Below are 136,882 nucleotides of genomic sequence, written 5' to 3' on the forward strand. Positions count from 1 at the left end.
TGCAATGCAGCTTAAATGTTATACTTAAATCATTAAATCATGACAATAAATTCTTAAGGGATCGGTGTAAAATTAACTATTTCCATATATGTATATGTGTATCTTACTAAGTTAAATTTACGAATCTGGTTTAAGCGGTAACAATGGTCCACAGAGTCAATAGTTCCTATAAAAAATTAAACAAATTGTAGCTTGACTTACGAATAGTTTTTGCTAATTTATTTGCTCATTTATCTAAACATTCATTCATGCAGATTTTACTTGTCAAAATTTCATATGAAAAGACTTCCTACCCTGACTCTTGGATTTCAGACCAACAACTACAACAACATATTTTAGACTTAAACAATATAATTTTTGTAGAAATTTTTTGTTTGTTTTCAGTCTGTTTTTTTTTTTTTTTGTATTGTTCAAAATTAATTTGCAATCATTATCATGGAATATTTAGCCCCTTGTTCGTATAATTGTCATCATTGCTAAAAAGTACAAATTGAGTCAGTCATGGCGCTCTACTACATACAGCTGGTGATGATGATGGTGATGGTGGTAGCTTCATTTATTGCATGCTATGCTGTAAGTCCAAGCCTCATCGGAGTCGGAGTAAACAACATTGTTGTGTCAGTTTTAGTAGTTGGTTGTGTCATAACAAATTATACAAATTATAAATCATCTTTAGCTGCTGTCGTTGGTTATGTTCATTCATTCGTTTGTTTCTTTTCTTAGTTGGCAAAATGGAAACGTTTTCTTTATTATAATAATTTTCTGGTAATTTTTTCATTATTTTTTTTTCCTTTTCTTTTAAGCATTTTAAGTTACTAACAATAACAAATAAGCAAAAAAACCCATAATAACCACAAAAATTGTCAAGTTAGTAAGTGCAATGCAACTCGATAGTTTAATGCTACTAAAAACTATGAAAAAGAGTTATTAACCTTTAAAAGGGGGTTTTTGAGAAAACAAAAAAAAAAAAGTACTAAACAATTAAATTTTATAAACAGCAAACTCCCTTTCGGTTTAATATACATATATAGTAATGTTAAAAGGGATATTAAGCCCAACTGGGCCGTTTATTTATTCCTCAATAATTATTGACTAAAACTAGCTTTTCTAGAGATTTATCTATATTTTAACCTTAAAGGGTTAAATGCCAGATTTGTACCCCACAATCATAAGAAAATTACAAATTATATGCTAAACCAAAAGCAAAATAATAACCAAACACAACATGATATTTAAAACCACCTTTTATTATATATATTTTTTATATCTTACTTCTTTTTATTACGAATCAGACATCTTCACAAGTAACGAAACCAAAAAAATAACTTTCTCCTTTAACTGAAATTTAAAGCTTTGATTTTGGTTTCTATAGATATACGAGTACATCTACAGCTACTACTCTTTGGTATTTGTTGTTGTTGTTGTCGTTGTTATTGTTATTATTATTGTTGTTTTAATACCATTGTTTTAACAAATAAGTATAGAAAGAAAGAATTGTCTGAACAACAACTAAAACAACAATATGTATTTATATATAATAAAAATCTCTATTTGCAACCAGAAGTTATAAAATTCAATTGTAAAGATTTTTTCTTCAAAAAAATATATTTACATACGACTCATAAACATTAACAAATACACACACTTCTGTGGTTATAAGTAAAAAATGCATAACTCATGTTATAGTATTTTTGAAAAAGAATTGTGCCAGAATCCCATGATTCCAGCTCTAATAGTTTTCCAGATAAACGAATTTTGGTATTTAATACATGTGGCTTGGCACCTAAACCACCTATTGCTAGTCCACCCAGTTTTTTTGTTTTAAATACTAATATTGATACTAAAGTGGTTCCGGAAATATTTGTGGACTTCAACTGTTATATTTTCTCATATATACTATTTTAAGATTTTCTTTGTAGGGGAGATGCCACGCCCACTATAGCTAGACCGCCCATTTTGTCTTCATATGTTCCTCAGATATGCTACTTTTCACCTCGTCCACTTGACATTTCGAAATAAAAAGTGACCTATAGTTCCTTAGAGACTTACAGAAAGGTTCTGCGAATATTTCAAGAAAATCGGTCCAGCCATTTAGCCATCTTTAGACTTCAAAAGAAACCCACAAACAAATAAACAGACATTAATTTTTATATATGAAGAATATTTTGTAAAGATCTCATGAAATATGGTTTATAATATCAATACCCTACTCCAAAATAGTGAAGAGGTTATTGTGGGTTTTTGCTGATGTTTGTAGCACAGAGAAGTATGGGACATTGGGCCACTATTTGCTCAGAATCCCTTTCAAACTCTGTCAAAACTGTGAAAGCTGTGAAAAGAAAATTTGACAAGATCTGTCGGTGTGCCATATAATCAAACTACAGATCACAGTTTTGAAGACAATTGAATGAAATTTGGAACATGACCTTGTGCAAGTTCACCCCAGAGATGATACCAATACCCCTAGACCGCCTTGACTATAACCTAACATATCTGCCACTAAGGGAACCGTTGGCCCGTACAGTACTGTTTCGAAATGATTCATGTGACTGAGAGATTACTTCTGGACGTCTATGGTGGTTGTATTTCAAACCCAATCAGCGGTATGAGAAAGTTGGTTTAAAGATTAATGCAAGGTAAAATCCCTATTCCCAGATAAATTCGGATGTGGCTACATTCCAGGTACTTATATCAAGCACCTAAGTAAGCCTATCGAAATTGTTTAAAATCGGTTCAAGTCGGTAAAGAACCGAGAACCCAGGTTCAGGTATTTCTTTTCGTTATAGTCGGATCCTAGTGCCCATAGAAATAACCCTGAAGAAAATGTCTTGAACGTCTGTAATTCTCTTATAAACAATAATATTACAAAGTCTTATATATAAAGGTAAATCCAACCTTCAAATTTTTGTCAGGATCTGTCTATAGGGCTAGGGTACCTACACATAAACCTCCACTTTCAGAACTTCATGATTATAAAACCTAAATCAGGTTTTAAATTGAAATTGTTTTTTTTTTATTTATGAGAATTATATATATATTTGACTTATGTCATTTTCCCTTATAGTCACAATAGTCTTTTTTTGTATAAATGTAATTTTATGTATACGATTTAACAATAAACATTTATTTGTTAAAAAGATTTGTTGATTTTAACAACAACAAAAGAAAAAAAACTCAGGAAAAACAAAAACTTGCTCTGCATATTAAATACAAGAAGCTGTATGGAATTGTTGCTACTGCCACAGCTTAATGTTATATGTTGCCTTTAAAGCCAACAGCAACAACAACAAAACGGTAGCAAATACTCAAAAGCAACTATGTACTAAAATTTAACAACAATATTTAGGAAACTACTAGAGAGTGTATGTAAGTAGTATTATTACTTTTGTTTTTATTTATCTGATTAAAATGCTCTACAATATGTAAAGAAGTTACAAAATTCAAGAAATTACATGACTTTTAAAGTCTGCCGATTTTTTATTTAATTAATATATTTAATAATTGTTTAAATAATGCTAAGGAACAACATTGTTAGCAGTAGATACATATAACATTATTTTTAGGAGAGCTGCCCCGCCCACTATTTATACTCCACCAGATTTTCTTCAAAATATTGGACCGTTAACTTAACAGTTGTAAAGAATCGAACTGTTAAAACTTCTAATTTTTAGTAATTTATATTCTAGTTTTCTAGTTACTAGTTTTCATGAATGAAAAATGAATTCATGACCAAATATGTATATACCGATCCTTATAAGAGATTTGTCCCTCCGTTTAAACCATTAAAATACAGGTCGAAGTCACGATAGGGCTAAAGCTTAAAGATAAGTTTTTCCACAAATATCGTTTATTGCTACGATCAATTCGTTCCACGAATTCTTCCGTAATTTCTGAAATCTCTCTATCATGTTTCATGTGGATTAGACCATTATGGTCGCTACCCCCATATAATCTCTTTTACAGAATAAATACAGGTTCATAATTCACTCGAGACCCCAAGAAGGGACCCTTACAATAAATCCCCGTGTGTTTATAAATGACTCTAATAAATGAGGAGTAAATCATGACAATTAATTCCTTAAAGTCCATATATTTATTTATAGGCCTGCATTCCGAAATTTTCTTTAATTTTACGACACATATTTTTATGGTGTGAGTATATAAGATTCGCTATAGCCTCTTACTTGTTTTTTACTACTTTTTTTTTCTCTTTCAACAAAAATAACTGTAATTGTATTTATTAGTAAAACCAGTATCTGGAAAATCAGTAACCAGAGCAACAACAGGAAAAAAGAAAATAAAATCTACATACACATCCTCATCAGCAGTTTCCTTTTACTTTGATTTATGGTATTGAGTCTCTATGCGTTAATGTCTGTAAATGTAAAGGGTGTTTCAAAATTTTCGTAAGATTTGAAATTGGCAACATTTGTAAAAAAAGAAAGGGTTGAGAAAATTGCCAACTGATATTTTAGGATAATAAAAATAGATCATTGATCCATAAAAAGTTGGGGTTGTTTTGGTTAAGCCCAAAAGAACTTTAAATTGTAAAATATAACGCAAATATTGGCCTCGACGGTAAAAATTTGTCTATTTTTCGAGCATTGCCAGTCGTAGTCACGAACAAAAGGAACAATCCAAGGAGTCAACTGTTGCTAGTTTCCAGCATAACTAACTAACTAACTAACTAACTAACTAACTAACCTAACTAACTAACTAACTAACTAACTAACTAACGAACTAACTAACTAACTAACTAACTAACTAACTAACTCCTAACTAACTAACTAACTAACTAACTAAACTAACTAACTAACTAACTAACTAACTAACTAACTAACTAACCTACTAACTAACTAACTAACTACTAACTACTAACTAACTAACTAAACTAACTAACTAACTACCTAACTAACTAACTAACTAACCTAACTAACTAACTAACTAACGAAAACTAATAAACAACTAAACTAACGAAACCGAACGAACTAACGAACAACGTAACGAACTACTAACTAAGAACTAACTACTAACTAACGAACAAACTAAAAAAAACTAACGAACTAACTAACTAACTAACTAAACTAACTAACTAACTAACAAACTAACGAACTAACTAAACTAAAACTAACGAACGAACGAACTAAACAACTAAACTAACTACTAACAACTAACAACGAACTAACTAACAATAACTAACTAACTAACTAACTACGTAACGAACAACTAAACTAACTACTAACAACTAACTAACTAAATAACTAACTAACAACTACCTAAATAACTAACTAGTAACAACTAACTAACTAACTAACTAACGAACTACTAACGAACGAACTAAACTAACTTTGGTAGCTTTCTTTCTATATGTATTTCATTATGAAGAAGTGGGGGCAGTATGAGAGTTCTTTTGATAGTTAACCCCTTTGTAAACTCAATCATGGTCAAAAACACTCTTTATAATTCTCGAGTAATATTTTGATTTATGTTAACTATTTTCATTAGTACATTTCATGACACCCTTTATATGAGCGTATGTGTGTAATGAGATTTCCATTGATGTACATATTAAATTACATACGTACATTAAAACTGTGCGGTATAATTTCGTAAAATATTTTGCATAGGGAATAAATAGCATATTCATTTAATAATGGATTTTAGTGAAAATTTCTTTTAGTGCCAATACATTTTGGATAAAATTTCAGGAAATAATGCATTATAAAGCTTTTATAAAACACATACATATTTTCCATTAATAGTTCTGGGGAAAAAGATTTTCAATTCATATTTTGAAATTATTTTAAACAACTTCAAAAAAAGTTTAAGATTTGTACTAATTTCAGGTTCTTGTATTAAACAATTCAGAATTATTTAAAGCTTATGGGTAGTAAAAAATATTTCCAGCTTTACAAAAGAAAAAATTTTGTCATCCCTGTTGGCTAGAAAATATATGCACAATATACCAGCCCTTAAAAATAAGATTAGCTTTTTATTTTTAAACTGATAACAAATTTGAGAACATTCAACAAGATCCATTAATGTATATAAATAATTGTTAGGCCTTACATTAGATCTATTTAAAACAAATTAATTTTTCTCGGGCCAGTCTAATATCTATATAAAACTTATGTTTCCTTTTAAATATTTTTGTTTTCCTACTGTAATACTGTTTTAACACCAGTCCCTGTGTGCTATATGCCCTGTTCGTCGGTTGTTCTGGTAACTGAATTATAAAAGATAATGTTGATATAAAGACGGCAATTTAATATTCCTTTCATTTAAGACCAGATATAGAGCAGTAGGGGGAGTTGATAGTGGGGGGCGTGATGGCATTGTTGGATAAAATCTGACATGCTGTCGTTATAAATGCATGTCTACTGGATTTTTGTATTTTTTTTTTTGTCTTAAATATTATTATTATTTTTTTTGTATCTGGTTACCATGGATTATAATTTTTCAGCACCAGTGTTTGTATGTTCTTTATTATATTTTTTTCCATTTTGGTTAAAAGCCATAAAAGTAGTTTGTATATGAAATTTAAACACCCACCAAGTAGTTACAGAGTTTTTTTTTTATATTTAAGGGGTGATTATGATATGGAGCTCAGATTTTTAATGTCGGCAATGAGAATTATTATGAATTTTGAAATGAGTAAGCAACTGGATATGAATAAAAGGTATAGTATTTTAACTGATGGTTATATGTGACAAGATTTTTTGGGAAAAAGTTATGTTTTATTACAATTACTATTAATTTGTAGCAAAGTAGCCACGCCCACTTAAAATATACAAGAAACACTTTATAAGTTAGTTTAATTAAAGGTCAAATGACAATACTATTGAAGATGCAATAGAACCACAAGTGCAGCTTAAGTTGAACCAACATTTAAGCTTTAATAGGACTACAAACGAAACTTAAATGGGAGTCCAGTTGAACGCCCACTTAAAATATTTAAAAAGTTCTGTAAAAGAGACTCTAATTAAAGCTCATCTCACAACACTATAGAAGATCAAATTACACTCGAATTAAGGCCGAAATGGAACTCAAATTAAGGCTTAAGTTGGACTAAACTTAAAGATAAAATAAGACACTAACAAATAGATTAAAATATCAGTTTCAATACATATCTAGTACTTAGTTGCCATTTACGGTAAAAGTCGGCACTTTTTGATCCGTAAAGCAGATATATCATTTGAAATACAAATTACTGTCCCTTTATAGACTTAAGTTATTAAAAACCTTGATCTCAACACTTTTGAATCTCATATGAGACTTTAATTGAAGCTCAAATAGAACCACAATGGAAGCTTAATTGGGATTAAAATTTCAGTTTAAATATGACTTCAGTCTAAACTTAAATAGGACTCCAATGAGACTGTAAAGTTTAACATACATATCAGTTATAGTAAAGTCTTCAATAGTTATACATATGTATATTTTCAATACAAAAGTCGGCCACTTTAGATCATAAAACATATATGTATATCATTTGAGATACAAATTTCTGAAATCTGAACAAATTCAGATAGTGATCCTATATATGGAATTAAGTTATTATGAATCACAATTTCAACACTATTGAAGTTCAAATGAGACTCAAATGGAATGAAGCTCAAATGGAACAACAATTGAAGCTCTAGTTGGACTAAAGTTAAAGGTTAAAATATTAGATTTAATACATAACTTGTACTTAGTCGCCACTTACGGTAAAAGTCGGCTCTTTTTTATCCATAAACAGATATATCATTTAAGTTGTTATGAATTTTGATTTGAACACTTTTGAATCTCAGATGAGACTCTACTTGAAGCTCAAATAGAAGCACAGCGGAAGTTTTCTTAGGACTAAAATTTCAGTTTAAAAGGGACTTCAGTCGAAATATAAATAGGACTCCAATGAGACTGCATGTTAATATATCAGTAAAGACTTCAATATATGTGTATTTAGTTACCATTTTCGGTACAAAAGTTTGCCATTTTTGACGCATTATTTGAAAACAAATTTCTAATATCTGAACTAATTCAGAAACTGGTCCTGTATATGGACTAAAGATATTATGAATCGGAAATTCAACATTATTAAAGTTCAAATGAGTCTCTAACTGAAGCTCAAATGGAACCATATAAGAAGCTAAAATTGGACTAAACTTTAAGCTCAAATGGGTCCATAAAACAGTTATATCATTTGAAATACGAAATTTCTGCAATCTAAACAAATTCAGAAAGTTGTTCTATATATAGACTTAAGACATTAAGAATAACGATTCATTTGGATTCAAATTTAATCATATTCTTGTATTATCATCATATATACATCGATATTATTATGAGTATTTTGGGGATTTTTGTAATAAGACCATTAAGGGGACTTTAGTCTATTATGAACTAACTCAACATAATTTTAGAAATTTACCTGAATTCTATAATTTTAAACGATTTTTTTTTCTTAATATTCTAATCTTCTGTATGTATGTTTATAAGGAAGTATGTTCAATTATGGACCGATCTTTGGATGGACCAAAATTTGTTAGAGTCAATGTTTGTTTATGTCAAACATCATCACTATTCTAGTAAGCGTTACTAATTCATGTTAAAATCATAATAGGGACCTATATGAGAACCCCCGATTTCGAGCAATACTTATATATAATAAAATGTTCATTATAAAAAATTCGACTTTTTTTCTTCTTATCCTCACAGTAATCGATGTAAATCAAATTTTTCATATTAATTTATTATATCAGGAGTCTAATATTTTTATATTTTGGAAACTCCCCAAAAATGTAAAATGAAACCTTTCTAATTTAGATTAAACATTTTTTTTTTTTTTTTTGTGACGTGACTTTAAATAGGCGTAGTCTTATATTAGGCTATAATTAAGTTATTAAATAAATTTATATCCACTGTCTCGCAAAATTTAAAGCTTTTAAGCCAAAAATTGCCTAAAGTCATAAAAACTATTGGATATTGTTAAGCAAATGTACACTATTTTAACAAACCCTCTACTATTAACTTTAGTTTTGTTTTCAAATATTTTCCAGCAGTTTTAGAAGTAGACAATGTATGTCTTTTATAATGTATTTTTCGAGGTTTATTCGTCCCAGGTAAACTAGAGGGTAAACAAAAGATACTTCAGTATCTATAAGTAAAAAGTTAAGATAGTAATTTTCTACAGTAGACGTTTGTTTAACAGATTCTATTGTATATTTGATAGTCTTGGAAAAAGTCAATTGTGTCTTTAGTGTCCCTAAGTAATCTAAAGAGTAATCAAATTGTAGTTTGGCTATAATCTTTGTTTAGTGTGAATAGTGATTCAAATCGCCAGTTCGGGACAATTACCCCGATCTTCTGTGTTATACGAATTAGTATGTTTGTCCATTAGTATCTATGTATGTATGTGTGATTGTTTAACAAAACATTCTACCCATTTTGGCTCCAAAATAAGCTTAAAACTGCATGCGTTTTACTTCGTTTTTTTTTTTTTTTGCAACAGTATTTACCATATCGTTTCAATTATTATTGTCTATAGTTTCTGGTAACTAAGGTCTTTTAAAATTTTCTATGGCAACAATAATATCTGTTAAACAAGAAAAAAAATGAAAATTTTTTCTGCCGAAAAAAAAGGCGATTGATTGGTTTCACAAAGCTCTTTATAACAATAATACACAATCACAAGTTTTTATACCCTATACCACTTTAGTGGGGAGGGTATATTGGATTTGTGCTGATGTTTGTAACATACAAAAATATTCGTCCTAGACCCACCTTAAAGTATACCAATCGGCTTAGAATCGTTTTCTGAGTCGATTAAGCTATGTCCGTCCGTCCGTCCGTCCGTCTGGCTGGCTGGCTGGCTGTCCATGTAAACCTTGTGCGCAAGGTACAGGTCGCAATTTTCAAGATAATTGGATGAAATTTGGCACGCACGTTTTATTTGACCCAAGGACGAAGCCTATTGAAAATGGTTATAATCGGTCCATTATTTCACCTAGCCCCCATAGAACAGAGCCCCCCGAAAAGGGCTTTTGAGCTCATAATTATGTTAAATATACAGATATATCGATAAAATGCGGCACAACTAAGTTTTATAGAAGTCTTGATGACCCTGCCAAATTTCATAAAGATCGGGCCCCATTTGACCCTAGCTCCCATACAAAGTCCCCTTCAGAAAATTACTTGAATGTCCCAAATTTACTTATAAACACAAATATCGCGATGAAATTTAGCAGAATAAAATATTATGTAAATATAAATATATTCACAAAATTTTATCGGGCTTGGTCTATATTTGCCCCTAGCCCCCATATAAAGCCTCTTTCAGAAAATTAGTTTTTTATCCATAAATTGCTTAAATGTATAGGAACAAGGGAATATTGAAGATAAATGCTTTATTATGAAAAATAAATCACATTTAATATTCATAACTGGTGTAGGGTATCATATGGTCGGCCACGCCCGACTATACTTTCTTACTTGTTTTTTTTTTTTTGGTTGATATTATTGGTATTGATATTGCTTTTTTGTTGAGCTACAATCGGTTTAAATCCTAGTTAGTGTTAAGCTTTAAATTATATTTTGTAACTTTTTAATTTTTATATTTAAACAAAATTTTGCAATGAACTTGTTTACCAGTTATTGGTGGGTACATGTTTGTTATATAATAAAAATTTTCTGTAGCATCTATTTGGTAACAGTGTCTACCATTTCATCTATTGTTAGCAATGTTTTTTTAGATTTTTGTTTGCTACACAACTCATTTAAATAGAACAACAGTAGTTTGGTCTAAACTTGTACAACGATACTATTTTTAAAGTTGATCTGTCCGTCTACTCCTTAGTTCTACATGCTTACATATATAATACATGTCAGCGATGGAAAATTCAGTAATATTTTACTTTCATAAAATTTATTTTAATCGTTAATTTTCGAATCAAATCTTTTTTTCATAGAGCAGTTTATAAGTTTAGTATATTAACTCCAAATATTAGTCAACAGACTAGTGGATAGGCTAAGATATTAGGTCATATACTAGACCATGAAACTGTTCACAGCCTTTAGATCTGTCTATAGACCAGTAGATAGACTCGTCCATAGACTACACTTTTATTTGACAGCAGTCTAGTCAATGTACTATTACATAGACTATCAAATAGTTTAGTTAATAGATCAGTCCATAGATTAGTCAATAGACTACTTTTTAGACAAATCAATAGACCAGTGGATAGACTAGTACAAAGACAAATCAATACACTAATCCATAGTCCAGAGATTAGTCAATAGACTAGTCCATAGATTAGTCAACAGACTAGTCCATAGACTAATCAGTAGACTAGTCCATAGACTAGTCAACAGACTAGTCCATAGACTAGTCAACAGACTAGTCCATAGACTAGTCAACAGACTAGTCCATAGACTAGTCAACAGACTAGTCAATAGACTAATCAATAGACTAGTCCATAGACTAGTCAACAGACAAGTCGATAGACTAGTCAATAAACTACTCCATAGACTACTTCAAACACTAGTCAATAGACTACTCCATAGACTAGTCAATAGGCTACTCCATAGACTAGTCAATAGGCTACTCCATAGACTAGTCTATAAACTTGTCACTAGACTAGTCTATAAACTTGTCACTAGACTATTCCATAGACTAGTTTATAGACTAGTCCATAGACAAATCAATACACTAATCCATAGTCCAGAGACTAGTCAATAGACTAGTCCATAGAGTAGTCAATAGACTACTCCATAGACTACCCTATAGACTATTCCATAGACTACTTCATAGACTAGTCAATAGAGTACTCCATAGACTAGTCTATAGACTTTTTATTAGACTAGTTATTAGACTAGTTTATAGACTAGTACATAGACTAGTTCATAGACTACTTCATGGACAAGTACATAGACTATTTTATATATTGGTCAATAGGTCATTCCATAGACTAGTCAACATAGACTAATCAACAGACTAGTCTATAGAACAGTTACTAGACCAGTCAATAGGTTTCTCCTTAGACTAGTCCATAGACTGGTCGAAAGACTAGTCCATAGACTGTTCAAAAGACTAGTTTATAAATGAGTCAATAGACTAGTCAATAGACTAGTCCATAGACTAGTCAATAGACTAGTCCATAGACTAGTTCATAGACCAGTTCATAGACTAGTCCATAGACTAATTCATAGACTAGTTCATAGACTACTCCATGGACAAGTTCATAGACTAGTTTAGGTCATTCTATAGACTAGTCAACAGACTAGTCTATAGAATAGTTAATAGACCAGTCAATAGATATGTCAATAGGCTAGTCAATAGGCAAGTCTTTAGACTAGTCCATAGACTGGTCAAAAAACTAGTCCATAGACTGTTTAAAAGACTAGTTTATAGATGAATCAATAGACTAATCCATAGACTAGTCAATAGAATAATCAATAGACTAATCTATAGACTAGCCAATAGACTAACCCATAGACTACTCAATAGACAAATCAATGGACTATTTAATATACTATTTAGCCCATAAACTAGTCCCTAGATTATTCAATAGACTACTCAATGGACTAGCATTATGACTTGCCAATAGCTTATTTTATAGATCAGCAAAATTTTATATATCCATACCTGATAGACCCAAAATGATTGTAGATTTTTTTTAACCAATTTTTTGTTGTTTTTCAATTGAACATTTTCATTCTATTTCAAACATGAATGATACGCTCAATACTAAAAACGAAGACTTTTTCAATGCAATTTCAGCAATGACTAGACAATAGACTTCTATATACATACGTTTATGTACTATATGAATGACTGATAGACCGAGTAACTTGTATAGTTGGATGGCTGGTTATTAAATGGAATTTAAATCTCAAACAATTTTATGAAATTTGAAAAGTAAGCAAAAAATCTTATACGACGACTATACATTATAAGAACAAATACATACTTAAGTTTTTTTCAATATTTGTTGCTTACTAACTATATGGTATGTATTTTTCCAAGTCATGAAATACATATGTCCATAGAACAGATAATGCTTAATATTGACTTACTTGTATTAGGAAGGAGAACAAAAAAAATCAAGGAATCGTTATAAAAAGTGCTTGATTGTTTGATTGATCTAGAGTTGTAAATAAAGACAACGTTTCTATTTGATTTAGAAATGGAGAATAAACGATTTTAACAATCAGCAACTGGTTAAGTGTTTGAAAAATTGCTCAAAGTTTATTAAATTTAAGATAAAGTTAATCAAATTGAGTTTTAAATATATTGAAAGAAGCTTTTGCCTGTTTTGGCTGAATCGGACATTGTCTGGCAGCTTTTCTCCGACAACGAAAGCAGCTAGGGTTTCCTAAGTTTAAAGTTATTTAATCTCTTTCTTCGACTTTGTTTCATTCTTTTCCATTCTATGTCTCTTTCTCTCTATCTCTTAAAGTCACGGGGCTTTGGATCATTCCAGTACTTTTTTAGCATTTAGTAGTTAGGGAATGCTTTAAGACACATCTTCCAAGCGAAAGCTTTTAAGTCAGCATCGGTGCGAATTCCCTATACTTTTTGACATGCTCGACTATAGGGTGACCTATACTCTCGTTTATAGACTTAAGTTATTGTCGACTATGAATTGTTCTTTAGTGTTGACTATAGTCTCGATGTTAGTCTTGTCTATAGCATCGGGTAGAGTGGGTATAGCATTAACTATAGTCAAATCTATAGTTTCTAATAACTGGTCTCGCCTGCAGTCTGGTCTATAGTATCGAATCTATCATAGTCTAGTATATAGTGTTGAATATGGCCTGTTCTATAGTCTTTATTATAGTCTGGTCTATAGTATCGGAAAGAGTGGTTATAGCATTTACTATAGCCAAGTCTATAGTTTCTAATAGTCAGCTCTATAGTGTAGTCGATACTCTCGTTTATAATCTTAAATAAATATCGACTATAGTATGGTCTATAGTATTGCCTATAGTGGGTACATCAGGTATAAGTCAAGTCTATAGTATCTAATTGTCTGCTCTATATTCCGGTCTGATCTATATTATTGAATCTATTACAGTCTGGTCTATAGTATCGAATCTATTATTGTCTGGCATATTGCGTCGATTATAGTCTGGTCTATAGCTTCGACTATAGTCTGGCCTATAGTGTCGATTATAGTCTGGTCATTAGGGTCAAATACAGTGTTGCCGATAATCTCGACTATAGATTGTTCAATAAAGTCTGGCCCCTTAAAAAGATGCCGACGTTTCCATTTAAAATTTGAATTCAGATATAGTCCTAATAGCTGGCAATATTAGATGTCATTCAGTTAAGATCCTAAAGAAAATGTATTTTATTCCGCAGCATTTCTTAACTCCGTATGATACTAGGGCGATCAAAAGCTTTAAGATACCGTTGTAAGGTAGGGTCCTATATCTTGTCTATTAACTTGAAACTGACGCATTTTCATCTCACTTTTTATATGTATGTAATTCAATTCAGAAAGTTTAAATGCCATACAAATAAATAATAAACACGATTTATATCTAAATATTATTAAAAACTTTTTGTTTTTAATTTATCATACAATTACATACGTGTTATTTGTGTTGTGTACTTGTACAGAAATGTATAAAATGTCATAAATTTACAATTAAAACGACTGTTTATTTTCTGTAATTCGTAGACCCACGCAAAACATTTAATAACATTTCCATCTACATCTTGTTAGTGGGTGGTTGGTTGTTTGGTGTGAAAGTCTCTCGGTGTTTGTAAAGTAAATTGTGTAAAATATATATATTTTTTACGCTAATTTTATGAAACAAATTATTCAGAGGTTTTTCTTGTTTTGCTGTTGAGTTTTTCTTAGTTTTTCCTTTATTGAGAAAGGTACGTAAAATTCATATATAAAATTTTTTTACATTTATTATTTTATGTGGTCATAAACCACACTGAATGTTTTAATATTAATTTATTATGTAAATAATGTACAAATTTACACAGAAATATTTACAGACAACAACAACAGTGGTGAGTACTCACCTTTCTTTTACGTATAAGGTTTTACACTGTCAGGGGTGGCAGAATTGTGATGTACCTTTAAAGTTATCAGACTAATGAAAAAATTGTTGAGTTACAAAAATGTATTACAAATTTTTATGTTTACTAAGTACTAAGTCGGCATTGCATGTTTAAACCGATGTTTATAATGATCGAATACATTAGTCACATATATACCAAAACATATACGAACCAACTTAAAATCACTTTTTAAAGTAAATTAAACGATATCCCTTGGACTTTCGTTTGTTTAAGTAATGCTTGATCTTAAATTACATATAGGTTTTGACTCCAGGATGAACTCTATTGAAAATACTTAAAATCATTTCATCATGTCCTTTCAATTGACCTCAATCGTGACTGTTCAAGTTTTAAAAAGTCATGGTATAATTAATAATTTATTTAAAAGTATTACTATTGAAGTTCCATATAAAACCTTCTAATTTATTTTATGAGAATGGGTCCATAACTGACTCAAGAAAGGCCTACTTTTTTATACATGTAACAGTAACATTCTCGGTCTGTTTTTTATAGAACAGTATATACCAGTGTAGTAGGCTAATAAACAGTGTCTGTCAGGAAAATTTTCTATACAACAGTACATACCAGGACAGTTTTCTGTACATTAGTGTCTTCTAAGGACTCCTTTCATTGAACAGTATTTTCCTCAGTCAGTATTTTTTGAGAATATTATCTGACAGAACAGTTTGTTTGTCTGCCAGGATGGTTTTCTATAGAACAGTGTCTGCCAGGACAGATTTCTATGGAACAGTGACTGCCAGGACAGTTTTCTATATTACAGTGTCTACTAGGACAGTTTTCTATAGAACAGTGTCTACTAGGACAGTTTTCTATAGAACAGTGTCTGCCAGGACAATTTTCTATAGAACAGTGTCTGCCAGGACAGTTTTCTATAGAACAGTGTCTGCCAGGACAGTTTTCTATAGAACAGTGTCTGCCAGGACAGTTTTCTATAGAACAGTGTCTGCCAGGAGAGTTTTCTATAGAACAGTGTCTGTCAGGACAGTTTTCTATAGAACAGTGTCTGCCAGGACAGTTTTCTATGGAACAGTGTCTGCCAGGACAATTTTCTATAGAACAGTGTCTGCCAGGACAGTTTTCTATAGAACAGTGTCTGCCAGGACAGTTTTCTATAGAACAGTGTCTGCCAGGACAGTTTTCTATTGAACAGTGTCTGCCAGGACAGTTTTCTATAGTACAGTGTCTGCCAGGAGAGTTTTTTTTTCTGCCAGGACAGTTTTCTATTTAACAGTGTCAGGAAAGTTTTCTATTGAACAGTGTCAAGATAGTTTTCTATTGAACAGTGTCTGCCAGGATAGTTTTTATATAGATCAGTATTTACCAGAATAGTTTTCTATAGAACAGTGTCTGCCAGTACAGTTTTCTATAGAACGGTATCTGTCAGGACGGTTTACTATAGAACTGTGTCTACCAGGACAGTTTTCTTTTGAACAGTATCTGCCATGACAGTTTTGCATAGAACAGAATCTATCAGATCAGTTTTCTATAGAACTGAGACTGTCGGGCCGTTTTATATAGAATTGTGTATTTCAGGACCGGTTTCTACAGAACAGTGTCTTTTTTAATAGAATGAATTCACTACAACAACACGATGTGAGAGAAATCTTATGAGAAACCCGGCAAAACAATCGCATCTACTCCAAGACCTAATATCCATGGCATCAAAGTTATTTGGTGAGACCCTAAGGGTTTGATCTATGTATTATATACGGCTGTAATCAAGCTAGACGATCGATTCAGTCGCTTGATTCATTTAAAGCTAAGATTGGCTACAAAATCCCCGGAAAATACGACTAAACGTAAAGCTAATACATTTTTATCATGAGAACACTCGACCACTTGATTCAAAACCAGTTCAAAACTAAGTATTTGGAGTATATTGGTTAAGAAGCTTTCCCTCACCCTATTTATAGTCCCTACTACTTGTTTTATTGATAGAAAACATTCTCACTCAAAAATACTTCACTTCAGAACCTAAATTGACTTAATTCGTGTGATCTTCAAGTTTCATAATAGATCCAAGACAATAATCAGAAAATTACTGTATAGGTAATCACCAGGGAAACCGAAAACATGCTCTAAAAAAAGTGTTTTAAGCGCTTTAAATATGCCGTAAAAAACTCAAAATATGCTCTTAAAATTTAAAAAATATGCTCCGAAAATAATTATTTTAAATTATATTTTAACATTGAAAAGCTTAAAAAGACTGAAATTGTAATGAAATAATAAATATTTTTTTGATTATTTAAATTAAAAAAACTTTCACGCATAGAAAATTATGAATTAATTATGCATATACATATATTTAGCTTTTTATAATTAGTTCGTATGTCTATGCGTGAAAACTTTTTTCAAAAATTTAAAATTAAAAAATCACCTCATAAACTGTTCATACTTTAAAACACAATATCTCCCGATTTTGACCTAAATTTTCAAAACGGAGTAAGCCACTAGATTCTACGACCCAAAATTAAGTTTAGGTGTCTCGGCGTTTTTCTGTGTTATTTTGACATACTTACAGTGTTATCAATACTAGTTTTTTAAACGATGAAAATGGATTGGTGTCATGAAATCCAAAGTAATCGGTTTTATGTCCGATTTAAAATTTAATGCTTTATTGAATAAAAAATATAACATGGGTTTTCATGAAATACCAATAATAATACAAAGAAAATAGTTTTTTTCAAATTGTAAAATAGGCTAAAAAATTAAAAAATTAAATTTGATTTTTTTAAATAAAGTTTTGAAAAGAAAATTAAAAATGTTCAAAAATGAAAAAAAAAGCGAAAAACTTCAAAATAAGCACTAAAAGAGTAAAATATGCTCTAAAAACTCCAAAATATGCCTTAAATATGCTACAAAAGTCAAATCATGCAAAATTATGCTCTTATGGGTAAAATATGCAAAAATATGCTCTAACAAATCGATGCCAAAATTCTTAAATTGGTCTGAAACGTGTAAATATCTTATCCATGAGTCCATACGACGCACCACAAAAAACATGCATTTGCATATTTTGGTTTCCCTGGTAATCACATAGTCGGATTTGACGGACCATAGATATTATCTATTCAACATTCCGTTTTAAAAATATTTTAAATTTTAAAACTGTCTCTCTTCCTAGTCAAGTGCTTTACAGTTATGTTTTGGACACTGTCTGTAGTTGTTGTCCTCTCTAAAGCCATATAATTAAGGTAAATGTTTCGGTTTTTACTGCTTGTGTCATTATTTTAATACTACTAAATATACAAACCAAGTACTTTTTATTAATTTTTCCAAAAAAAAAAAGTAAAATAATATTGTCAACGCATAATAAAGTCCGACCGCATTTACAAACGTACAACCCATAAACTTGTATATTTTACTGACTCAGCTTGATATTTACCTGAAAATAAATAAAATAATAAAGAAAAAAATGAATTACTTAAATATGAAATTAAATCGCTTTATAATTTATAATTGTGCATTAAATTTATATGTTATTTTAATATTTTATTTGTAATGCGGAAAAGGACAGTAGTAATGCTGCTTTTTTGTGCTAACATCACTTTTTTTATGGGGTTTTTGACGGCAAAGGCAATTTGCTCACTTTTTTGTTAGTAAAATACTTATGAAATATTAATTTAGTCTTATATTTATGTACGTTTAACAGCAGTAAGAGTAATTTTTCTATATCAACAATATTGTTTATCTACATTAAAATGATTGGATTTTGTTTGCTTTTTTGCTTGAGTTATTTTTTGTGGGTTTTTATTATTTGGGACATGAAAGTATTCTTTTTTTAAAGGATTTTTGTTATGATTGCAACAGGAAGCCACGTCCCTACAATATGAGTAAAGTATTTTAGTAGATTTTTGTATAATATTTTTTATTATTTTAATGTTTTACTTTTTTTCAAAATACCAAAATGTGCCATTAAACAAACATTAAACATTATTCAGTCATTCATACATTTTATATTACTGATACGTACATAAACATACTAAAATGTGGGTATTAGATGTGCTCCTTAAAACTATGATTTCCAATAGTTTTTGTATTTTTTCAAAAATATAGTCTTTTAAATAATCGATATTAAAATGAGACTAATCTTTTAAGTATACACTCAACAAAATCCATTTTCCGTTTCCGTTAGTCTCTGTTAACCTAATCTACTTTTACGTGGCAGGTCTAATCTGCATAGAGAATACATGACTGACTTTGTATTTGTTGCTTTTGAGGGTTTATGGTTTTATAGGAAATATTACAAACAAAAAGTATAACAACCAAGAACATTGACTAAGTAATAAATTATATGTGTTTTGTATGTTTAAACATTATATGAGTAAAAAACAGGGTTCAGATATATTTTTCGAGTCGAGAATTTACGATAATAACTCAAGTTTCTTTTCAGTTCCAGTTCAGTTCTAGTTAAGTTTTAGTTCAGTTCGAGTTCAGTTCTAGTTCAGTTCAAGTTCAGTTCTAGTTCAGTTCTAGTTCAGTTCTAGTTCAGTTCTAGTTCACTTCTAGTTCAGTTCTAGTTCAGTTCTAGTTCAGTTCTAGTTCAGTTCTAGTTCAGTTCTAGTTCAGTTCTAGTTCAGTTCAAGTTCAGTTCAAGTTCAGTTCTAGTTCAGTTCTAGTTCAGTTCTAGTTCAGTTCTAGTTCAGTTCTAGTTCAGTTCTAGTTTAGTTCTAGTTCAGTTCTAGTTCAGTTCTAGTTCAGTTCTAGTTCAGTTCTAGTTCAGTTCTAGTTCAGTTCTAGTTCAGTTCTAGTTCAGTTCTAGTTCAGTTCTAGTTCAGTTCTAGTTCAGTTCTAGTTCAGTTCTAGTTCAGTTCTAGTTCAGTTCTAGTTCATTTCTAGTTCAGTTCTAGTTCAGTTCTAGTTCAGTTCTAGTTCAGTTCTAGTTCAGTTCTAGTTCAGTTCTAGTTCAGTTCTAGTTCAGTTCTAGTTTCAGTTCTAGTTCAGTTCTAGTTCAGTTCTAGTCAGTTCTAGTTCAGTTCTAGTTCAGTTCTAGTTCAGTTCTAGTTCAGTTCTAGTTCAGTTCTAGTTCAGTTCTAGTTCAGTTCTAGTTCAGTTCTAGTTCAGTTCTAGTTCAGTTCTAGTTCAGTTCTAGTTCAGTTCTAGTTCAGTTCTAGTTCAGTTCTAGTTCAGTTCTAGTTCAGTTCTAGTTCAGTTCTAGTTCAGTTCTAGTTCAGTTCTAGTTCAGTTCTAGTTCAGTTCTAGTTCAGTTCTAGTTCAGTTCTAGTTCAGTTCTAGTTCAGTTCTAGTTCAGTTCTAGTTCAGTTCTAGTTCAGTTCTAGTTCAGTTCTAGTTCAGTTCTAGTTCAGTTCTAGTTCAGTTCTAGTTCAGTTCTAGTTCAGTTCTAGTTCAGTTCTAGTTCAGTTCTAGTTCAGTTCTAGTTCAGTCTAGTTTCAGTTCTAGTTCAGTTCTAGTCAGTTCTAGTTCAGTTCTAGTTCAGTTCTAGTTCAGTTCTAGTTCAGTTCTAGTTCAGTTCTAGTTCAGTTCTAGTTCAGTCTAGTCAGTTCTAGTTCAGTTCTAGTTCAGTTCTAGTTCAGTTTCTAGTTCAGTTCTAGTTCAGTTCTAGTTCAGTTCTAGTTCAGTTCTAGTTCAGTTCTAGTTCAGTTCTAGTTTCAGTTCTAGCTTCAGTTCTAGTTCAGTTTCTAGTTCAGTTCTAGTTCAGTTCTAGTTCAGTTCTAGTCGTTCTAGTTCAGTTCTAGTTCAGTTCTAGTTCAGTTCTAGTTCAGTTCTAGTTCAGTTCTAGTTCAGTTCTAGTCAGTTCTTTTTTAATTGTGTTCGCTACAGGTGCCCTTTGTTCGTGGATATTCTTCATTGGCTTTAAATCGGCTTGCTTGCCGCGGTTTCAAGTACGATTACCTGCACTTGGACGTAAAGACACCAGTCACCTGTAAACCTGTGATGTGACCTAGATGAGAGCTGGACTTGAAGCCTCCTCAGTACGATTAGTAGACAAATTGGTTTAAGGTCGCATAACAGAAGCAATGATTTCAAATTTCTAATGTTTAACTTGATTAGAGGACTGCGTATGTCATGGACAAATCTATTAGACACATCTGGAATATATCTGTTTTAGAAGTAGATATTTTGAAATTTGAGAAATTCTAACATAACAAATTATGATAATGAACTAATTGAAAACTCCATTATGTCCTACATCTGTAGGTTTAAATACGAACCCTGTAATCATCCTTTTGGTTTATTATGTGGTTACATTTATCATAATTTTTAATACAATGTGTTTTTTCACTTTTGAACATAGAAATACATATTAAAAATATGGTTTTTACTACAAATATAAACCACATATTAAACACATATATGTACATGTTCTATATAAAAGAGTAGCATATTATGTAAATTGAAAATGTTTTATAGAAAAACAGCAGCAGCAACAAAAAAAACTCGGATTGAATGATACATGTTATAGTCGTTTATATTTATGTATTTATAGCAAAACTTAATGCATGTATTACATTTTAGAAATTGAGAAATAAAAGGTTTTTTTTTTTGGTGACCTAACATTATAGACATATTAAAATATTTATAAAATGGGCTTAATACAAAATACAAGAAGAGAAAGAAATTTAAAATAACCCAAAATTTATTATTTAGAAATAAATTTGTATATTTATGATTATGATGATTTCGAAATTTTGCCAAAAGTAATATTAGTGACCTAAATAATCAATGAAATTTATTTGTTCTTTGTAATAAATATTTAAAATTTGTCTAAAATCCAAACAAAACTGAAAAGAAACTATTTCCCATATTGCAAGTATTGAACAGGGAATGGAATAATGTAACAAATAGAAGAAATATGTAAAACATATGTTCGAGTTTTTTATTAAATCAAATAAATATACAACAAAAATAAAAAAAGCCCAAAGAGGGAAATGAAATTATTAGGGGTATGCACAACTTAAAAAAAACTTTTTGAAATTGTTTGTTTAAAACACTTTTATAAACAGTTGCCTATAACTATTAAAAATTTGTAAACTTTATATAAAAGTTTGTTGTTTTATTATGCCAACTGTGAATACCCCTAATACCGTTGTTACTTGACTACACCAAGAATGTTTAAACGAAAATATGTGCACAACAAATTAAATCAAAAGTAGAATAAATTCCTATTGGAAAAATGCTAAATTCAATACAAAAGAAAAAAAAACCTTAAAAATAACAAATAAAGAAAATAAAGTATTTTTCCCTCTACGTAGATAAAAATTGTTTTACAGGATGACAATAAATATTTATATGTAAATTTTTCTTTTCTATTACTTTTTTCTCAACTTTTTTCTATTATTCTATTTGGCTTCATTCCTCTTGTCATTGAGTTTCGGAATTGGAATGCAAATAGGAAGATGAAAAAGAAAAAAAAACAACAAATAAAACTAAATCGAAATTGTTTTCAAATTTGAATGTGTTACAAATCTAGAAAATAAAATATGCAAAATATGCTTTTTTTTCGAAAAACACACAAATTGATGGAATTAATAGTGAAGCTAAAAGGTTTGCCTTTAACCTTCTTTATACATATTTTTGTAACTGTTGTTGTTGTCATGATTTGTACCGCAAATGAAAATGAACAGCATATTTTGGATTTGTCGGTTTATGAGTTTCCAGTATATAGCTTGGTAATGACTTGTACTTAGTCATGAACTTACTTTTCAATGAGTACTTCATACCTTGTAATGACTTACAAATAATCAAATACAAAAGTACTTATTTTGAAATTTTGTGTTAACAATTGTTTTTTTACACAAAGTGCTTAAGTGTGAACCATTAAAGTAACTAAGCATTGGTGTTGAGAATACGACAGCGAACAAACTAACACGAGACCCATGTTCGTATCCTTGTCTGATATTTGTATGTGTTCAACAAAGACGCTTGCATATTGTAATGACTTATTTAAGTCCTTGTTTGAAAACGAGCGTGGTAAGTACTAGCTTCCAAAAGCATCGCCGTGAAAAAATCATGAATTAAACAAGTAAGAAATTATAGTCGGGCGAGACCGACCTACACCAGTTATAAAAATAAAATGTGATTTAGTTTTCTTAACAAAACATTTAAGTTGAATTGTACCTTGAATCAGATATACTTAAGCCATTAATTGTTGAATAAAATTGCGGACATTTAAGTCCCTATGGGCTAGGTTCAAATGAGGCCCTATCATTACAAATTTCATCGGGGTCATTCAGGCTAGTATAGAACTTGGTTTTACAGCTTTTTGTCGAGATACGATTGTATTAAACATAATTATGAACTTAAAAGCCCTATTCCGGGGGTTTAGTTGTATGGGAGCTAACTGAAATAATGAACCGATGTTAATCATTTTCAATATGCATCGTCTCTGGTACAATACATGTGCCAAATGTGCCAAATTTCATTGTATTATGTTCAAAATTGCAACCTGTATTTTGTTTACAAGGTTTACAAGCCCCATTCGGGATTTCATTTGTATGGGGGCTAGGTGAAATAATGGACCGATATTAACCATTTTCAATAGGCTTCGTCTCTGGTATAATAGAAGGTTATGTACCAAATTTCATTGAATTATCTTCATTGCGACCTATAGTTTGATTACAAGGTTTACATGGACGGACGGACGGGCGAACAGACGGACATATCTAAATTGGCCGATTGGTATACTTTAAGGTGGGTAAAGGTCGAATATTATTGTGCGTTACAAACGAGTACTTCAGCAAAGTGCTTGTACATAGACCGGTACATAGACCATGTACAAAAATTACCACCTGATTTCTTCCTTGAAGGATTCAGTTGAGATGGTATACCGTTAAGGCCCTCACTTCGACATTCGTGTGCGTTACAAACATCAGCACAAACCCAATATACCCTCCCCACTAAAGTGGTGTAGGGTATAAATAACAATGTATAAGACGTGAAAAGTTTAGGTTTTAAACTTTTCAATACAAGTTTTTGTTGGGTTAATTAAGAATTAAAATCTTTACGAAAAGATCATTGGGAATAATATAAGAATAACGATATTCCCTAACCGATTGCAACAATCATATATAGTTATCAGAAACTTAACGCTAGAGATGCTGAAATACTGAGTTATTAGTCGGCAGCGGTTGTTGATGGCTATCTAATTGAAAATCTTAAGGAATTCGGTTTCCCTATATATGGTTGAGCATGGAATCGTTCGTATTCGAATGAATTAAATCCGATGGCGTAAGACGATTTACAAGACATGAATTTTTCCGAGTTTTTGAGTCAGTTTTGAACAGACCAGTGATTAATGATATATCTATCGGAGTTTGTTTTGTAGAACATAAGGTCTATAACCGAAAAAGATCGCCCAGATTTTAATATTATAATTAAGCCCTTCTTGATATACATAGATAGATTAATCAGTTCACAACTAGGTCTCTTCTGGGCAATGTTTAACATCTTATTTTTGTTTTTATAAGAAGGTCTATGAAACCAGTTCCATGTATACCATTGGTCCGAACATATTGTCTGAAATATATTAAAAGTTCTTGAAAAATAATGGATTTTTTTTCGAAATTTTTCTATGTATGAACCGATTTTGCTAAATTTCAATGACAAACTTTTCGAACACAGGTCTAATAGAATTATTGCATACTTGGATCCCAAAGATATCTGGGATATTAGTTTTCAACTAATATATGGACACATGGACGCACTTTGCTTATTCCACTTCACAAACCAGAAGGATTTATGGGCTCGGAAAATTAAATTGTGGAAGTTAAAAACGGAATAATAAACTTATATGTAATCTTCTTCACAAGAAAGTGAAAGGTATAAAAATGTTAAAAACTGGAAGAGATATTTGAAAAGTTCATCTGAACTGAGGCCTGATTGATTGAGATCGGTCGGCCAAAAATCATGTACTGATTGTCATCATTGCTGTGCTCGATACTTAGTTATCAAGGTTTCTCAGGCTGTAAACTGATTGACTTCATGGCGAATAGGCGCACTCAGGCTTTTGTTCCACAAGCCCCTTGTATATGTTAGGGAGAAGTGTGATTTGTGGGTTGGAAGATATATGATATATGACGGTTTAGACAGACAAATGGTTTTTTTCCGCTATAACGCTGTATCGAAAAGAATAATCAAAAGTTACTCTAGTTTCATAAGAGCGACCTGGATAACTTATTGGACTCTATGGTCTTAAATACCATCAATACATTATTGCGAACTTTACGAAGAAGTTATGTGGATTCTGTGATTTACAAGACTAAACCTCTGAACATACACTATCTAACTGCCCATCATTAGGGTCTTACAGAGCTAGAATTCTTGAAGATGTTTTAATCGCGTCATAGATCTTATTGACTCACTAATCGAAAATAATTTTCTGGTCCTAAAAAAGTGTTTAGTTATACCCTACACCACTATAGTCGGGAGAGTATAATGCGATTGTTCTGATGTTTGTAACACCCAAAAATATTGGTCATACACCCACCTTAAAGTGTACCAATCGGCTCAGAATCACTTTATGAGTCGATTTATCTATGTCCGTCTGTCTGTGTGTCCATATAAACCTTGTGCGCTCTCCACAGGTCGCAATTTTCAAGATAATTTGATGAAATTTGGCACATATACTTCTTTTGACGAAGCCTATACTTCAAGGACGAAGCTTATTGAAAATAGTCCCGAATAGGGCTTTTGAGCTCATAAATATGTTAAATGTTCTTGCATCACTTCAAAAATTGGTAAAATTAGTTTTATATAAGTCTTATTAACACTGCTGATTTCCATAATGATCGGGCCTAATTTGACCCTATCCCCTACACAAAGTCCCCTCCAGAAAATGACTTGATGGTCAAAATTCGCTTATAAACACTAATATCATGAAGATATTCTGCATAAACAACTAGAAAAGAAAAGTAATATAAAACAACCACGTCCCTTAAAAGCTCCATTAAAATTCGTTGTAATGCTACTTTCCACATCTACTACTCCTGTATCCTGTACTCTATAAATTACAAATATTTTGTATGCAAATATGTATGTATATATATATATATATATATATATATATATATATATATATATATATATATATATATATATGAAGAATACATTTGTAAATTCTATAAATTTGCCATTATTTAAGCCCGATAAACTATTACAAATTCGATATTCAGAATCATTGTATATAATTCGATGGATGAGTGTGACAGAGTTTTGTTACATTTTATTTCATTTACGAGTAAATTTTTTTCATTTTGCTCATTTTTAAAACATTTTATTTTTTTTTCGTCGTTTGCGTATTTCTTTTTCTGGTATTCCCTTTATGATAATAATGTCGTTGTTTTTTTGTTGGTGTTATCATTGAACGCGCGCGGTTTACATGGATTCCATTGAATAGCACAGTCAAGGCAGGCACACTATGGTTTCATGACGATAGAAAAGATTTTCCAATTTCAATTTCTTAACTTTGCTTGGCATTAAGGGGATAAAAAAAAGAGAAAAAGTATTTCTTCAAGTATTGAAAGTTGTCAATGTTTTATGGTTTGTAGGGAGGGTGAGGGGGCAGGGGGATAACACAAGTATAAAATATTTATAAAATTTCTGTGTTTTTTTTATACATTTCTCAACTTGTAGTGGTTTGGTTTTAAAAAGTTTTTTTTTTGTGTGTGTGTGAGTCTGTATTTGAAGTGCGTTCAATGCTGTAGTTTTTCTTACCGGAAATGAATCTCCGTTTCCTTTTTGCATGTTTTATATGTATTTTTTTTTCTCGTTTTAAGAAATTGCGATTCCTTTTTTTGTTGGTTGGATTTACATAATGGCATAAAATAGTTATAAGTTGGTAAATTGTATACGAGATTACAATTGTAATATTCAAAATTTATTATTTTTCCTTGCTGGGGTTTTTGTGTCCTTTTTCTTAAACGTTTTCTTTTTTTTTAATTTGGTTTTTTTTATTATCGAGAATATTTCAGTGTTTTTGAGTGCGGAATGAAACACATTTAAGGATAATGAAATTTTATTGAATATTGAAAAACGTGACTTAAGGAATTAATGAAAAAAAAACTGTTAAGGAAATGTTTTAAATGAAGTTTTTCTAGATGAAAAATCAATTTGTAGTTAAAAGTTTTGTCCTGTTTCCTTCTGCTAAAGGTTCATAATGCCGGAAATATATATGTTTGGTAATGGTTTTAATGGTTTTTTTCAATTGAAATAATATTAAAAATTTAATAGAATTTATTGTAACGAAATCAATCTATAATACTATTAACTAAAAGACAAGCTAAACATTGCCTTTTTCAAGTTTTAGCCAAGTTTAAATATAATTTTTCGATTTTTTTTTCGATTTTGTTGTATTTATGTATATTTAAGCAAATTAAATTTAATTTCAAGGATTTTAAAGTCATTAACTTTCCCTTCAACTAAGTTTCTTGCTTTAACGTTTAGAGCAATGGCCTCGTTTTGTTTTTAATTTGATTCTACCTTTTTAGACGGCTTAATTTAAACTAAAACTTTGAAAACTTTAACCAACAACTGCATGACTTCAAAACAAAAAATTATGTTGTTTTTTCTTCAACTCATAATGACTAAATTGTTCTTGGAAGAATCAACAACACAAACAAAAATCCAAATAAAAATTCAAACATCTAATTTTCTTTAATTGTGAGTTGTTTAATTTTGTGTGTTTATCTTTAATAATAATACATATTTTTTCAATCTCCACAAAATTGAATATCATTGAAGCGTTTCGAATCTCAAGTCAGCATAAAAAATGGCACACTGCACTACAGTTTTAAACAGCAACTGCAATGTTCGAAAAAACACAAAAATGACAACATTTTCTTTTCCTAAACAATCACAGTCATTGTAAAGAAAATTTTTAACAAAAAATTCATAATTTGTTTTGGTTTGTGATTGAATGGCAGTCAGGCAAACCAACAAAAACATAAAAATATTGTTGTTTTTTTCTATTTATTTTAACGTATTTTATGTTTGTTCCCCCCATTTTAGAATTTTTCAAAGGGAGGTCAACCAGAACATTAATAAGTATAATAGTGATATATGACCAACAAGTTTTTCCTTGTTTGATTTGTGTTCTAATTGAAAACTTTAGAATGGAAAAGTTTTTGTTAATAATGCATTAAAAGAAAACAAAAAATCATAAATTTTATAAACAATAATAAAAATCAAACTGAAAAGCGTAACCAGAACCAAATGTTACGGAAATCAATTATGTTCTTAAATGTAAAACTTTTAAAATTATAAAATTTTAAGGCACATGGTTTGTTGAAGTTTGAGATTGTGACCCTATATTAATGAAGAGAACAAACAAAGAAATTTTCTATAATACATAGACTAGACTATATACCAGACTGTAGAATAGACTATAGACCATACTATAGACTAGACTACAGTTCAGATTTTAGTCCTTACAATAGACTACTCTAGCCCAATAGACTACTCTACAATAGACTACTCTAGCCCAAATAGCCCAAACTATAGACTAGACTATATACGGTACTATAGACTAGACTACAATCCAAACTATAGACTAAACTACAGTCCAAACTATAGACTAGACTGTAGTCCAGACTATAGACTCGACTGTAGTCCATACTATAAACTACACTGTAGTCCACTATTTACTAGACTATATCCCATACTATTGACTATACTACAGTCCTGACCATAGACTAAACTATAGTCCAGACTATAAACTAGACTGAAGTCGAAACTTATACAGTTCCGAATATTGTCCAGACTATAGACTACACTGCACTCAAGAATACGGACTAGATAAAGTCAAGACTTTAGACTAGACTATAGTCCAGACTTTAGACCAGACTATAGTCCAGACTATAGACCAGACTATAGAATTTACTAGACAGACTATAGTCCAGACCATTGAAAGATCATAGTCTAGACTTTCGACTAGACTATAGTTTAATATGTAGACTACACTATAGTTCAGGATGTGGACTAGACTATAGTTCGGACTACAGACAAGACTGTAGTTGACTATGCTGCAGACCAGATTATTAATTAGATTATAGCCAAGATTATAAACTTTACTATATACTTGAGTATTGTCCAGCCTATAGACTAGACTTTAGTTCAGACTTTAAACCAGACTATAGTAAATAATATAGAGTAGTCTATAGTTCAGTCTATTGACTAGACCATAGTCTAGACTGTAAACTAGCCTATAGTCGATACTATAGACCAGACTAAAGTCCAAACTTTAGAAGAGATATAGTCCAGACTATAGATTAGACTATGGACTAAACTAGAGTGCAGACTATACACTAGACTATAGTCCAGACTATAGACTAGACTATAGTCCAGACTTTAGTCAAGACTATAGACTAGACTATAGTCTAGACTATAGTCCAGACTATAGACTAGACTATAGTGCAAACTATAGACTAGACTATAGTGCGGACTATAGACTAGACTGTAGTCCAGACTATAGTCCCGACTGTAGACTAGACTACAGTCCATACTATAGACTAGACTACAGTCCATACTATAGACTAGACTATAGTCCAGACTATAGACTAGACTATAGTTCAGACTATAGAGTAGACTATAGTCCAGACTATATTCCAGACTATAAACTAGGCTATAGTCCAGACTATATTCCAGACTATAGACTAGGCTATAGTTCAGACTATAGACCATACTATATTCCAGACTATAGCCAGACTATATTCCAGACTATAGACTAGACTATAGTTCAGACTATAGACTAGGGTATAGTCCAGGCTATAGACTGGACTATAGTACAGACTATAGACTAGACTACAGTCCAGACTGTAGACTAGACTACAGTCCAGACTATAGACTAGACTACAGTCCAGACTATAGACTAGACCATAGTCCAGGCTATAGACTAGACTATAGTCCAGACTATAGTCCCGACTGTAGTACAGACTATAGTCCCGACTGTAGTACAGACTATAGTCCCGACTATAGACTAGACTACAGTCCAGACTCTAGACTAGACAACAGTCCAGACTATAGACTAGACTATAGACTAGACTACAGTCCAGACTATAGACTAGACTATAGTCCAGGCTATAGACTAGACTATAGTCCCGACTGTAGTCCAGACTATAGTCCCGACTGTAGTACAGACTATAGTCCCGACTATAGACTAGACTATAGTCCTGACTATAGACTAGACTATGGTCCCGACAATATACTATTAACAAGGCCCTAGTATAGATCTAAGACTATACTATAGTTTAGAATATGGGCTTGGCTATAGTCTACAGTCCAAACTTCTAAGATTTTGATTCGATACTAATAAAGATCGTATACTAAGCTGACTAGTTTTCAATTACTAGGCATTCATACAATTTAACAACTTATATCTAAAAACTATTTTATGGATATATTATTCCACTAAAATCACTTCTATTTTAACACTTATGTTATTTATTTAAGCCTTCAACTAAAAACTTTATGATCATTTTTATTTCGGATATTAGCTTGCAACAGAATTAAAATTTATAGATTTTTTTGCAAACATTTAATTACCAATAATTCTTCATTCCTATAAACACCTTTTAAAAGAAATCTAACTTGACTTTCTCATCTGTGTTAAAAAAACCTACTCAAGTTAAAGTTCCTCTTTAACACGAAGATTGCAATAGTCAGCCATATTGAACTGCATGTTGGATGCGCTATAGTATAGATTATATATGGAAGTATAGATATATATGGAAGTTAGATTCTAAAACGGATTCATATACAGCGAGTTCATATTTATATTATTCCCGTTAATTTGTAGCTTGAACTAACTATAAAACAAATTTTAAATCCTTGAGGTCTTGAAATTAAGTTTGAGTAAAATTAGGGAAATGAAGTTGGAAAGTTTCATTAAGTTTAATAATGCCTTTAAATTCCAGTATATGGCTCCCTGTAAAAATCTTTATACCTATTATATTGTGTTTTATTTTGAAAACTACTCTCAGTTACTTCCTGAAACTTTTCAGTAGGATCTTGCCTAGTCGACCTTAACCTTTTGCAGATTATCGTCCCACTTGTTATAGTCGTACCTCTTAGCTCTGGATGTTGCTGTTGTCTTCATACAGGTTTATACTTATGTTTGTTATTCTTACTCATCACTTGACTCAAACAAGTTTCTAGTTTATAATACCGTTAGCAATTTTCCTGTTGCGTTTTTATGTCGTGGATCTAGTCGTATCCGTGTATAAATGTATGTATAAGAGAATGTGTGCATTTTGTATAAGGGAGGTTTGAAAAGTCTTTTTGAAATACATAATATGTAGGTTTTTTCAAATACACAGTCCGGATTAAATTGAGTCCTAGATATAGACTAGATTATAGTACAAAGTCTAGACTATAGTCTAAACCTTAGTCTATACTAATGTAGAATAGAGTATAGGCAAGAAAAAAGTCCGGAGAAAACAATAGACTATAGTCCAGAATATAGACCACACTATTATACTGGAAGTGGGCTAAATTTTGACCATATGTAGGGTCCAGACTGACTTAAGGTCTACATTTAACATTATTGACTAGTTTATAGGCCAAACTAAAAACTAAACTACAGGGCTAGACTATAAAAGAGCTAACAGACAAGACTAGGCTATAACACAGAAAATAGTCCATACTAAAAACTTGTATATATACACACTATATTATAGACTGGAGTATAGGGATGAATGGGTAATAGGGTAGAGAAGCTTAGCAATAGCCTCTCCCACCTTAATGGCAACCTCTCCTGCACGTGGCGCATCCTGCCAATAACAAACGAGGCTCTGTCGACCGAACATGTGCGGAATAACCCTATGTAGATAGTGACTAAATCCACTACAGTCTGCTAGCCTGGAGGCAAAATAGGGGCTACCTAGTTCCAGGACCGGAAGCTGTAGTCCAATAAGTTATACATCAGTTATAAACAAAACTATTACTGAAATCACAACAAATTGATGGCTCTATGATCCTATCAGGATCGAAAAGAATTAATAATAATAGACTGGAGTATGGTCTATATTTCAGACACACTATATGTAATCAATATTCATTAGTATACATGTAGATCAGACTACTGATCAAAAATAGACCAGACTATAGAATATAATCTAAACATCGGAATAAACATAAACTGTAGAAAATGCTATAGTTCTGCCTAGTAATTGAATAAACTGGACTATAGACTAAGTAGTATAAATTTCAGACTATATATAGTCTGAGGTCCCGACAATAGACTTTTCCTTTTCATATATTGGTTTAAATTTTCGGTATCTCGATCAAACAATAAAAGAATCGCTCCATAATAATTAATTTAAGACCTCGTAGAGAGGCTAAACAATTAATTTTTTAAATAACTTTTCAGCATACTCTCGTTAAATTAGATTTCTTCTTTTTGCCAAGGCAACTTTTTTTATTATTGTTACTTTTTTGCGACTTATATTGCCCTCTTTCTTCCTAAACTACACATCAGTGGTGGTGCTTGCGGTGGTACCTGTCCAATGCCTGTTTATTTGTACTTGTTGTTTTATTTCAAATGCATCATAAACTGGCAATTCATTCAAACGTAGTTTTTTTGCTTCTCTTAGCCATTTAACTTTGTTGTTAAAAATATAAAAACAGCAACAAAAAAATATATAAATTTAGACTCCAAAAAAGTAGGTAGTCTCAGAGACTGGTTCGAAAATAAAAATAACAACTTTACGACTAGCAACAGCAATAAGAACAACAACAACAAGAGAAATACATACTTATATCTAAAAGTATCTAGATAGAAAATCGAAAAAACAAAACAAGTTAACTTGGAGTAGGTGTTTACCGTTTAAAGTGAACGAGCAAAGCGAGCGAACGTTTGAATGACTGAGTGAGTGGTTAATTGTCACAATTTTTATATTTTTTATGTCAATTTTTTTCTATGTTTCTTTCCAGTTGTTCGTTCTGCTTGAGTATGATCTTTATAATCAACATTTTAAAATGTATGAAGATTTATTTTTAAATGTATGTATAAAACAACAATTTCATTAGATTTTTAATAAAAATTAATTTACTGACAATTTAAAGAAATTTATATGTAAGTTGTCATCTCAATAGCAAAGAGCCGTAAAGTTTTTTAATTATATTGCACAAGAAATTTGCAAAAGTTATGGTAAAAACTTTGGTGTCTTGAATTAATTTGTAAAGTTTCAAATCCATAGGGTTTGTGCTATTTTTCTAATAGAATTTTTATTTGATTTTACATAAATTCAGTAAGATCGAAGAAAATATGAGATACGATTATTGCAAACGTCCCATTTTGATATCTGAGGCGTTTGTCCACCCATGATCACTGATGCGCTTTGAAGAAGTATATTCATGTACTGGCTACCAGTCGATATCATGGTCAATCAATTGCCTCTAAACTCTGCAACATTGGCTGTTTCTCTCTCACGCTCCTTCCTGGCAAACGTTTTACATCAACGATAACGAACGATTCAGTTCATCCAGTAAATGTATTACTTGAAATGTGTCTGAAGACTTCAAGCCTTTAACGGATGTGGGAGGCGGAGTTGATATTCCTTGTATAAAAAGGGTTGATCTTAAGGCTGCACAATCAGATAGACAGAGATTTCAGCTATAAAAAGGTCGATTAAGGTATTATATCTTTACTAACAACAAACCTCCGAAGTATTTAATCATTATCCGATGTCTTCACAATATCCAGACTGGTTAGCGAATATTGGAGTTATTTTCTCATGCTGTAAATATTTAATAAAGAGGCAACTTTATAGATCTGCACATAGATATCTACTTGCTTAACATCCAAACTGACTTTATGATGACCGAAGGTCGCCTGGTCGGTGAAGCTAGTATTCAGTTTTGCTCGACATCAAAACTGGCTTGTTGGGGCTTTCAAGGGTGAAGCTTGTAGCTATCATGACAGGGCACTGTAAGTTAGATGTACAATCTAGAAGACACAACATTAAACATTTTGTTTGTCTTTGTCTAGTGCTGTCGGGTATTACGACTGTTAGCTTGGATAGTTCGATACAGCAACGATATTGCGGATCTATCTAGATATAGCTATTCTTAAATTTAGTACAGAATATGAACAGCACGGAACTGTGGATTGATCGAGACATGATTGGAGTAAAACATCAAAAACATGCCATATCGAATCAATTATATTAAAATCGAAAAACCTTAGTTAGAAGAAAAATCTTCAAGAACACCGGGAAGATTTCTTTTTTTAAGAGAATTTCGGAAGGCGATCCTATATGTGGTCTTAGATCTTTATGGATCGATAATTTCATTAGTTATTACCACGGTTAATGAGGAAATATTAGATTTATGTTGAATTGAGACGATATTGATATGGGTGAATTTTGAAAGATGAATTTTTGTGGGACTTGGGTGAATTTGAATTTCAAAGAATTTCAAATTGTGAGAAAATATAGTTAAATTTAAGGTAAACTGTAAGTTTAAGGTTTTCTCAAGCTTTAGGTTAAGATATCTCGAAAGGAAACAGATATAACAGTAGTTAGATCTTAACTTAAAGGTCGCCAGATTAGACGTTTAGATAACAAACAAGGATGTCCTCACGCTGTTAAAACCCCTCAAACTTAAGCAAAAATTGCGGTTTTTAAATTTTAAGGACTCGATGTCGCAAACATTTTATGGAATGGACTAATGTTATGGTCAGATTTGCACGCAAAGTATTCACCGAAAGCTGTGTTATTGACCGATACTCATAAGATTTTTAAAGAGATATTTTAGGTCTCTCTTATTGGCCTCCCTAAACAGGGCGTTTCACGGTTGCTTGGAGAATTTGTGGACCGATTTTTATAAGTTTTAAACAACACTTCAAGGAGATGCGTTCAGACGGACCTTGAATGTTTGTACGGGGCACAAATTAATTTCATTATTTAAACTGTTTAAAAGGGGCTTAAGTTCTTTATTTTGTTAAATGCCTATATTGCTGTATAACTCAGATTGTAGTAACTTGCTTTTTTGTCTCATGTTCTCATATTGTAATTAATAAAACTCCATTCTCAAAACGTCCCTTACCTAATGACTTAATTTGACATGCTGAACATGTATTGTGTAATAGGTTGGTTTTTCATTTAAAATCTCAAAAACAAGAAAAATGTTTTTTTTTTACATATTTTTTATAACAAATTGATGAAGATTGTTGGTAATTTTTTATTTTCATTTGGCATTTAATTAACACATCATCAATCATTTACATTTTTCTTTAAACTATAGTAAATATTTTTTACAAAAAACGAAAAAAATTCAAAAGAAAAAAATTTATATAAAAAAAATTATACAGAAATTGAAATTATTTATGGGATGTTTTAAAAATCGTGTAGAAAATAAAGTACATAACTGACTTATCCATTGTAGTGGTATTTATTTATTTATTGTAAGCAACGCCTTAACATGGGTGAATAACTGTATGCTGAGGAAACAGCATATAGAAGTAGTTGTAACAGTATGTGGGATAGTCTATAGTCTAGTCTATAGTCTAGTCTATAGTCTAGTCTATAGTCTAGTCTATAGTCTAGTCTATAGTCTAGTCTATAGTCTAGTCTATAGTCTAGTCTATAGTCTAGTCTATAGTCTAGTCTATAGTCTATTCTATAGTCTAGTCTATAGTCTATTCTATAGTCTAGTCTATAGTCTAGTCTATAGTCTATATTCTAGTCTATAGTCTAGTCTATAGTCTAGTCTATAGTCTAGTCTATAGTCTAGTCTATAGTCTAGTCTATAGTCTAGTCTATAGTCTAGTCTATAGTCTAGTCTATAGTCTAGTCTATAGTCTAGTCTATAGTCTAGTCTATAGTCTAGTCTATAGTCTAGTCTATAGTCTAGTCTATAGTCTAGTCTATAGTCTAGTCTATAGTCTAGTCTATAGTCTAGTCTATAGTCTAGTCTATAGTCTAGTCTATAGTCTAGTCTATAGTCTAGTCTATAGTCTAGTCTATAGTCTAGTCTATAGTCTAGTCTATAGTCTAGTCTATAGTCTAGTCTATAGTCTAGTCTATAGTCTAGTCTATAGTCTAGTCTATAGTCTAGTCTATAGTCTAGTCTATAGTCTAGTCTATAGTCTAGTCTATAGTCTAGTCTATAGTCTAGTCTATAGTCTAGTCTATAGTCTAGTCTATAGTCTAGTCTATAGTCTAGTCTATAGTCTAGTCTATAGTCTAGTCTATAGTCTAGTCTATAGTCTAGTCTATAGTCTAGTCTATAGTCTAGTCTATAGTCTAGTCTATAGTCTAGTCTATAGTCTAGTCTATAGTCTAGTCTATAGTCTAGTCTATAGTCTAGTCTATAGTCTAGTCTATAGTCTAGTCTATAGTCTAGTCTATAGTCTAGTCTATAGTCTAGTCTATAGTCTAGTCTATAGTCTAGTCTATAGTCTAGTCTATAGTCTAGTCTATAGTCTAGTCTATAGTCTAGTCTATAGTCTAGTCTATAGTCTAGTCTATAGTCTAGTCTATAGTCTAGTCTATAGTCTAGTCTATAGTCTAGTCTATAGTCTAGTCTATAGTCTAGTCTATAGTCTAGTCTATAGTCTAGTCTATAGTCTAGTCTATAGTCTAGTCTATAGTCTAGTCTATAGTCTAGTCTATAGTCTAGTCTATAGTCTAGTCTATAGTCTAGTCTATAGTCTAGTCTATAGTCTAGTCTATAGTCTAGTCTATAGTCTAGTCTATAGTCTAGTCTATAGTCTAGTCTATAGTCTAGTCTATAGTCTAGTCTATAGTCTAGTCTATAGTCTAGTCTATAGTCTAGTCTATAGTCTAGTCTATAGTCTAGTCTATAGTCTAGTCTATAGTCTAGTCTATAGTCTAGTCTATAGTCTAGTCTATAGTCTAGTCTATAGTCTAGTCTATAGTCTAGTCTATAGTCTAGTCTAGTCTATAGTCTAGTCTATAGTCTAGTCTATAGTCTAGTCTATAATCTAGCCTATAGTCTAGTCTATAGCCTAGTCTATAGTCTAGTCTATAGTCTAGTCTATAGTCTAGTCTATAGTCTTGTCTATAGTCTAGTCTATAGTCTTGTCTATAGTCTTGTCTATAGTCTCGTCTATAGTCTTGTCTATAGTCTAGTCTTAAATAATCGTAGGTTAGGTTGGGTTTTGAAAATTCGTTTTAGCTTTCTTTTTAATTTGTTCAACATTTTAATACATTAGAATATCGTATATAGCTCGAACAATAGAATTAAATTAGGCACGCACATGTAATTTTTTGTTTTTCTTTTCAAAAAATTTGTAACGCATGTTCGCATCATACTCCACAGTAAATTAGAAATAATGAAAATTAACAGAAGAAAGAGCTTGAAACGTGTTGAATAGTCTTTTTATTTTTTAATTTTGAAAAAGTTTATACATGTATGTAAAAAAGTTTAATACTTTTTATTTAAAGAATTTCTTTTAATGTCGAATTGCCTTACTTACTGCAAACTGATGGGAATTTGTGTTGACACTAATTTTGCTTACCTGTAAGAAAATTAAAGAAAATTTTTTAAAAAATGTACTTTTTAATATAGTAAAGAAAAATAGTTTCAAAAGTGTTATGAAACAATTTAAATTCTTACTAAGAAAGTTTAAATTTTCTCAAGAAAACACGTTCTGAAAAATGGCATGTACTTTAGGAGTGAAGAGTAAACATTCATATATGTATGTATGTATATGACCCATCCGCTAAGTACTTTTGTTTAACAGGAGGACATTTTGAAATTTGATGGATTAAAATTAAAATGAAAATTAATTTTGTGCTACAATTTTGTATTATTAGTTAAAATAGACTATTTCTGAAAGATATGATTTCCCTAGTATCTCTTTCCTGTGAAAAATTGTGCTTTCAACATATGTTTGATAAGTTTCTGAATTTTTATGATATAATAGCAAGACTTTAAGCTATATTTTGCACTTAAACATTACATTTGCTTCACATTTATCTCTCATATATTTCTAGAAATAAAACCATATTGCCACAGCTTTTTTAGCATTAAATCAAACAAAAAACCGCAACAAAATATTGAGTTCTGTTAATAAAGTGTTTTACGCTCAAAGAAAAATGTTTGTAAATTTTGATTTTTTAAAAATGTAATGAAGATAATCTTCTTACGATTTTGAATCTAATTCGGCATTTGGTACTTATAATAGTCTAGACTGGACTATAGACTAGACTATAGACTAGACTATAGACTAGACTATAGACTAGACTATAGACTAGACTATAGACTAGACTATAGACTAGACTTTAGACTAGACTAGACTAGACTATAGACTAGACTATAGACTAGACTATAGACTAGACTATAGACTAGACTATAGACTAGACTATAGACTAGACTATAGACTAGACTTTAGACTAGACTATAGACTAGACTATAGACTAGACTATAGACTAGACTATAGACTAGACTATAGACTAGACTATAGACTAGACTATAGACTAGACTATAGACTAGACTATAGACTAGACTATAGACTAGACTATAGACTAGACTATAGACTAGACTATAGACTAGACTATAGACTAGACTATAGACTAGACTATAGACTAGACTATAGACTAGACTATAGACTAGACTATAGACTAGACTATAGACTAGACTATAGACTAGACTATAGACTAGACTATAGACTAGACTATAGACTAGACTATAGACTAGACTATAGACTAGACTATAGACTAGACTATAGACTAGACTATAGACTAGACTATAGACTAGACTAGACTAGACTATAGACTAGACTATAGACTAGACTATAGACTAGACTATAGACTAGACTATAGACTAGACTATAGACTAGACTATAGACTAGACTATAGACTAGACTATAGACTAGACTATAGACTAGACTATAGACTAGACTATAGACTAGACTATAGACTAGACTATAGACTAGACTATAGACTAGACTATAGACTAGACTATAGACTAGACTATAGACTAGACTATAGACTAGACTATAGACTAGACTATAGACTAAACTATAGACTAGACTATAGACTAGACTATAGACTAGACTATAGACTAGACTATAGACTAGACTATAGACTAGACTATAGACTAGACTATAGACTAGACTATAGACTAGACTATAGACTAGACTATAGACTAGACTATAGACTAGACTATAGACTAGACTATAGACTAGACTATAGACTAGACTATAGACTAGACTATAGACTAGACTATAGACTAGACTATAGACTAGACTATAGACTAGACTATAGACTAGACTATAGACTAGACTATAGACTAGACTATAGACTAGACTATAGACTAAGACTAGATACTATACTAGACTATAGACTAGACTATATGCTAGACTATAGACTAGACTATAGACTGGACTATAGACTAGACTATAGACTAGACTATAGACTAGACTATAGACTAGACTATAGACTAGACTATAGACTAGACTATAGACTAGACTAGACTAGACTATAGACTAGACTATAGACTAGACTATAGACTGGACTAGACTAGACTATAGACTAGACTATAGACTAGACTATAGACTAGACTATAGACTAGATTATAGACTAGACTATAGACTAGACTATAGACTAGACTAGACTAGACTATAGACTAGGCTATAGACTAGACTATAGAGTAGACTATAGACTGGAATATAGACTAGACTATAGACTAGACTATAGACTAGACTACAAACTAGATTATAGACTACACTACAGACTTGACTACAGACTAGACTATAGACTAGACTAGACTATGGATTAGACTATAGACTAGACTATAAACTAGACAATAGACTAGACTTTAAACTAGACCATAGACTAGACTATTAGTCTATAGTCTAGACTTTTATTGTGTATATCTTTGGTTTTGAGGTAACGTATATACTACTCGTTCCTAACTAACTACTAACTAACTAACTAACTAACTAACGAACTAACTAACTAACTAACTAACTAACTAACTAACTAACTAACTAACTAACTAACTAACTAACTAACTAACTAACTAACTAACTAACTAACTAACTAACTAACTAACTAACTAACTAACTAACTAACTAACTAACTAACTAACTAACTAACTAACTAACTAACTAATTAATACATAATTTAATTTTGAGTGTAAATTATAGCAAACTAATCTTATAGACGAAACCCAAAAGTCAATATAGCCAATGAAGCTTGCGGTCTTCTTATAGTTTTTTGCCCCCTAAAAAATTTTGAACGATATGTTATTGTAACTACTGCTAGTGCTATTTTGTTCAGTTCAAATATTTACTGAGGAAGAGAGGAAGCGACAGAGAAGCAAAATATACATCACTGATATATGTCTAAAGACCCATAGACAGACAGACAAACATACATACATATAGAAAAACACCGACAGACAATACAGACAGACAGTGAGATTTTAAGTAACTAACAAACCAACTAAATGTATCTTATAGTTTGTCAAAGTGTTTTTATTTGCTTAGACAAATGAACAACAAAGTATAAAGTGCAACAACAACAATAACAACAACAACAGCAAGAACAACACTTACATACCGTACTTGAAATGTGTTGGAGCGAATGAATGAATAAATGTATGTATGGGAGAACATCTGTAGATACATCCACTTACAATTACATGGATGTATCTAGTATGTTTGTGTACTTTCAATAAAAGATAGAAAGATACAGATGCAGAAAATGAAAAAAATGGGGTCTACTCTTAATATTGTTTCTTTTTTTGTTATTGTAGTTGTTGTTTCAAATTTCTTGTGATGATGAAGACTGTGGCAATAACAAAAGTGACGTTGTTGAATGAATAAGATGGAGTGGTGTTGTATGATTGTCTACTTGTATGTCTTTCTGTCTGTCTGTCTTACTTACTTTCTGTGTAACTGTGACATATGAATCAAAAAACAAAATAAATAGAAATACATTAGAATTGTTTGTAAGTTTGTCTTACAAAGTCTAACACTACAAGTAAATTGCATTTAATATACTAAAGACGTACCAGTATCTGTGTGTATGTGTGTTAAGACAAACGAAACAAATAGTTTGCTACAACTAAAGTCTATTTTACTTTATTTGTACATTAGTATTTTCTTTCTAAGACTTCTTTTCCATTTTTACAAGATTTCCGATAAGATGACAAATATCTCTTAAATTCAAGTACATTGAAGTAATGCAAAAGCAGCTAGCTATTAGAGTGTGAGAAGGTACATACAGACATATTGGTTTTTGAGGTTCTTTCTGGGTTCTTTCCTAAGTTGGGTTGTTTTTTCGGTGTCTGTTTTTTATACAATCCGTATCTTTATTTTTTTTTGTGATTTTTTTTTTATTATTGATGATGACACATCAGAGATACTAAATGTTTTCTTAATAATTGCGTGCATTTGAAATCTTTTTTATGTTTTTTAAATGGAAACAATAAAAAGAAAATCAAGTTGGAAATTTTTTTGGGATTTATTAACAATGAACTCATTCTTAATGAAATGTCATTGCTCTCTTGCAGGCAGTTACCAAGAGATTGCATCATTTTTCTACATGTGAAATTAGTTTTATTACATGTGTAAAGGGGGAGAGAGACTAATTTGGTGGCAATAATCTCAAGTTAATTCACTTGGTGATGCCATAAATTTTATTTTATAAACGGCAATTAAAAATATTTAAAAACTCATGATCCGTAAATGACTTGGATTGACAATAATAAAAAATACATCTAACTTAGAGATTAAAAATTCAGTACATAATATCACACGGACTGTTAAGTCGCCAGGCTATAGTAAAGATTAAATATCAGATTATACCCGTGATGGTAGATTAAACTATAGACCAAACTAGTCAGATTATATAACATGTTACAAATTGAACTGTAGACCGGACTATTGTAGGTACAGTAGTCAGATATATGGACCACAACACAATGTCTATGGTCTAGTCTATAGCCTATTCTATAGTCTATTTTATAGTCTAGACTATAGTCTAGTCTATACTCTAGTATATAGTCTGGTCTATAGTATAGTCTATAGTCTGGTCTATAGTCTGGTCTATAGTCTAGTCTATAGTCAAGTCTATAGTCAAGTCTATAGTCTAGTCTATAGTCTAGTCTATAGTCTAGTCTATAGTCTAGTCAATAGTCTAGTCTATTGTCTAGTCTATAGTCTAGTCAATAGTCTAGTCTATAGTCAAGTCTATAGTCTAGTCTATAGTCTAGTCTATAGTCTAGTCTATAGTCTAGTCTATAGTCTAGTCTATAGTCTAGTCTATAGTCTAGTCTATAGTCTAGTCTATAGTCTAGTCTATAGTCTAGTCTATAGTCTAGTGTATAGTCTATTCTATAGTCTAGTCTATAGTCTAGTCTATAGTCTAGTCTATAGTCCAGTCTATAGTCTAGTCTATAGTCTAGTCTATAGTCTAGTCTATAGTCTAGTCTATAGTCTAGTCTATAGTCTAGTCTATAGTCTAGTCTATAGTCTAGTCTATAGTCTAGTCTATAGTCTAGTCTATAGTCTAGTCTATAGTCTAGTCTATAGTCTAGTCTATAGTCTAGTCTATAGTCTCGTCTATAGTCTAGTCTATAGTCTAGTCTATAGTCTAGTCTATAGTCTAGTCTATAGTCTAGTCTATAGTCTAGTCTATAGTCTAGTCTATAGTCTAGTCTATAGTCTAGTCTATAGTCTAGTCTATAGTCTAGTCTATAGTCTAGTCTATAGTCTAGTCTATAGTCTAGTCTATAGTCTAGTCTATAGTCTAGTCTATAGCTAGTCTATAGTCTAGTCTATAGTCTAGTCTATAGTCTAGTCTATAGTCTAGTCTATAGTCTAGTCTATAGTCTAGTCTATAGTCTAGTCTATAGTCTAGTCTATAGTCTAGTCTATAGTCTAGTCTATAGTCTAGTCTATAGTCTAGTCTATAGTCTAGTCTATAGCTAGTCTAGTCTAGTCTATAGTCTAGTCTATAGTCTAGTCTATAGTCTAGTCTATAGTCTAGTCTATAAGTCTAGTCTATAGGTCTAGTCTATAGTCTAGTCTATAGTCTAGTCTATAGTCTAGTCTATAGTCTAGTCTATAGTCTAGTCTATAGTCTAGTCTATAGTCTAAGTCTATAGTCTAGGTTCTATAGTCTAGTTCTATAGTCTAGTCTAGGTAGTCTATAGTCTAGTCTATAGTCTAGTCTATGTAGTCTATAGTCTAGCTATAGTCTAGTCTATAGTCTAGTCTATAGGTCTAGTCTATAGTCTAGTCTATAGTCTAGTCTATAGTCTCTAGTCTATAGTCTCAGTCTATAAGTCTAGTCCTATAGTCTAGAGTCTAGTCTATAGTCTAGTCTATAGTCTAGTCTATAGGTCTAGTCTATAGTCTAGTCTATAGTCTAGTCTTAGTCTAGTCTTAGTCTAGTCTATTAGTCTAGTCTATAGTCTAGTCTATAGTTAGGTCTATAGTCTAGTCTATAGGTCTAGTCTATAGTCTAGTATAGTCTAGTCTAGTCTATAGTCTAGTCTATAGTCTAGTCTAGTAGTAAGTCTAGTCTATAGTCTAGTCTATAGTCTAGTCTAGTCTATAGTCTAGTCTAGTCTATAGTCTAGTCTATAGTATAGTCTAGTCTATAGTCTAGTCTATAGTATAGTCTATAGTCTAGTCTATAGTCTAGTCTATAGTCTAGTCTATAGTCTAGTCTATAGTCTAGTCTATAGTCTAGTCTATAGTCTAGTCTATAGTCTAGTCTATAGGCTAGTCTATAGTCTAGTCTATAGGCTAGTCTATAGTCTAGTCTATAGGCTAGTCTATAGTCTAGTCTATAGCCTAGTCTATAGTCTAGTCTATAGTCTAGTCTATAGTCTAGTCTATAGTCTAGTCTATAGTCTAGTCTATAGTCTTGTGTATAGGCTAGTCTATAGTCTAGTCTATAGTCTAGTCTATAGTCTAGTCTATAGTCTAGTCTATAGTCTAGTCTATAGTCTAGTCTATAGTCTAGTCTATAGTCTAGTCTATAGTCTAGTCTATAGTCTAGTCTATAGTCTAGTCTATAGTCTAGTCTATAGTCTAGTCTATAGTCTAGTCTAGTCTAGTCTTGTGTATAGTCAAGTCTATAGTCTAGTCTATAGACTATTCTATAATCTAGTGTCTAGTCTAGTCTATAGTCTAATGTATAGTCTAGTCTATAGTCTAGTCTATAGTCTTTTTGTATAGTCTAGTCTATAGTCTAGTCTATAGTCTATTCTATAATCTAGTGTCTAGTCTAGTCTATAGTCTAGTCTATAGACTATAGTATATAGGCTATAGACTAGATTATAGACTAGAACATACACTAGACTATAAAGTAGACTATAGAATAGACTTTAGACTTGAGTAAGTATAGTCTCGATTGGATATTACCAGTGACTAAAATGTAGTCTAGACTACAGGTCAGATAACAGTTGAGATTGTAGACCATTTTCAATGCGAGATTTAGGAACAGACTACAGACTAGACTATAGCCCAGATTAAATCCAAAATTTATGCGATAGGTAGTTCAGATTATGTTATATATTACACTAACTTAAATAGCCTTAACTTAGTTCTTTTTGTAGTTTATGTCCAATAAACATTAAACACATGTACGATTTAATTTTTAGAATGTCAATATTTAAACTAAAAGTAGAGGGTACAAAAATGTTTTAGCCTTCTCGATTATGGCACTTAAACTTGTTTTTTCAAACACTTTTAACCTAAAGGTGTCGACGACGGTGCTAAACAAAAAAAAAACTTGTAAATTAAAATGACATTAAATAATTAAATCTTAAATTTATTTAAATGCATAAAGTAAAGAAAAAAAGAAATATAATACGATTTGCAAACAAAAACACATACAAAATAATTACCAACAATTATAAACCAGTTTGAATGAAGTCTTAGCAAAAGAGAAGACAAAATCAAACTACTATTATAGGAATATTATGGATCGAGTCAATGAGTGTGTGAGTGATAAATTTAAAAAACGTGCATGCGTGCAGCCAACAACATGTTTTCCAATATTTCGAGTATTAAAGAAATATGAGCAGTAACTCGGGTTTAAAGGAAGAAGCAGTAAAAAAAGTTGCAAGTTGCAAAAAAAGTTTTTTTCAAAAACCATTTTGCATTGAATGGCAAACCAAAAAAACAAAAAAATTGTAAAAAAGAAATCATATGAATACAGCAAAACCGCAGCTAAAAGAAAAAAAAAAAAAAATACTGCAAAAAAAGTTAGATGTAGCAAGAGCATACAAAAACACATAAAAACCGCTCACGTGGATTTGCATAAATCGAAACTGATGGGGCAAGTTTGTGTGTGGAAGAAAAACAAGTTTAATTCATAATAAAAACAGACAGACGTGCATACATTTTACTATTAAACAATATTGCCAGCAATGGCAACATACTACTAACGTGCAACACAAAAATAGCAACAATAACAACAGCAGCAACGGCAACAAAAGCCTGTTAGCAAAGACAGTTTAAAAAGCTCAGCAACCTCTCGAACAAGTAACAAATGAAAAAAAAAAAAATACAAGAAAAACTTAAAAAACTCATAAAAAGTTTACAACTTCACCACACAAAATGATGAATCAACCAAAAAAAACTTTGTGAGCGAATCCCAAAAAAAGATACAAAAACAAAAAAAAGCAAAAAAAAAAAAAAAAAGAAACCAAATCGAATGTATGAAGTCAGCACTAAGTAAAACAAAAAAAGATTTCACCAACTTTTGAGTTTTTGAGGTGTTTTCTTAACATTTTTTGTTGTTATTGTTTTGTGCAAATTTAACGTACGTTCACATTGATCGAATATTTTATGAAATAAATGTCTCCATTAAAAAAACGAAGTGAAATCACTTCCATGGAAAGATTTTGATTAATTTTGTCGTAATGTTTGTTACACATTAAAATATCGATCATAGACTTCCTGCGAGGATGGTTACCTTGAGTTTATGGACAGGGTGTAGGAGCTTAAGCATTCTGAGGATGTGAATTATGATCTACCCATCTATTACCACAGAGCGTCTGTTCTCTATATTAATAGAGAAAGTTTGTTACATATTCTGCTCTTTCTTCAATTGGTTTACTCAGACCTATCTGTTCTCTAAATTAACGGATCCTCAGACTTCTATAGAGCGAAAACAAGTTTTGGAGGTAATTACTAACCTATATTGAGCGGAAACCTCGTCTTCATCTGACTCCAGGGGAGGGGCAGTTTAACGGATATTTCCCCTAAAAAACATGAAAACAGTCCTAGAAAGCAGGGCGGAGAAGTGCCGGTAGAATCTACAACAGACACATCCGATAAATCCATAATCTCGATGTAACACGGAGATGGACCATCAGGTATAATCTGATGTCATGAGCGACACCTTAGCGTCGTTCACCAACTTTCATTAGTTTCATTCTCAGAGCATAAAGAACGATCTACAGCATGACTGGCAACTACCGAAGAGTAAGAGATTTTCAACGAGTTCAGGAATCCAGCATAAGTTGCTCTGTCACATCTCCCAGTGACATCTGTTGATATGGCAACAGCACCGGAGAGAAAATCAAGACAATCAAGCATTTGGATATATCAGTTCTTAAATCAATATTATCTTAGCCAATTTGGGTATAAAACACAGTCACTACCAGGATCCCGAAGGAACTTCAACCAACTGAACAGCCAGGACAAAGTCCTGCGAGCAACTGACCACCCGTAGTACCATAGTTTGACCCCATGTCAAATCATTCCAAGGAAAGGCCGAGTTTATAGTCCCAGCAGACTAGAGGTATCGGTAGCATCCTCCACCCCATGATAAATCATTCCAAGGAAAGGCCGAGGATACATTTGATCATCAACAGTTTATAGTCCCGGCAAAGGATTGTAATACATCATCAAGGAAACATTCTCCGGGTAGAGAGTAGATAAACATGCCAGCAAGAGTTTATCTACTCTTGAACCATGTGTCCCGAGCAACCGGCAATCCGTAGTACCAGATTATTTGGTGGTCAGGTTCGACCCCATATCAAATCATTCCAAGGAAAAGCCAAAGCTACACTTAATAACCACCTGTTTATAGTCCCGGCAGACTACAGGTATTGGTAACACCTCTATGATTCGGGAGTAAATAAGCTCTTGCTAGCATATCGCAGGCATACTGTACTAGATAACAAAAGACAATTATTGAAGCGGTATTCTTAGTTACGCCGGCGGACAGTGCATCAAGTGTGCAACGCATCTTTGTTGGGGCCTTCATGTTATATCAGCCTTTAAATTCAAACTACAACAACACCTTTAAATCGAACACCAACAAGTATAAAATAAAGTGGTATAGATCGGCGACAACAAGCTAGCTATAGATTACCAAAAAACGCCTACCTTCGGTGCTTATGAAGAAGCTTCAGATTATGGAAGGATAAACTAGACTCTTAAAATCTTCTGAGGCAAATCCGATCTCCTGACAACAATGTCAAGCTATCGGCTATCTGAGACACGGGGGGGGGGGGGTTGGTGATTGAAGATGATTAATCTATTCTGAGACGAAGAGAGTCCGACCTTACGATTTCGTAACCAGAACCCAAAAAAATATAACCAGAACCCGAAAATAACTTCAAGATGAAAAAGAGCTTCCATCACTCAGAGGCCCACTATCCAGAATTTTGCGAGAATCAGATCTCATGATCTCTGGAATGTAATGATCATGATCACACCAAAGTGCTTACATTCTGAATAATTTAATGTTATGAATGCTTTGTTCCTAAGAGATCGCTAAGTAAGGTTTAGTTAAGAAAACAGATCCTTCAATGTTCTTGAAGATAACTGTTTAAATTAAATAATGAGAATCTATTCGAATGCGCTTATTGTGTAAATTCTTGACAGCCAAAACTCTGAAGTAGACCTGGAGTAGGTGTCGACCAGAACTCCAGCATCATTAGCGACAAGAGAGCGTGATCAGCTAGTTCATCTGGAATGTAATGATCGTGAGCACATGAAAGTGCTTACATGCTGAAGAATTTAATGTTATGAATGTTTTCTTCCTAAGAGATCGCTAAACTAGGTTTAGTTAAGAAGAGATATTCTCCAATGTTCCTGAAGAAGATCACTGCTTAATTTAAATAATGAGAATGTATGCGTATGCGCTTATTGTTTAAATTCTAGACAGCCAAAACGCTGAACTAGACCTGGAGTAGTTATCGACCAGAACTACAGAATAATTAGCGACAAGAGGGCGTGATCAGCTAGTTCATCTGGAATGTAATGATCGTATGTGCTTACATCCTGAAGAATTTAATGTTAAAAATGCTTTCTTCCTAAGAGATCGCTAAGCTAGGGTTAGTTAAGAAGAGTGATCCTCACATGTTCTTGATTCCTAAGAGATCGCTAAGCTAGGGTTAGTTAAGAAGAGGGATCCTCCAATATTCTTGATGATCACTGTTTAAATTAAATAATGAGAATGGAGTAGGTATCGACCAGAACTCCAGCATAATTAGCGACAAGAGAGCATGATCAGCTAGTTCACCTGGACTTTTATGATTATGATCACACCAAAGTGCTTTCAATCTGAAGTATTTAATGTTTGGAATGCTTTCTTCCTAAGAGATCGCTAAGCTAGGACTAATTAAGAAGAGGAATCTTCTAATGTTCCTGAAGATCACTGTTTAAATTTTGAGAATGTATTAAAATGCGCTTATTGTGTAAATTCTAGACAGCCAAAACGCTGAAGTAGACCTGGAGAAATAAAAGATGTTTTACAGGACCAAGAGAGCTTTTCAAGTTACCAGGAGAAAGCAAATCCTTAGAGCGAGGAAGTGATCACTAACTCACAAGAAGACAGACAGACAAATCGGCATACCATCTAGGGGCAATATATTAAACTCAACTCAGTTAACATACCTTTGATATGGTTAAATCCTACTGTTATTAAGAATTTACCACCGACCATTTAAAATCCAAAGCATACACGCTGAGCCGGTCATACTTGAAACAATTTTAAACTTGATTTGTATTTGATGTCTTCTAATAAACAAGAAAATTGCAAATAAAGATTGTTTTAATTCTTAAGACATTGTGGCAATTACGGCATAAAAAAAAAACAATTTCAGTTTAAACATTTATAAATTGATTATGGAATAAAAAAAAAAAAATCACTTTAAAATGACTGACTGTATAAGTTAAACGCTAGCAACTTGACAGCTGGAATACCACGGCCAAGACCAGCAGTAAATGCCAGATACTGGTGAGGAGGTAAGCAAGTACTAGAAAATGAACTTAACTGCTTTAACAAGAGCATTTTCTATGGTTTTTATTAGTTTCTCTATTCTGCTGCCAAGACTAACAAGTGGTAACTGACTGCCAGTCTGCCTGCCAGCCGCCTTTTGGTCTGTTTGTTCTAACGGAAGCTGAGAAGATTACTGCAGAAAAAAATCGCTAAAAAAATTGTTTTAGTGAAAGAAAGAAAAACAATTCTGCAACAGTAGAAAACATTGTTAGAAATGGTTATTTGCTTAACTTGTTTTTTTCTTTTTGCAACAACTCGTATGTGATGTTGGGAAATTGCTACAGAAAACCGCAAAATGTTCATTTAGATTGAAAACATAAAGAAAAACCACCGCAACTTTGAAATGAAATGATTTTTTTTTTTTCGGTTAAAATAACTTTTCAACTGGGAAAATCTATTTGCCAGTAAGAAATTGTTTGCAAAAAATAAAAAAAAAAATAAAGGTTATTCATCAAAGCAACAAGTCTGTTATTTACTTTAAACTAAAAATTTTTAGTTTAAACCAAAGAAATCTACTTTCTAATTGATTTTGTTTTTTTTTTTTCGTCTAATGAAAACTACTTTTATTTTAGCTTAATTTGAAATTATAACCATATGAAACTTTGTTCAGTTTAATTAAATTGTTTAGTGTAATGAATACAGTTGTTTACCTTGAACTTCATTTGTTCATTTATAAATCACTTGAAATTAAATCATACATAGAATTAGCTTACTTCTAGAGATATACATAATGCAAGTTTAAATATAAGTAGATTGAAAAATCACGATAAAAACTGACATCTATACAATAGTCAACAAATAAACATTGTTGAATCGTTGGATAGACAGACAGACAGACAGACATATTGCTACAAAGTCTGAAAACCACTTATGGCCAGACAGATACTTTGATTTGTATGAGATTTTAGTTGTTAAAATTAGATTTAAGATTCAATTTATTTTTATCTTTTATGGTTACAATTAGAATTTGTAGAATACAATGTTGTTAATTTAATAAGCTTGAGAGAGAGAGAGAGATACTCATCGTACTGTACAGCAAAAACATCGGCCGTTGGGTATTGAAAATAGGCAATATTGTTCCAAAATTCCACCTAGCCCCTTAACAAGTGGCTACTGGTATAAAATTACTTTCAATTAATTGAAAATCCTACCGTAAAGTATGCCTAGAATCGGGCCACATTTGACCCGGTATAAGGTCCTCTTCAAAAAAATTGCATAACTGGCTTAGAAATACCCATCTAACTGTGATTTCCGAAGTCTTATAAAGCCCAAAATATAACTACGAAATTTAATAAGTTTCGGTTCACAATTGACCCTACATTCCATAAAAATACTTTAACATAGAATCGTCATATATGGTCGATAATAATATTTTCTATATTTTTCATCAAATTCTAGAACAGGTTATACTTACATATATGGATACTAGGATCTACTACGATCCTAACAAAATTTGCTGGAGTGAATGTTAAGAGGCTCGATGAACTAATGGACCGATCTCAAGCATTTTCCATGGATCAAGATAGCATAGGTGACAAATTCTATTACAAATAAATCGTTTCAGATAATTATTCTCTATCGATTGACAAATGTATTCTTTGTCGTTTGGAATACCGTAAAGTCTGTGTCGACCTAATATTTCTATGAGCTACAAACATCAGTATAAACTCTGCCAGATTCTGTAATGTTCGGTCCCGTAAAATATTCTACAATATGGTAGAATCAAATCACTTCTGGAATGTTTTTTGCCTCGAGAATGTCAAATTTTATGCCAACACAGCGTCATATGCGGGAAGTTTGGCTTTTCTTCTTTAGTTTAAAAAAAGTGGCGCTGAAGCACACCGCTGGCTCTTCAAAGCTTACGGATTCCCCGAAGCTTATGTATTTCATCGATTTAAACACTCGAGAGATGTTACTGTACGAACGTCCAGGTCAGCCCACAAAAAGTTTGAAGATACAGAATTGAAAGCATTTCTCTATTAAGAGTGTTTGTAAATTCTATAGGATCTTTGAAAACAACTCAAGATTCAACCAAAACAGAGACTAACGCATTACTTACGATGAGAAATAAGTAAATTCCTTACGATAACCCGAAGTGAAAGATATCGTATGTGAATTCCGGTCATGCAGCCGAGTCGAAACCAAAACCAAGTATCATTGACACTAAGATAATGCTCTATATTTGGTCTTATCTGTTATGATATAGCGAAATCTTGCTAGGCCATCACAGCGCATGCAGCTGTTTTGTTGAATGCGATCATTGATCGATAAAAGCCCAAAATATGTGGCCAATTAACTATCTAGATTCTAGAAAGGAATGCTGGGAAAGTTTTGACTCATTCGCCTTACAATACAGACCTCGCCCTATCCCACTAATATTTGTGCCAATCGATACAGAAAGCTCTATTCTTCTGGTATGTGTGGATCCATTAAAAGAACCAGAATGGATCGTACGTGAAGCTCGGCTCTGAAGTATTGCTCCGTATTTTAAGGGTCCAAAAGATTCATATCGATTATGAGCTGCTAAAATCTGGACAGATCATCGCTGGGAACTTATACCGTCTATAAATGATTCGTTTAAAGCGAACATTAGCCAAAAATGCTCAGAATATATGAATCGTACGTGAAGCTCGGCGCTGAAGTATTGCACCGTATTTTAAGGGTCCAAAAGATTCCTATCGATTATGAGCTGATAAAATCTGGACAAATCATCACAGGGATTTTATACCGGCTGTAAATGATTCGTTTAAAGCGAACATTAGCCGAAAATGCTCAGAATATATGAATGCGTAATCCATAGCGGCAAAGTTCTATTGTATATTCCATAGCGGCAAAGCTCTATTGTATTGTTGCAATACCTGTTTAAAGCTATTTAGAAAGAAGTGATTGGGAAGTTTTGTCTTACCCGCCTTATAGTCAAGACCTTGCTTCGTTCGACTACTATTTGTTTCCAACGAAGCAGAACACATTCTTTGAGATACGCATCACTTCAAAAAAGGCTATCTGAATTTAGCTTGATTCGTTCCTTTGGCGCTCAAAAAATAATATTTTGTGTAAAAATGCATTATCTACAAGTAGTTACTGATTAAGCCCACTTACATCCCTATTGTGTGTAGGCGTAAAACCATCTCTTTCTTAAAATTCTTTACTTTCAATATTTATAATACCATAACATATTTAATAATTTGCTCTCCACGCCCTTCAAAAACATTTTCTCTTGTCCATTCCAAAACATTATTATTATCACACTAATTACATTGTCTATGAACATTTATTAGCAATTCACTCACAAAAACACATTGTTGAAATTTTATGAATAATCAAATTAATTAATTTTTGCTTTTAATAACTCTGTATAAAATTCCATAACAATTTCCATGGTTTCCATATTAAAACTAGAATACCCATAAATAACTACACTTACCCTGACCAATAAATGAACCATACAAGTGAAAATGCATTTTTGTACTAAGTCCGCATAGAAAATATGCGAGTAATAAATTATAACAAGTGCATTCATTATTGGCGGTGAATATCTATTATATTTTAATTAATATTAAAACGATTTTTTTTCGTATTTGGTTTTAATAATTATAAACACTGACGTATTTGTCAGATGCACTTAATATTTCTAGTATGGACAATAATAAAAAAAATACATCAATACATATATTATAGAGTTCGGTACAGCAGGGTTGTAAAGTTTTTTATATAGATTGAGGAAGTAAAACCGGCGAAAGAAGGAAAAACTAGTTCGTTTAGATTAGTTAAGAGAGAATGCTTATTTACTAGACCTTCAGCCTATTAATGTGACAGCTTTTCTTTTTATAAAGCACTTAAACTAGTTTCGGTATCAATTAGTACCTCCAACGAATCAGTCTTGTAACTAGTTCTATTAAAGTTTTTCTTCCTTTTAGAATAAATTCTAACAGTTGCTATTAAACAGTTGTTAATTAATCAGGTTTATAATCAATAATTTAATAAAGTAGTGTCCTCTATAAGTAGACTAGTTAGTTGCAATAAAGCCTATAGGTTTTTTTGTTTTGTTAATTATTTATAATAATTATTATAGTATTTACGCTAAATAGAGCCAGTCAGTCATTGAAACAAATGGCATTATGTATAGTACGTGTTTTGCCAGACAAGTGTATAAAGTTACTGCTGACTGCGCTGTTCAGATTTAATTATTCTAAAATCAAACTCGATAATAATAAAAATTAAAACAACTACGTACTACTTTTTTATGTGCTACACCACTATGGTGGAAAGGATATTGTGGGTTTGTGCTGGTGTTGGCGAAACCACTAAAATAATGATTTTAAATCAGTCATATTCTTAGTCGATTTAACAAAGTCTGAGTTCTATAGTTAAGAATATAAACAGACCTGGTCTATAGTGAAGATAATAGACAGGTCTATCTGTGATACTATAGGCTGGTCTATAGGCAGAGACTATACGATTGGACTATTGACCTTTCTATAGCCTTGATTATAGTCTTGACTATAAACCTTTCTATATTCTTGACTATAAAACTTTCTATAGTCTTGACTATAAACCTTTCTATAGTCTTGACTATAGACCTCTCTATAGTATTGACTATAGACCTCTCTATAGTATTGACTATAGACCTCTCTATAGTATTGACTATAGACCTCTCTATAGTATTGACTATAGACCTGTCTATAGTCTTGACTATAGACCTGTCTATAGTCTTGACTATAGACCTGTCTATAGTCTTGACTATAGACCTGTCTATAGTCTTGACTATAGACCTGTCTATAGTCTTGACTATAGACCTGTCTATAGTCTTGACTATAGACCTGTCTATAGTATTGCCTATAGACCTGTCTATAGTATTGACTATGGCCCTGTCTATAGTATTAACTATAGACCTGTCTATAGTATTGACTTAAGATCTGTCTGTATAGACCTTTCTATAGCCTTGACTATAGTCTTGACTATAAATCTCTCTATAGTCTTGACTATAGACCTGTCTATAGTATTGACTATAGACCTGTCTATAGTATTGCCTATAGACCTGTCTATAGTATTGACTATGGCCCTGTCTATAGTGTTAACTATAGACCTGTCTATAGTATTGACTATAGACCTGTTTATAGTATTGACTATAGACCTGTCTATAGTATTGACTTAAGATCTGTCTATAGTATTGTCCATGGTATTAACTATAGATCTGTCCATAGTATTGACTGTAGACCTGTCTGTAGTCTTGACTAGACTATAGACCTATCTATAGTCTTGACTAGACTATAGACCTGTCTATAGTCTTGACTAGATTATAGACCTGTCTATAGTCTTGACTAGACTATAGACCTGTCTATTGTTTTGACTAGGCTACAAACCTGTCTATAGGCTTGACTAGGCTACATACCTGTCTATTGTCTTGTCTAGACTATAGTCTTGACTATAATCTGTATATATTCTTAACTATAGACCTGTCTATAGTCTTAACTATAGACCTGTCTGTAGTCTATAGTCTTAACTATAGACCTGTCTGTAGTCTATAGTCTTAACTATAGACCTGTCTGTAGTCTATAGTCTTAACTATAGACCTGTCTTTAGTCTTGACTATAGACCTGTCTATAATCTTAACTATAGACCTGTCTAGACCTGTTTATAGTCTTGTCTATAGTCTTAACTATAGACCTGTCTATAATCAAGTCCTGTTTATAGTCTTGATTATAGACCTGTCTATAGTCTTGACTATAGACTTGCCTATAGTTTTGATTATAGACCTGTCTATAGTATAGATTTGTCTATAGTTTTGACTATAGACCTGTCTATAGTCTTGATTATAGACCTGTCTATAGTCTTTACTATAGACCTGTCTATAGTATTTACTATAGACCTGTCTATAGTCTTCACTATAGACCTGTCTATAGTCTTCACTATAGACCTGTCTATAGTCTTGACTATAGACCTGTCTATAGTCTTGACTATAGACCTGTCTATAGTCTTGACTATAGACCTGTCTATAGTCTTCACTATAGACCTGTCTATAGTCTTAACTATAGACCTGTCTATAGTCTTGACTATAGACCTGTCTATAGTCTTGACTATAGACCTCTCTATAGGCTTGATTATAGAGCTGTCAAAAGTCTTGACTGTCTATAGTTTTGAATATAGAACTTTGTATAGCTTTGGCTATAGCTCTATCTATAGTTTTGAGTATGAAACTGACTATGAGTCTTGTCTAGAGAGTATATGTATATGGTTTTTATTATAGTCCAGTCTATTGTCTTGACTACAGACCCGTCCTGTTCTACTGTTAAGACAATATATACTGATGCAGTTCATCTGCTAGTCGGTGAGGCTCCGTTAAATTATCTCACTAGTTTTTTACTAAAAAATTACTCGTTTTGTTTTCAATTACAATAAATTTAATACGATTTCTATATATTTTGCTTTGTTGCAAAAAAAATGAAAAATAAAACGGAAAAAATGATAAAATTTAATTATTTTATGATAAAAACACATAACGACTAATGGAAATTAGAGAAGGCGTTCATTTAGTTTCCATGACTACTCTCCATAGTATATGATTTTTAACAATTTAATTTGATTAAATAATAATAGAAAAAAATTAGATGTATGTTTATAACTAAATATAATTTTATTTGTTTTTACAATTCATTTAATATTGCTTTACATTGCGTGGGAATTTGTTTAAAAATTTTCATTTATTTTGCTATTTTAATTTTTATCTCTATTTAATTTATAAAATGTGTAGAATTTAAAACCACCACATAGTGTTATTTCTCCTCTACAAACATGAGAAAGAATTGACTTTTTGAAAATTATTTATTTATAATTTATTCTAGTTTTTTATATACATTTTTGTTGTTGTAGTTTGCAAATTTAATGTGTGAAATCAAAGTGGTTTGACTTTTGGCATTTTATTATTCCTAACCTTCCTCTTCCTACCAAAAATCGCATCAAATTGTTATTTATGTGATTAACAGCTCTGTATGCGATTTTATCTTTAAGAAATTTATTTAAATGCAAATTATTTATTTGTTTACTATTTTCTATTTATTTACTTCAGTTGATTTCATTAACGTCATAGCGAAAACATATTATTCTATATAAAAAATTAATTAAATTTTTGGCAAGAAAATGTTTTATTTTAAAAAATTTTAATATTAATAGTCTCTATAAAACAGTCTATAGTCGAGTATAGACTATAGGCTGTTCTAAAGAAAACCATAGAACTGCTCTATAGTCTCGACTATAGACTGTTCCAAAGTCTCGACTATAGACTGTTCTACAGTTTCGACTATAGACTGTTCTATAGTCTCGACTATAGACTGTTCTATAGTCTCGACTATAGACTGTTCTATAGTCTCGACTATAGACTGTTCTATAGTTTCGACTATAGACTGTTCTATAGTCTAGACTATTGACTGTTCTATAGCCTCGACTATAGACTGTTTTATAGTCTCGATATATACTGTTATATAGTCTCGACCACAGACTGTTCTATAGTCTCGACAACAGATTATTCTATAGTCTCGACTACAGATTATTCTATAGTATCGACTATAGACTGTTCTATAGTATCGACTATAGACTGTTCTATAGTATCGACTATAGACTATTCTATAGTCCCGACTATAGACTATTCTATAGTCTCGACTATACACTATTCTATAGTCGAGACTATAGAAGAGTCTATAGTCTCGACTATAGACTGTTCTATAGTCTCGACTATAGACTATTCTATAGTCTCGAATATACACTATTCTATAGTCTCGACTATAGACTATTCAATAGTCTCGACTATAGATTGTCATGTAGTCTGGACTAAAAATTGTCATGAAGTCTGGAATATAAACTGTTATATAGTCTCGACTATAAACTGTTATATAGTCTCGACTACAGACTGTTCTATTGTCTCGACTACAGATTATTCTATAGTCTCGACTATAGACTGTTCTCTAGAGACTATAGAACTCTCGACTATAGACTGTTTTATAGTCTCGACTATAGACTGTCTTATAGTCTTGACTATAGACTGTTTTATAGTCTCGACTATAGACTGTTTTATAGTCTTGACTGTAGACTGTTTTATAGTCTCGACTATAGACTGTTTTATAGTCTCGACTGTAGACTGTTTTATAGTCTCGACTATAGACTGTTTTATAGTCTTGACTATAGACTGTTTTATAGTCTCGACTATAGACTGATCTACAGTCTCGAATACAGACTGTTCTATAGTCTCGACTACAAACTGTTCTATAGTCTCGACTATAGGCTGTTCTAAAGTCTCGACTATAGACTGTTCTATAGTCTCGACTATAGACTGTTCTATAGTCGCGACTATAGACTGTCTATAGTCGCAACCATAGACTGTCTATAATCTCGACTATAGACTGTTCTATAGTCTCGACTATAAACTGTGCTATAGTCGCGACTATAGACTGTTCTCTAGTCTCGACTATAGACTGTTTTATAGTCTCGACTATAGACTGTTTTATAGTCTCGACTATAGACTGTTTTATAGTCTCGACTATAGACTGATCTACAGTCTCAAATACAGACTGTTCTATAGTCTCGACTACAAACTGTTCTATAGTCTCGACTATAGACTGTTCTAAAGTCTCGACTATAGACTGTTCTATAGTCTCGACTATAGACTGTTCTATAGCCTCCACTATAGACTGTTTTATAGTCTTGACTATAGACTGTTCTATAGTCCCGACTATAGACTGTTCTATAGTCGCGACTATAGACTGTTCTCTAGTCTCGACTATAGACGGTTCTATAGTCTCGACAATAGACTGTTCTATTGTCTCCACTATGGACTGTTTTATAGTCTCGACTATAGACTGTTCTATAGTCTCGACTATAGACTGTTCTATAGTCTCGACTATAGACTGTTCTATAGTCGCAACTATAGACTGTCTATAGTCGCGACCATAGACTGTCTATAATCTCGACTGTTCTCGACTATAGACTGTTCTATAGTCTCGACTATAGACTGTTCTATATTCTGCACTATAGACTGTTCTATAGTCTCGACTATACACTGTTCTATTGTCTCGACTATAGACTGTTCTATAGTCTCGATTATAGAGTGTTCCATAGTCTCGTCTATAGACTGTTCTATAGTCTCGACTATAGACTGTTCTATATTCTCGACTATAGACTGTTCTATAATCCGACTATAGACTGTTCTATAGTCTCTAATATAGACTGTTCTATAGTCTCAACTGTAGATTGTTCAGTAGTCTCAGCTATAGACTGTTCTGTAGTCTCTACTGTTCTATAGTCACAACTTTAGACTGTTCTATAGTCTCGACTATAGACTGTTCTATAGTCTCGACCTTAGACTGTTCTATAGTCTCGACTATAGACTGTTCTATAGTCTCGACTATAGACTGTCATGTAGTCTGGACTATAGACTTTTCTACATATTTAGACCAAATCTTTAATTTGGCTTTAAGTAATATAAAGTAAATTTCTTGTTTGAATAGAAAATATTGCATAATATTTAATAATACACAGAAAAAGAGCTCAATAATCAATTTTAAAAATGATATCATAGAGAAATTTTATTAAAAGTTAAAAATTTTTTACCCACAAATATTTTAAGTAAAATGCGAAAAAATAAAAACAACAACAAACGAAAATAAATTAAACTCATTTCTCTAATCAAAAATACCAACTTCCTACAACTGATTTAATTAATATGTCCAAACTAAGCAAACAATTTAAATACAAAACAACTTCGTTACCGGTGTTTAGATTGAAATATACACTTAAAATCGATAAAATTTCACTCGATTTCAAGTTCAGGGTAAAATTATAAAATCAATAGCGAAATTGTTAAGCATAAAATTAAAATATGGAAACTACTTTTAAAATTTGCATAATCAAAGAGGAAAAAAAAAATGGGAATAAATTAAAGTAATAAATAAAATGAAATTGTAAATATTTGTTTAACTTATAAATGTGACAAATTTGATAAAGAGGCAAGCAAAGAAATGGCAAAAATATAACCAGCAGCTAAACAGCAAAACTTTCAAGCCGGACTAAAAACCCCACCTAATCCGTTAATCTTTTAAAAATATTTAAAAAACAACAACTTCAAAAAGAATTAATGGTGTTGTATTTAAATACCACTTATTTTATGTTTCTTTTTTAGATTAACAGACTCTTGTTGTTGTTTTTATTGTAAATATTTTGTTTAAACTACATAAATTTATTACAGCACAAATTCAAACAATTTATTTTGTATATTTTTTTCGTAACTTTTTTTTTTTGGTTATTTAAACCCGTTTCCATTTCGTTAAACTTTTTTTTGTTTTACTACATCTTTTATTTGTGTGATTGTTTTATGTTGCTGACTGATGCTTTTTTTTTTGTTTTATACTGTTGCTGCTGCTGTTGTTCATAAATGTTTAAAAATAAAAGATGTGTTCATAAAGAAAGTGAAAGTATTCAAAAGATACTCGACTCCATCCAAAAAAAAAAAAAAAACAAAAAACGAAAATACTCTTGAACTCTATACCTAACCGCACTCACACCCATACATATTTTGTCATACATACACACACAGAAATACTTGGAGTACACGTTGAGGTTTATGGAAAATAAAATCCAATACTAACAGCATCATCAGCAACAACCAAAAAAGAAAAATTTTATTTTTTTTTGTATATATAAAATAACAATAATAACTGTAAGTAACTACAATGCAAATTGCCACACTAAAAACACTTTTTACATGGCTGAAGCTTCAAAATTTCTATTATGACTCCGCAAGTTGAAATATTTGTGGTTTAAGCGAAATTTCTAAGATGACTATGAGAAATACTACAATTACTCAGTGTTTCGGCAATGGTTTGTGCAAGCTTTAGAGCTTACAAACTCTAAAACTTTGAGGAATCCTCGAAGCTAAACAAAAGTTTTTCGAGAACTGAATATTCATTACTATGCATTTGAAACAGTTTGTGCAAACTTTAGAGCTTTCAAAGTCCAACATTTTGAGAAATCATTCAGCTTAAACAGCAGTAAACTTAGAACTTATTATTCAGTCACAAACAGTGTTTGCAAAACAGTTGGTGCAAGATCTTTGATGCTTTCAAAGCTGTAAATTTAGAGGAATACTCATACCTAATATTCATTACTCTGCGTTTGAAACAGTTTGCGCAAATCTTATGACTTATAAAGTTCAACACTTTGAGGAATCATTGAGCTTAAACAAAAGTTTACTGAGAACTTAATATTCAGCCACAAACTTACTTAATTGATCAGTCACTGGATTAATAACACAGATCAACAAATTTTTAGCATCGAGGCCAAAGTACACCTTTCTAAAGGATTAAGCAGCGCCGAATCCGAATCTACATATAGAGTATAGTTTTCTAAAAGAACAGCATTACATCATGTTTTTGCAACAGTTTGTACAGGATTTTCGAAGCTTTTAAAGCTCAAAATTTAGAGGAATCATTGAACTTAAACAGAAATTTTTCAAGAACATATCATTTTATACATAATATCACTCAGTGTTCGAAACAGTTTGGGCAAACCTTAGGGCTTACAAAAAGCAACACTATGAGGAGTCATTGAGCTTAAAAAAAAGTTTACTGAGAACTTTATATTCAGGCCAACACATTTTTAGCACCGAGACCAAAGTATACCTTTCTAAAGGAGTGAGCAGCGCTGAATCTGGCCTCATAAGGAGTCATTGAGCTTAAAAAAAAAGTTTACTGAGAACTTAATATTCAGGCCAACACATTTTTAGCATCGAGACCAAAGTGTACCTTTCTAAAGGATTGATCAGCGCTGAGTCCAAATCTGGTCTCAATATAGTTTTCTAAAGGATGCAACAGTGCAACATTTAAAATAAATTACAAGCCCAGAGTATAGTTTTCTAAAGAATAGAGGGTTATAGAATCCAAATTTATCTATTACATTATGCCCTAAAGTTAAAAAACCCCACATTGGGTCATATTTTAAATGCTAAAATCGGCCTTTATTTATCGACTTTAAAATCAAGATTTAAGCTCTGTTATGTTTTTCTCCTTTTACAAGATATCTTAACCTAAAACTTGGAACAGCTTTGACTTTCAGATGACTTACCAAATTTTGTAAAAAATCGTATTTCCGAGCTGCTATAGCGTATCAAATATGGCCAAAAAAGAGGGTTTTCAAAATTTATAACACGATAACTAGAGAACCTAATGTGATGGATAAATTCGGATTCTGCGCTGCTCGATCCCTTAGAAAACTTTACTCTGGGTTTCGACTTTTTTGTTGGTCTGTGTAATTGAAAGAAATTCGATAGATATGTATAACAATAAAAATTTTAGATTTGTTTCAAATCACGATCATTTGTCCGAATTTAGTGATTTTAATATATGAAAGATAGTGACCACAAGACCTAATGGAGCGTAATCTTCCCGAGACTACTGTTAATAATTTGGTATATAAACACTTGTCGACTGGTTCTGACAACACCAACGTGTATTCGATCGTGCTAAGAAGATCCGAATTTGGCTTAAATTTCGTTTATGGTTTATGGATCTCATAGGTAATAACTAACTTATGTCTTTTACTCACGATATATGTAGATGTCGATGACTTCTTTAAGACATAGTCTATACAGATCCAATTAAATCGATTAGAACCTTCAAACTCAGAATCCGTGTCATAACTATGTTTCGAAAATGTGGTTAATCAATGGAATCTGTGTGTGTGCTATATTAGACGTCTGATCAATATAATTTGTAAATATTTCATCGGATCTGACATACATATACTTACAAACGAACTACCTTTGTCCGTCCGTCAGTTTCAAGCAGACGGTTGAAGATTCATTCGATATTGAAAATAGTCTCTATTGATCCATGATTTTACCTATATCCGATAAAAGGGACCCCTCGGAATACGGTGTAAATAGACACCATCTATGCAGCAGTTGTGTAAAAATTAAAACAGTATGCAGTCGGAAACTATAATAAAAAGAATTGGAAACATCGGACCATATTTAGATCATAGCCCCATATAAGACCCCCTTAAGGAGTTGACTTTAGACTTCTGAACAAGTATAGAAATCTTTATAATCAAGTTTTATAAGAATCAAAATCTTTCTACCAAATATAATAAACATCGGTTGATAGGTTCATCCTATCCCCCATATAAACCCCCTTTCAGAAAATCACTTCATTGTTAATAAATCGTTTGTTGTGAAGAATTTATCAATCATGTTCGGTCCATAATGGAACCAATCCCCTCGTAAATACCAAAAATCATAGAAATACAATTAATATTAAGGATATAATCTGAAATTCTATATAAATTTACGACCTCTATGTTGTTGTTAGTGGGTGTTTGGTTCTTAAATAATTTAACTTTTCCCACTCAGTCCAATACACTGTGTTTATTAGAAGACTTATAAAGTGATTTGGAATCGATTATTACATTCAGGGTACTATTGAACAAGTACCAATGATTTCCCTTTATTGGGCTAAAGCTTAATCCTTCAATTGCACCAGAGAAAATCCAGTAACAAGTAACAAATACATTCATTTTCCATAGAGTAAATGGTTTTAAAGGTAATGGTGATACAACAACAACAACATTGTAGTAGTAACAACATCAAACAACCTCAATAAGTGAAATACTCTGACATGACGTTGCTATACAATTACACTGATCTTTGTCTTTTTTTTGTTTGAAGAAAAAAGCATTTTTTTCTCCTTTTGCTTATTTTATTTTTATGTGAATTGCTTACAAGTCGAAAAAATAAAACGAAAAGTTTCGCAAATAAAAAAAAACGAAATAAAATCTCAAAAATTACCAGAAATCCATAAAATAAAACAAATCAGTATGAAAAAAATGTACATGAAATTTATATATTGAGAAAAAAGTTATTGCTTTAAAACGAAATGAAAAAACGACACAAACGAAAAATAAGAGTTAAATAAAAGTTAAATATTATACATACATACTCGTATACATTTCATATATCCATAAAATCCATAAGTTATGGTTAAATTTGCTTGCCTGTTGTTTTTCTTTTAAACATTTTTTGGGAGGTAAATTTTATTTCCTGTTACTTTTTTTTATAACTTTTTGTATTCTATAAATAAATTACACATACTCCGTATTCAGTGTAGTTAAGAGGAAGAGGTTTTGATCTGAATTGTTATGTTATGAAAAATTTGATATCTTTTAAATCTTTTTTAATTTTACCTGGGGCCTCAAGCTAATTAGTAGTCATACAAAATTATTTAATTTTAACACAAAATGTTGTTGGCTTTAACTAAAATGTGTGCTCTAGTTAGAAAAAGTCTTAAATTAACTTTAAACGCTACAATGATCAGTATGCTTACTAGTTTAGTAGTTTTTGTTTTATTATCTATCTTAAATAGATTTCCGGTAATTTAGAATTATAGAGCAATAAATACATATGAGTTAATTACTTACTATAAAGAAAGCTGCAGTTAAAAAGATAACTCATATAAATAAATATAAACAAATTTTCATTCGGTTTACAGTCCGAACTACAGATCGGTTTATAATCTGAGCTAAATTAATCTATAGTTTGGACTAAAGGTCAGTTTTAATCAAGAACTATGCATAGTCTGAATTATAAACCAGTCTATATTGTGGACTATAGATCAGTCTATAGTCCGGACTTTAGATCAGTCTATAGTCTGGACTATAGATCAGTCTATCGTCTGGACTACAGATCAGTCTATCGTCTGGACTACAAATCAGTCTATAGTCTGGACTGTAGATCAGTCTTTAGTGTGGACTACAGATTACTCTATAGTCTGGACTATAGATTAGTCTACAGTCTGGACTATAGATCAGTCTATAGTCTGGACTATAAATTAGTCTGTATTCTGGACTATAGATCAGTCTATAGTCTGGACTATAGATCAGTCTATAGTCTGGACTATAGATCAGTCTATAGTCTGGACTATAGATCAGTCTATAGTCTGGACTATAGATCAGTCTATAGTCTGGACTATAGATCAGTCTATAGTCTGGACTATAGATCAGTCTATAGTCTGGACTATAGATCAGTCTATAGTCTGGACTATAGATCAGTCTATAGTCTGGACTATAGATCAGTCTATAGTCTGGGCTTTAGATCAGTCTATAGTCTGGACTATAGATCAGTCTGTAGTCTGGACTATAGATCAGTCTATAGTCTGGACTATAGATCAGTCTATAGTCTGGACTATAGATCAGTCTATAGTCTGGACTATAGATCAGTCTATAGTCTGGACTTTAGATCAGTCTATAGTCTGGACTATAGATCAGTCTGTAGTCTGGACTACAGATCAGTCTATAGTTTGGACTATAGATCAGTCAATAGTTTGGACTATAGATCAGTATATAGTCTGGACTATAAATCAGTCTCTAGTCTAGACTATATAACAGCCTATAGACTAGACTATAGAACAGTCTAGAGTCTAGACTATATAACAGTCTATAGTCTAGACTATATAACAGTCTATAGTTTAGTTTGGACTATAGATCAGTATATAGTCTGGACTATAAATCAGTCTCTAGTCTAGACTATATAACAGCCTATAGACTATACTATAGAACAGTCTAGAGTCTAGACTATATAACAGTCTATAGTCTAGACTATATAACAGTCTATAGTCTAGACTATATAACAGTCTATAGTCTAGACTATATAACAGTCTATAGTCTAGACTATATAACAGTCTATAGTCTAGACTATATAACAGTCTATAGTCTAGACTATAGATCAGTCTATAGTCTGGGCTATAGATCAGTATATAGTCTGTTCTATAGATCAGTCTATAGTCTGGCCTATAGATCAGTCTATAGTCTGGGCTATAGATCAGTCTATAGTCTGGACTACAGATCAGTCTATAATCTGGACTATAGATCAGTCTATAGTCTGGACTATAGATCAGTCTATAGTCTGGACTATAGATCAGTCTATAGTCTGGACTATAGATCAGTCTATAGTCTGGACTATAGATCAGTGTATAGTCTGGACTATAGATCAGTCTATAGTCTGGACTATAGATCAGTCTATAGTCTGGACTATAGATCAGTCCGTAATCTGGACTAAAGATCAGTCTATAGTCTGGACTATCGATCAGTCCACAGTTTGGACTATAGATCAGTCTATAATCTGGACTATGGATCAGTCTATAATCTGGACTATAGATCAGTCCATAGCCTGGACTATAGATTAGTCTATAGTCTGGACTATAGAACAGTCTATAGCCTGGGCTATAGATCAGTCTATAGTCTGGACTAAAGATCAGTCTATAGTCTGGACTATATATCAGTTTATAGTCTAAACTATAGATCCGTCTATAGTCTAGACTATAGATCGGTCTATAGACTAGACTATAGACTGATATATAGTCTAGACCATATATAGATCAGCCTATGGCCTGGACTATAGATCAGTCCATGGGCTGAACTATATATCAGTCTATAGTCTGGAATAAAGATCAGTCTATAGTCTCGAATGTAGGTCAGTCTATAGTTTGGACTATAGTTCAGTCTATTGTCTGGACTATAGATTTGTAAACATAGATAATCTATAGTCCCGACTATAGACTGATCTATAGTCGGGAATATAGATAAGTCTATAGTCGGGAATATAGATAAGTCTATAGTCGGGAATATAGATAAGTCTATAGTCGGGACTATAGATAAGTCTATAGTCTGGACTATAGATAAGTCTATAGTCTGGACTATAGATAAGTCTATAATCTGGACTATAGATAAGTCTATAGTCTGGACTATAGATAAGTCTATAGTCTGGACTATAGATAAGTCTATAGTCTGGACTATAGATAAGTCTATAGTCTGGACTATAGATAAGTCTATAGTCTGGACTATAGATAAGTCTATAGTCTGGACTATAGATAAATCTATAGTCTGGACTATAGATCAATCTATAGTGTGGACTATAAGATCAATCTATAGTTTGGACTATAGATCAGTCTATAGTCTGGACTATAGATCAGTCTATAGTCTGGACTATAGATCAGTCTATAGTCTGGACTATAGTTCAGTCTATAGTCTAGACTATAGATCAGTCTATAGTCTGGACTTTAGATCAGTCTATAGTCTGGACTATAGATCAGTCTATAGTCTGGACTATAGATCAGTCTATAGCCTGGAATAGAGATCAGTCTATAGTCTGGACTATAGATCAGTCTATAGTCTGGACTATAGATCTGTCTATAGTCTGAACTATAGATCTGTCTATAGTCTGGACTATAGATCAGTCTATAGTCTGGAGTATAGATCAGTCAATAGTCAGGCCTACGTATCAATCTACAGACTGGAGTAGAGATCAGTATATAGTCTGGACTACATATATGTAGGTCAATAGTTTTGGCTATAGCTCGGTCTATAGTCTGAACTATAGATCAGTTTATAATCTGGACTATAGATCAGTTTATAGTCTGGACTATAAATCAGTCTATAGTTGTCCCTAAACAACACATTTTTTATTTATATGTATATGTGTGTTGAGCTGTGAGTCAGCAAACACTGAAACCATTTAAAATATTGTTTATGTTTTTCTTTACTGTTTTTTTTTTGTAATCATAAGTACAATAATTCACATGTAATTACAAATAATTAATACTTTCAAATTCAATTGTTGTGTTGGTTACTAATGAGTTTTTGTATGTGCGGATTTTTTAAACGTTTTTTTAAATGATTTCATTTCAATTTGAAATGTAGCAAAAAAAATTATATCAAAAAATAAAAAACAATGTTTAAGCTTAAGCTGTTTAGATTTTTTGTTAAATTTTGTTTTTGGTAGTAGAATATTTCTTTTGGTTTGTGGTATGTCAGTTAACCCGTAGCTAAATGTCAGCTGTTAAAACCATTTAAATCTAGCTAACTTATTAATGATACAAATAAATAAAAAACAAAAATAAAATACACTGAAGAAAATTGGAAAAACATTTAAGATTAAAATCTAATTAAGAGAACTGAAGAGGAAAAATTTTATATGGATCGGGGAATCTATTTGGTGATGTCCGTCTGTCGGAGTCTATGTTGAAATCTGCTTTTTTCAGACTAAAGCATTTTATATACTTTTCTTAACCTTTTCTCTAAGTGCATTTCACAATTAAAAGCCAAAAAAAGTTAACAAAACAAAAAAAACTTAATTAAGTATGTATAGTTGTGTATAAAAACCAAAAGTATGTATTCCAACAGATTTAGTGCTACTAACCTTAGTGCAAAGAAACACTCACCCGTGTTGTTACTTTTATTATTTCTTTGGTTTTGGTAACAATTGTCTTCGAACAACCAAAACCACCTCTAGAGATGATAATGGGATGGATGAGCCAACCAAAACACAAAAACTAATAATAAAAACGTTTTAATATTTTTGCTAAATTGTAGTTGTTTGTTGCTGTTGTTATTGTTAATTTCATCTTAAAAGTCGTTAGGTTGTTGTGGTAACAACTACAGCAGTAGCAGCACCAAGACTAACAGCAACAACTTCCAAACAAAATCAAAAACTTTCTTTTAACATTAATTTTTATAGGTTTTGACTTTTTCTACAGTATGAAGTTAGTTTTTTTCTTAATTTTTTTTGCTGTATTGTATTAGTGTTGTTTTTCTATATTGTTTTACTATTTTTGTTGTTATTGTTGCCCGTCATCTTTTCCTTTCTAAATTGGAAAAAGGGGGTAGTTAGGGTTTTAGTTTTTGTCTAAGCTTTTCAGTTAATGAAGTGAAATTTCATTATTAAGTACTAGCATACCCTGGGTGCTTCGCTACCCTAACCAAAATTAAATACATACAAAATTTTGTTTACTTTTATAGAAAATTCAAATTGATTTAAACATGTTTTAATGTTTCAGTTTTTTACGTTCAATATCACGTTAATAAATTCGCATTCAAGAAGAAACTTGTAATTTTAGTTTTATTCGTTTAGCTTTCGAAATTACTATTTGAAAAAAAAGTACTATAAAATACCTCTTATTTAATCAAAAATTTTATGTTTCGGTATTCAATATTTAGACAATTCAAAAAGTACCATTTTTAAGATAAAAAGTACTAAAAATTTCTCTCTTAAAGAATCTTATTTAATGATTATGTGTTTTGAATTCATATTATAAAACATACAGAGTATCATTTGAAGAAAGAAAAAAGTACCAAAAATGGATAAAATTCTACCTTAGTGGAAAGTACTAATAAAAATAGTACAATTTTTCCCCTTTTCGCTTAGAAATATACTTTTTTGAGAATTAAGTTTACAAAATATTCCATATTTAAATCTATATATCACAGATAAAACTCAAACGATTCAAATCAGCAATCATTTGTTCCAGCAAAATTGTGCTTTCAAAAAGGTACCAAACAATTTAATCTAATTTGGTCCTATATAGGCCTTAGTACTCGAATTCCAAAATAATATACCAATAGCTTGTTTTGTGTGAGTAAATAAACTACTATTTAAAATTTTATAAAAATTGGCTCAATGAGTTTGAATAAAATTAAATTTCCCTTTTTTCCCCTTTTTGGTACTATTTTCCCCAGTGAAATAGCAAACATTTTGTTTCAATAAATATTACAGAGTTAGTCCGTAATTTAATAGGAATACTTCAATAAATCGAAAAAGTTTTCTTAATGTGCCAATAGCTTGTTTTGTGTGAGTAAATAAACTACTTTTTAAAATTTTATAAAAATTGGCTCAATGAGTTTGAATAAAATTAAATTTCCCTTTTTTCCTCCTTTTGGTACTATTTTCCCCAGTGAAATAGCAAACATTTTGTTTCAATAAATATTACAGAGTTAGTCCGTAATTTAATAGGAATACTTCAATAAATCGAAAAAGTTTTCTTAATGTGCTAAAAAAAAGTACCAAAATTACAGTTTTCTCCCTTTTACACCCAAAAAAGTCTGAATTTTAAAAAAGTACGAAACAGGTGTCTCTTAATTTTGGGAGATATATTCAAAATATTTACAAAAATTTTATTTTGTTTATTAGTTAAAAAGTTATAAAGAGCCAAAAAAGGTACCAAAATCACCTTTGTTACACATTTTCACCCCTTAAAAGTACGAATTTCAAAAAAGTACCAGACACCCATCTGCTTATTTTAAGAGTAGATACATGTGTATTTAAAATTTCTCTTGTATCACTAATATTAGGTAAGATAACTAAGAAAACCTGTTTTACCCGTTTTTTCCCTTTTTTACCCCTAAATGTACAAATTTCCAAAAATCCCTTCTTAGTGGATCTATATAACCAAAAACACATCTACTGTCAAAATTGTATGATTCTAGATTCAGCCGTTTGGGCTGTGCGATGATGAATCAGTCAGTCAGTAACGCTACTCTTTTATATATATAGATTATTTAATTTTTTGATAGAAATCTCTTTATGCCAAATTAAGAAAAATATTATAAATTTATATAATTTATCTTAATCAGGAAATACCCTAAATAATATAGTTTTGTAAAGCAAAACATTATAAATGTAAATTATTAAGGTTTATAGCTGGTGATTTAAATTGCGAAATTTCGTAATAAAAAGTATTGACCAAAACCGGTTGGTTTTGATTTTTTTTGGGGGGACAGTATAATGTGATTGCCCTGATGCTTGTAACATCCAGAAATATTGGCTAAACATCTAAGAACCGTATCAATTTCCATCTGTCCTTCCATGTAAATCTTATAATTTAACTATAGTTCTTAATTTTGAAGAGAATGCGATGAAGAACACAATAAATCTGGTTTGAATCAGTCCATGATTTTTCTAGACCCATGTTATAGTAAACCCCGGATAAGATTGGGATCAAAGATGGCTTTAGTCTAAATAAATCATAACTTTCTCTAAATTCGATGTTAACCTAGAGGTGCTCAGTTAGCATCTGTGCTATTTAGTCAAAATTATGTTTCGAAACAATGGATCTGTGAATTAGTATATATGCGAGAGGAATTTGCCGACAACATTTGATCATAAACCTAAATAGAAGGGACCAAGGTTAAAAATAGAAGGAGCTCTAATAGATTCCACCCCAGTCCTGAAACCGGTAAAGGGATGGCAAGTAGTCTAAAACTTTATGGCCAAAACTTGATGCGAAGATAACCACGATACTTATTGGACTGGACAAAGGTAATCTAAGGACTCTTAAGGGGTTTTAACGGGACATTATTCAATTATAGCTTTTACAAGTAAAGGAGAAATTACCATACCGTAGTTATGCGGGGATGTTGAAGATCTAGAGATTAATGTGCTCACAATTTGTCATTGTCCGAGAATACAGAGTTTCAGACAAAAGTGTCTAGGATATGTATTCCAATCTTATCAAAAGAATAGTTAGACTGTATCGAGGATTTCAAACCCTTCTCGATTACTTCTTCGAGATCTGAATCTAATGTTATTAGATTTAGATTAGACCTCAGTATTTTTCCTTACCCCTCTACTTATCCTTATGAATCACAATTCTACTAAACCCTTTACGATTACTTCTTCGAGATCTGAATCTTATGTTATTGGATACCTCGGCTGGGTAGCTTAGACCTGTGGAATAGGCTGGCAATTCATTTGATATACCGTAGCGAGGATTCCAACCCCTTTTCGATTACCTCTTCGACATCTGAATCTAGTGCTATTGGGGAACATTTCTTATCCCTCTCTCTATTTATTTCTTGTATCTGTTACACTATTTCGGAACTAGGCTGTGTCCCTTAGACGACAGTTTTATTCTTTATCCCTCTCTCTATTTCTTGTATCTGTTATACTTTTTGATTTCTATTTCCTATTTTCAGATTCTAAGCTAGATGTTCAAATCATTTTGTCCACTGAAGTACCGAAGTCCTACAGATTGGATCTAAAATGTATCTTATCGAATCTGATCTATATTGTCATAGCTTCGATGGGTGGTACGAACTTATCATTGATTTGGTGAATTTATTTCTGATCCGATACTTTATATTTGATAGGCCCTGAAGTCACACTCATATCTTAAATTATTATTTCCGAGTTACTGAAATTCAGAATTCCCTATAGGTGTTTAAACGACATAACTTAATAACGAATACGATTATCCACTCACCTTCTCATTATTGGTAACGGTAGCGTAAATCGTCCATCACTAACCATTGGTGTTGCACCCGGTATAGGAACCGTCGATATCACGGATGTTAGCAGAGTTGTACCAGCTGGTGGCGGTGGAGGTGGTGGCCCCAATATAGTGGCGGTCGGTGTTTGTGGCAGAGGATGATGAGGATGTGAATGCGGATGGCTAAAGGGTATAGGAGATCCATTATGATGTGGCATACTACCACTAGCAGTAGTCATAGACTGCGGCGGTGGCAATGCACTGTAGGGAGGTGGAAAATGATTATGTAATATATCGGGTAACATGGGACGTAACATGGCAACATTATGGCCAGTTTGTTGTAAACTACCGGCTAGACCGGGATGTAAATGGGGAGGATGTAAAATGGGTGGTAGAGGAGGGGCCGGCATAGAATGACGATCTAAGTGGCCGTGACGTAAGGCATGATTATGGGGATGGGGATGAGCGTGAGTGGGAGTAACCAATAGGGAAGCAGTATGTTGTAAATGACGACGTTCACGTCTTTCGCGACGTCTTTGTTCACGATTATTGTTCGATGTGCTATTCGAGTTGGCCGAAGAAGTCGAGGTTAATGGCGGCCTACCAACCGATGGTGATCTAAGTTGCACCGCTGATATATCATCCGTTTGACACTCCGTAGAGGCAAATGTGCGCTGTGGCGATGATGTCGGTGTTGACGAGGAAGAAGATGATGAAGTATTGTTTGTTGTTGTATTTGTATAACTACTTTCATTTACTTGTATTACTTTCACTTGGGTATTGGGAGAATTTTTTAAATGCTTTTGGTAATTTTTTGCAATTTCTTGATCATTTGTATTATTGACGTTTAACACTTGAGGCACTGAACTATGTGTAGGATCATTAACATTATTAGCACTACCACTACTACAACTACTAGAATTATCATTGATATTTTTGGAAATATTATTAGGACTACAATGATTATTATTAAGATTATTAACAACATTATTATTATTATTATTATTGGATGTTGTTGTTGTATTTGTTGCATTATCGCATAGATTTGTAATACTTTTGTTGTTGTTATTATTATTAACATTATTCACATAATTACAATTTATCACACTAACACCATTTGTTGTTGTATTCACTATGGCCTGATTTAAAACAATTTGATTTTGTTGTAGAGATTCATTATTTTCACATTGGCCACCACCTCCATTATTAACATTTGTATTATTGTTGTTGTTATTATTATTTGGATTATTAACATTATTATTGGAATTATTATTATTATTCTGATTCACTTGTATGGTTAAACTCGGTGTACGCTGACAAGGATTCGTTATAGTGGTAACACTATTTGTGGTTGTTAAGAAAACACTACTTGTACTGGGATTTAATCTAGTTTCACTCACTGACTTGCCACCGATCTCCGTTGCCATTTGGCTTACGGAGTTAGAGGTGGACGCGGGCACGTTTAAACGCATATTTTCCGTAGCGACCGACGTTTCAAGTTGATTTTGCGATTTGCGTAATTTTTGCTCACGTAAACTTTCACTGGCCCGAAATTCGGCATACAAACGTTCCAATTCCGCTAAACATTTATTAGGTGTTAGGCTATACGTCGTCGTTGTTGTATTTGCAGTTGTTTTACGTGTTACGTCTTGTAAATCCGTTGTAAAACTATCATAGGCATCCGTCAATCCAACCGTATACGATGTGTTTGCCTCAAATGAACGCGTCAAACTGATCGCTGACGATGAATCGTAAAATAAACTGCCCGTCATGTTGTTACTATTGTTGCTGGCAATTGTTGTTGTCTTGTATAGTGGTGCATTTCCACGACAGTTCATTGTGTATTCATTCGCTGCGTGATCAGTGGTGAATTCATTTGTGTTCATTTCCTCTTGTTCTCTTTTGCAGGTTTCTTTTTCTTTCGTCTGCTCTTCGTATGTTTTTGTATTTTGCAGCTGTTTTTGAAGTTTTTGTTGTTGCTGGCAAATAATGAAATTATTGTTTTGTTTATTTTCGTTTTCTTGGTTTTGTTTTGATTTCGTATTCGCATCAACTTGTATTTGTTCGTGTGTATGTTTCGGTTGATGAATCAGTACTTGTTGTTGTATTGGGGTTTCACCATTTATGTTTTCTGTTGTGGTGTTATTGTTATTATTGTTGTTATTATTAATGATATGCTCGTTGTCAACATGTGTTGCTGCAACATGTTGAGTTGTAGGACAGTGCTGGAAAAAAGAAAAGTGATGTAGTAAATTATTTGTGTATAAAAATATTAAAAAAAGGGATTTTAACTTAAAATTTCTTTACTAAATTGGTGATGAGTATAAATAGATTTAAAGTTCCTATAAATAACATATCATGAGTATATTTATTACTGTTTTGATATTGAAGACAACGTAAGAGAAGGTTTACAACAACTTTTCTCAAAACATTTGTAACAGTTGTAACAGTCAAACAAACCCGTCATTGTGCAATTTGGCAACGATCTGTTCATATGTCGTTGTAGTTCCGAAAAATACACAATCGTAAAAAACCCCAAAAAATGGTTTCGAAATCAAAAAGAAGGCCCTTGCAAACTCAATATTTTTAAAAAATGGAGGAGGACCTTACAGAATAATATTGCGATGATAACTGTTTTTCCCATTAAGTACAAAATCTGGATTAATTGGAAAACTATATAAAAATAAAATATTTTCAAAAATTATGGGATAATGACTATATCTATCTATTATTAGTTAGTTAGTTAGTTAGTTAGTTAGTTAGCTAGTTAGTTAGTTAGTTAGTTAGTTAGTTAGTTAGTTAGTTAGTTAGTTAGTTAGTTAGTTAGTTAGTTAGTTAGTTAGTTAGTTAGTTAGTTAGTTAGTTAGTTAGTTAGTTAGTTAGTTAGTTAGTTAGTTAGTTAGTTAGTTAGTTAGTTAGTAGTTAGTTAGTTAGTTAGTTAGTTAGTTAGTTAGTTAGTTAGTTAGTTAGTTAGTTAGTTAGTAGTTAGTTAGTTAGTTAGTTAGTTAGTTAGTTAGTTAGTTAGTTAGTTAGTTAGTTAGTTAGTTAGTTAGTTAGTTAGTTAGTTAGTTAGTTAGTTAGTTAGTTAGTTAGTTAGTTAGTTAGTTAGTTAGTTAGTTAGTTAGTTAGTTAGTTAGTTAGTTAGTTAGTTAGTTAGTTAGTTAGTTAGTTAGTTAGTTAGTTAGTTAGTTAGTTAGTTAGTTAGTTAGTTAGTTAGTTAGTTAGTTAGTTAGTTAGTTAGTTAGTTAGTTAGTTAGTTAGTTAGTTAGTTAGTTAGTTAGTTAGTTAGTTAGTTAGTTAGTTAGTTAGTTAGTTAGTTAGTTAGTTAGTAGTTAGTTAGTTAGTTAGTTAGTTAGTTAGTTAGTTAGTTAGTTAGTTAGTTAGTTAGTTAGTTAGTTAGTTAGTTAGTTAGTTAGTTAGTTAGTTAGTTAGTTAGTTAGTTAGTTAGTTAGTTAGTTAGTTAGTAGTTAGTTAGTTAGTTAGTTAGTAGTTAGTTAGTTTAGTTAGTTAGTTAGTTAGTTAGTTAGTTAGTGTTAGTAGTTAGTAGTTAGTTAGTTAGTTAGTTAGTTAGTTAGTTAGTTAGTTAGTTAGTAGTTAGTAGTTAGTTAGTTAGTTAGTAGTTAGTTAGTTAGTTAGTTAGTTAGTTAGTTAGTTAGTTAGTTAGTTAGTTAGTTAGTAGTTAGTTAGTTAGTTAGTTAGTTAGTAGTTAGTTAGTTAGTAGTTAGTTAGTTAGTTAGTTAGTTAGTTAGTTGAGTTAGTTAGTTCGTTTCTTTAGTCTTTCTTCTACAAATCGTTTCTAAATCTTTCCGGAGCATTTCTGATGAACCAAATCGTACCAATGCTACCACTGCAGATGTCACCTAATTTACTATTTTCAGAAAAACATTAAAATTTAATATTTTACTTTTTGTGACATATCTGCCACAGTGCAAAATGTTTGGACAAATTCAATTAAAACAAACAAAACTAGACCCACATAAATAATGAACTGAACAACATTATCTATTAATGTCAATTAAAACTGAAATTTGTTTACATTACTATAAGGAAATCCCCTTAATTTGTTCTACAAATTACTTTCCTTCCTTATTGCCTTATATCCCGACTTGCATCACATTACTGCTGTCTGTCTACCTTAATCCAATAAATTTTTATTAATTGAAATACCAGGAATATACACAAAAACTGTTTTAATCCATTAAGATAAAAAATAAATTAATTAAATAATATTTTTACTACCATACACACACACAACATTAAAGTGGCAGACGGAAAACCAGACAGAAACATTTTATAGCTTACAAAACAAACAAACAGTCAACATAAAAAGGAAATAGACATTTATTTTAGTTGACCACCGCCACCACCAAAGGAAAGAAAAAACTACAAAAATATATAAAAAACAAAAACGTATAAAGGAAAAACGTTGTCCATGTCAATTTATGTTAAGCTTAGTTAACCAACATAATTACATTAATAACTCCATATAGACTGGCACGTTCGTTTAGTGAAAGACTTTCCAAAAATAAAACCCACACATTCACTCTAACCTCCAATTCAAACTATAAAAGGTAGTGAGACAAATGTCTGGCTACAGGATACAAAACACATACATACTACATACCTTCACGTCAAAAGGTAGAGTGTGGCAACAACATACAAACATATGTATGTCTGCATAAATACCAGAAAATAAGGAGTTATTATGGATAATAGCCTAAACTTATAAGAAAAGGACATGAAGGCCATGATATAAAAATAATATAAATGAACAACATACGGTTGGTATTTTCTTGATAAATTTTTTAACTTATCGTAGGAAATTTGTCAGCGGTTAAAGACTTAAACCAAGTATTGTGTAATAACCACCCCTTCATATACTTTTAACATATTTTTGTAAAATGTCAGGGCATATATTAAAATAATATTGAAAATATCAAGTAGTCGCTTGTAGATAAAATTTATGTATAAACAAGGAAACTTAATTGAGCTTAATAAGAGTATTACAAGAAGCCCCCTTTTGCGGTGCAGTGTTGTTACTAAAAGTAGCAGTACAAATTAACCTTTCATAGTAAATAGACTAGACTATAGACTAGACTATAGAATAGACTAAAGACTAGACTATAGACTAGACTATAGACTAGACTATAGACTAGACTATAGACTATACTATAGACTAGACTATAGACTAGACTATAGACTAGACTATATACTAGACTATAGACTAGACTATAGACTAGACTATAGACTAGAATATAGACTAGACTATAGACTAGACTATAGCCTAGACTATAGACTAGACTATAGACTAGACTATAGACTAGACTATAGACTAGACTATAGACTAGACTATAGACTAGACTATAGACTAGACTATAGACTAGACTATAGACTAGACTATAGACTAGACTATAGACTAGACTAGACTAGACTATAGACTAGACTATAGACTAGACTATAGACTAGACTATAGACTAGACTATAGACTAGACTATAGACTAGACTATAGACTAGACTATAGACTAGACTATAGACTAGACTATAGACTAGACTATAGACTAGACTATAGACTAGACTATAGACTAGACTATAGACTAGACTATAGACTAGACTAGACTAGACTATAGACTAGACTATAGACTAGACTATAGACTGGACTATAGACTAGACTATAGACTAGAATATAGACTAGACTATAGACTAGACTATAGACTAGACTAGACTATAGACTGAGCTATAGACTAGACTATAGACTAGAATATAGACTAGACTATAGACTGGGCTATAGACTAGACTATAGACTAGAATATAGACTAGACTATAGACTGGGCTATAGACTAGACTATAGACCAGAGATACAAGCCGATGGGAAATGATCGGCGGCGGCGGCGCAACCATTTTGGGTCGGCGGCGGCGGCTTATTACAGAAAATATCGGCGGCGGCTAAATTGTCGGCTCAATTTAACTTTTTCTTTAGAAATTGACCTTATAAGGTTTATTATATTGAAAAATCTTTGTATAATAGTCTGTTACATAGAAACCTGTCTCTATATAAGTTTTTTCCTCAGAAAATGGACATTTATAGTAGTTTTCACTATTTTAATATTAGCACAATATTGTGTGGCAACACTTTTCAATTTGCCATAAGAATTTCAAATAGTGGCAACTCCGTTCAATTTGGTGAAATTATGTTCTGAAATACATGTGTGATTCTAATCTTTATCAGCGGCTACGTTTAAGCCGGCTTAGCTTTTGGGCTGAAAGAAGTCGGCGGCGGCGCGGCTTGCAAAATATTACCGGCGGCCAGCCGCCGCCGATTTGAGCCGTCTCGGCTTGTATCTCTGCTATAGACTGGGCTATAGACTAGACTATATAATAGAATATAGACTAGACTATAGACTGGGCTATAGACTAGACTATAGACTAGACTATAGACTAGAATATAGACTAGACTATAGACTAGACTATAGACTAGACTATAGACTAGACTAGACTATAGACTAGACTAGACTATAGACTATACTATAGACTAGACTATAGACTAGACTATAGACTAGACTATAGACTAGACTATAGACTAGACTATAGACTAGACTATAGACTAGACTATAGACTAGATTATAGACTAGACTATAGACTAGATTATAGACTAGATTATAGACTAGATTATATACTAGACTATAGACTAGGTTATAGACTAGATTATAGACTAGACTAGACTAAGCTATAGACTATACTATAGACTAGACTGTAGACTAGACTAGACTATAGACTAGACTAGACTATAGACTAGACTATAGTCTAGACTATAGACTAGACTATAGACTAGACTATAGACTAGATTATAGACTAGACTATAGAATAGACTAGACTAAGCTATAGACTAGACTAAGCTATAGACTAGACTAAGCTATAGACTAGACTATAGACATATTAATTTATTTAATACTAGCTTTACCCAGTGTGCTTTGCTACCCTAAAAGCAGTATAAATAAAAACCCACTTAACGATTTTGAAGATTCTAACTGCAATAGTTCTCTAGATTTACAATATGTTGATGCAAAGCAAATTACTGAAAGTTCGCCAATTTCTTTCTATCTATGAAAAATTTGAATAATATAATAGTTTCCAATATATACGAAATTTTGAATTTAATTCATTTATGTAGTGCCAAGCACCCAATTGAAAGCTCGCCCGTTATTCTCTAAATGTTCACATGAATGTCAGAGTTTTTTATGTAAAATTTTAAGATTCTAGCTCTAGCAGTTTCCAGATATACAATTTTTCTATTTCATTCATGTGGTGGCTTCAAGCTCCCCAGAAGAAAGTCCGATCTTTTTCCTCCAAAATATTCAGATGATTATTGAAGTAATTTCTGAAAAGTTTCCCATTGAAAGTCCGCCCGTTATACTCTAATTGTTCAGATGAATGTCAAAGTTTTTCAAGTAAAATTTGAAGATTCTAGCTCTAATAGTTTCTAAGATATATGATTTTTTCTATATGAAAGTCCGCTCGTTTTTCCCCAAAATGTTCAGTTGAATATTAAAGTAATTTATGCAAAATTTGAAGAATCTAGTTCTATTAGTTTCCCAGATAAACGAAATTTTATATTTAAGTCATATGGGAGTTGTCAAGTTCCCCATTGAAAGTCCGCCCGTTATACTATAGTTGTTCAGATGAATGTCAAAGTTTTTCAAGTAAAATTTAAAGATTCTAACTCTAATAGTTTCTAAGATATACGATTTTTTCTAATTAATTCATATGGGGGCTCCACGCCCCCCATATGAAAGTCCGCTCGTTTTCCCCCAAAATGTTCAGTTGAATATTAAAGTAATTTATGCAAAATTTGAAGAATCTAGTTCTATTAGTTTCCCAGATAAATGAATTTTTGTATTTAATTAATATGGGAAGTGCCAAGTCCCCCATTTATAGTCCGCCAATTATTCCCTAAATGTTCAAAGTACTTCATGTAATATTTAAAGATTCTACATCTAATAGTTTCTCAGATATAGGAATTTTTCTATTAAATTCATGTGGGGGTTTCAAGCCCCCAAGATAAAAGCCCGCCCTCTTTTCTCCAAAATATTTAGATCAATATTAAAGTAATTTGTGCAAAATTTGAAGAATCTAGTTCTATTAGTTACCCAGATAAACGAAATTTTGTATTTAATTAATATGGGAGGTACCAAGTCCCCCATTGAAAGTCCGCCCGTTATACTCTAATTGTTCAGATGAATGTCAAAGTTCTTCAAGTAAAATTTGAAGATTCTAGCTCTAATAGTTTCTCAGATATACGAATTTTTCTATTTAATTCATATGGGGGCTCCAAGCCCCCCCAAATGGAAGTCCGATCTTTTTCATCCAAAATGTTCAGACGAATATTTAAGTTCTTAGTGCAAAAGTTGAAGAATTTAGTTCTATTAGTTTCCCAGATAAACAAATGTTTGCTTTTAATTAATATGGGAGGTGCCGTTCCCCTCATGGGTAGTGCGCCAATTTATTTCCCAAAATGTTAACATGGATGTTAAAGTTATTTGTGCAAAATTTTAAGATTCTAACTGTAATTGTTTCTAAGATAAACGAATTTTTGTTTTTAATTTATATGGGGGGTGCCACGCCTCCTAATGCTAGTCCGCCTACTTTTTGTCCTAAATAATCATATTGACACTAAAGTGGCTCCGACAAAATTTGAGGACTCTAACTGTTATATTATCTCAAATATACGGATTTAATATTTTCTAATATGGGCGTGGCACCTCGCCCACTTGAAATTTCAAAATAAAAAGTAGCCTATTACCTATTCCAGACATACAGGAATACGCTGTGAAAATTTCAAGAAAATCGGTTCAGCAGTTTTGTAGTCTATAACGTTCAAACATACAAACAAACACACATTCATTTATATATATATATATAGATGTGAGTCTTTCAAAATCTTGTTTATATTACATTTAAAGTTCTTTTGCATAAATAACGTCCGGTACAAAAGTTTTTACACTAGAAACATCTAAGGTGGTATAGTTGATTTTCAATATCTGAATTTTGGTGTTGGGCTTAAGAGGGAAAATTGCTACCATTTAAACTTACCTCAGTAAAATTCTTTCCGATTTCAATACTCTAACAATGCAAATAGATTTTATCGAGAACTTGAAGTTTTTATTGGAGTTCTATCTAGAAAGCTATTAAATATTCCTTTGGTTTTGTTTTATTTTATTTCAATTTTGATTGATTTATGGTTAAGTTTTAATAATTATTGAACCAATTTTCTTAAACTTTCTTCACTCAAGTTATTTAATTAAATTTTATCACTTTAAGTTTTCAATTGATCACACCATGTATCTAAACTATAACATTTTATTCATACTTATTTAAATCATTTGGAATCGGTTTAAAACCGATATTTTCATATATAGATTTTCTTGTACACTGCTATTATTACATCCCCAAATGTCAGACTATAAGTAATAAATATGCACTCATGCTCATGGTATTATTAGAAAAATCGAAACGAAAAAAAAAAAAACATTACAAATAAAAATACCGCTATTAAAGGCACCATTGAAATGACATTTTGACCGTTATGCTTAAATTATACCCGACAACTAAACTCCCTCTGCAGCTCTTTGAAAATAATGTATGATCTAAAAGTAACGACAAAAGCAATAAACTACAAAACAAAAACTATTGATAACAATACAAAAACAAATTTATTTAAATTATTTTCATAAAGTTGGAAGTATGTAGTTGAAAAAAAAAAAACAGCAATAACAAACAATATATAATTATCTTTAAACTATGGATTACTTAGTTATAACGGTCCACAGATGTGATAGTAAACTACACACACACACTTTCTTTACTTATATTTACATTCAATTATGTGGCAGAGTGTGTATCAGTACCCAGTAGATTTTAAAATGAGTTAATGTATCCTTTTATGAAATGTTTTCTATTTTTTATTAGTAGAGGTAATCACTTAAATGCCCCTTTTATGAAATGTTTTCTATTTGTTATTAGTAGAGGTAGTCACTTTAATGCCCCTAAGTAATGCATAGAGTATCTAGAGAGATGTAACATTAAACCTAGAGTGTAATCCGGCAGAAGTAATCATTTGCGAATCAGTTGTAATTACATCGAATTGACATCCTTTTAGAAAATATTGATGTCAAAATCACTAGAAAGTTAAATTCATCCCGAACTGCCGGGTAATTGTAGTGATAGTTTTAAAATTAAAAATATAAAACAATATTTTGAATACAATGCATGTTTATTTTTATCAGTAGCGTTGAATAGTATGTAAATCATCCAGTATCTATGTTTAGTAAACTATCTATAGATGTATTATACTACTCATGAATATGAATACAGCAGAGATTATTAATTATTTTATAACACTTTCTGATCCATTCTAGACCACAATGTATGGTGTTATTTATGTATATATACAAACACATAATTTCAAGTATACTTGTTCAGACACATAAACACACAAAACCGACTCTTTGTTTGTCGAAAATTATCAAACATTGTAACTGATTTGACAGCAAACGTCAAGTGCAATCAGCATGATGACCCCAATCCACTAAGGGTGATTTAATGTTTTGTTCATCTCAATATACTAAATGTATTTGTTTTTGTTTATGTCAAAAACACTGGCACTTTATTGAGAGGAAATGAGAGGAGGAAACGTGTAATCGAATGAGTGTTGGACAATTGATGGTACTTTTTTTTGGATGGGAATGGTTAGAAAGAGTATATTTATTAAGGTTTTCTAAAGGCTATAAAATCCTATATTATACGAAATCAGAAACAATATAAAATTCAATATCGAAATCTTACTACCGATTCCTATGACTCCCATGACAACCATCGAAAATACATTCTATGACATTCAAGTGTCGATACTAATCATTTATGATGATCTTACTCAAAATATTATGCCAAGAACCCTCTCTAAATCGGCTCGGAAAAACCTTCTGAGACTATTAAGTCATGTCCAACCCTCCTAGTAATTTAAGAAAAGGTCGATATTTTAATATAGTTCTATTTATCCAAAGGATAAAGCTTAATGAACTAAGTTTTCATCAGTCCATGATTTCTTTCAGTCGTGCAGAAATACAATTCCGAATTCTTAGTTAGCTCAATAGTGCGTAAAGTGCCGGCGGCTTTATGCTTATTCAGAACAGCTATAAAAAACATATCAAATACCCATACTCATATAGGATACAATTGTCTGAATGCTACCCTCCGAAAACAACTTAAAAGAATCCTTCCAACCTCAGTACTAATGATTACATGTGTAAGTATCATTCCATATAGGGTTCCCTTTATTATGATGAACTGGTTCCCCATTTGATCTTATGTGTGAAGAAGTGGCTCTCAACTTTTCAATTAGACTCAAGACCACTGCGGCATGGCATATGACACTGGCCATGCGAACAAACTAAAAAAAATATTGACAATTGAAAATCTTCTGATTGAGACATCTCCGTGCCTACGCGATGGAGAGATACAATATTTACACTAATGTCCTTAAAAGAAAAGAAAAATCTTTTATGTAAAACACAATTTGGAACATTAACCAGGCTAAAAATAGGCTTCTAATTTATAGAGTATACGGAGTTGATATTTGGATTTACACTGACAGTAAAGTTGACCTGTGCCGCAATTCTGTAACTTTTTAATTATAACTACCGATATCGTAAAGTAACGACAAATATCGGTTGCATTAACGAATTTGCAATTCACTAACTTTTTAACGACCTTCGAATATTTTAACGACAAAGATCGGAAAAATATAGAAATGTCAAAAGTTTTGTATTGAAATATTTTTAAAATATAAAATTATTAACGTGAACTTTTTATTAGTCGTTATATTGCCGATACTTTTCGTTAACTAATAATTATGTTTAACAAAAAAAATCGGTGAAATAAAATTCAGAATGCCACATAACGACAATTATTGTTAACTTACAAATTTTTACTATTTAACGACAAATTTTTGTCGTTAAAAAGTTACTGAATTGCGGTACTGAGGGTTAATAATTGTATTTATACGACATCAAACTTGATCTATGAATACCGAAAAACCATGGTGAAACATCTCGTAGTAGTATTGTACTGTGTTCAGGGTGAGGGTTATCCAAAAGTAGGTCTTTTACAGAAACTGCAACGTCACTAGTAAGGAAAGAGAACAACAGCTTTGTAGGTATACGACGTTCCAGTAGCAAGGGACCAATGCCAAGATCATATGACTGTCATACAACCCATTACTTTCACTAGCATTGCTACATTTTCTTCTACAGAAGCTGTCAGAACGAAGAGGAAGAAGATGTTACTTGTCTTAGCTTAATTTAGGTTTCACAAGCCAGGCAGCCACTTTTGAAAGATTTAAAGAACTTATCCGAAGTGAATATTCGAAATATTAACGGTTTTGACGGGACTCAGAGTAGTTTGATCAATGTGTACTAATATGCCGACCTCATTATCTTTACAGCAGCGGTTCTACGTCGCAAAATTTTCCTATCAATTCCAAAAAAAAAAAAAAATAAACGTAAATCGTGGGAAATTTGTAAATTCCATTTAAAGATCATTTCCTGGTAAATCCGATATGTTCCAGTTTCATTAACTACCAACCGTTATATAATGCCCTGAAACTCTTCTCGTTTTGACTCTATTATGCTTTTCACAGACCGACAGACGGACAGACATACAGACAGACAGACAGACAGACAGACAGAAAGACAGACAGACGTAGACGGATCGCCTAAGAATGATGCGTTCGTCCGTGTTTGTGTATAAGTGCGCACGCTGCCTGTCGTAATTTTCAACATAATTTAATGAAATTTGACACATACTCTTCTCTTGAACCAAATAGATGGTCTATTATTTCACCTTTTCTCTACACAACTATATCCAATGTATTGCTTTGAAGCTCATTGGATCTTATAATTCTGTTGTAGTATCTCTACAAAAATAGTTTTATATAACTATACATTATATAGCCGATTTTTGTCATGTTAGAGCCTAATTTAACCCTAGCGCTCATACAAAGTTCCCTTCAGAAAATGACTTGAAGTAGGGTTTATAGGTCGTGGAATTTCCCTGGGAATACTCGGAAAAATTTTATGGAAAAATTTTATAAATTTTCCATGAATTTCCGGGAATGAAATATTTTTGAAATCAATTTCGGGATATGAGAATTGAGTTAATTATTCAAATATTTTGGAATTTAGGTAGAAATGTTATTCAGATAATGGTCGGCCATGTCCAAATATACATTTTTACTTGTTTACAACAGAAGTATAATGTTTATGGATTGAAATTTGAACTTATTGGTACTATTTTTATCCCCATGTATTTGGATAATAATTTGTAAATATCATCCCTATTAAAGGCTTAAATTTAAACATCTGCATTAAAAAATTCTGTTTGTTGCTTTAATAAAATATATAAGTTAAGTAGCTGTGAATTAAGATACTTGAAGAGTGAGTTGGATTTTTTCCAAAACTAACAAATAATAAGCACAGAATTTAATTTTGAGGCATTGAAAGATACTTATAGGGACTTTCCACGAGATATTCTTAAATTTCATATTTATGTAATTGAGAATTCAAAGAACTGTTTTCATCTTCAAAGGAAATTAGACAAAGTGAGAAATGGAATTTTAAATTTATTTGCCGCTTATTTGGAAAACCTCCACAACTTTTTATGGACCTGAAAATTAAGTCCCTTTCTAAAACTCCGCTTTATTAACATATAAACAGAACACATACTTTTCAAAATATATATGGAATCTCCCATAAATGAGATTTTACTAAACTTAAATACATTATTACATCTTCATAAATAAAAAAAATTCTATTAAATAGACTCCATTGGTAAATGAATTTAACTTATACATATACGAATAGATAAAGTTATATCATTGTTTACTGCTACATTGACAGCAGTTTGAATTTGAAAATGTTTTTTGACATTTATACGTATGAGTGAGTCTAAGAGTCGGGCGGTTATTTAAGGCTACAACAAAGTAAACATTACTATTTAGATACACATTTGTGCTCTCATTTAATCAGTGAGTAGTCACAGTCACAGACAGTAATTGTTTATAAAATAATGAGATTTACACAACAATAACAAAGTTAAAATGTAGATTATTTCGTAATTTATTTTGAATCTTTTACATTTTCAAATCCCTAAAAACTAATAAATTAATGAGTTTGACTCAGTATGTGGCTTGGCTGCTGATCCCTTCTATAAGTTAGGGAACAATTTTTTAATTACGAAAATTGGGAATCAAGTGTATCAAGTTTGTATGTGGATTTTAATCTACCCTTGTACACATTTATTCATATGTATTTATTTTAGACTAAACATTAATGAATATTTAATTATTTAATTAAATGACAAAGTATTTGATTTAGTACAATTAAAAGTTTTGTTTGTTCTTTGGAAAAGAGTAATTTATTTTATGGGTATTAATTCATGTAGAGATAAAGGAGTTACGTACATATGTATTACATTTTAATTTACAATTACATATGTCCTAAAAATAAAAAAAAAAACAAGTAAGAAAGTATAGTCGGGCGTGGCCGACCATATGATACCCTACACCAGTTATGAATATTAAATGTGATTTATTTTTCATAATAAAGCATTTATCTTCAATATTCCCTTGTTCCGATACATTTAAGCAATTTATGGATGAAAAACTTATTTTCTGAAAGAGGCTTTATATGGGGGCTAGGGGCAAATATGGACCAAGCCCGATAAAATTTTGTGAATATATTTATATTTACATAATATTTTATTGTGCTGAATTTCATCGCGATATTTGTGTTTATAAGTTAATTTGGGACATTCAAGTAATTTTCTGAAGAGGACTTTGTATGGGAGCTAGGGTCAAATGGGGCCCGATCTTTATGAAATTTGGCAGGGTCACCAAGACTTCAATAAAACTTAGTTGTGCCGTATTTTATCGATATATCTGTATATTTAACATAATTATGAGCTCAGAAGCCCTTTTCGGGGGGTTCTGTTCTATGGGGGCTAGGTGAAATAATGGACCGATTTTAACCATTTTCAATAGGCTTCGTCCTTGGGACAAATAAAACGTGCGTGCCGAATTTCATCCAATTATCTTAAAAATTGCGACCTGTACCTTGCGCACAAGGTTTACATGGACAGCCAGCCAGACGGACGGACGGACGGACATAGCTTAATCGACTCAGAAAACGATTCTAAGCCGATTGGTATACTTTAAGGTGGGTCTAGGACGAATATTTTTGTATGTTACAAACATCAGCACAAATCCAATATACCCTCCCCACTAAAGTGGTGTAGGGTATAAAAAACAGACAAGTACGTGCAGCTTAGATTTGATATTTAGAACAGGGTTGGCGATGTTGATACAACTGCACTTGTTTTGATACAGTTCTATCCTTAGTCAGCTGGATCTTAAATTAATAACATCATTGTAAGTAGAGTCAAACAAGCATTATTTTTTATTCCAAAATTTGTCTCTTCTGGACATTGAAGCTGACCTTAACAATGAAAAATCTTATATTATTAGTATCAGCCTTGGAAAAGCTTGACTAAACTACAATCTGGTTTCTAAAAGAAGTACTCTTATAAAGAACGAAGCGAGGACAAATAGGGGCACTAAAGGGTCTAAAAATATCGATTTTACACAGATGTGACTTAGGAACACATATCAAGATGCGATTTGTCCAAAACAATCTACTCAAAACACTGAACTCTGAATCTGATTACGAACTGAATCCTCTGAATACGAAATCTCAAAGACTCGAGGAAGTACATACTCTCATTTTCGGATAGTATCCCGGAAACACAACATTATGACCAGCGTGAACCGGGTCGTAACGGCCATGTATATTTACAAAAGAGTTAACACCACAAAATGGGGAATAACCATAAACTTGTTAACTGGTTTTTGAGGAGGTTAAGTATTAAACCGATTCTATTCTATTCACAGTTTTTTGGAAAGCACTGGACAGAAACTCCTTAACTGCTTATTCCTTGACAAAGTTCTATGGAGAATGTCAATCTATATAATAAAATGCCCGGAAAAAATACCTATTTAGGCACTATTTGCATCGCTAAACAAAATGCCAATTGACTTGTTATCCAGGAAATTAGTACTAAACACTGCTTTCTCATAACCCATAGAGACATACAAGTATTATAGACAAGATATCTAGTATACCAAATTATATGGATTATTGCATTCTCAAAGCTTTCCTCCAGATAAACATCGGTTTTACTATCTTCGAAAATGTAAAGCTAGGAAATAGAGAATAGAGTTTATCACTGAATTCGGGACTCATAACTATTGTAGTCTACTATTGTGTATAGTCTGTATATCAGCAGAAAATTTGGCTTAAGTATTACATAAATATCGATCTGAAATATTCAAACCTTTACCGATACCGGGCATTTTTAAACCGCCAAGAGATGCGCTAAAATCGGTACGCAACACAAGGAATCGATGGGCAACTGTATAGCTAATAAATTAGCGACAATCAAAGCATTAATGTCCGATATATTTAGATATAAAATCCCTTTTCAGAGCCCCTCAGAAAGTGTGCATATAAAATTTCTCTGACCAGATTAACCAACGTACCAACTTGCGTCATTACCAAGAAAATATGATCAATGCTTGCTACTAAAGACACAGCAAATCTCCTAGAACTATGTCGACCTAAACTCAGCTTATTGGTAAAACAAAAACTTTATATAGTATGCACTGAACGTATTATCGTCCGATGTTCAATTTTGTATAGCTGCGTCCGTAATACAGTGTATTCACTCAGAATATGTACTATCGAACTGACCTCAGATTTGCTCATTTTGAGGAGACTTCTCGTACTTGTCTCGTTAGGGTCAGTCCATAGGATATTTGTGGTTCAAACGGTTTTGCGTTCGTCAGGTTAACTACCACGAGTTCTCTTCCCTTTAAAGCTATTATATTTGCTCTTTCGTTGCCGACTACTCTCGAGTGGCCTGGTACCAATATGATAAAAACTTTATATTTGGGAGAATGTTTGATTAGAGATTTCTCACAATCCAATATGGTCCTCGATTTAACTTTATCCCCTGATATTGCATAAATGCGTTTTGGCATTGATGAGAATAAATATGGCGCAATGTTGGCATTCCGTTATTATTCGGACTTCAGTCTGGAAGATAGTGTTGTGATTAAGTAAGAGGTGGCATATTTATATAGCTTTCCAATGCGCTGACTACAGCTGTTTGATAATTTAATAATTCTCTATTTGTCCAAAGAAGTCCGTAAGTTTGAATCGGTCTTGAAGCATAAGTTAGAATCGGTCTTAGTGGGCCGAATTAATAAAAGTTCCAAATTCAGAAGTTGAAAAGGAGTACAGTTTCAAATTCCCTGGTAAATATAAATTGTATCGAGTAATACTTTTATTATGATGAAAAATTGTGGGATTTGACCCAAAAATATCGAAATGCTGTTAAAGAGTAGTACAGAGTATCCGAAATGTCTTACTAAAAAGTCTGAAGCGGATGTTCAAACTGATTTTTGAATCTTCATCAGAAATTCCTAAAATGAACAGTCAAATATAAATAAACACACAATCGTAATTGCTCTTCATTTATGTGCAACTTGCCATAAGACGTCTAAATTTGATGATTATTAAACCATAATTTATTCCTAGTAGTTACCATCAAACCTAAACAATCCATTAGAATTTTGTGTGGCACTGTAGCAAAGATAAGTATGTAAATGGGTATGGAAATAGAAAATGAAAATTTATTACACTCAACTCTAGTTGCATGTAAAAATTGTGTGTATAAAATTTAAGTATCCTAGTAGTAATATGTAGCAAGTGTTTATGCTTGCAACTCGTACTTAGTTAAACTTACCTCATGTAGAAAATTATCGGTAAATGAATGAGCCAAATTGTTACTTGTACTTTCCGTGCTACAATTTTCATTTCTAATTGTAATTCCTGCTATCGTTGCTGTTGTTGTTACCGTAGTATCTCTACTAACAACAGTTGTTGGTTGTTGTGCTGCATGGGTAGTTGGGTTTATTGCATTAGAGTTGTTGTTGGTGTTGTTAGTATTAGTAACTCTATTATGATTCGGTCGTGTAAGGGCGGAAAAACGACGACCCTGTGTTATTGTTGTCACATTTGCTTTTAAAGTTTCCAAAACGGGTTTGAATAAATTCAAATGTTTGTTCAAACGATGTTGACGTTGACGTAATGGTCGTAAAGAATTTTTCTTATACAAGGACTCGTACGAAGGTGGTTGTTTATTGGTCTCATCTGTTAGGGTAGCTGTGGCAGGTGGTGGGGGTGGTAAGAGTGTTACTGCTGCAGCTGAGTTTGCTTCCATAGAACTTTGCTGATGAGCAGTTGATGAAGCTGGTTGTTGCGTGGTTGCTGCATTAGAGGTAGACCACCATTTGGTAAGATTTGGTATACGTCCATAGGAAGAGTGATAGGAAATGCGATTTTTCTGTTGATAAGATGACATCATTGTCATCATGGCAGAGGAACTTGTAGCTGCTAATGTATTCTCATTATTATAGACATCATTAAATGTATCATCCACATTTACATTGACATCATCGTCATCATCTACAACGTCATCGTCATCAATTTCGTCATCCTCATCATGTTCAGCTGTAATGGCAGTGTTGTTCAGTAAACGGGTATGGGGTGTTGTTGTTGTCGTTGTTGTTGTATGCGCATTTAGCATAAGATTTGAAAAAGGCACTAATGGTGTTGTTACAGATGGATCACATAAATCTTCTGTTGTATAATATGCGCTCGACGTTGCTATTAAACTTGTTGCTGCCACAGCTGCTGTTGCTGCTGCTCTTACCGGTGTTGCTGTTGTTATATATGCCACAATATTTGTTGCTGTTAAGTGTGTGGGCGTTAGGGGATATTGTGTGGGTGGCAGTGCTGTCAATGCTCCTAGTGATGAGAGTGGTGGCAGTGACGTCGGTGGTGGTGGTGTTAAGGGGGGTATTTGAGTTGGTACACTCGTATAATCATATTGACTTTTAGATTTTTTCAATTGACGTTGCAATTGTTCATCATCGTCATCGGATGATGTATCTGTTGTTGAGGCACGTTCATATGGTGTCCATAGCATTGATGATAGAGCCTCTTCAACGTCAGGTGGTCTTCGTTGTTGCTGATGATGATGATGGTGATGGGAATTTTGTAGTGCTTGTTGCTGCTGCTGAAAACTTATACGTTTCGTTGTCATCGTGTCTGTGGGCATAGATGTTGTTTTTTTGCTTTATTCTCCTGTTGCCATAAAATTGAGACATTTCACTTGGAATTTTTCCTCTTTTGATATAGTTTTATTATTCCTTTATGTATATCTGTTTTTGGGGTCTTTTTGGAATTATTAGTTTTCAAAAGAATTTCATATTGATTTGTTTGCTTCTTTTGCAATACTTTGAGTATATGTAAATATTTGCCGATTCAAAATCTTTTGTAGGTAAATATTGAAGAAAAAATTTCACTTTTTTTATCAGCTTCTGAGTATTCAGGAAAGAAGGTATGGATCTATCTGTAAGTATTAAAATAATAAAATATATTTATAAACATATTTGCAATATTTTTATGAAAATATATAAAATCTTTATCAATTCAATAAACAATGAAGAATTACATTCCTATTCTGTTTGATATGTATTTATATGTAAAGAGCGATTTTACCCCCATTAAGACTTTTTCAAAGCAAAATATTTACCATATAAAATGAGAATATCTTATAATAACATAGGCCGACAAATTTAACCTCTGTTATATTTTATCCCTTCTTTGATATACATGTCTTAAATTAAAGTTTCATTAAAATTGTATAAAAAAATGACTAAGATATTTCGAAAGCATGATAAGATGTACAACAAGAGGTTTCAGTTTTGTGGAAGTTACTGTTCAGGATTTTGAGTTTAGCACACAATTAAATTCTGAGTAATAATCCGATCAATAGTCTACACTATTGTTTGAACTATACCCTAAACTAAAGTTTGGAATATAGTTTAAACTATAGTCTGTACAACAGTCTGAAATATAGTCTGGTACACATATTGTCTAAACTATTGTCTGAACTGCAGTATAGACTATAGTCTGAAATATAGTCTCGACTATCGTCTGGATTATAGTGTACTATAGTCTAAGCTATTGCCTGGACTGCAATCTGAACTATAGCTAAAATTATTGTCTTGTCTATAGTCTAGACTATAGTGTATCTAGTCCAGACTAGACTATAACCTGGACTATAGTATTGTCTATAGTCTGGACTATAGTTTTGTCTAACTTCTGGACTATGGTCTTGTCTATGGTCTGGAATATAGCGTTGTCTAACTTCTGGACTATGGTCTTGTCTATAGTCTGTACTATATTCTAGTCCATAGACTGAACTATAATCTACTCTATAGTCTGGCTTATAGTCTTGTCTACTGTCTTGTCTATAGTCTTGTCTATAGTCTTGTCTACAGTCTTGCCTATAGTCTTGTTTATAGTCTGGACTATAGTCCTGTCTATAGAATGGACTATAGTATTGTCTATAGTCTGACTATAGTCGTATCTATATACTTGTCTATAGTCTTATCTATAGTCTTGTCTATGGTCTTGTTTATATTCTGGACTATAGTCTTGTCTATAGTCTTGTCTATAGTCTTTTCTATAGTATTGTATATAGTCTTGTCTACTGTGTTGTCTATAGTCTTGTCTATAGTCAGGTCTATAGTCTTGTCTATAGTATTGTCTACTGTCTTGTCTATAGTTGTGTCTATAGTCATGTCTATAGTCTTGTCTTTAGTCTTGTCTATAGTATTGTCTATAGTCTTGTCTACTGTCTTGTCTATAGTCTTGTCTATAGTCTTCTCTATAGTCTTGTCTATAGTCTTCTCTATAGTCATGTCAATATTCTTGTCTATAGTCTTGTATATAGTTTGGACTATAATTTAGCTTATAGTCTTTTCCTATCAATAATTTAAACTGAACTGACATTTTGAACCGTTACAATAGAAAGTATATTATCTTCGAATTTTATCACGACATCATAATAAGTTCAAAAGTTATTTTCGATTAGGTGAATTTCGAAAGTGGAATTTATATGGGAGTTATGACCAATTATAGGTTGATCTGGAAATGAATTTCTTAAAATGATTTTTATATACAAAACTTATTCGAGTCGAATTTTATTTCGATATCATTATTGATTATGAGTTTAAATAGGAAAATTGGGGAAAGAAATTCTGCTAGAATTTTTGATTCTAAAGATATCAAGGGTCTTTAGAATATTGATTGCAACTAACATATATTAATAGAGGCAGACGGACCTAGGATCCGTAATATACATCTACAAACATTTATAAGTCTATAGTAGAGAGCACTCAGAATCACATTCTGTGTCGATTAAGCCATGTCCGTCCTTCTTTACGACTGACTGTCTATATAAACCTTGTGTGCAAGGAACAGGATGCAATTTTCGAAATATTTTGATAAATTGTGGACCATACATATTTCTGGGCCTAAGGACGGAGTCTACTGAAAATGGCTGGAATCGGTATCTTTTTTCGCCTAGCCCCATACAACCATACCATTTGGACTTTTTAGCTCATAACTATGCCAAATATATTAGTGTTAAAACAAAGTTTGATTATTGAATTATGATTTTGTTATTGATCGGGCCTTATTTGTCCCTAGCCCCCATACAAACTTCCCTTTAGATTGGAATAAATAGGGTTTTAAGGCCTATAATAAATATAGTATTGGACGAACTTGTTCAGACTATAAGTCTACCACTAGTTCAAGATTATCGGAAATACATAATTGAATAAAATAGTGAATTTTTCGAAAGTCGTACGAACATGGCCCTTTATTGGTTATTGAAGGAAACATTAAAATCCCATATGTTATTTCACTATTCAGGTACAAGTTTATTGCCCATTGAGTTTCCCACAGCAAAAATTCGATTTAACTGAAATTAATGCATTAATTAACATTACATATGTATGGATCAACGTTATACAACTTCATAAAAAGTAATAAACATATGTATGTTTCCTAGGGTATAGCTTACAAAAATGTAATCAAAATCTCAGCCCCTTAAGGACTTCCTTCCTTCTTTCACTACCAGTACACAGTAACTTCAACACTTTTTGTTGCAGTCTATAGGAAATTAACTTTCAGGGTAAAATTTTTTCTTCACCATGACGATTCTTTTCAACATCAATCAAAAATATTGCAAACTTAAGTTGTTGTCGTTGTTTTTACTTTTCTTCAGTATTCCTTAGTTGTGGAACTGGTAATGAGTAAGAGTATCTGTGACTTTGTAGCAAATAATTATGAACTTGTGTTGTTAATTACATTTAAAACTCAACCAAGGAAATCTTTTTTTTATACCCTCCACCACCATCAGTGGTGATAGAGGGTATATATAAGTTTGTCGTTCCGTGTGTAACACCAAGAAATATTCATCTAAGACCCAACAAAGTATATATATTCTGGGTCCTCATGAAATTCTGAGTCGATTTAGCTATGTCCGTCTGTCCGTCTGTCCGTCTGTCCGTCTGTCTGTCTGTCTGTCTGTCTGTCTGTGTAAAACACGCTCACATTAAAACTAAGCAAAGGAAATCAACCAAATTCACCCAAAATATTTACTATTATCCTAAGCAGTTTGGTATTGAAAATCAGCAAAATCGGTTCACAACGTAAAAAGTTATGAGTAAAAATTTCAGACTACCTCGAAAAAAATTACGTTTTTTTCATAATTCTTTTGAAGTTTTCTCAGAAACTACCAAAGATATTTCGATGAATTTTGTCACACATTATTTTTTCATGGCAGTGATCAATTATGTTGAAAATCTTTAGAATCGATCCAATATTTCCCATAGCCCCCATACAAAGGTATATATTCCCGGAAATTAGTTTATCGTTAATAACTCCCTCAAATATATCGGTATCAACATAAAATTTTGTACATGCAAATATAATATGAACAGAAATCATACTGTTAACGTAGATCTCAGTCGGTCCACAATTGGCCATTGCTCCCATACAAGGTCCACTTCCGAAAATCACTTAAACGCACATATTTCATTGATGAATAAAGCTATTGTGATAAAATTCGAGTTAAATATGTTTTGCGTACATACAAATCATTCTACCAATTTTTTTACGGATCGGTCCATTATTGGTCATAGCTCCCATATAAGGCCCACTTCCGAAAATCATTTAAAAGCTCATATTTCATTGTCATATAAAGCTATCTTGATGAAATTCGACACAAATATGTTTAGTCTAAATATAAATCACTCTACGAAATCTTTTTCGGATAGGTCCATAATTGGTCATAGCTCCCATATAAAGTCCCCTTCCGAAAATCACTTAAACGCATATATTTCATTGAATTATAAAGCTATCGGGATAAAATTCGACACAAATATGTTTTGTATGAATACAAATCAATTTACAAATTTTTTTACGGATCGGTCCATTATTGGTCATAGCTCCCATATAACCCCACTTCCGAAAATCACTTAAAAATACATATTTCATTGTTAAATAAAGCTATCGTGATAAAATTCGACATAAATATATTTCGTATAAATATAAATTATTCTACTAAATTTTTTCCGGATAGGCCCATAATTGGTCATAGCTCCCATATAAGGTCCACTTCCGAAAATCACTTAAACACATATATTTCATTGATAAATTAGGATAAAATTCGGCAAAAATACGTTTTGTGTACTTCAAATCATTTCACCAAATTTTTTACGGATCGGTCCATTATTGGTCATAGCTACCATATAAGGCCCACTTCCGAAAATCACTTAAAAGCACATATTTCATTGTCAAATAAAGCTATCGTGATAAAATTCGACACAAATATGTTTTGTCTTTATATGAGTCACTTTACGAAATTTTTTCCTTATCGGTTGAACTCCCATATAACTCCCATATAAGGACCATTTCCGAAAATTACTCAAATGCACATTAACAATCAAAGTTATCGGGATAAAATTTGACATAAATGTGTATTTTGTATATATGTATATATAAATCATTCTACTAATTTTTTCTTCCGGATCGGTCCATAGATTGTCTTAGCTCCCATATAAGGTATACTTCTGAAAATCAGTTAATACCATTTAATTCGTAATTAAATGATTATATCCGGATAAAATCTGTGTACAGATAAATCATGATATTGAAATGTTTTCAAACTGGACTATTAATACACATTTTTCTCGACCTAATTAAAATTAGTTTGACATATGCATAAATGTTAGTACCCTCAATAAGGAAACAAACATTTTGCCAAGGTATCTAAAAATTAGATAGTTAAATGGGTTTCAATAAAAAGTAGCCTGCTGGTGGAGGGTATTTAAGATTCGGCATAGCCGAATATAGCACTCTAACTTGTTTTTTTTCATTTTCTACAATTGTTGCTGTTGTTTTCATTTAGTGCTAATTAAAATGCAAAGTGATTTTTTATGAAGAAAAAAAAAAAAAACATTTTTTAATTCTCACGCTTTTCCTTGAAAACTTTTTCTAGCATTTCAGTGTATTTATATTTTTTTTCAAGTTTTATGGATTTATTGTACAATTGACGGGATTGGCAAACAACGAAACTGAAATGAAAATGACTGACTGAGTGAGTAAGTGAATGAATAAATGTCTGGTTTGCATGAATGCCTTTTTGTAGTCGTTGGTAGAGACCTAAAAACATGTATAATTTCGATTTTAAGTGCCACATGAAATTAATGTTTAAACTAAATACGTATTTTGCCATATGATGACCATATTTATAATTTCCTTTTTAAATATGTTTGTTTTTTTAATTTGACTTAATCTAATGTTGAAATAAATTAATTTAGAAATTTGTGTCGTTAAAGTGATTTAAGTAATAAGTGTGAGAAAATATATTTTTAATAAATTTATTCTTAAATATGAAAATCCTGTTAAAGCCTTATTTTTTATAAATCGCCTTAAAACTTTTAAATTTTAATAAAATTTAAAGTTTAAATTTTGGTTTCTCCTTTATTTTATGATTTAAAACCTTTTTATATTGTTGCCGTTAACATTGCCTGTTTTCTTTCCGCCAGTGAAATGTTTGTGAACAGTGATGTTTAAAAAAAGGGAAGAAAGTTGAGATATTTAAAAATTTGTCTGTCGTCCAACTGAAGTATTATTTCCATTTGAACAAGGGATGGACAATTTGGTACTGTCTCATCCATAGTCTAGTCTATAGTGTAGTCTATAGTGTAGTCTATAGTGTAGTCTATAGTCTAGTCTATAGTCTAGTCTATAGTCTAGTCTATAGTCTAGTCTATAGTCTAGTCTATAGTGTAGTCTATAGTGTAGTCTATAGTGTAGTCTATAGTGTAGTCTATAGTATAGTCTATAGTCTAGTCTACAGACTAGTCTATAGTCTAGTCAATAGTCTAGTCTATAGTCTAGTCTATAGTCTAGTCTATAGTCTAGTCTATAGTCTAGTCTATAGTCTAGTCTATAGTCTAGTCTATAGTCTAGTCTAGTCTAGTCTATAGTCTAGTCTATAGTCTAGTCTATAGTCTAGTCTATAGTCTAGTCTATAGTCTAGTCTATAGTCTAGTCTATAGTCTAGTCTATAGTCTAGTCTATAGTCTAGTCTATAGTCTAGTCTATAGTCTAGTCTATAGTCTAGTCTATAGTCTAGTCTATAGTCTAGTGTCTAGTCTATAGTCTAGTCTATAGTCTAGTCTAGTCTAAGTCTAGTCTATAGTCTAGTCTATAGTCTAGTCTATAGTCTAGTCTATAGTCTAGTCTATAGTCTAGTCTATAGTCTAGTCTATAGTCTAGTCTATAGTCTAGTCTATAGTCTAGTCTATAGTCTAGTCTATAGTCTAGTCTATAGTCTAGTCTATAGTCTAGTCTATAGTCTAGTCTATAGTCTAGTCTATAGTCTAGTCTATAGTCTAGTCTATAGTCTAGTCTATAGTCTAGTCTATAGTCTAGTCTATAGTCTAGTCTATAGTCTAGTCTATAGTCTAGTCTATAGTCTAGTCTATAGTCTAGTCTATAGTCTAGTCTATAGTCTAGTCTATAGTCTAGTCTATAGTATAGTCTATAGTCTAGTCTATAGTCTAGTCTATAGTCTAGTCTATAGTCTAGTCTATAGTCTAGTCTATAGTATAGTCTATAGTCTAGTCTGTAGTATAGTCTATAGTCTAGTCTATAGTATAGTCTATAATCTAGTCTATAGTATAGTCTATAGTCTAGTCTGTAGTATAGTCTATAGTCTAGTCTATATTCTAGTCTATAGCCTAGTCTATAGTATAGTCTATAGTCTAGTCTATAGTCTAGTCTATAGTCTAGTCTATAGTCTAGTCTATAGTCTAGTCTATAGTCTAGTCTATAGTCTAGTCTATAGTCTAGTCTATAGTCTAGTCTATAGTCTAGTCTATAGTCTAGTCTATAGTCTAGTCTATAGTCTAGTCTATAGTCTAGTCTATAGCCTAGTCTATAGTCTAGTCTATAGCCTAGTCTATAGTCTAGACTATAGCCTAGTCTGTAGTCTTGTCTATAGTCTAGTCTGTAGCCTAGTCTGTAGTCTTGTCTATAGTCTAGTCTATAGTCTAGTCTATAGTCTAGTCTATAGTCTAGTCTATAGTCTAGTCAATAGTCTAGTCTATAGGCTATAATCTAGTATATTGTCTAGTCTATAGTTAAGTCTATAGTCTTGTCTATAGTCTAGTCTATAGTCTAGTCTATAGTCTAGTCTATAGTCTAGTCTATAGTCTAGTATATAGTCTAGTATATAGTCTAGTCTATAGTCTAGTCTATAGTCTAGTCTATAGTCTAGTCTATAGTCTAGTCTATAATCTAGTCTATAGTCTAGTCTATAGTCTAGTCTATAGTCTAGTCTGTAGTCTAGTCTATAGTCTAGTCTATAGTCTAGTCTATAGTCTAGTCTATAGTCTAGTCTATAGTCTAGTCTATAGTCTAGTCTATAGTCTAGTCTATAGTCTAGTCTATAGTCTAGTCTATAGTCTAGTCTATAGTCTAGTCTATAGTATAGTCTATAGTCTAGTCTATAGTCTAGTCTATAGTATAGTCTATAGTCTAGTCTATAGTCTAGTCTATAGTCTAGTCTATAGTCTAGTCTATAGTCTAGTATATAGTCTAGTCTATAATCTAGTATAGAGTCTAGTATATAGTCTAGTCTAGTCTAGTCTATAGTCTTGTCTATAGTCTAGTCTATAGTTAGTCTATAGCTATCTAGTCTAGTCTATAGTCTAGTCTATAGTCTAGTCTATAGTCTAGTCTATAGTCTAGTCTATAGTCTAGTCTATAGTCTAGTCTATAGTCTAGTCTATAGTCTAGTCTATAGTCTAGTCTATAGTCTAGTCTATAGTCTAGTCTATAGTCTATAGTCTAGTCTATAGTCTAGTCTATAGTCTAGTCTATAGTCTAGTCTATGGTCTAGTCTATAGTCTAGTCTATAGTCTAGTCTATAGTCTAGTCTATAGTCTAGTCTATAGTCTAGTCTATAGTCTAGTCTATAGTCTAGTCTATAGTCTAGTCTATAGTCTAGTCTATAGTCTAGTCTATAGTCTAGTCTATAGTCTAGTCTAGTATAGTCTAGTCTATAGTCTAGTCTATAGTCTAGTCTATAGTCTAGTCTATAGTCTAGTCTATAGTCTAGTCTATAGTCTAGTCTATAGTCTAGTCTATAGTCTAGTCTATAGTCTAGTCTATAGTCTAGTCTATAGTCTAGTCTATAGTCTAGTATATAGTCTAGTCTATAGTCTAGTCTATAGTCTAGTCTATAGTCTAGTCCTATAGTCTAGTCTATAGTCTAGTCTAGTCTAGTCTATAGTCATAGATCTAGTATAGTCTAGTCTATAGTAGTCTATAGTCTAGTCTATAGTCTAGTCTATAGTCTAGTCTAGTCAGTATAGTCTAGTCTATAGTCTAGTCTATAGTCTAGTCTATAGTCTAGTCTATAGTCTAGTCTATAGTCTAGTCTATAGTCTAGTCTATAGTCTAGTCTATAGTCTAGTCTATAGTCTAGTCTATAGTCTAGTCTATAGTCTAGTCTATAGTCTAGTCTATAGTCTAGTCTATAGTCTAGTCTATAGTCTAGTCTATAGTCTAGTCTATAGTCTAGTCTATTAAAGGTCTAGTCTATAGTCTAGTCGTAGTCTAGTCTATAGTCTAGTCTATAGTCTAGTCTATAGTCTAGTCTATAGTCTAGTCTATAGTCTAGTCTATAGTCTAGTCTATAGTCTAGTCTATAGTCTAGTCTATAGTCTAGTCTATAGTCTAGTCTATAGTCTAGTCTATAGTCTAGTCTATAGTCTAGTCTATAGTCTAGTCTATAGTCTAGTCTATAGTCTAGTCTATAGTCTAGTCTATAGTCTAGTCTATAGTCTAGTCTATAGTCTAGTCTATAGTCTAGTCTATAGTCTAGTCTATAGTCTAGTCTATAGTCTAGTCTATAGTCTAGTCTATAGTCTAGTCTATAGTCTAGTCTATAGTCTAGTCTATAGTCTAGTCTATAGTCTAGTCTATAGTCTAGTCTATAGTCTAGTCTATAGTCTAGTCTATAGTCTAGTCTATAGTCTAGTCTATAGTCTAGTCTATAGTCTAGTCTATAGTCTAGTCGTAGTCTAGTCTATAGTCTAGTCTATAGTCTAGTCTATAGTCTAGTCTATAGTCTAGTCTATAGTCTAGTCTATAGTCTAGTCTATAGTCTAGTCTATAGTCTAGTCTATAGTCTAGTCTATAGTCTAGTCTATAGTCTAGTCTATAGTCTAGTCTATAGTCTAGTCTATAGTCTAGTCTATAGTCTAGTCTATAGTCTAGTCTATAGTCTAGTCTATAGTCTAGTCTATAGTCTAGTCTATAGTCTAGTCTATAGTCTAGTCTATAGTCTAGTCTATAGTCTAGTCTATAGTCTAGTCTATAGTCTAGTCTATAGTCTAGTCTATAGTCTAGTCTATAGTCTAGTCTATAGTCTAGTCTATAGTCTAGTCTATAGTCTAGTCTATAGTCTAGTCTATAGTCTAGTCTATAGTCTAGTCTATAGTCTAGTCTATAGTCTAGTCTAGTCTATAGTCTAGTCTAGTCTAGTCTAGTCTAGTCTAGTCTAGTCTAGTCTATAGTCTATAGTCTAGTCTATAGTCTAGTCTATAGTCTAGTCTATAGTCTAGTCTATAGTCTAGTCTATAGTCTAGTCTATAGTCTAGTCTATAGTCTAGTCTATAGTCTAGTCTATAGTCTAGTCTATAGTCTAGTCTATAGTCTAGTCTATAGTCTAGTCTATAGTCTAGTCTATAGTCTAGTCTATAGTCTAGTCTATAGTCTAGTCTATAGTCTAGTCTATAGTCTAGTCTATAGTCTAGTCTATAGTCTAGTCTATAGTCTAGTCTATAGTCTAGTCTATAGTCTAGTCTATAGTCTAGTCTATAGTCTAGTCTATAGTCTAGTCTATAGTCTAGTCTATAGTCTAGTCTATAGTCTAGTCTATAGTCTAGTCTATAGTCTAGTCTAGTCTATAGTCTAGTCTAGTCTAGTCTAGTCTAGTCTAGTCTAGTCTAGTCTAGTCTAGTCTAGTCTATAGTCTAGTCTATAGTCTAGTCTATAGTCTAGTCTATAGTCTAGTCTATAGTCTAGTCTATAGTCTAGTCTATAGTCTAGTCTATAGTCTAGTCTATAGTCTATAGTCTAGTCTAGTCTAGTCTATAGTCTAGTCTATATCTAGTCTATAGTCTAGTCTATAGTCTAGTCTATAGTCTAGTCTATAGTCTAGTCTATAGTCTAGTCTATAGTCTAGTCTATAGTCGAGTCTTAGTCTAGTCTATAGTCTAGTCTATAGTCTAGTCTATAGTCCTAGTCTATAGGTCTAGTCTATAGTCTAGTCTATAGTCTAGTCTATAGTCTAGTCTATAGTCTAGTCTTATAGTCTAGTCTATAGTCTAGTCTATAGTCTAGTCTATAGTCTAGTCTATAGTCTAGTCTAATAGTCTAGTCTATAGTCTAGTCTATAGTCGAGTCTATAGTCTAGTCCTATAGTCTAGTCTATAGTCTAGTCTATAGTCTAGTCTATAGTCTAGTCCTATAGTCTAGTCTATAGTCTAGTCTATAGTCTAGTCTATAGTCTAGTCTATAGTCTAGTCTATAGTCTAGTCTATAGTCTAGTCTATAGTCTAGTCTATGTCTAGTCTAAGTCTAGTCTATAGTCTAGTCTATAGTCTAGTCTATAGTCCTAGTCTATAGTCTAGTCATATCTAGTCTAGTCTAGTCAAGAGTCTAGTCTAGTAGTCTAGTCTATAGTCTAGTCTATAGTCTAGTCTATAGTCTAGTCTATAGTCTAGTCTATAGTCTAGTCTATAGTCTAGTCTATAGTCTAGTCTATAGTCTAGTCTATAGTCTAGTCTATAGTCTAGTCTATAGTCTAGTCTATAGTCTAGTCTATAGTCTAGTCTATAGTCTAGTCTATAGTCTAGTCTATAGTCTAGTCTATAGTCTAGTCTATAGTCTAGTCTATAGTCTAGTCTATAGTCTAGTCTATAGTCTAGTCTATAGTCTAGTCTATAGTCTAGTCTATAGTCTAGTCTATAGTCTAGTCTATAGTCTAGTCTATAGTCTAGTCTATAGTCTAGTCTATAGTCTAGTCTATAGTCTAGTCTATAGTCTAGTCTATAGTCTAGTCTATAGTCTAGTCTATAGTCTAGTCTATAGTCTAGTCTATAGTCTAGTCTATAGTCTAGTCTATAGTCTAGTCTATAGTCTAGTCTATAGTCTAGTCTATAGTCTAGTCTATAGTCTCTAGTCTATAGTCTAGTCTATAGTCTAGTCTATAGTCTAGTCTAGTCATAGTCTAGTCTATAGTTAGTCTATAGTCTAGTCTATAGTCTAGTCTATAGTCTAGTCTATAGTCTAGTCTATAGTCTAGTCTATAGTCTAGGTCTATAGTCTAGTCTATAGTCTAGTCTAAGTCTAGTCTATAGTCTAGTCTATAGTTAGTCTATAGTCTAGTCTATAGTCTAGTCTATAGTCTAGTCTATAGTCTAGTCTATAGTCTAGTCTATAGTCTAGTCTATAGTCTAGTCTATAGTCTAGTCTATAGTCTAGTCTATAGTCTAGTCTATTAGTCTAGTCTATAGTCTAGTCTATAGTCTAGTCTATAGTCTAGTCTATAGTCTAGTCTATAGTCTAGTCTATAGTCTAGTCTATAGTCTAGTCTATAGTCTAGTCTATAGTCTAGTCTATAGTCTAGTCTATAGTCTAGTCTATAGTCTAGTCTATAGTCTAGTCTATAGTCTAGTCTATAGTCTAGTCTAAGTCTAGTCTATAGTCTAGTCTATAGTCTAGTCTATAGTCTAGTCTATTTAGTCTATAGTCTAGTCTATAGTCTAGTCTATAGTCTAGTCTATAGTCTAGTCTATAGTCTAGTCTATAGTCTAGTCTATAGTCTAGTCTATAGTCTAGTCTATGGTCCAGTTTATAGTCTAGTCTATAGTCTAGGCTATAGTCTAGTCTATAGTCTAGTCTATTATAATCTAGTGTATAGTCTAGTCTATAGTCGAGTCTATAGTCGAGTCTATAGTTTAGTCTATAGTCTTGTCTATAGTCTAGTCTGTGGTCTAGTCTATGGTCTAGTCTATGGTCCAGTCTATAGTCTAGTCTATAGTCTAGTCAATAGTCTAGTCTATAGTCTAGTCTATAGTCTAGTCTATAGTCTTGTCTTTAGTCTATTCTATAGTCTAGTATTTAGTGTAGTCTCTAGTCTAGTCTTTAGTCTAGTCTCTAGTCTAGTCTTTAGTCTGATCTCTAGTCTAGTCTTCCCTCTCGCTTTGGAGTGAAGTCGTCTAATGGTGCTACATATTCCCAATTATTTTTACAAAAAGCAAGCAACTCTGGCTATTCGTTCATGCATCAAGCATTCTGGCACGAATCTAATGTACGTTCTTGAGGTCTGTAGGACAAAAATTTCGGTTTCAGATGCTCGATATTGATCTCCACTGTAGAGATGAATAAAAGAAAAAGTGAATGACTAGTCTGAATAATATGAATGAATGAAAAACGAAATGGTTGATTTGTTAGGCCTCCGGTTATACTATTTTTCATTGTTGATGTCTACTTTTATACTTCCTTGTTGTTGTTTTTTTTTTTTTGGGAGTTTCTTCCATGCTGTGAATACTTTTTTGTGCCAAATTATGGTTGCTATAGATATTTTTGTAGCAGTTTGTTTTATTATTTTGGTCTATACGTGCATGTTGAAGTTGTTACATTTTTAGGCTTGTATGTTTTTAAAATGTAAAAGAAATGATTACAAACAGTTGAAGAAAATAAAATTTAAAAAAAAAAGTTTATATTTTATTCATGCCAGACAAATGCACAAACAACAAATTCTATTTGTTAAATTAAATGGGAAAAAAAAAAGAAATTTATTTTTCTTATTTTTTTGTAAAAAAAGGAAATAGTTCTTGTTTTAAACGAAAAATAGCAGCAGTATGTGTTAAACACTCGAAAGTAAATATTGGTGAACATCTAGTAAAATTTCAATAAAAGTGTATTGAATTGAAAACATTCAATTTGATAGCAACAATTCGGCCTTTTGGTTTGTTTTCTTCAACTTTTTCAGAACATATTAAGATTAATTCTTAGTTATTTTAAAATATATACATATATAACTAACATTTTTCCCAAGTGTCATTTGTTTAAATATGTGTAGTAGTTTTTATATACAATAGTTGAAAATTTTTAAAGTCACAACTGAATTGCAGGCAAAAAATATACATACATATGTACACATTTTATATATTAAATCTTGGGTTGAAAGGTCGCTGAAAATACGTGATAATATAACCAGCAGCAGAAATACAAGAATATAAAAAGAAATAAATTTGCTTTTAAAAATGCTTTAAATATTTACCTGATGTCTGTGAATGACAAAAATCACTTTAAGACGGAAATTTTTTCGAGAAGGAGAAGGTTGTGTGATTTAAAAGGGAGAAGAATAAAAGAAATTAAAGTTTTTAAAAATCATTGTATTGCGTTTGCTTTAAAGGTATGATCCTTATATTATAATTTTATACCCACCATCAGAAAAGATGGGGTATATTGTTTTTTGTCATTCCGTTTGTAACACATTGAAATATCCATCTAAGACCCATAAAAGTATATATATTCTGGGTCCTTATTTGATTCTAAGACGCTCTAGCCATGTCCGTCCGTCTGTCCGTCTGTGTGTCCGTCTGTCTGTTGAAAACTCGATAGAGTCCAAACGGAAGTAGCTAGCTGAAATTTTGCATAGATACTTTTAGTTGATGCAGTTTGTTTGGTATTGAAAATGGGCAATATTGGTCCACGATTTCGTCTAGCCCTCATATAAGGCCCCCTTCAGAAAATTACTTTATTGCTTATAACTGATTAAAAGAAGCATTAATATCGGTGAAATTCGGCACCAACACGTTTTATATGAACATAAATCTCTTCGTAAAATTTTATAAGGATCGGTCCATAATTGACCCTACCCTCCATATAAGGTCCCCTTCAGAAAATGACTTTAGTGCTCATATCTGACCTTAAGAAGCACATATAGCAATGAAATTCGACTTAAAAAAGTTTTATAGGAACTAAAATCATTTTCATAAATTTTATGAGGATGGGTCCATAATTGACCCTACCCCCATATAAGGTCCCCTTCAGAAAATGAGTTTATTTATAAGGAAGCATTCCTTTTCGGCAATGTTTTGATGGTGGGTATACAAGATTACTTAACAAAGTTGTTAAATGTTTGAAAGTGGAGTTTTGAAACTGCCTTCTGAAGGGGTTTTCATTTATAACTATACCCCAAATACGTCCTTCGTTATCCAATGAGGATAAAAACTCACACTTAAGTTAATATGAAGAAAATACTTAGATTTTCTATCCCCCGGTCAGCCAATTTATTGGCCTACTGATCCTAGAAAGATTCCTAATCTAATAGATTTTGCAATATCAAGAAATTTAAATAGAATTTCTTTTACAGTAAAAATATCGTACGAACCATCTTTTCACCATTATCCCGTGATATTAAACTATTACGACCAATATCCATTGTCTCTTACAGAAGCTTCATTCTTCAAGACAGATTGGTTGAAGTACAAAAAATACATAAGCAGTCATATCCACACTGATCTTAACCTACAGTATGAGGAAGATATTAATAATTGCGTTAGTGACTTCACGTCTCTAATCTCTTCGGTCTTGGATCAGTCTAAGTGCCTAATTCCTCCAAAACCTAAAACGTAATGTAGAAATTGATAAACTTTTTCTCGAAGATAAGAGATTGACAACTAAATAGATCTCCTGCTGCTAAAAATAAAAACGGCCCTTCATTCAGAAGAGGATCGCAGATATCGAAAAATTTATCCAATACTAAGCAAACAAATGTCTCCCTTTGGAAGGCATTTAAAAAAATTAAGCCACCGGTAGAGGGTCAAAGACCGTTAAGAAAATCAGATGGCACTTATACACGAAGTCCAACGGACAAAGCCATAATATTTGCCGAACATTTAAGTAATGTATTCCAACCGAATCCCCCTAGCGAATAGCTTTGTATTAGGGGTGTTACATGTTCATACAAAAGCAGACTATGAACTAATAAATATTAGTTTAGAAGATGTTCAGAAAGTCATAAAATATAATATCAACCTAAGGAAATCTCCCCGTTACGATTCAATCACACCTTACATGATTTGAAACCTACCATGTGTGGTAATTGTTGTGCTAACGGGATTATTTAATGCAATTTTGTCTCTAGGTGTTTTTCCGAATGTATGAAAAATCTCCCAAATAATTATGATACCGAAGCCAGGATTTAATGTTGACATCCTCCTGTAGACCGATCAGCTTATTGCCCTGTCTGTCAAAACTATACGAAAAAGTTTTCCAAAGGAAACTTATAACATTCTTTAATAGCAAAACATTATGCCAGATCATCAATACGGTTTCCGTGAACATCACGGAACAAAAGAACAAGTAAACTGCTTGACTGGAGAGATTCAAAAATCTTTTGAACAAAAAAAAGTACTGTTCGGCAATATTTTTAGATGTTGCCCAGGTTTTCGACAGGGTTTGGCACAGAGGTCTAATACATAAGATTAAATGCCTACTACCTCCTAGTACAAATAAAATACTAGAGTCTCTCTTAACAGATCGATTATTTACAAAAGGGTTTATGCGATCGAAGCTGGTGTAAGTGTTCAGGTAAGTGTTTTAGGACCAACACTTTACCTAATGTATACCTCTGATTTGCCTAAGTCCAACGAATTAACCATTTCCACCTTTCCTGATGACACTGCCATTCTTAGTAGTCATGTGGACCCAAATGTAGCATTGGTTTTCGACAGGGTTTGGCACAGAGGTCTAATACATAAGATTAAATGTCTACTCCCTCCTAAAATACATATAATACTAGAGTCTTACTTAACAGATCGATTATTTACACAAGGGTTTATGCGATCAAAGCTGGCGTGACTTATTTTATACTTCTGATTTGCTTAATTCCAACGAATTAGCTATTTCCACCTTTGCTGATAATACAGCCATTCTTAGTAGTCATGTTTTCACTTAGGAGAGAAAGTTGCCCTCCTGCGACACTGAACAATCTGAACATCCCATAGTCTGATCACATTACATACCTTAGCATCCACCTGGATAGACGTGTCACCTAGCGTCGACACATATAAGCCAAGCGGCTCCACATGAAACTAAAAGCTTCTAATTTACACTGGTTAATAAAAACGATCAAAATTAAGCCTTGACTGCAAAGTCATACTGTATAAGACAGTTTTAAAACCAATTTGGACATATGTAAATCTTATACAGGGGGATCAATGCAAAATTCTTAGAACCATGACGGGAGCTCCACGGTATATAAGAAAGGAAAATATCCATAAAGACTTAGATGTACCACTGGTCAAAGATTAGAAAGATTAGAAAAACGCGTGAAGCGTACCAACCCGCTTGCTAGGTCACTACCTCATACCCTCCACCAACATCAGTGGTGATAGAGGGTGTGAAATTTTGTGTCGATTTAGCTATGTCTGTCTGTCTGCGTGTGTAAAACACTCTCACGTTAAAACTAAGCAAAGGAAATCAACAAAATTCACCAGAAATATTTGTTATTACCCTAAGCAGTTTCGTTTTGAAAGTCAGCAAAATCGGTTCACGACGTTAAAAGTTACGAGTAAAAATTTCAGACTGTACGTTTTTTTTTTCGCAATTCTTAAGTAGTTTTCTCAGAAACTACCAAAGATATTTCGATGAATTTTGTCACACATTATTTTTCTGCCAGGGATCAAGTATGTTCAAAATCATAACAATTGATCCAATATTTCCCATGGCCCCCTTACAAAGGTATATATTCCCCATATAAGGTCCACATCCGAAATTCACATAAACGTACATACATATTTCATTGCTATCGATTTGTTTAATCAAACCCGATGAATAATTATACTCTACACCACTTTAGTGGGAGGGTATATTTGTAACGCACAATAATATTGGTCCTATACCCACCTTAAAGTATACCAATCGGGTTAGAATAATTTTCTGAGTCGATTTTGCCATGTCCGTCCGTGTAAACCTTGTAATCAAACTACAGGTCGCAATTTTGAAGATAATTCAATCAAATTTGGCACATGATCTTCTATTATCCCAGGGACAAAACCTATTGAAAATGGTTAAGATTGGTCTATTATTTCACCTAGCCCCCATACAACTGAACCCCTGTATAGGGCTTGTAAACCTTGTAATCAAACTACAGGTCGCAATTTTGAAGATAATTCAATAAAATTTGGCACATGGTATCGGAGACAAAGCCTATTGAAAATGGTTAACATCGGTCCATTTTCTCACCTAGCGCCCATACAACTGAACCCCCGAATAGGGCTTGTAAACCTTGTAATCAAACTACAGGTCGCAATTTTGAAGACAATTCAATGAAATTTGGCAGATGATCTTTTATGGTACCGGCCTATTGAAAATGGTTAACATCGGTTCATTATTTCACCTAGCTCCCATACAACTGAACCCCCGAATAGGGATTGTAAACCTTGTAATCAAACGCAATTTTGAAGATAATTCAATGAAATTTGGCAGATGATCTTTTATAGTACCGGAGACAAAGCCTATTGAAAATGGTTAACATCGGTTCATTATTTCACCTAGCCCCCATACAACTGAACCCGACGAATAGGGATTTTAAGTTCATAATTATGTTTAATATACTCGCATCTCGACAAAAGCTACAAAACCAAGTTCTATACTAGCCTTGATGACTCTCATGAATTTTATAATTATAGGGTCTCATTTGACCATAGCCCCTATACAAATCCCCCTTCAAAATTTGACTTAAATGTCCACAATTTTGTTCAACAATAAATGGCTTAAGTATAATTCAAGGCAAGGTACAATTCTGCTTAAATGCTTTATTATGAAAACTAAAACACATTTCATTTTTGTAACAGGTGTAGGGTATTATATGGTCGGCCTCGCCCGACTATAATTTCTTACTTGTTTTAAGAATAACTTATTGTTTTAGGTCTTCAAATTTAATTCCTTTACATCGTTGTAGGGTCCAATGTATTTGATCTTGATCCATTTCACTTCCATACTTGATTGATTTAAATCCCATTAAAAATTTAAGGAAAAATAATGTCCCTTTTTAAAAAATTCATCAGTTGACCTAGATAGAAAGGGAAAACATAAAATTTCTCTTAAACCTCTATACACACCACTTTCAGCAATTTACCCACATGCTGTTAAATTTTCTATAAAACTTAAGAATTTACTTCATCAACGGTGAATGAATGAAGGAATATGTATGTATGTATGTATGTGGTTAAGGACAGCAGTAGACAGCAAGTGACAAAGGATTTTATGCGAAAAATACACACATGTAAAGAAGAAGATAGAGATAAAATTTTCCATGAAATCCAAAACCACATAAAAGTCATTAAGACACTGTGGTTTTTTAACATTTAACCGAAAAATACAATTAACTTGCTTTTTATTTCTCACAATCAAGAACTTTTGATTTACTCGCAAAAAAAAAGGATGTCTATGAAAGTCATATACAAAATGTTATATTAGTATATCAAGGACTTAAGGGTTGAAACGTGCGAAACAAAACTAACAAAAAGTCAACTAAAGTTAATTGGAAATCAATAACAAAAACAACAACAATTACCAAAACACGCACCTTTTTTTTGTTAATGGCAAAATAGAAATATTTGTAATTGAGTTTTTCAACAAAATGCTATTGATGATTAAGTGGCATTGTTGTTGGAAATCTCAGAAATCTTTACTTTGGAGGCGTTAGATTTATTTAAGTACTACAGGACCTTTGAGCAGTCACTTGCACACATTTGTTATGCCACGAACTAGAAAATTTATTCATATTTATTTATACTAAAATCATATACAAACACACACACACTCCTATAAGTATAAATGTTTTGTTTATAAATTTATAAATTTATTTATCTGTTTCTGAAGGACACGTGCCAGTCATAATTTATAGAAAAAAATATATGAAATAAAAATGCCATTTTCATAATTTTAAAACAAAACACTGTTACACTCTCACATAAATAAATAAATAATTTTTGTTAAGGGTGAAAATCGTTGTTGTTTTATTTCTTTTATGAATAAATAAAAAATATAATATTTTATAACAATTACAATATTTATCACTGCATGTTTTTGTTGCAGTTTTACATGGTATATACATATATTCTTAAAAACCCTCAGCTTTTGGGGGAAGGAGCTGCTGTTGTGTGCGTTTATATGAATCCTTGTTTGCCATGAGCCACATCTGTTTGAGTGTGAAAGGAGCACAATTAAAATCAACATGCTGCAATGGTTTCGTTATATAGCCATTGCAACTGTTTGTATTACTGCTACCAATACTATTGCTGTTCATGCAACATACACTTGCAATCTTATACTATGGATGTATTTGGGAATATATATGTATATGAGTGGCTTGATCTCAGTGATTTAAACAAAACACAGTTTAATTTAATGGTTGCTTTTTGGGGTGTAATTTGATTTGTAGTTAAGGAATGGTAGTTTTATTTTAAATTCCGATATTTATAATTATTAAATTGGAGCATTGGAACAATTCCGTTGCCTAACACGGAGTAATTATACCAACTGACATTTTTTCCAAAGGATTAATCCCGTCACATCAACTTTATGATTATGATTTAAAGTCGGGGGTACCTTAACCTGTTATTGTAAACGAACGAACTTAGCCATTGCGTCACTCTCCTATCATTATCTTCTGAGGAGCATGGATCCAAATTACTTGTGCAGTCCTGAAGTCTACCTTAATTCTCCGAACAACGAAATTTGTCTTTTCGAATGAAAGACGAAAATTTTTGAGTTCATTGAACCATAATTCTCGGACAAAAAGATTTCGGTGGCCGACAGGTTTAAGTACTTATAGGAAATCCTTGATCGGAAATATAAATTAAAACATCATATTAAATATAGGACCAAGAAAGCCAGAGTTATGGCTATATAGGAGAACCATAATAACTATATTGGACCTTAGTTGTACTACGACAACTAAGACCAATTCTATCTTACGATTTGGAAGAAGGTACAAAATAATACCATTACAGAGAGATCAAAGCATATGATGCTTGGGTGTAAGTAGTTCCATAAGCTCTGGAAATATTGCTGGATATTCCCCATCTCTATGTGAATTTACCAAAGTCGGTTATACACATTGAAATTTCCACTCAAATATTATATATATAATACGTGCCAGAAACAAATATTGTCGGGAACTTTTAGAAACTGTTAATACACATACAGGTTAAACTGGATATTAAATCTGGTATATTGAAATAAAGTCTGTAGACTTTCGAAGGCCTTTCAGATAGAAGTCTGTATAATCACGAGATGTAAAAAAGGGATTGGATTAAGAATGTTATTAGAAAGATAAGATAAGATTAAGTCTAAATACGTAGTAGACAGTAGGAGAGTTCATTCTTTAAGTTGTAAGTTCTGCGTCATATAAGAATCTGTCTAATCGGGGTAATCGGCAATGAGAGAACGAATACAGGAACTTGTTTTAAATGGAACTTAAGAAAGTTGTCCTCACAATTGCACGACACAACACAAACGGAGTTTTATAGCAGATAATAAAACACTGCCCCTTAGAATAATGGAACACAGGTCGAAGTGCTTTACATAAACACCTACCGTATTGGACTTATTTAACGGTGGTACTTTTACAACCACAGACTAAGCTTATTAGATGACTTGCCTCCGCCCATTGTGCTTCTAATGCGCCGGTGACAATTTTTGTACATGCTTCTGCCGGTCCATGTACAAACACTTTGTTTAAGTACTCTACCTATCTAATGTCTGACTATTTATTGCTGTCTCATTGTTTAACTTCCGAGGTGCAAAAATATCACTTCCGGTTACAACCACCCAGATTGAATGGCCTCTGTTGAGTCTGCAACAGCACCTAGAGACGTAATCGGTAGACCGAATTACGAATACATCAAATAAACCGAGGTCTTGAGGAAAGAGTAAATCCTAAACATACCCGGATGAGAGAGGAAAATTCAATTCACCATCAAACCCAGCACACTTCTAATTCATCCGATGCACTCATTGAAAAAAACATCCGACACACTCACTTAGATATAAGGATGGGTAAGGCCCGCAAACCCCTACAGTCATTCCATATTACATTCACTTGACACCAACTCATTTCCAATGATTAGTCCCACATTCACTCTTCAGCGGGGTGTCTGTTGTCTATGCATCGAAGCTATCCCGAATTATAGACTTTACCGCATATCAGTCTTTTAACCAAAATTTTCTTGTGGCGAGTTTGGGTTTAAACCACAGCCACCATTTGCACACAGAAGAGATCTTTCCAATAACCCTGTGGGCTATCGTTTCCCATGGCACTAGACCACAAGACCCCCTGAGTCAACTCTAGATCAAATTATTTCAAGAAAAGGGCAAGACTATTGGTGGCACCACTTTTCCCCGGATTGCAATAACACCAAGAAGGGAAAGATTATCAAGGTAACATGACCCGGGGGAGGAATAATGAAACAGGAGCCACTACCGCAACGTTCTTACGTAGTATCCCAAACCACTAGAAAACAGAAATCTTCTATATACTAAAGTCTACACTAGCTGAGATATAGAATTCCGTCATATAAAGGAATATGTAAAATAGATTGGATTAAATATAACGCAAATTTTTACATATTTTCCAATAGGCAAAAGGCAACTAAGTAAAACGATATCTGCTGATAAGGTTAAGTCTAGGAGAGTAGTGAATTTTTGGAGGGTAATCGGGATTAAACGGCAATAAAAGAGTGAATGTTATAATGGTAACCTAAGAACTTGATGAATACAAAACTGTTTGACGCTACTTGAACGGAGTTAAAAGCTTTAGCTAGAGAATCTTGGGTGAAATAATGGAAACAGTGGCTGGAACCACAAATATCCTAGGGGTTTCCATACGATAGGCGGACTGGAACCTTTCTCAGAAAGAGTGACGGAGTCCGAAATTTTTATTATTATTATGGTACGTAATCTGTATAAACGCTCAAGATTATGGGTAAAATTATATAACATTCCACGTGAAGATTCAGATGCCTATGGTCAGTGCCAATATTTGTCGATTTTGTTCAATTTCCGCAACACTCAGGGGCACTAATTGAACAATCTGAACATCGGAAGATATTTTTTTTCTCATAGTTCACTATATAAGATTTTTCCATAAAAATGTTCAAGTTAAAGGTCCGTTAGAAGTACCTAAGAATCACAACAATATTCCACAGAAGTTTTGAAGTGGTTCCGATTGCTCCCATATTATACTTTATTTTTAGTTAGTTCGACGCTTTAAACCTTCTTTTAAATTGTTAGGTGAGTCGAATTAAGTTCCTCAAATCATAGGTCCATAATCGTACCATAATCGATGATCGGTACATATGTAAGTAGTCACGGCTCAGATATGTACATCGGATATAAGACCTACTTCAGAAATGTTTAACATTGAAAAACACTTATTATAATAAATTTTATAAAACAAAATCCCTTGATATTTTAATAAAATCTAAAAGAACTAAACTGACCTTGTAACCACATATAAAAACTTAATATAAAAGAAAATAAAGGATATGCCCGTTAGCCTAGAAATGAATAGAAAAACAAAAAAGTGCATTTATACTTATTTACATACAAAGTAATTTTATGCAAAATGATGAATACAACATGAATGAACAGCGTGCACTCAAGGAAACATACGGCTCAAAGAACACATTAGGAGAAGGTCCTTATTTATAAAACACACATGACAAGGTCCTTTCAAAAGGCCTTCAAAAACACATACACTTTAACTGCAGCACTTTTATCACAAACAAAACAATTAATGTTTTCATCTTAAATAATTTTATTTTAATTTTATTTAATAATTTTTATAAAATTTATTTTCATATTTTAATTATCACATTTTTCTATATTTTATTTAAAATTTATTTTAAAATTCACTTAAAATTTTTATTTTATACTTCTCACACGTGTGATTGTGAAGTTTTTATTTTTTTTTATCGAAATTTTTTCGTTCATATATTTTTGTGTAACAGAATTTGATATTCTTATTAAGATCTGTCCAACTATCCGTTAAATGCCACGTATCCTTTTCGTTATCATTTTGCAACTGTTTACTGGCAAAATTGCTTTGCTATTTTATCTTCCTTCAAACAAGCTGCTGCGGTTTATTTGTTCCAAAACATTTAATAATTTCCACAAAATTTTCCTTTTACATTAAAAAAAAATATTTGCAATTTCCCTTAAAATCCACTCTTGTGTTGAGTCTGCGCAGCAAAACTTAATACACAGCAGTTAAGTGAATTTCCATGAACAGTTGATTGTTTAGTAAACAAAAGGTCCTTTAAAAGGCCAGCATCAATTTATAAAACTTATGTTTGTTTTCATTTCAAGTTTAATGCAGGTTTTTGCGTAAATTTGTTCTACTTAGTTTTTTTTTAACGTATGTTGTATAGAAAAGTGTATTAAAGTTAGAAATTCGATTTTATTTTTATGTTAAGTGTGTTTAATAAATGTGTGTGTATGTTTCAAAATTTTGGTTTAAATTTTTAAAACTTATAGATGAAAATTGGTTCTTTACTTTAAAAACATTTTGAAAGTAATTTGGGTATATTTAGCTTTCTATCGAATACTTAGGAAAACTGGATTTTTGTAACTAAATATTTTAGTATTACCCCCTTATTCACAAACAAAATTTATAAAATAAAAATGTTGTTTGTGAATAAGGTGGTTAATATTTTAGTGTTAAACAAATTTAACATAAATCACTATGCAGAGATCATACTCTAAAGATTGGAGCAAGAACTGGAACTGAACAACAACTGAACTAGAAATGATCTACATTTGAACTAAAATTGATCCAGAACTGAACTAGAACTGAACTAGAACTGAACTAGAACTGAACTAGAACTGAACTAGAACTGAACTAGAACTGAACTAGAACTGAACTAGAACTGAACTAGAACTGAACTAGAACTGAACTAGAACTGAACTAGAACTGAACTAGAACTAGAACTGAACTAGAACTGAACTAGAACTGAACTAGAACTGAACTAGAACTGAACAAGAACTGAACTAGAACTGAACTAGAATTGAACTAGAACTGAACTACAGCTAAACTACAGCTAAACTAGAATAGAATGTAACTAGAACTGAACTAGAACTGAACTAGAACTGAACTAGAACTGAACTAGAACTGAACTAGAACTGAACTAGAACTGAACTGAACTGAACTAGAACTGAACTAGAACTGAACTAGAACTGAACTAGAACTGAACTAGAACTGAACTAGAACTGAACTAGAACTGAACTAGAACTGAACTAGAACTGAACTAGAACTGAACTAGAACTGAACTAGAACTGAACTAGAAGAACTAGAACTGAACTAGAACTGAACTAGAACTGAACTAGAACTGAACTAGAACTGAACTAGAACTGACCTAGAACTGAAATAGAACTGAACTAGAACTGAATTAGAACTGAAACTAGAACTGAACTAGAACTGAACTAGAACTGAACTAGAACTGAACTAGAACTGAACTAGAACCGAACTAGAACTGAACTAGAACTGAACTACAACTGAACTAGAACTGAACTAGAACTGAACTAGAACTGAACTAGAACTGAACTAGAACTGAACTAGAACTGAACTAGAACTGAACTAGAACTGAACGAGAACTGAACTAGAACTGAACTAGAAACTGAACTAGAACTGAACTAGAACTGAACTAGAACTGAACTAGAACTGAACTAGAACTGAACTAGAACTGAACTAGAACTGAACTAGAAACTGAATAGAACTGAACTAGAACTGAACTAGAACTGAACTAGAACTGAACTAGAACTGAACTAGAACTGAACTAGAACTGAACTAGAACTGAACTAGAACTGAACTAGAACTGAACTAGAAAACTAGAACTGAACTAGAACTGAACTAGAACTGAACTAGAACTGAACTAGAACTGAACTAGAACTGAACTAGAACTGAACTAGAACTGAACTAGAACTGAACTAGAACTGAACTAGAACTGAACTAGAACTGAACTAGAACTGAACTAGAACTGAACTAGAACTGAACTAGAACTGAACTAGAACTGAACTAGAACTGAACTAGAACTGAACTAGAACTGAACTAGAACTGAACTAGAACTGAACTAGAACTGAACTAGAACTGAAACTAGAAATGAACTAGAACTGAACTAGAACTAAACTAGAACTGAACTAGAACTGAACTGAACTAGAACTAAACTAGAACTAAACTAGAACTGAACTAGAACTGAACTAGAACTGAACTAGAACTGAAAGAACAAAACTAGAACTAAACTGAGAACTGAACTAGAAAGAATGAACTAGAAACTGAAATAGAACTGAACTAGAACTGAACTAGAACTGAACTAGAACTGAACTAGAACTGAACTAGAACTGAACTAGAACTGAACTAGAACTGAACTAGAACTGAACTAGAACTGAACTAGAACTGAACTAGAACTGAACTAGAACTGAACTAGAACTGAACTAGAACTGAACTAGAATTGAACTAGAACTGAACTAGAACTGAACTAGAACTGAACTAGAACTGAACTAGAACAGAACTAGAACTGAACTAGAACTGAACTAGAACTGAACTAGAACTGAACTAGAACTGAACTAGAACTGAACTAGAACTGAACTAGAACTGAACTAGAACTGAACTAGAACTGAACTAGAACTGAACTAGAACTGAACTAGAACTGAACTAGAACTGAACTAGAACTGAACTAGAACTGAACTAGAACTGAAACTAGAACTGAACTAGAACTGAACTAGAACTGAACTAGAACTGAACTAGAACTGAACTAGAACTGAACTAGAACTGAACTAGAACTGAACTGACTGAACTAGAACTGAACTAGAACTGAACTAGAACTGAACTAGACTGAACTAGAATGAACTAGAACTGAACTAGAACTGAACTAGAACGAACTAGAAACTGAACTAGAACTGAACTAGAACTAGAACTAGAACTGAACTAGAACTGAACTAGAATTGAACTAGAACTGAACTAGAACTGAACTAGAACTGAACTAGAACTGAACTAGAACTGAACTAGAACTGAACTAGAACTGAACTAGAACTGAACTAGAACTGAACTAGAATTGAACTAGAACTGACTAGAACTGAACTACAGCTAAACTACAGCTAAACTAGAATAGAATGAACTAGAACTGAACTAGAACTGAACTAGAACTGAACTAGAACCGAACTAGAACTGAACTAGAACTGAACTAGAACTGAACTAGAACTGAACTAGAACTGAACTAGAACTGAACTAGAACTGAACTAGAACTGAACTAGAACTGAACTAGAACTGAACTAGAACTGAACTAGAACTGAACTAGAACTGAACTACAGCTAAACTACAGCTAAACTAGAATAGAATGTAAAATGTTATTTTAAAACGATTTGATTTTGTTCGTTAAAGCTGTATTTAACTGTAACTGTTATTGAAATAAACATACTCAAAGAATCATTTACATAATACACAATTTGTTTGGTTGTGGTAGCAACAATTTTTGTTGGTCTTGTTTAATTATTTCGATGTTGCAAATACATATTATACACGCAAATATACTCAAATACAGCTATTTATTATAAATACATTTTTGCACATACATACTCCTATATACATGCAAATATAAATAAATTTTTATATTTAAATATTGTCATTATTAATTATTCATAGCGAATTTATAAAACTTACCTTTTCTGTACAGTGAATGAGTATAAAATTTAAAATTGTATTGTACACTTCCGATTTCACGATTGCTGCATAACTATCATATAATATTTATAAATGTTTAAACTGTATTCCAGGGAGGCGCTTTTTTGGGAGCTATCTGAGATTGTGGACCGATATTATTATTACCAAAAAATCTTTATCGAAGGATATTCGACGGCTATATCGTGGTTTTTACATACTGGAAGATGGACGGACATGGCTAGTCTAATCAGTATCTGTTAAAATCATCAAACGATGATTTTAACAGAGACCGATGGATGTGACTAGAACTTATAAGAGCATTATTAGGACCCAGTGATATATTGGGTATAACAAACCTTATTAGTAAAAATAACAAGGGAAAGTTAATGCACTGAAATGTAGAACAGTATCCATCAATACTACTAAGGAATTGATTGTAGTTAATAAAACTTAGGAACTTTTGTTATGAATGTTTAATATAACTACAGTTTTCTGAGTCAGTGTGCAATATTATAAACATAAATGTATATTTAAAATCCATGCTCCTGAGCCTAACTTTATTTATGTGCATACAAACATATATTTTAATTAAAATAATGCAAAATATGAAAAAACTATAATAACTTTGTATGAAAAAATAAAACTTTGTAGCAAACGCACACAGACCACATTCATCATAAAAGTATACACAAACATAAAAATAGTTCTTGCAACAAAATAAAACGAGAAATTTATTTTCATACATATTTTTTTTCAGTTTCATTTTTATAGTCTTTTGTCACAACACGTTCATGTGAGTGATAACCAAAACCATCCTTTGTGGCATTACTTCTATTGTTGGTGTTGTTTTTGTTGTTATTGTTGTTCCTATTATAATAATGCCTTTTTATTCTTTTGCCACAGAAGGTAAATGGGACAAGGACATTACTGTTTTACCATAATTATGCATAAATACAAATTAAATAAAACTATTTTGTTTCAGTTTTCATTATATTAAAAAAGTTTAGTTTTTATAGAATTTTCAGATGAGGAGGTTTGTAATAAATATGCCAGTAATGCAGCAGGCACATGTGAAATAACAATAACAATGGGTATAATTTGTTGCCAAAAAATCTATTTTTTTGAGGCACTTGTGATGAGAGTGAAAAGTTTATAGGTCAGTACAAGTAGGCGGACGAACATGCCACTTCACTAAAACAAATTTTACTCAAATGTGCAAATACGTATGAAGTGTAACACGGGACAACGCACCCGGGGACGGACGGACGGGAACTAACAACGAACGAACAAGAACGAACGAAACGAACGAACGAACGAACGAAACGAACGAAACGAACGAACGAACGAACGAACGAACGACGACGAATAACGAACGAACGAACGAACGAACGAACGAACGAACTAACGAACGAAGAACGAAGAACGAACGAACAGAACGAAAACGAACGAACGAACGAAGAACGAACGAACGAAACGAACGAACGAACCCGAACGAACTACTAACGAACTACGAACGAACGAAACGAACTCCTACGAACGAACGAACGAACGAACGAACGAACGAACGAACGAACGAACGAACTAACTAACTAACGAACTAACCTAACTAACGACTAACTAACTAACTAAACTAACTAACTAACAACTAACTACTAACTAACTAACTAACTAACTAACTAACTAAACTAACCTAACTAACTAACTAACGAACTAACTAACTAACGTAACTAACTAACTAACAACTAACTAACTAACTAACTAACTAACTAACTAACTAACTAACTAACTAACTAACTAATAAACGGCTTAAAAAATACCGATTTTCGAAACATCCATAAACGATATCTCAAATCCATTCAGCGCCGCTTAATCATTTAGAAAAGTATACTTCAGTGTTTCGACTTTTCTAAATTTTGTCGGTTTGTGTTATTGGTGAGTAAAATAAAAATATTTTACATTTAAATTTATTTTTCAAATTTCCATTAAAAACTTTTTTCTTAATTTAGTTCATCTAAATATATTTTTTCCTATATTTTAATTTACCCAAATTAAAAGTGTATTTAAGCATAAAAAAGATGTCATTTAATCAAAACTCATTTGAACGTACATATGATGCAGCTAGTAGCAGTTATGTATGTAACATGCAATATGCACATATAAATTTATATTTTTATAGTATTGTAGCTGTTGTTATTAGAACTTTTTTATATAAAGGAAAGCTTCTATTCATTACTGCATTTATTGTACATGTAACTTTATCGTCATTATCATCAACATTATCATCATCGCCAACATTATAATCATCAAATGTTGTAGTCGCATGAATAAAAATAATCCATATTGAGCATCTGTTTAATATTCACGTTACAATCGTGTTGTACTGGCGCACATTCATTTAAACATATAGAAGAAATAAGCTCATTTATTTACTGTTCTCCAGTGTTCAATCGTTTTTCATATGCAGTCACTATGTCATTCAGTCAGTTATTCAGTCATTTAGTTTATTCGCCTGCCAGCATTTCAAGCATTTTGTCAGTCATTTAGTTGATAGTTTTAGTTGTAGTTGTCAATTCATAAATAGTTTTTGGTTGTAGTAACATTGTAACTATTTATTGTAACAATTTGGGATAGAAAATAATGCGCAATTTGTCTATATTTGTGTTACATGTACTAAATAAATTCGTTGTTGATTAAAATGCTCATTCAGAGCAATTGTAATTATGGTAGTGTTTACGATTTACTAAATGGCTAAATGAACAGCGATGGTCAATGTTTATGTCAATAATAAGATATTTGTCTGATGGCCTTACCAAACTATTTACGAAGGAGATCTTTGAGATTGTCAGAGTTACTTTAGATAAACTTTTATGTTCGAATAGATTAAGGAAATATTTTGCACTACGATCCTCAATAAAAGTTTCAGCATTTTACCAAGCAAAACCTTTCGTTAATGGAACTGAGGTCTTTGTCGGATATGTCTTAATGAAAGGTTCTTCAGAATTACACAAAGTTTTGACTTTAAGAAATCAGACAAGATGGCATTGTGTATAAGCTTTAGGATAAAATTATACATAGAGCGTTTGGTATCCTCCAATATTTATCCCTTGAGCAAGTTACCTAGATAAACTTCTCCCTTCTTTGTGTTACTCTAATTCCGAGGAAAAGAGGTGCTATCAATACCTATAGTCTGAATGCACTATAAACTGGTGATGATCAAATGAATCCTCGGTCTTACCTTGAAATGATTTGATATCGGGTCGAACCACGGGAACCGGTAGCCCATAGGGCAGAGTTTCGGACTTTGTCTTGTCTAGGTTTTTGGAGAGGTCCCTTCGGGGTATTGTAGTTTAAACCCAAAAAGAATGTTGGTTAAAAAAAAAAAAATTGGAAAAAGCTTACCCTGTGGATATAAAAGACCACCGTGGAATTAGGCCATCAAGTCAGGTGTTCACGTAAAGCACTTTGACAGCCTTCTGAAGGCGAACTTCTTGTATGTAGATAATAAGCTGACGTATATTTGGCTAGACTTGTCAAATATTTTTCCATGTCGATACTTCGATTAAATATCTGAAAATTGGATGCTAGGATGATTAAAAGATGATTTAAATACAATATCCGAATAGTAGGTCTTTCATCTCGGATTGGGAATGATTTCCACGAAAACATTGAGATTTCTCGTGACTTTGATCACGTGCTGGAACGCATTAAAAATAATCCGTACTTACATATAATATATCTTTCCTGTCTGGTTCAGAATATTAGCTGCACAGATAGTGAAGCTTAGGATATGTGTGAGACAAATTTAAGACGCCTGTATAGGGCTAAGACGTATTAATAGTAGCATCGGAAAAAAATTTACCATGAAGGGACTTCGAATAAATATCAGAAAGTTGGTTGCTATGATGAACAGTAGGTCTTTTAACTCGAAAAAGGAATTATGTACCTTAGGAATGCTTTCCACGAGAACTTTGAGACCTTCATGACATGCATTACATATGTCCATGCATTCTGTTGGGAGTTCTTGGCCACGGAAGGGGTCTCGATAGGAGGAAAGGTCTGTTTCCTTAACACAAGATAATCCGTCGTTTCATGTCATATGGCTTTTCTGTCTGGTGTTTATGATATATGAGAAACGAATTTAAAATGCCTCTCTGGGGTTAAGGCGTAGACAAGATGGTACCTACCGAGATTCATATTTAGATGATTTAATGATTAGGTAGGGTTTGATTTTGTTTGAAAAGTTTCATTATCTAGAGAATGAAATGTCTATGATGTTTTAAGTGGGTTAGATATATGGGAGCTGCTCGATATGCGTGCAATGTGTCCCCAGTGAATCTTATCTCTCTATATGATACTGGTATTCTCCTCGAGGGTGCAATACTACTATTATACCTCAGAAAGCAAGAAACGAAGGAGAAAGTACTGATTTAATTATAATCAGCTTCCAGACAAGAATGTAGAACATAAAGATGCCGTAGTTCTGACATCACACTAATACCTTTCCGGAAAAGGAAAGTTAGTTAGTTAATTAGTTTGTTAGTTAGCTAGTTAGTTAGTTAGTTAGATTAGTTAGTTAGTTAGTTAGTTAGATTAGTAGTTAGTTAGTTAGTTAGTTAGTTAGTTAGTTAGTTCAGTTAGTTAGTTAGTTAGTTAGTAGTAGTAGTTAGTTAGTTAGTTAGTAGTTACGTTAGTAGTTCGTTAGTTAGTTAGTTCGTTAGTTAGTTAGTTAGTTAGTTAGTAGTTAGTTAGTAGCATAGTCTAGTTAGTTAGTTATTAGTTAGTTAGTTAGTTAGTTAGTTAGTTCGTTTCGTTAGTTAGTTAGTTCGTTAGTTAGTTAGTTAGTTAGTTAGTTAGTTAGTTAGTTAGTGTGAGTTAGTTAGTTAGTTAGTTAGCTTAGTTAGTTATTTAGTTAGTAGTTAGTTAGTTAGTTGTAGTTAGTTAGCTTAGGTTAGTTAGTAGTTAGTTAGTTAGTTAGTTAGTTAGTTAGTTAGTTAGTTAGTTAGTTAGTTAGTTAGTTAGTTAGTTAGTTAGTTAGTTAGTTAGTTAGTTAGTAGTTAGTTAGTTAGTTAGTAGTTAGTTAGTTAGTTAGTTAGTTAGTTAGTTAGTTAGTTAGTTAGTTAGTTAGTAGTTAGTTAGTTAGTTAGTAGTTAGTTAGTTAGTTAGTTAGTTAGTTAGTTAGTTAGTTAGTTAGTTCGTTAGTTAGTTAGTTAGTTAGTTAGTTAGTTAGTTAGTTAGTTAGTTAGTTAGTTAGTTAGTTAGTTAGTTAGTTAGTTAGTTAGTTAGTTAGTTAGTTAGTTAGTTAGTTAGTTAGTTAGTTAGTTAGTTAGTTAGTTAGTTAGTTAGTTAGTTAGTTAGTTAGTTAGTTAGTTAGTTAGTTAGTTAGTTAGTAGTTAGTTAGTTAGTTAGTAGTAGTAGTTAGTAGTTAGTTAGTAGTTAGTTAGTTAGTTAGTTAGTTAGTTAGTTAGTTAGTTAGTTAGTTAGTTAGTTAGTTAGTTAGTTAGTTAGTTAGTTAGTTAGTTAGTTAGTTAGTTAGTTAGTTAGTTACTTTGGAAGGAGGATGTATATACATCAAATCCGAAGAAATACACCCAGTCCTCTATCGGGCCTGTTGTGCGCTCCTTAACCAGTGCCTCAGGTGGGAATTGAACCCCACCACCTCCGGTCTACCAGACCAGAACACTAACCACCGGAGTTCAGCGTTTCACTAACTAAAATTTGTTTTTTTAGACTTGGCCCCTACTTGATAATTAGTTAGTTCACACCAGACTTAAAAGTTTTTTGTAATTAGTGTATGTTGTATTTTTAAGTACATGTTAATAAAATTGACAGTGTCTAAAATGTGTGATATTAGTGACGAGGTTGCCAGTATTTAAATAGAAGCAAATGGGCTTGAACTCATTTTCGTAGTGTCATATAAATAAATGGAAATAAACTTAGGAAATCTGCATATGACGATAGTAGAGATCATAAAGGTATAAAGATAATTATGGAATTTATTTATTTTAAATTATATAAAGGAGTATAAAGGGATAAGAAAGAACATAGTTTTTAATTTAGAGTATACATGACTGTAACTTTTGGTTTCCTATCAAATTTTATATACTATATTTGTATGCAGTATAATAGAAGGAGCATATTGGATACAATTTAGTCGAAGCACCAAGTACTATTCGAGTCAAAGCAAAATGTCATTATTTGCCTATTTTACTCTTCTAAAGTCGTTTCAAATTTGAGTTTTCAGACCTTCAAATTTTAGTGGAGTTAAGTTCTCTTAAATAGTTATTTAGATACCTAAGTAAATCTTGCCTCGCGAGTACGAGTCTGTATATACCTCTACAAAAGCGATAATATTATTTCGATAACAGTAAAAGTATTTTACAGTTATTTTTTATTATCAAACTTCTTAAATATAAAAGCTATAGCAATTAACTGAAAAAAAAATATTGCTTAAAATTTCATTAAAAATTCATCAGATTAAATAACGATACCATAATTAAAGAATTTTCGCAGCTTTAAATACAATATATCCCCATATGATAATCCTGTCAACGAACAAAATCATTTCGTCATTTGAGTTTATCATTTAAATGTGCCATAACTAAAAACACCGGAATTAAAGTGAAATTTTTTTGTTCAGTTCACGTTTAAATAAAGCAAAAAGTAAATCCTTTAAATTGCATCATTTTTATATATGCTGTGTGAAAAAAGAACTCTATATTTTCCACAAATACTATAGCCAACTCGTAAATGATGTAAAAAATGTGTGTCATTTTTTACCACTATTCCATACAATTTATTCGTAGTACCAGTCCGTACATACATACATATACTCGTATGGTCTAACTATTCAGTTGTTGCCGCTGCTGCTTCTTGGATAACAGAGAAGAAAAAAACTGCCATATTTACCCACAGGGGAGACATTGTAAATCATTAAGTTTTATATTGTTGCTGTTGTTGCTGCTGCTGTTTGTCCTCATTGTTGTTGCTATGATATAATATATACAAAACTCCTTTTTTTTCTTATTGTAGAAAAAAAATCTAATACTTTATGGAGAAAACTTATTTCAGAATACATAATGGAGCTGTGACAAATTATTTAAAATAAAAAAAGTGTATAAAATGTAAAAAAAATAATGTGTAGTAATAGAAAATAAAATGCGTCTATGAATAGAGAACTTAATAGTTAGAAAATAAAGTGAATTTATAAAATAAATTGCTGAAATAAAATGCTTGCATAAAATGTCTTCGAGAAAAGGACATTTTTAATTTACAATTTAAATTCAATTTTATACTGATGTGGTAAAACTAGACATACTATTTTATGGAGTTATGGTCAGAAATTGTGTAGGCCCTAGATTTAAATCAATGAATATAAGTAATATTTTGACACATAAATAATTGTAAGGACATTTATATACATTAGGCTAACTTACAAACTCTGTTTTGTCGATTCTAATAAAATTAATTTCTATCGACTCTAAAAGAGTCGAATTCAAACAACCTTGTTCTAATGGATTCAAATCAATTCTTTATTAGTAGATTTCTATCGATACCATTCCAGTCGATACCAATCGACTCTTTTCCAGTCGATACCAATCAAATACATTCTAGTCGATACATTCTAATCGACTCTATTCTAGTCGAATTCAATCGACTCTTTCTAGTCGATTCCAATAGACTCTATTCTGGTTGATTCCAATCGACTCCATTCTAATCGATTCCAATCGACTCTATTCTTGTCGATTCCAATCGACTCTATTCTAGTCCATTCCAACCGATTTTATTCTAGTCGATTCCAATCGACTCTATTCTAGTCGATTCCAAGCGACTCTATCCCAGTCGATTCCAAGCGACTCTATTCTAGACCATTCCAATCGATTTTATTCTAATCGATTTTAATCTAGTCGATTCCATTCGATTTTATTCTAGTCGATTCCAATCGACTTTATTCAAGTCGATTCCAATCGACTTTATTCTAGTCGATTCCAAGAGACTCTATCCTAGTCGATTCCAAACGACTCCATTCTGATCGATTCCAATCGACTCTATTCTTGTCGATTCCAATCGACTCTATTCTAGTCCATTCCAACCGATTTTATTCTAGTCGATTCCAATCGACTCTATTCTAGTCGATTCCAAGCGACTCTATCCCAGTCGATTCCAAGCGACTCTATCCCAGTCGATTCTAATCGACTCTATTCTAGTCGATTCCAATCGACTCTATTCTAGTCGATTCCAATCGACTCTATTCTAGTCGATTCCAATCGACTCTATTCTAGTCGATTCCAATCGACTCCATTCTAGTCGATTCCAATCGACTCTATTCTAATCGATTCCAATCGACTCTATTCTAGTCGATTCCAATCGACTCTATTCTAGTCGATTCCAATCGACTCTACTCTAGTCGATTCCAATCGACTCTATTCTAGTCGATTCCAATCGACTTTATTCTAGTCGATTCCAATCGACTCTATTCTAGTCGATTCCAATCGACTCTATTCTAGTCGATTCCAATCGACTCTATTCTAGTCGATTCCAATCGACTCTATTCTAGTCGGTTCCTATCGACTCTATTCTAGTCGATGCCTATCGACTCTATCCTAGTCGATTCCTATCGACTCTATTCTAGTCGATTCCAATCGACTCTGTTCTAGTCGATTCCAATCGACTCTATTCTAGTCGATTCCAATCGACTCTATTGTAGTCGATTCCAATCGACTCTATTGTAGTCGATTCCAATCGACTCTATTGTAGTCGATTCCAATCGACTCTATTCTAGTCGATTCCAATCGACTCTATTCTAGTCGATTCCAATCGACTCTATTCTAGTCGATTCCAATCGACCCTATTCTAGTCGATTCCAATCGACTCTATTCTAGTCGATTCCAATCGACTCTATTCTAGTCGATTCCAATCGACTCTATTCTAGTCGATTCCAATCGACTCTATTCTAGTCGATTCCAATCGACTCTATTCTAGTCGATTCCAATCGACTCTATTCTAGTCGATTCTAATCGACTCTATTCTAGTCGATTCTAATCGACTCTATTCTAGTCGATTCCAATCGACTCTATTCTAGTCGATTCCAATCGACTCTATTCTAGTCGATTATAATCGACTCTATTCTAGTCGATTCCAATCGACTCTATTCTAGTCGATTATAATCGACTCTATTCTAGTCGATTATAATCGACTCTATTCTAGTCGATTATAATCGACTCTATTCTTTCTAATCGACTCTATTCTAGTCAATTCTAATCGACTCTATTCTAGTCGATTCCATCGACTCTATTCTAGTCGATTCCAATCGACTCTATTCTAGTCGATTCCAATCGACTCTATTCTAGTCGATTCCAATCGACTCTATTCTAGTCGATTCCAATCGACTCTATTCTAATCGATTCCAATCGACTCTATTCTAGTCGATTCCAGTCGACTCTATTCTAGTCGATTCCAGTCGACTCTATTCTAGTCGATTCCAATCGACTCTATTCTAGTCGATTCCAGCCGACTCTATTCTAGTCGATTCCAGCCGACTCTATTCTAGTCGATTCCAGCCGACTCTATTCTAGTCGATTCCAGCCGACTCTATTCTAGTCGATTCCAGCCGACTCTATTCTAGTCGATTCCAGCCGACTCTATTCTAGTCGATTCCAGCCGACTCTATTCTAGTCGATTCCAATCGACTCTATTCTAGTCGATTCCAATCGACTCTATTCTAGTCGATTCCAATCGACTCTATTCTAGTCGATTCCAATCGACTCTATTCTAGTCGATTCCAATCGACTCTATTCTAGTCGATTCCAATCGACTCTATTCTAGTCGATTCCAATCGACTCTATTCTAGTCGATTCCAATCGACTCTATTCTAGTCGATTCTAATCGACTCTATTCTAGTCGATTCTAATCGACTCTATTCTAGTCGATTCTAATCCGAAGTCAATTATACAATGTCATTTGATATTTTAGTTGTTCAAGTCTTGATGCTTCAGGAAGAGTTCATACATTCCACTGCGCTGTGAGCGTTCTTTTAAAGGGTTCTAAAGGTTGTTGCTAAAAGATCCGGTCCGTTGGTATTTTCCCCTGTTTCAGTTTCAATAATCAGTTGTTATTCCAGCTGAGCAGGTTATTGATCTGTTGTAGCAGGTCCTAGGCCGATGGTGCTGCCATCTGTCGTTGCCTAGATAATCTGATCGTGTTGATTCTAATCGACTCCAATCTAGCCGATATCAGTCGACTCTATTCTAGTCGATTCTAAATAACTCTATTCTTGACGATTACATTATTATAATCTATTCCAATCGACACATGTATCCTATTTTACCTAGGATCGGGTCTTTTCTACTAAATTTGATAAGACTCCAACTTAAATGTTTTTAATGTGTTTTCCTAAAATTTCATAGGCGCCAAAGCCATCTGTTTTACTTTAACTTTTTTTCCCCTCATAAGCATTAGCCACGTTTTAATGTTTTTTATTGGCGTTTTTTTTTAGTTCAATAACAAATGGTTTTTTGATATAAAAATTCTAATGCCGTTGATGTACTATTTAACTACAACGCTTTGTAGCAGCAACAAAGTATGAAAATATGTACAAAAAATAAATTTATCTATGGAAGTTTATGCGGTTTTGGGAATTGGGGATTATTATTTGTTGGTGTTTTAAAAAAATATGTTTGTTTGCTTATGTGAGAGTTAAGAGTGTTACGTGTACTAATGGTATGCAAATGTATTGTTATTGATCCCTTAAGTTGAAATTTACATTTTCAAACTTTATTTTTCACTTTATGGTTTGTGTGTGTGTGTGTGTGTACGTTTTTGTCTTTATTTGAAATGAAATTTAATCGTTTAAAACATTAAAATTATGTGAAAAGTGAATAAAAAATTTAAAGAGATTGTCGAAAAAATTATATTTGGTTTTTGCGAAATAGTGGATCATTATACCACTTTAGTGGGGAGGGTATATTGGGTTGTGCTGATGTTTGTAACGCACAAAAATATTGGTCCTATACCCACCTTAAAGTATACCAATCGGCTTAGAATCATTTTCTGAGTCGATTTAGCTATGTCCGTCCGTCCATGTAAACCTTGTAATCAAACTACAGGTTGCAATTTTGAAGATAATTTAATGATGTTTGGTACATGGTCTTCTATTGTCCCAGGGATGAAGCCTATTGAAATTGGTTACGATCGGTTTACTATTTCACCTAGCCCCCATACAAGTGAACCCCTGAATAGGGCTTGTAAACCTTGTAATCAAACTACAGGTCGCAATTTTGAAGATAATTCAATGAACTTTGGCACACGATCTTCTGTGGTACCGGAGACAAAGCATGTTGAAAATGGTTAACATCGGTCTATTATTTCACCTAGCCCCCATACAACTGAACCGGACGAATAGGGCTTTTAAGTTCATAATTATGTTTAATATACTCGTATCTCGACAAAAAGCTGCAAAACCAAGTTCTATACTAGCCTTGATGACCCTCATGAATATTTTAATTATAGGGACTCATTTGACCATAGCCCCTATTCAAAGCCCCCTTCATAATTCGACTTAAATGTCCACAATTTTATTCAACAATAAATGGCTTAAGTATATCTGAGGCAAGGTACAATTCAACTCAAATGCTTTATTATGAAAACTAAATCACATTTTTTTGTAACAGGTGTAGGGTATTATTTGGTCTGCCTCGCCCGACTATAATTTCTTACTTGTTTTAATCTGTTTCATGATCAGGCATACTCTATAGTAATTTCTTACTGGTTGTACACTAGTTGATATACTCCATTAGAAACGTAGAGCCGTGATGTTGTAGAGGTCCATACTGTTCGATCACACATTCGACGAAATAATACAGTTTTTTCCTTTATAATTTTCATAATTCTCCAGTTGATATTAAAGATATAACCGGAAGGAATAACATTGCAAAACATATTTTTTTTTTAAACTTTTAAATTTATCCTTGTAAAAATTTCTAAGGACTATTTTTTCCTTTTTGTTGTCTAGCATAAACAAACATTTTTTATTAACAAAAATTTATGTATTTCTTAACCAGAAAACTTTTCTAGACAAAAAGAGCTAAAATGATTATGCGAAAGTAAGAAACATTGTAGCGGGGACTAAAAAACAAAAAACATAAAAACCGTCATCAAACCATCAAAAAATCACAAAACTAAAAATTAAATATAAAAAATACAAAAAAAAAGATTTTGCTTAACTTGGCTAAAAAAGAAAACGCGTTGTTTTTAACGTTAAGTTACTTAATATTGTGAAGAAAAATAAAAAAAAATGCTGAAAAAGGATAATAACCGACTTTAGCCACTTGGAAGTAAAAACCAACAGGAGAAAAACGTAAAGAAGGATCAAAATAAAAGCCAGCTGCTTAGTATGAGATTTTTCGTTTTTTATTTGTTTCTCTCGGAATACTCTTACATATTCTTATAAACATAAAAACCCTGTAAAACTTAGGTAAATATTTACTTGGATTAAGAAAAATAGAATTGAATGAGTTTAAGTTAGAAGTACCAAAAAAAAAAAAAAAACGATATCCAAAAAAGTAACTAACGAAGCATGTGTTCTACAATAACTAACCAGAATGATGATGATGATGGCATAAGAAAAACCTAAAAAAAGAATTATAAAAACTTACAGATACTTAAACCTGCAAGAATTAAGAGAAGTATGAACAAATTGTAAAGGTAAGTAAATTGAAATCACAGTAAAAAAGATGTTCAGTTAATTTAACATAAAATTTAAGTTTTTTTGCTTTTAATAATATTAAGAAAATTATGATGATTAACTGAAAAATATGTACATTTGAACATACATATTTATTGAATAATGCTGCTATATATTTCCGATCGTAATACACATTACATGCAGCCCAGTGATGCATATCCGAACAGGCCCGAATACGTTTCCTCAATACTATATATACAATAGATATCTACTTAGTTTTCAAAATATTGACATTTAGTTGAGCCAGATCGGCATTAGAACTAAAAATTTTGTTAGAAAGACTCAGATGACCGAACACTTCGAGAGAAATGTCAATATCCCATCAAAGGGGTAATTTTAATATCCGTGTCAAGTTGTCAGTCCTCCAATCGTATGCATTTCAGATGGCACGTAGTGGAAGCGCGTACCGATCACTATGACGATGTCAGATATATACGAATGTTGAGTGCTTTACGTGAACACCTGCCGTGAACACCTGCCTTATTTCACAGTGGTCTTTTTCATCCACTGGGTAAACTTGAGATGGTCTACCACGCGCCCCTGAATCCTTCTATGAAGAACTCAGGTGGCAGTTTTAGTACATGACTGAGCCGGTCCATGTACAAGCACTTTGCTGAAGTACTCGAGCTATCTAATCTCTTGCCATAGTAGCCCCGTTGCAGAATAATAGGCTGTATGGTATCAATCCTAATGCAAACCCAGACAAGAAAAAGCAATCACTGGTTTAAAGTCAATAGAAGGGGCGACAACCCCAACATCAGGTGAAATCAATCTTCCGGTATACCGGAAGGTGACCACCCTTATGATGTCATGAAAGATTGCATTATTTAAAATGCAATCCCCATCAACTAATGACCCATTCCAGTGCATTACTTAACCTCTTAAAGCCCGCGCAACTACACTACTGAGATGGCTCTGTTGATTCGGCAGCAGCACATAGAGACGTATTTGGTAGTATATATGTATGTATGTATGTCAGAACTATATGTGGCGTAGCATGAAACAATATGAATCCAGTTGAGATGGCAACAGCACCGAGAACTTCCCTGAAGTAAAAGGTCTACTAAATCAGTACTAGTCTCCTTTCGGGCAGAGGAGTCTATCCCAATCGTTCACCAATTACATCAGTTCCATTCTCAGACTATAAAGAACGATCTACGGAATGACAGGCAACTACCAAGTGCCAACCTAAAAATTCCCCAACCTATACAGGCGCCCTAAAGGCCTAACTATAATATGCTTACATAAACTGAAGTCAGCTTAAGCAACTGTGCGAACACATATAAAATGTATGTGACAAACTATAATGTACTTAAGAGAGTTTCGTCAAGATTCGTCAAATTTTATTTGCTTAAGCAAAGAGCGATACTGACAGCACATTCAGTACGGAATCAATTGTTTTGTTTATTGTACACAAAGAAAATTAAAAAAAATAAAATTGTGAAGAATTAATTTTAATTTTTTTTCAATAAAATATTATGAAATATGTACCTTTTTATTACGTGTGGCACATAAATGTGCAAATGGAGCTAACATGTTTTGAATGCAAGTAAGTACATTATAGCCACCTAAAAGTTTCCTTGGATTTTCTTAAGCACTTGAGAGACTTTTCGTTCGATTTTGTCATTAACTTAAGCTTGCATATTCACATTATAGTTGGGCCTTTAAGGCCTAACTATAATATGCTTAAACAAACTGAAGTCAGCTTAAGCAACTGTGCGAACACATATAGAATGTATGTGACAAACTATAATGTACTTAAGAGAGTTTCATCAAGTTTCGTCAAATTTTATTTGCTTAAGCAAAGAGCGATACTGACAGCACATTACGTACGGAATCAATTGTTTGTTTATTATACACAAAGAAAATAAAGAAAAATATGGAAAGCTACAAGAAAATGAATTTATTTCAATAAAATATTTTGAAATATGTATTTTTCTTAATACGTGTGTCACATAAATGTGCAAATACCCAGCAGTTCGACGGGACAGTCCCGAACTGACCACTTAACCTACCACTTGTGGTGGCTCCTAGCCACCTGACTACCCAGGTGACCAATCATTTAACATGGGCTTGTCCTACGAGGAAGTCAATCGTCACTCTGCACCCCACAAAGATACAGTAAAGAGACGATTGCCTCCGCTCTCCGCTTACAAAGGGGACACTAAAGTGACGACTGTCTTCATTCTCGTTTACAAAGAGTTTATTTGTGACGAAAGACCAAAAACATACGAATTGGAGGTGGTAAGATATTAATGGAACTAAAATTTAAAAATTTCAAGTGTCTACACTCTAGAATACTATGGGACAATAATGTGACGATTGAACCGAAAGATATAAATTTGAGTCAACCAGATGGTGGCACATTAGTAGAAAGTAACAATCATTTCTCCAAAAGATGGGTAAAATAACTACTTTCGGAAGTACAACAAAAAAAAAAAAAAAACTTTTAAGAGTATAATCTCTAGGTTACTTGAGGACAGTAAAGAGACGACTGTCTCCGCTCCCGCTTACAAAGAGGACACTAAAGTGACGACTGTCTTCATTCTCGATTACAAAGGGTACATTCGTGACGAATGACCCAAAACATACGAATTACGATCATCCAGGTGGTTAACTATTAGTGGAAATTACTGTCTTTTTCGTATGCATTGACTCTTTGTCGAACTGCTGGGTAGAGCTAAATTGTTTTGAATGCACGTAAGTACATTATAGCCACCTAAAAGTTTCCTCGGATTTTCTTAAGCATTTGAGAGACTTTTCGTTCGATTTTGACATTACCTTAAGCAAGCTTATGCACATTATAGTTGGGCCTTAATACGCGAAGAGTAAGAGATATTCAACGGGTTCAGAGATCCAGCATAAGTTGTCACCCAGTGACATCTGTTGAGATGGGCAACAGCACCGAAGAGAGAATCCAGACATATATGACATTTGGATATATCAGTCCTTGCACCAACATTTGGGTATAAACCACGAGGATCCCGAAGGAACCAACTGACTAGCCAGGACAAGTCAGATTATATGGTACTCTGGTTAGATCCCATGTCAAATCATTCCAAGGAAAGGCCGAGGATACATTTGATCGTCACCAGTTTATAGTCCCGTAATCCACGGACCAAAACTGTCTCATTCCTCTTCAACTTCTCTAATCCTAAACAATCACCACTTTCTCCCATTCCTTCATCACCACTTGTAAGGTTACTGGTTAAAGAATAATGGGTAATCTGTAGTGAAAGAAAGAAAGAAGACTCGTCGCTTACAGTTCCCCTTCTATGCAAGGGCACGGATCGGCTATTATCCTAGTCTAGCTCATGTACGCTGTCCCTGTATGAGTCGTTCAAGACTTTACGCGCCACTCGTGGGAATCATAAGAAGAATACAAATAACAACCAACAAACAACCACAGGAAACCAGCTGGGGAAACTTAAGCTGGCGAAATGCAGCCAGATAATACGCCCGAAAGTACCATGATTTCGGGTACTACAGAGCACACAGTTGCCCCCAGATTACTGGAGAGAATCTATCATCGACCACGGTTGTCGTATATGTTAGAACTAATCAAAACCCAGTCGCAAAGACCCCCCAAGGAAGGCTTTTGTAGGATTATTTTGCAAAGACATTTAAATTAATATTCGTTGATACATATCCCTTTTTGAGCCCAGCCGAATGGCGTATAACTTGGATACTTATCCATGTAAGAAATCGTAAGCGTAACAAACTGGTCTAAATACTTCGTTGGTTAATATCATAATCCCACAATACTATTTTTGTTATTAATTGAGGATTAAGGTTCGAAACTTTCAGCTCTATTTAAAAGTAACATGCAGTAACACTTATGGTCCTTTGCAATCAGATGCAGACTAGGATACCGCATTATATGAGTCAGTCCCATTTTTGATATAACAATATCTCAGTAAGGCTATTGGAGAAAGTGTCATATACCTCTTAGCCACTTTTTGTAAAAGGAATAGACGCTGTTAGGTAAGAAATGGAAACTGGTGATTCTGCGTTCTTAAGCCTCTGCACCGTGTTGAAAGACTTAAGGTAATCATCCTCGCAAAGCAACACTTTATGATCCCCTACCATACCCTATAATTGACTATAATCTAGGTATTATTGGGTGTTCTTTAGGTCAGATAGTAGGCTAAATGTCCGGGGATAATATTATTAATTTGCAAGAAATATCGATTTGCGTCTATATAGGAAAGAGTGATACTTTTAATACACTTACGCCACTGTTGCTCTTGTTCGCGTTTTTACTGATATTCTTCAACTTTAAGTTAAACCCGATACACATTTCTTTCTTGCCAAAGATACTTTCAAATGAATGCATTAAAAGCTCACAAAATTTGGATCGAAAATATATCAATTTCGTATGCCCAATGGTCGCATAGAATAACACAACATAAATATTGGACATGCTCCCAGATAGAATAACATGTTCGAGCGTAGCATTAGAGCATATACCCGTAAGTATCCGAATTTATCTACACTGGGGGTAAAACGGCCCTGGATTTCTATATTGAAGATCAAGAAACAGAAGTATACTTCAGCATAACACTAGGTTCCAGGTTGAAGTTCGAGCAATAACGGAATGCCTAATCGGCATTTAACGACAAGCAGAAGGCAACTAGAGTGGTATTAGGTAATAAGGTAAAATCTAAGACGGTATTGTACTGTGAGAAAGCTTTAACTGAATACTCTCACAGATGAAAGGTCTGCATCATATAGATACATGACATTCGTAACGAAAAAGGGGAAACGGAGGTTAAAACCAAAAATATTCTATGGGGTTACTCTGACGAGAGTAGAACGAGAAGCTCCCTCAAACTGAGCTAGCTTAGTATGATGGTACGTATTCTAAGTGGACAGATAGGATTACAGGCCCAACTATACAAAAATTGCACATATTTAAATAGAGAGAACAGTCAAACACTCAAACCTTAGATTTTTCATACTATACATTTTAAACCAAATTAGTGCAAGAAAATGTTTTAAGGTTATTTAGGAAAAAAAATTGATAAGTGTTAATATCACTTTATGGACCTCCTATCCCTTCAAGTTGTATTTTTAACAAAATCTTAAAGTTCACTCTTAAAAATGTTAAATGAACTGAAGAAAACACTCCTTCAAAAGACAACCAACCATTTACAACTCAATCTTTTGTAAAGAAGACATAGAGAAAATTGTAGTATGTATGAAGTGTTAGAAGTACCAGTAGTGGTGATGGCGGTAGTCTAATAAACATACACACATATAAAATGGCTTTTCATACATACATTATCTCTTGCTTTCATTCATTCCTGACCATTTGCTTAAATAAACATTTAGGCCCAAAATAGTGTTATTAAGGATGAAAAGAAAACCAACATAATCATGGAAAATGTAGATAGATAGTATGAAGGTACATATACATGTGTGTATGTATGTACAAGCAATAATACTAATGAAAGTGTTGTAATTCATAGTTTTCATTCAATTTGCCATGAAACTCTTACAATTTCTATGCATATGTATGTATGAAAATGTATGTTTATGCACTGATGTGTAGTTTCTTAATAAACTCATCTAAAATTGTGGTAAAGGAGAGTTTTGTTTTTGTATTAAATATATATAGAGGCCGATTTCAAAGTTCTTTTTGAAAAAAAATGGAAAAATTTAGATCCCAAACCAATACTGATTTGATATTCATATTTTTATGAAAATCAAATTCAAATTCACTAACAGGATTTCAAGAATGCTGGTATTGAATATTCCAAGTAATTTTCAGACTTCCCCCATAATATGTAGATGTGAGAGTCTAGCTTTATATATTTATCTAGGCTGTAGGAGTGAGTAGACGAGTGAGTGTTCATGTCTGTCAAAGCTAATATTTATTTTGCGATATGAGTACAAGGTCTAAACCACTAACCAACTCATTTCAAAAAGAGTTTCTTTTCATTATTTAAACAATTGTCCTTTATGATATGAAAACATGTATGGAATGTTTGTTTTAATTTTGAAAATAAAAGGTGTGATAAGTGTTAATGAATATTGCACATAATCATACAAGTGCGAATGTTAGTTTTTTTGTTAGTTTTGTTTTATAAACTATTTATGTTGTAATCATGACCGAGATAAGATTCAAAACATCTTTCTTAATTTTTATCATTTATAGAGTAAGGCTTTAATATTAAGTTGATTAGAAAAATTATACATACAAATAAAGAAATGTGATAAAAAAGGTTTAGTATACCAAGGACCATTGCTTTGCTCACTTAGGAAGGGTGTTTTATGTTTTAGCAGATGTTTATAACACTGTTCATACTACAACTATTAAGTGTACTATTCGATTATGCTGAATCTTATATACCCACCATCAAATCATTTGCTGTGAAAAGTCAATTAT

At 32.4% G+C, this 136,882-nt stretch overlaps 1 protein-coding gene across 2 annotated transcripts; it reads right to left on the bottom strand.

Moving 5' to 3' along the window:
* Positions 1-71,332: 71,332 nt before the first annotated feature.
* On the bottom strand, positions 71,333-114,099 carry LOC119608985 (homeobox protein 2-like). Of its 2 annotated transcripts, none has more exons than XM_037963639.1 (3): positions 113,646-114,099; positions 89,256-90,926; positions 71,333-73,567 (listed from the first exon to the last, which is right to left on the bottom strand). In XM_037963639.1, exons 2-3 carry the CDS (start codon positions 90,630-90,632, stop codon positions 71,333-71,335), a joined length of 3,612 nt encoding a protein of 1,203 aa, XP_037819567.1. In that variant the 5' UTR covers positions 90,633-90,926; positions 113,646-114,099. The 2 variants fall into 2 exon arrangements, with proteins under 2 accessions (XP_037819567.1, XP_037819568.1); XM_037963640.1 differs by lacking the exon at positions 113,646-114,099 and adding an exon at positions 109,620-109,778.
* Between the last annotated feature and the right edge of the window lie 22,783 nt (positions 114,100-136,882).

The sequence above is a fragment of the Lucilia sericata genome, unplaced genomic scaffold (assembly GCF_015586225.1).
Source record: "Lucilia sericata isolate MDLA Ls3-8-SP2 unplaced genomic scaffold, ASM1558622v1 Contig000909F_arrow, whole genome shotgun sequence".
In the NCBI taxonomy this organism is placed as follows: Eukaryota; Metazoa; Arthropoda; class Insecta; order Diptera; family Calliphoridae; genus Lucilia; species Lucilia sericata.

Excerpts from the sequence above, each read along its gene's own strand:
- LOC119608985 (XM_037963639.1), bottom strand. The coding sequence starts at position 90,632 with ATGCCCACAGACACGATGACAACGAAACGTATAAGTTTTCAGCAGCAG. Across the intron at positions 73,568-89,255 it reads CCGATAATTTTCTACATGAG|CACTGTCCTACAACTCAACA; the intron begins GTAAGTTTAACT and ends TCTTTTTTCCAG.